We start from the raw sequence: 121,896 nt of genomic DNA, 5'->3' as shown, positions 1-121,896 counted from the left end.
AGAAATGCACACATTGATGTGATTAAAGTGATAGTTCACTCAAAAATACAAATACTGTCGTCATTTGCTCACCCTCAGATTGTTTCATACAAATTTCTTTTGTTCTGTTAAACATAAAGATATTTGTTGAACTTTAGCAATTTTCAGATCTGTGACATCATCCACTACCATAGTAGGAAAATATTGTATATTGTAAAATATATTGTATATTTTGTTGTTCTGTTGACAACAAAGTGAGATATTTTGAAGAATGCAGGATAACAAACAGTTTCGGGCACCTTTGACTACCATTTATCTTTTCCTATGGCAGTCAATGATGTCATAGAATTGAAAATGGCTAAAATTCTTCCAAATATATTTCTCTATGTTGATCAGAACAAAGTAATTAAAACAGGTTTGTAATTACTTGAGGGTGAGGACACGATGACAGAATTTTCATTTTTGGTTGATCACTTTAGAGTCATTTTCAAGCTCATTTGACATTTTGACAAAACTGTTTTTGTGGACTTTTTACAAAAATGGAGGAAAATAAGCACTAAATGTTTTAAATACAGATATAAAAACTGTATGTTGTGTGATAAACATAAAATAATTCCATCAGATGAAATGTGTGAGTTGATGAATAGATTTCATTCTGATTTAGGTTATTTACCACCTGCAGTTGTATTCAAGTGTGCATCTTCATCGATGTGTGTTGGACATTTGTTAAGAATGTGTTGCTGAATCAGAACTGTGAGATGTTTGATCTGTTGTGATGGAGCAGAAGGTTGGAGAGAATGAATCCTCCGCCCTCTATAAACGGAGTCTGCGCCTGTAGTGAAGATCACATTCACATGAGAGAAAGAGAGCTGCAGGTCATCTGAACATAAGAGACACTAGTTATTACTACTGCACAACACTTTAAGAGTTTATCTGCTGTCAAATGACTCACAATGTTTTTTCGGCTATCAGTTTTTCCAAGCGCAAAAGTGTCAATGTTTTGACAGGAAGTGAGTGGTCGAGTTTATGAAGACTTTCTCGACATCATTCAGGTATGAGATTTCTCTTATTATCAAAATTGGTTAATTTAACAAAAATATCGATATAAAACACCAGCTGACAGTGTTTAGCGAACGATAAATGCAAAACCAAACCACTGGTCATGAATAAAAAAAGAGAGCTTTAATATTTACATTTTTATTAATAAGAACTTTAAATGCACCTGCTTTAAAATATAACTGAGGCTATACAAACTATATATTGGTTAGGACAAACGATTACAGTACATACGATTTATAAACTGTATGCAAAGTACGATGTAAGTCATTATTATTAGTTTATTGCACATATGCGTTTACAGTATTATCATGCTTACTGACTTTGAATTCCCCGGTTTGGGAATCACTGGCCAATAGTTATAAAAATATTAAAACCCTCTTATACGTCTCTTCCATAGACTGTATAAAAGTCTCTTCATATAGCATAACTACGCGTATGGCCACGCCCAATTCAGTGACTTCACAAATATTTCAAAACCCGCCCCGCCCCCTTTACCTTTCAACTCACAACCGACGACGTGAAGCGTCATGTTGTTCAGCTAAATTCTCAGACGTACGCACGTTCATACCGGAGGATTAAACGGTTATATGGTTGATATCGGCAGCATTATATTTTACAACGGTGCTCTCGTTACTTTTTGAAAATTCCGCCGAAAAAGAGAAGACGGTTTAGCTCAAATGCGCGCGATTTCTCCTGTGTAAGTAGCTTTGGGTTTACAAGCTAACGCATCTGCGGTTTTATCTTCCTCACCACACATCTCTTCTGTCCACAAAGTGCTGCACATTTTCGACTTGTGATATTTCTTGGAGCGTTCGGCTGCTTCTACATTAAATTATGTTTTTGTTTCATATTAAAAAAGGCTTTTGTACAGGTTGATGCTAACTGAATGAATGACTGCTAGCAGTACATTAGCATGCCATTCAAAGCGTAGGTGCGTCTTTACACGATGTTCCGAAAAATCAAAGAAATATAGACTGATAATTTAAATGTAACTTTATTAGTACAAAATAGATTGTTCGATCATTTAAAGCTGTCAGTCAGAAATATCTCTTTTGCTCTAAAATTGGCACCTCGTTTAGTTCCTCACTGATGACGTTATTTTCATTTATCATGTTTTTCATTCATTATAACTGAAAACCAAACATCATTGAAGAGATTTATACAAGTCAATACATTGGAATCACATGTTACATGTGTTTTCTTGTTATTTATTTCATAGAATTCTGCCTCTGGGATATTTGACAGATTGTTGATATTCAGGGCATTCTGCATTGAATTGAGTTAAACATTTTTTTAAATAATAGATGTTTTTAATATATATTTTGTGGACTATTCTCTCCCAGGTTTGTTTTAATCACACAAATAACACAGTGCCCGTATAACCATCTCGTACATCATATATAATGTTAAATCTCTTTCAGGTGTACGTGAACTACGAGAATAATTTGGGGGCTTTAGATTACCGACAGCAGTTTGACTTCAACGCTAAGCCCCCTTGGGATCCTAGCTGATAGCTGGAGAGGTCAACCTTTGACCTGTCCATGTAAGTTTAGATTCACACTTTAAAGGAATAATTCACCTTCATATGTTGATTTTCTCAGTTTCTTCAGTTTTGTGTTACACACGAGCGTGAGTAAATCTTTCTCTGCTTGTGTTTCCAGTGGATATCGCTTGGACCCAAGAGCTCTGAGGCTTTTCATCATACATTGATCTGAATGAGTATGAAGGGAACTCTGGATGATGTGCATCATTCTGTGGAGCTGCTCAAGGGCAGTACAGCTCTCAGAGATGTGATCAATAAACACATCCATGATCAAACTCTTGTAAGTATGCCTGGGATGTTCTTTTTCTTTGTGACGTTTGTTCGTCATGTTTCTAAACGTTGCATTCTCTTTTTCTTTAGGCGAATAAGAGTGCGTTTTTTGTAGCTGACCTTGGCGTGATTGTGTGGCAGCAAGTTCGCTGGAGTGCTCAAATGGAGCGGGTTCGGCCATTCTACACGGTTCGGTGCAACAGCAGTCCCGTGGTGATCGAGATCCTGGCTGCTCTCGGCACTGGCTTCGTTTGCTCCAGCAAGGTGAATTTAACTGTCCCTCGAGTGTTCCGCATCCAGTCTTGTTCTATATTTGTGCTTTTTGAAATGTTTTCAACTGTTTCTTCAGATTTTGACTGTCCCAAGTGTTTGTCTTTCAGACCGAGCTGGATTTGGTGAAGGGCTTTGGCGTCTCATCTCATGACATCATGCTCGGTGGCACGTGTAAGCAGCTGTCTCACATCAAGTACGCAGCCAAACACAACATCCAACTCCTGATTTGTGACAACGAGGTCGAGCTAAGGAAAATTGCTCGCTGCCATCCCAAAGCAAAGTGAGTCACATGAGTAAATTTTTACCATAGCAATGAAACTATAATAGCGCAGTAAAGACCAATAACACAATTTCAATGGTAGTGGTTCGTTAGCAATTGGACATTTTAGGAAGAATGTAGTATCAAAATACTGAAATCTTAAATTATTTTATTTCTACAATAGGGTGCTACTGCAGTTGATGTCAGATAGCTGTTGTGAAAGAGCAAAAACAGCGCTGGTCTTCGGATCGACGCTGAAGGACTGCAGACATCTGCTAGAAAACGCCAAAGAGCTCAATCTGAACATTGCAGGAGTCAAGTGAGTTTCTCTTTTCCATTGAGAGTATGATGAATGAAACTGTGATCTCAATGTTTTTGGACACTGGCATTACATTTTTGTGAATGTCATGCAAGTGTCACATGCAAACAAACAATGCTGGAGCTTTTCTCACAAACAGACGTGTTTTTTGCACAGGTTCAACGTTACTAGCTGTGGTCAGGACACAGAAGCGTTGTGTCGTGCGGTGTCTGACGCCCGCTGTGTCTTTGATATGGGGGTAAGACATCACTCATGATGTCATTGCTGAAATTCTGCTCTGCTTGTTTTTCTTAAAGAAACTGTGATTCCTCCGTTGTAATGCATGGGTTTCATCGTAGGAGGAGCTCGGGTTTAAAATGAATATTCTTGACGTCGGGGAAGGCTTTGACGGAAGCGAGGCGCAGTTAGAAAAGGTGTCGTATGAAAGATGGGTTGCGTTTTACACTTACCTGATTTGAAGAGTTGCCTTCTGAGACTGTGGGGTTGTTTTGTGTGCAGATTAACACAACGTTGAGACCCATGCTGGACATGTACTTTCCTCCATCAAGCGGCCTGTCAGTCATTGCTGAACCCGGAGCTTTTTATGTGTCCTCTGCCTTCACACTGGCTGTGAATATAATCGCTAAGAAAACTGTGGGACGAGATTTTAGTGGTCAAACACACAGTGAGTACTAGTCAACATGACCACCTGTTTATTATCAACAACATGATGCGACAATGTTAATGATCAAAAAGTGTTTAGTTTAATATTTATTGTTCTTGCATTGCAAAAGGACATTCATTTTCTATGTATACAGACATTATGCCGATAAAACAGAGTTAATGTCATGTGTGTGTTCGGCAGATCCACTGTCAGCCAATGATGAGCCAGAGTTTCTCTACTACATGAATGATGGGGTTTATGGGTCTTTTGCCAATAAGCTGTTGTGTGACGATTCTATATCAAAGCCGCTGGTGCACAAGGTACATTTTGTCTCTACGTGTTTTAATGCCAAACTGAGTTTCAGGTGTTTCGTGTATTGTTGATCTAGTTTTCTCACACAGATGTTGTGTTTGTCAGGGAGTGGCTGCAGAAGAACCCCTGTTCTCCAGCAGTTTGTGGGGTCCATCTGAAGATGATCTGGATCAGGTGTTAGATCAATGTCTCCTCCCAGAACTCGCCGTGGGCGACTGGCTTCTTTTTCTCAGTGCGGGGGCAAACAGTCTGAGGACAGCGTTCACTAACGGAGACGAACCCAAACCACCTGTTTTCTACACCATCACTGAACGTGACTGGTACGAGTGAACGTCTGTGTCTTTTGTGTCTGTAACTGGTAGTTTAAATCTGATCTTTTTGTGATTAATTGATTTGGCCTTTTTTGTCTCTTCAGGAAAGAGATGGATAAATGTGGCATCAGTATGGACAGGAATATTAAGAACTTCTCTCTGGTACCGTGCTGCCTGCCGCCAAACATGTCAGATACACCTGTCTCTACTCCAGCCTAACACAAAGTTTTATTAGTGATTTTAGGCACTTAAGAATGTGGTGTCTTCAGTTGTTTCGAAGAGGTTTGAACGTGACCAGATTGTAGATGCTTTCAAACTCAAAAGCCGTCAGAACTGATGAATTTACTACTAATAAATGTGGTTAGCTTTAACAGAACAGGCCAGCTGGCACTTGCACATATTGCTGTGTTATATTTAAGGCCGTTTTATAAATATAAACGCAACGCATATAAAATTATCTTGAAAAGTCAGTCATGTATGGCACAGGAACATTAAAGCTAGACTATTTATCACGTCTGGTTTCATCGTCAGATGTGTCTCAAGAAATGTGCTCTGGTATTTGAATTATGGTATGGTTTTGGATTGTGAATATAAATGATCAAGAATGTTGATAAGACTGCAAAATAATGATCTTTGACATTTTAACTGCTGCATAGATAGACCAGCCGAGTAATATCGAGTAATCAATATGTTTTTTAATAGACAAACTGCAATGGAAACTTTGTATTTCAGAAAACACGTAGAAATCGTATGGCAGAAATATACTTGACCCAAGTATGCAAACAGAGATGCTTTGCTAATTAATGACGAGTAACAAGCATCAATATTCAATAGAGTCATGGTTTCTTTTAAATATCTGTGCATTTGTGGAGTGATATGCACAGAAAAGAAAAAGTTATAAAAAAAGTAAATGTCTACATTTTTATTTCCTTTGAAAAGGTTCTTATCAAACGATTCTATTCTTTTACCTAAACATTAGTTTGTATTGTATAGGGACACAAAGAATGCAACACAACATGTGTTCAAGAGAGCGTTCCGATGCACAAACTTAAAAAGATTGGAAGCGTTTGTGTTTATGTGCTGGTATAGGGTTTGCTTCAGTCCTGTTTCTCTGAACGGTAGGTGAAGCAGGACCTGAATTTAAGATGCCTACAGCGTTACATCAACATTGATGTGTTTTGTGCTGGCTGGTCTCAGAATGTGTTGATGGTGGGAGCATGTGATGCTGGGTGAGGCAGGAGAAGTGGGTTTAATATAAGGATCAAAAACATGTATATGATTGCTCTTTGGCTGGAAGGTCATTTTAAAAGATTAAAACATTGTTCCAACATAACATGTACTGTACAATCTTTGTTGGCAATTAACAATATTTGCCTTTTCATGACCAAGTTGTGCTGTCAATAAATGTTATTAAATGGCTTTGTGGGGTTATTTCTGTATTTATTTCCAAGTGATATTTTTAATGCAAAAGTGAACTTGAAGCTTAATTCAGCTGCTACAAAACAAAATCAACTGACACACCCATACAACATACACTCATCTCAGTCAGATTGAATTTTAGCCATTTTAGTTTTTACAATTTTTGAGGCACCATGAGCTTTGAATAGCATTAGATATTTATCTGGCAATGTGTTCTACAAGATTCAAAACGGTTTGGCACCGCTGCGTTTTGTTTATAATTGGTTGTAAGAATTTAAGTAAAATACACCCCAAAAATGACATCATCATTTATATAAACATTTACATTAATGTATTTGGCAGACGCTATTATCCGAAAAAGACTTTCATTACTATACAGTAGATTCTATAAGTGTGCAATTCCTGGGATCGAACCAATGTCCTTGGTTTTGCTGGCACCATGCTGTAACCACTGCGCTACATAGAGGCTATACATTATACCTCATTTGATCTTCATCCACGTGATCTTATGCATGTTTCAATAGTGTTCTTAAAGTAAACATAGGCCTACATTTGTCCTTGGGTTATGTCTTGGCTGTGTTTCACATTGATTAGAGAAGTTAAAATAAAAAAAGTTTTAAGTCACCCGTGTTCTCTTTTATTCCACTGTGATCCAACTCATGCTGTATGACTGTCCTTCTACAATGTTCTCTTCAAGATCCATCTGCGTCAGCTCTGAGTCTTGGGGGCCAAAGGTTGCAGGGTACAACAGACAGCGGCGATGTTAAGACGTCTGAACTCCTTCTGCCACACGGGTGTTCTCCTGCTCGTGAGATGGCGATTGGCGTGTTTGGCCAGGTGGTCGCTGCGCATAAAGCGAGTGTGGCAGACGGGACAGGCGAAACGCTTCTCTCCCGTGTGCGTGTGACGGTGGCGTGAAAGTTCATCAGATCTGGTGAAACATCTCGGGCAACCTTCCCAGCTGCACCGAAACGGCTTCTCACCTGAAAGAAGAAGAAACATTCAATTCAAACTGACCTCATCCAAACAATAAATAAAGCTTAGAGAACACCACTCTGCTCTGTACCTGTATGGGTTCTCAGGTGCGCTTTTAGGTGAGACCTTTTGAAATATGTTTTCCCACAGTCCGGGTGAGCACAGACGTGGTCTCGAGCCCGTGATGGAGATGCTTCGGAGATGTTTGAAGTTGAGTTGCCATCTGGAGCTGGAGCAATGGCAGTAAACCTCAAACCTGATGAAGGTGATGTGAACGTTTGTTGAGGGGCAGCCGACTGTGGCACCACGACCATCACTGAACCTTCGGGCACAAAAACCACTGACCGTTGGCAATTTGGCTGAGGAGGGACGGAAACCAAAGAGCAGAGCGTCAGTGGATTTATCTGAAACACTGAGATTGATGGCACGCTTTCAGACCCTGGCCGGGGAGCTGATGGTGCTTCAGAACTTAGACACTGTGGATTTGTACGTTTTAAGTCACGTGGGTCATCGGACTGACAGCGGGGGGTGTTTAAATGAGTGTGCTTGTTAGCAGATGAACACTTGATGTATGATGTTGCAGGAGGACTGAAGGTGTTTGTGGAGGGAAGTGCATCTGAGGTGTGGCGGATTACACTGATAGCATGACATCTGAGCTCATGGGCGGGACTGCCGGACCCCTGGAGTGGCTCACTGTGGGGACTGTAGGGTGGGGTCATACACTGGATTCGCTGCTATGACGAAAATACAACCAGTTTAGGATTCTAATGTAATGAATATTTTATTTGTATAAAATGCTTAAATATGCTTATTTTCTTTGAAAACATATTTCTTGTGTTCATATCTTCGTGTTTTTATATGTCACTCACTAATAAAGTCTGGTTGAAGCCAGCTGTGACTGAACTCTGTGAATCAGTGTCAGATGAAGGTGTCAATGGCCGAAATTCTTCCTGCTGAAAATTCACAACATTTCAGTTTTTATTCAATGAAATCACAGTTTCTGAATCTCTCACACCAGGATCTGCCAGAACAAAAGGAATCAGGATAAAGAAATAAATAAAATGTGAATCATTATTATTAGATTTATTAATAGCAATACATTAAGAATGTAAATCACATACTGATTTAGTAATTTAAAGAGCAAACAAAACTACTTCTGAATATAAATGTTTTTTTATGGTGCATTCCAATAAATATTAATCAAACTGCAGTTCGTTTGTTTTGATTTAAGCCATAATATGTAAAAGAAAAAGAATACAGAAAAATACACGATAACATAATAAAAAATAAGATTTTTGAAAAAAAAACTTCAATTAAACGCCATTCAAAACATTTTATCCTGAAAAAATAGACCATAACCTGAGCATCTTTCAAATGAAACAAGATTAATGTCTAAGCAGGCAGAATATAAAAACATTCCTAAATTCATGAATATTTTTACTTACACTTTCACAAATAGGAGACATGCTCGTGCTGTAAAGTAACTCGTGTGTTCGACTAAATCTTTTGTGATAAATACAGTAAAAGTAAATAGCAGCTGCGAATCATCAGAAACCCGAGGGGCGCTTGTGGGCGTGGCTTCACTTCGGGCCAATCATCGACAAAGGTGTGCGAACCTGCTAGCTTATGAGAAGAGAGAGTGAATGCGTGATCAGTGGATGATGCGCGCGCTGTTTGCGGCGTGGTACACAGTCAGCTCTCATTGCAGACACGAGACACTGTCGAGTGGATATTCAAGCCGAACTCAGAACCACTTCACAGCCACTGACCCCCTCCTCACATGCACATAACACTGCAGCAAAGAAATCACATTATCATTGGATATTTGACATGAACTATAATGGGCCTACACTGATACTTACACATGTAAAACACATCTTGAGAACATATATAAATATTTTTGCATTGAAATGGCTGTGGTCACTTGTCTATAATAGTTTCCCATAATAGTTTCTTGTAATAATTCCTATAATAATAGTGAAATATAACAAAACTTTAATTTGCCCACATCTTATTGAAAGATTGGTAATAAAAGCATGTTTTAATGTATTTGCTTTAAGTATAATAAATGCAATAGAAATACTTTTGAACAAACTTGATTTCAACAAGAAAATATTGTTTTCTACAGTTATGTAAGGTCTAAACATTTTGTAACAAGGGTAGTACATTTTTTATATGATTAAAAATACATAAAAAACGTTTTCCAGGAATCATGAAATATAAAAGTGGTAAAATCTGCAATGTTGCAATTACTTCAATATAGGCCAAATTACAGCTGTCAATCAAACAATGAATTTGGCTTGGTCAAATAGCTCTGCGGTTGTTTTTTTACCTCCACTCATGTTATTGGATCACTCGGAAGCCTGGATTTCAGAACTGACCTTTGCCCTACATTTGTATGACCATGTGTGTGTGTGTGTGTGTGTGTGTGTAGGTGTGTGTGTTTGCGTGTGTGTGTGCGTGTGTGTAAATCTGGATCACTCTGGCAAAGTATCCCAACTGACACATTTTTGCTCACATACTTTACATTCATTCAAATGTTGATAAAAATGTGCAAATTATTTTATATTTCATAAAGAGAAATATAAACATGCATGGTAAAATCACTGTAACCTCGAGTGGCTTAAGATCATTCACACACAAATGAGTAATGTGCAAAGTGATTTGAGAGACAGAAAACTAGCACTATCATTTGCACAACAGTCCATTATAATTCTAATATAGAAAATATTACATATCTCTCTGTAGAAACATTGGGAAATGTCTGCTATTTTTAGCTCATTGAAGGTTTTTGAGATTTTCATTAGAGCGCAAAGTGCATTAAACGCATTAAACTAATTCCCTGTAGTATCTGACATGTTTACACAGTGTTGCTCATTAACTCAATTTTTTGTCAAAAATAACTTTAAACGGAAGGTTCTTGTATACATTGGCTGTCCTCGGCAGTATTGGAGACGAAAGGAAACACATGTAATCGTATGCGATCATCTGTGACCTTAATGAGATCAATAGCATCACAGCGCCAGAAATGAACCAATCTCCAGGTTTAACACTTAAAGACTTAAAGCCGCGGAAAGATGAAGACACCATTTCAGAGGCCAGTTCAGTTTTTCAGAATGCAGGCCACCATTTCTAGGTGGCCTATGTGTTTAGGTTTAACTATCATTCTTGTTTCATTCTGTAGCTAACTAACTATATTTCTCTCAAATTTCAAATAAAAATATTGCATTTATCTGCAAAAAAATGAAAACTGGAGAAACAGGTGAAAATAACTGAAAATAAGATCTGTATTTTTCAGACCTCAAATACCGCAAAGAAAATAAGTTCAGATTCGCTTCAACACAACAGTCATATTTCTACATGTATTTAGAAAAAGTAAAAAATAAATAAATTTTTCTCTGTAAAAGAACATGAAACACCACACGCTGTAATAATGAGATTACATGACAGGCAGGACAGATTAGATAAATATATTTACCTGATGCTATTTTATGTCAACTGAAATAATAAGACTGCATAAATAAGATAAGGACATGGAAATACATTCATAGTTCATCAGGTATCAGGTCTCTGCTGCATAAAGTTTTGACAATAGACTAGAAAGCAAAATCTGCCACCTGCTGGACATTATGGGGCGGTTTCCCGAGTTGTTCCAAATGTGTATAAATGTCTTTGTTCTGATGAAAGCAGAGTAAGATATTTGGAAGCATGCTTATAACCAAACAGATTTTGCCCCCCATTGACTACCATAGTATGAAAAATAACTCTATCATTTATTTTGTTCTGTTAAACACAAAAGAAGACAGTTTGAAGTATGTGGGACAGTTCTGGGGCACATTTGACTACCACTGTTTTTTTCCTACTATGGGAGTCAATAGGGGGGCAAAATCTGTTTGGTTATAAGCATTCTTCCAAATATCTTTCTCTGTGTTCATCAGAATATAGAAATGTATACAGTTTTTTAACAACTCGAAGGTGAGTAAATGATGACATCATTTTCATTTTGGGGTGAACTATCCATACTAAACTAGTTCTGGACTAAAATAAATGTCTAAGAGTTGTCTAAATTGAAAACAGCTTGCACTGACACATATTAAAAATAAAATACATCATTGACATTGTTTACATAGGCCTACAGTGTGGCCTAGAGGTCTGAGACCTCTAAAGAAATGCAAGTTCAATGAAAAAATGGAATTGGTTACAAAAAGATTATTTACAAATTATATTAGAGGTGTAAAAATTATATTTCATTATTTATTTTCATTTGATATGTCCAGCTTTTGCTTTGACAGCAGCAATGGATCTGGTACGGCACAGCCGTGTATAACGGATTCAATAACATCTTGAGATTCTGAAAAAAGTATTCAACATAAATGCATTACTGTAACACATTTCTCAATTTTGCATACACTTAAGTAAAATGAAAAGATTTTGCTTTGCTTTTTATTTTTTATTGATTGATACTCAATAGCCTATTTCTTCTTTTACGTGTAGGGCGGTGACAGGTGTCTGTGCTTGAAAATAAGGTGGGCTTGGGAACAAACTCGAAACAAAGCACCATGCCTCGGTGGATCAATTAATCTACACACATTTGTGTTTTTGAAATATAAGATGGTCTGGTAACTCTCCGGAGAGTCCCTGGAGACACAATCTTATATATGGGGACACATATGGTCGGAAACTGAATGCAAAAAATCCCTTTCCACAGCATCACGAGCTTCACTAACAACAAAAACGCACAATGCTTTCACAATGACAACACATGGGAGAGGACTCACGGGAACGACCCTCTTCTCTGCCTTTCTCCCTCTCGACCAATCAGCTTATCTGACACATGGTCTGCTCTAACCAATCAGCGGCGTTGTAACATTGGCATCCTCTCCAGAAGACCCAAAGAAGCTTAAACCCAGTTAAGATGGCGGCATGTGGATGAGGAGGTTGTATATTTCAGCTCTTCGGTTTCTTTAGGCGAAGGGATTCATAATTGAAAACACATTCTCAAACCTATCCTATATAGAAAACAGACAAGACCCCCCAATATAGTTTTTCACCGGGACCGAACCCATGACGTCCATTCACTTCGTGGTTCACCCGTTACCCGGGACCGAAGACCAGCTTAATGACAGGTATTTATATTAAATACAAAAAACAACGGCATGAAATCACCATATAGCGCCAGAACCTTGATAAATGAGTTTATTGAAAGAATGGAGTATTTCAGGGTAGCTGCAAACGCTTAAGGTGGGACATTTGGGACTAAAAATAACGAGGCCCGGCTGACTAGAGACACAATGCGGGTTGGGGGATGGGAGGTAAAAAGAGAGGGAAGAGGTATAAATTTGTGACTTTACACTATAAACAAGGGTTTTTATATGAAAGTGCGACTTTGTTTTTGGAATTTAGGTCGTGTTTCGACCACTCGCCGAAGAACACGAGCGGAATCGCTGAAGACATATCGCCTCAGTTTAGCCGGTTAGCAGTTAGCACTGCGCGAGCTCAGCCGTTTAATTAATTTATCGTCATAATGTGGCTGGAAATTATATCTTAGATCGTGTCAATTGTGTTTTCAGTCGGTTCGTTTAGGGCGATCGTCATGTTTCAGTGTTGGATAGACAAAGTTAATTTTAATTGGTGTCTGTACAACACACGATGCAAATCTTTAGACTCAGCAAGCTTATCTGCATGAAGAATGTTTTTATGTGGTGATTTGGCTTAAGGTTTGTGTTAAATGACATGCTTTTATGGATCTTGCTTGCTTTCTCGTTGCTTTATAATGGCATGGAAAACATGTTTAGATTTAATAACCTTTTGTCTATCAGTGAATTTACATTTCCTGAAATGTCATCATCAGTCAGTCCGGTTAGCGAGAAGTTTGGCATGCTGATATGAAGGTGACTTATGACAGCAGCTTAGAAACACCACCATACGAACATCTTTCAACAAAATGGATGTGTAATAGTCCGTACCAAATGTATGTTTTGTTTAATAATATTAAATGAACAAACTATGTGTTTAGAGGTACAGAAGTGTGTAGATGTGCAGTGTTATATCAATACTCCTTTTTACCAGCGTGATGAAATATTTAATGTGTTTGTGTTATTTTATTGAGGAAAAATAGTTCTTGCAAATCACTTTTTTGTGTAATGTCCAATTTTAAATTCTTAATGTTACGTAATTTGGAATTTGAGTTACTCAGGAATGTCAAATTGTGGAAATATCATGGTTTGTGGATGTAAACGCATTATTTTTGTCCGTATAATTAGGTTTATTAGGCATGTTTATGAGCATTTTATTTGTTACATCTATACACCCTGCTTAACATTACAGCGTCCTTTCCTTTTGCACCACTATACTTTAAATTTCCCTGTATATTCCCATCTGTCATCTTTAGTCTGGGTGTGGACTCGTGTCACTCCCTTCATCTCTTCATGATCTGTGCTTTGGTTTGCAGTAATGAGCTGCTTTACTCTAATAGGAAGTCGTCTTTCAGCACACGTGTCTTGTGTCCTTGATGTTAGATTCAGCATGATCTCAGTAGATTAGACCGCTCTTGTGCTAGATTATTTTGTGTGCATTATATGTATATCAATGTTTTAGCCCAACTACACAAATATACATCTGATGTTAGACTTTCTTACTAGGCAGACGCTAACCATGCCAAAGTATTCAGAGTGTAGCCCTGTTTTCTTGTCCGTATTTCCCTGCCAGCATAATATGCTGTACTATGTAATGGGTCATTGGGGGAAACCAGATAGGCAGATTACTTGCCACATTTCCTTCTTCTAAATACTTTGAAATGTATTTTGGTGTTTTACTGTGTTGATATTTAGATTCGTTATTGAAATTAAATCAGTTGAATTTCTGTTAATCTAAAATAGACAAAAAATAGTATTCTATTCAGCACATTATAATATAAATATATGAAGTGTAGGATTTGTTTGCTCTATTTATTGTTTTGGACAATACTTGCTTGGATTTCTCTGAAACTAACTTGGCTGTTGACTTTTTATTTTTTTAGCACCTTGTTATTGGCTTACTTTTTACTTTGCTAATTTCTAAAGCGGCATTTCACCTATAATAAACCAATTTTGTGACAGACTTTTGAGCTTCTTTCACTGTGAATTTCCATGTTCATGCATTATGGGATCATTATATTGTCCATCAATGATACAATTATGCTTTGGTATTTGACCAAATTGGTGTGTTTTAGATGGAAACCCCCCTTCAAAATAATCACATATTGTTGCTTTGCAGCTTGAAATGAAGATGGACACAGTTTTTGTTTTATCCAGCTGTATTTACTCAGTGCAACTTATAACATCCTAGAGAAAGACATAACACCAACATGTCAGAAAACAAACAAAACACAATCACCGAGTTGGAAAAGGATCACCCCCTTGTGTCAGTGTTTGGTTGAACCACCTTCTGCTTTAATTACACCCTTTAGTCTGTTGAGATATGTCTCTACTAACTTTGCACTTCTAGACTAGGGCTAATTATACATGTCTAAATCGATTCTGTTTTCTGCACAGCGCTTCAATGAACTACGGCTCTTTGATCAGTAGGAAGTGTACTGCTCAATCTAAAATCACTATAAGAAATGAGATTGAGTTGTTTATAACTTGCATTTGAAAATGCAACAGTCATCAAATATCATCAGTATACATATACTTTATTGTCATAAAAATAAATAAAAAGGTTTGAAGAACAGTAATAGAATAGGACCACTGGCATTTCCTGGGAACTTATTGTTCTGTTTCCCGTATTTAGAGTGTATGCGCAAGAGCGCCCTCTGGCTTTCAGATGTGGCGGGATGTAACCGTAATTCATTGCAAAATTGAGCATATAAGAATCGCACGATAAATCGGCCAGTCTTATTCTGGACTTTGCAATATTTTCCCTGACTTCTTTGCAGAACTTCTCAAGTTCAGTTAAATTTGATGAAGACCGCAGTTCACAAAAGGTCTCCAGGTCATTCCACCCATTTTCAACGGGGTACAAGTCTGGGCTTTGACTAGGGCATTCAAGGAGATTCACCTGTTTCTCCATTAATCACTTTGTGTTCAGTTTTGCATGTGCTTTGGGTCGTGGTCATGTTGGAAGACAAATCTTATTCCCATAGACAACTTTATGGCAGAGGGCAGAAGATTTTACACAAGCATTTGACGGTATTTTGCACCATCCATTTTACCTTCTATCCTGACAAGTGCTCCAGTCCATGAAGCAGAGAAACACCCCCATAACAGGATATAACCACCTCCATGCTTAACGGAAGAGATGGTGTTTTTGGATGGTGAGCTGTATTGGATTTCCGCCAGGCATATAGTTTAGTGTCGTGGCCAAATAATTCAATTTAGTCTCATATCAACTTTTTCCATGTGGCCTCAGAATCTTCAAGGTGCGCTTTGGCAAAGCTCAGTTGTGACTAGATGTGGTCTTCTTTAGGAGTGGCTTTTTTCTTGCAACCCTCCCATACAAGCCAGATTTGTGGAGAATTTGTGATATTGCTGTCACATTCACAAAATGACTACTCTTAGTCATAAATTCCTGAAACTGCTTCGGTATAGATGTGGGCCTCTTCGTAGCCTCCTGACCAGTTCCTTCCTGGCTCTTTCGTCTAATTTTGAGTGATGTCCTGATCCAGGGATGGTTTGTGTTGTACCAAACACATTCCACTTATTGATAATAGACTTCACTGTGCTTCTAGACATTGATCAAGCCTCTGATCAATCTCCTGACTTGTATCTGTTCACAACTTTATCCCGGAGATCTTTGGACAGTGCCTTGCCAGCCATAGATGATTGTTTGCTTCAGTTGCACTACAAAGGACTGAAATGTTCTAGGAAAAGCTCTTTTCATGCTGAGCTAGTCAAAATGACCACAGTTGAAGTTCAAATTGCTTTGTGTGCCATCTAGCAAGATGATGATCTACACCTGATTGAGTTTACAAGTCATTTGTAAGAGGCGGTGATCCTTTTTCCAACTCAGTGATTCTGTTTTTTTATTATTTTTATAACATGTTGATGTTATATCTTTTGCTTGATGTCATAAGTTGCACTGAGTAAATAGAGCTGGATAAAACAAAAACTGTGTCCATCTTCATTTCAAGCTGCAAAGCAACAAATTGTGATTATTTTGAAGGGGGGTCATTCTTTTCTATATCCACTGTATGTGCTTTCTGTGTGAGGAGATTACTGAACCGTCAAATCTATAAAGTTTACAGCTGGTTTATTACATCCTTTTTTCCAAGAAAGTCTGTAAGCCGAAGGTTTTTATCTGTTGATTTAGACCCAGTTTGTGTACTGCTGTAAGAATATTCTATCTTCAAATGTCATTGTCTTCTATGGTGCTGCACAAAAGCGGCAACACACCATCCAACCATTTACTGTGCTCAATGTCCACAGTATACATATCCTTGCAGATATATATTTTTGCTTTGTTTGTGTTATGTGTGATTGTTAATAGGAGGCATAAGCATATTTTATTTCTTGTGCCAGCTTATTTTATGTATTATTGTTATAGGAGTTGTTCACCTTCAAAATGAAAATTCTAAAATCATTTACTCACCCTCTTTTCATTTTAAACCTGTATGACTTTTTTCTTCTTCTGCAGAACACCAAAGAAGATATTTTGAAGAATGTTGTTAACAGCCCCCTGATCACTTGCATTGGTTCCAAGATAAGTAAATGGGGGCTGTGCTGTTCGGTTAGCAGCCTTTTTCAAAGCATCTTCTGTGTTCTACAGGTTTGAAATGACCAGAGTGTGTAAATGATGACAGAATTTTCACAGAAACTACAGAACAGAACTACTACATTAATAGAATCAGCTGTCCACTATCTCCTTTATAGTCCACCGGTTTTTGCTATCATTTGTATTGTGAGGGTATGTTGACCCACTAGTCTACTTAGCTTCCTATGACGGTGAAGACTAAACTAAACTTCTTCCGTCTCCTATGGTTCCCGTTTTCCACCCTTATAATGGTCTTACTGTTAAGCTTTTTGGCAGTTTAACATTGGTTATGTTGGTCATTCCTATTGCCAACATAAATGCTGGTTCACTAAATTCAGCAGAGCATGTACTAGTACGCAGAGCCTTTGATAATGTGACAGAGTGTTATTAGTTTAGACATTTTATAACGGTCTCTGCTGTAAACATTGAGTTGATTTAAGATGCTCTTACCAACTGTCTTCAATTATGTGCCTTTGATGTCTCCAACAGGCTCCGTGAAGTCTCAGAAAAGCTCAACAAATTCAACTGCAACAGGTACACCTGAGCAAAGACATTTTACATTTTTAAGCCCAGAGGGTGTATAGTTCTTCCTCTAAGTATTTAGGTTTCAGGAAAAAGCTAACGTTTCTCTGTCCTTGCTGCAGTCATCCACACCTTATTCCATTGGAGCAGGCCAAACTCAAACAGTGTGTGGTCGGACCAAATCATGCTGGATTTCTCCTTGAGGTAACATCAGCGCCGTGCGATTTCATTTTTTGTGCAATTCTGTATGGTTTCAAAAACACTTGTTCAAAAATGTTAAAGGCTAGGTTTATTACATACTTTAATTTATCAATGGAACATTTGAGTATTTGTGTAACATCCATATGTTGCTCGGAGGGAAACGGACCTCAAAAATCTGACTTACAGGCTATATTAATAGGTGTAGATATGCGTGGGAAAAATCTTGAGTTTTAAGTGGTTTTATGTTTCAAGTCACAATCTCATTCTCTGCTTTGCATATTTAATTTGAGTTGTTTGATAGACATGAACATCTATGCATTTGGCAGATGCTTTTATCTAAAGAGAGTTGCGGCGCGTTTAATTTTCTAATTGTTTCATTATTTTTTCAAACTCAACCTTGGTATCACTAGCGCAATACTCCAACAGTTAAGCAGCATCAAAGCGAATTCATTTACGATACGCTGCTAAAAAAATCTACTTCGGTGTGACACTGAAAAACAATCGAAAATGACAGCTGTGATTTTTGTGTGTACTGTACCTTCTACCACATTGAGTTAAAATGTTGGATTGTTTGCTTTTGGTCTGGAAAAATATGGAATACAGCTCATAACATTATGCTTTCTTTTTCAGGATGGACGGATCTGTAGGATAAGCTTTGCCGTCCAGCCAGACCGACTGGAGCTGGGCAAGCCAGATGGCAATGACGGGTGAGATATTAATAACCCTGTTAGAGATCTGAAGAGTGCATGTTTGAGCTGGTATGCAAAATAATGTTTGATTAGATCTGTCTGTCATGGTTAAGATTGCGTAAGGATGCATCTCAACCTGCTTTTAAATTCCACTGCACGAGGGATTACAAACACCGATAGACTGAGGTTTAACAGAGGATTCAAGATAATGTGTGAATTGTTGCTTTTCGCATAATGAAGCAGTGAATGTTTAAGTTTTCTTTTAGAATAATGATTAACAGGAATATGACTGCTGTTAAGTGCAGCAATTAGCATATTGCCATAGAGAAAGTCGATTAATTCCTAGCAGAATGTATAATGATAGGATGCTAATTTTAAGGACGTGCTTAAGAAATGCAAATGAATAAAATCTGACAATTCAGGTTTTTTAAGTGGTTTTAAATACACACACGAGCATGTAACAGCCTTGTCATAAGCAGTTTATGTTCTGTGTTGATCATTCATTTAGGGGGTCATACAACGAGAAATCACTATTTTATCATCATTTTAAAACATTCCTTTTGTCCGAAATTTCGTTTAATAAAGCTAAGCTGTAAAAACACCTTGTTCACGACTTCACATCAGATGTATGTATGGTGAAACCGAGGGTGGGAAAGCAACAGTTGATATTTTTATTGCGACTCCTGATTGAGTAACCATGGACCTGAGTGAAAAAATCTAATCCAAATATGATCCTTTTAAAAAGCAGTTGTCCTATGCTCAATGCAGCTTTTCTCTGCTTTGCTTGAATTAAACAGATTTGTGGTTCCCTCTCGTTGTGGATTAAATCCATGTTACAACACTGCAAATCCCCTTTGTGAACCGCAAGCAATCTGCAGTATTTGTGTTTGATATTAAACTGGCATGATGGCACATGATTTATGGGTAATCTTCTCCCTGCCAGCCTTTCCTAAAGCTCTTGTCTGAGGAGTGTGCTGCAGTCAGTTCTGATTCCCAAGGGTGTTGCCATGTTAGTCGTGCCAATCATAAAAAAGGCTGATTGGATCAGTCTTGGGGTCTGTTAGGTCCCACATGTGGAACTATAGATGTGTAACTGATCTCCCTTCTTTTGTTTCCAGTTCAAAGTTGAGCAGTGTCTCAGGGGCAGGAAGGAGCTCCAGGCCAGGCAGGACTAGTGATCCGCCCTGGTTCCTGTCTGGTTCTGACACACTGGGCAGACTGGCAGGAAACACCCTGGGGTAAGTCAGAAACGCAGGTAAAGCTGGTGGCCACGGGCGCGACGTTGCCTTCGGTTATGAGAAAACAGTATGACAGTTCTTTAGTGTTTTGTATTTGTTTGCATGGTCGACATCATTCTTACTGCAAAGCCCCGTTATGAAAATGATTTATGTTTTGTTGGGATGTATTTTGAATGCCAATGTTAAAAGTATTCTTCTGCATTTCTTAATACTTTTTCCAATGCGAGGAACTTGTTTAATTATGTTGATCATTTTAAAAGCTTTTTAATCAAGCAAATATAAGTGTAGACTTTTAATCTGTGTTTTAATCTTAAACATCTTTTTTTTTTAATGAACTAAACCTGACTCTATCTAACCATAGAAGCTTGGTACTAAAAAAGGATTTTTTTTTAAAATCTCAATCTGTTTTTCTTAAAATGCTGCTAGATCTGAGCTATATATCTTTGAAAAAAACCCAATAATAAATAAGATTTAAATGTATTTTTTTGTTTTAAAAATAGTTTTTAATGTTAGTTTTAGGAAAAATACCAAAAACTGTTCTTTAGAAAGGACTATTTTAATGTTCTAATATAACAGTTCTTTGTGGTAAACCAAAGTATTTATTTGCATGTGCAAACATCTTATCGCTCTCATACTTTCTTGGACTTAAAACCTTGACTGAATTTCTTTTTCGAAGAAAAAAGCTCTTTAAAATAATTTTTACAATGTTTGTAAATTTAAATATCGACAAATTTATTATAAATACTTGATGTATCGCTGCATTCTCCTTATGAGCAACTCTGTTCTGAACATTTGTTTGTTTTAAAATGTTTCATTAAAGCAAAGCTGAGGCTGAATGTCTATCTGTGTGTGTGTGTGTGTGTGTGTGGCAGAAGCCGCTGGAGTTCAGGAGTTAATGGAGGAAGCAGCGGAGGGGGAGGCAGTGGAGGTGGAGGTGCGGGAGGAGGCGGGGCCAGTGGAGGGGGAGGCAGCGGAGGTGCGAGTGGAGGTGGATCTTCGGGTCGCTCCTCCACAGCAGCCCGTGATTCACGCAGACAGACACGTGTTATCCGCACAGGCAGAGATCGAGGGTCGGGCCTGCTGGGCAGCCAGCCGCAGCCGGTCATCCCAGCATCTGTCATACCGGAGGAGCTCATCTCACAGGTCTCTCACGGGACCCGTTATGTCTTATATCAAATACAAGAGTGTGTTTTGCATAAGGAATATTCTGCGTTAGCTTTTCTTTGAGAATTCTCCTTACTCTGCCAAAAACTAAGCAACTTTGTGCATTTCACTTTTTACATGTCAGCCATTTGTTCTTATTTTAAAAAAGGTGTACAATTTTACGCTTAATAGATATGTTTGAGATGCTTAATTGTTGTAAATAATGTCTCTTAACTGCATTCAAGAAGAGTTTTTATTTTATAAAATGTGATCCGGACATTGAAAACTCATTAGCTTTGCTTCGTCTCCAGGCCCAGGTGGTTCTTCAGGGGAAGTCCAGAAGCGTCATCATCCGAGAGCTCCAGCGTACAAACCTGGATGTGAACTTGGCTGTAAATAACCTGCTAAGCAGAGATGATGAGGATGGAGATGATGGCGATGACACGGCCAGCGAGTCTTACTTACCCGGAGGTTAGAGCGCAGTTGATGAATAACACGCTTGTGAAGTTCTGACCTCTGGCAGGCTGTGTTTAACAATGTCTTTCACTCTTCTACAGAAGATTTGATGTCTCTGCTGGACGCGGACATTCACTCTGCTCACCCCAGCGTGATCATTGACGCAGACGCCATGTTTTCAGAGGACATCAGCTATTTTGGCTACCCCTCCTTTCGCCGCTCGTCTTTGTCTCGCCTCAGCTCCTCTCGAGGTAAACACCAAAATACACACACACTCTTGCACACACAGTGTTGTGAAGCCGTCGGGACAGATTCTTATTAAAGCCGTATTTTTAAGCAATCTTTAAATGCACTGCTCACGTCACGTATTCATGCAGATAAAGTTCTGAACACAGCAGCGAGATTCAGATATCAAAGAACAACAGAGTCTGGTCATATTAATCACATATTTGGCCAAAATATAATCTTGGTTTTTATTTGTTTAGTAATCTGGATTCTTGAATAGTCAGCTCATGCTGTACCAAATTTCTGTAGCCTCGATTCCAAGCACCAAGTCTTTTTCCAAAGGATACGCCAATATTGAAATGATTATTTCTCTGGCCCTAGCTGTCCTTATTGTTGAGAAAAGTAGTGAACAAATCACTCTATTGTCATTATTAGATTAGATTTAAATTAGATGCATCAGGTGTGATTTAGGACAAGAGTTGTGATAAACATCCAAAAGCTGGCATCCGTGGAATCTGTGTGGTTTTATGATCCGCCTCTGGATGCAGCTCATCCAGACTCTGTTCTGCATGATTTTGTCAGAGTGTCTCTGTGCTTTTGAGAGTGTCCAGTTGTCCTGCATGGTCAGCCGTTCCCCAAGCGAGCTCTCTGTGAAGGCCCTGGAGTTTTAAAGCTTAAATCTCCGCTGATTCTGGACACCCCCGTCACAAAGACAAAATCTTTCTAATGCGACCCACCGACTGACTTAAAGCAGTCATTGTTCTGTATAGCCACCCGTATCGAGCCCCTTTGCCTTTTCTTTTGGCAAATCATGATAATCTACCAAATATGGACCATCACCTAAATGGTCATCGGTCCTTTTTACCAGCGTGTCTCTTTGGTGGTTGGTGTCACAAAAGAATGAGATGAATTGATGAAGTATTTTTGATGATCTACTCTTTTAGTCACTATGTAGTTTGAATCTCAAAATTCTAAGGGTCTTCCGCAGAGAGTGGCTTACTCTTATTCCACTGGTGTGACCCTATTGCATACCAGTTCTCCTTCTCCCCCTAGAGCGAGACTCTGAGCTACTCCGCGAGCGGGAGTCGGTCCTGAGGCTGCGTGAGAGGAGGTGGCTGGACGGTGCCTCCTTCGACACAGAGCGTGGCTCCACCAGTCGTGAGGGAGAGCCCAGTCTGGATAAGAAGAGCCTGCCGCTGCAGAGCCCCGTCACTCTGGGGGAGGAGCTTCAATGGTGGCCTGATAAGGTGGGACTTGAACCCTCAGCTTTTCTAGACCGGCACATTTTAATCTGCAGAGCTTTGGCTTTGGTGTCACTGCTGTCTTTTTCTCCTGTCTGTTTTTGTAAAAAAGTAAACATCTGGGCGGAGTTATGTCCGCTATTCTTTGTTTACATCACACCGACTTTAATGCATTTAAATAACTGATTTTGTGCTTCATGAATTTAAAGGCATTTTAAGAGTTTTTGAGAAATGACTACAACTAACATGAACACCAAAATTGCATTTTGAAGAAACAAGAGCTGGTTTTCTCTTTATTTTGGAGGTGCTCACTGGTTGTGTGATGGCATCATCCTGGCTTTGTTAGGCTTTTAGAATTGTTTTAGTCATACAATGCTTTTCCACCATCATGCCGAACCATTCTAAGCAGGGTTTGAAACGGTTAGTTATGTGTCCACGTCACCCTGGTTCGATACAGAACGATAAAAAAAACGATCTCGGCTCAGATTTTTCGGCACGTTTGTCTAATGAAACCATTTAGGCACCGGCTGGCATAGATCGGCACGGAGATGAACGATTAAGCAATGGGAACGATTCAGCGCGATAGTGGAAAATGCTCATTGTTTTTAAAATCTATTTTTAGGACTATGTAACAAAATTTGTCAGCATCGGGGCTTTGTACTCTGAGCTTGTTGCCGTCAGCACTAAAGGAGAACTGTACCAGTGGAAGTGGAGCGAGCCGGAACCTTATAGAAATGCACAAGTAAGATCTTCCTTCGCTATGAATAAAATTGACTGGTTTCATGGGAACTGCTGAATTTGACGTTCTTCAATGTTTCTTCTCTGACATAGAATCCTTCTATACATCATCCTCGTGTTCCTTTCCTGGGCCTGACCAATGAAAAGATCACTCATCTCTCTGCCAACAGTATCAGAGCCACAGTGGCCACCGAAAGCAACAAGGTGCAAATAAATCTGTGCATCCAGAAGATTTATTGTGTTCTGGGACTGTATTTCAGATGTCTATTACATGATGAAAGATTGTTTTTGAGTTTCTGAAATAAATCTCACTCTTTTGTTCAGGTGGCCACGTGGGTTGATGAGACACTGAGCACTGTAGCTGCTAAACTCGAACACGGAGCGCAGATGTTTCCAGAACTGCAGGGCGAGCGTATCGTCTCTCTGCACTGCTGCGCTCTCTACACGTGTGCACAGCTGGAGAACAGTCTTTACTGGTGGTGAGCAGCCAACCGCTTCTCTGTCTGCTGATTTGAGCCGTTCTGCGTTTGTTCAGTGTATAAACAATTGAGTTTCTTCTCTAGGGGTGTCGTGCCTTTCAGCCAGAGGAAGAAGATGCTTGAAAAAGCCAGGGCCAAGAACAAAAAGCCGAAATCCAGCGCTGGCATGTCTTCTATACCCAACATCACTGTAGGAACTCAGGTAAGATATGTTTCATTTAAACTCTTGCTGAGTAGACTCCGTAATCATCAGCAAACATTGAGCCAGTGTGATGTTCTGTGTGTTTGTAGGTGTGCCTGAGGAATAACCCTCTATATCACGCTGGGGCCGTGGCCTTCTCTGTTAACGCCGGGATCCCGAAGGTGGGTGTCCTGCTGGAGTCTGTGTGGAACATGAACGACAGCTGTCGCTTCCAGCTCCGCTCGCCAGAGAGTCTTAAGAACATGGAGAAGAACACCAAGACGCAGGAGACAAAGTAAGACCTTGGCTTTACTACAGCTGAACCAGGACATGTATGTGATTCTCTGTGCTGATGGTTGTTTCTGTTCACAGGACGGAGAGCAAACCAGAGCTGGTGAAGACAGAAATGGGTCCTCCGCCGTCACCCGCGTCCACATGCAGCGATACGTCCTCCATCGCTAGCAGCGCTTCCCTGCCCTATAGTATGTGAACCAGCACGCTTACCTCAATGCTGAAGAGTCTTTAATTTGATCAGATTTATAAAAGATATAATAAATATTATATTTCCCAAACGGTCGATCTCCTTGAGGCGTGCTGGAGCGGAACTGAAGCACGAGCACACAATACATCATCGCATTATTCCTGCATAACTCTTGATTCAATATACGTTCGTATTGTATTCGTATAAGTCAAATTCTGCTTTATTGTCAATTCTGGCGCATGTACAGCACATGCATATAGAGGATTGAAATTGCAGTACTTGCAGACCCATGGTGCATAAAAGTCACAATAAGACAGAATAAAAAAAATATATAGAAAAAATACAGATTATACACGTATGTCAAATACAACTATTATTGTATTTGTCAAATAATGCTGGTACGCACCGATTGGCAACAAAACACAGACTTGCCATGTACGATTCATTAACGGGAACTTTTAGCGCTTGGACCGCTCTATTTATAAGTTTTAAACGACCTGCAAACCCAGGGTTATATCTACTGTTTATATAACATTAATCACAGAAATGCCGTGAACAAATAGACACCCTTGTTCACATGTAGGAAGCACATTGATGGGGGTGCTTTTCCTCTCGCTTCTTTGTTTCTTGGATAATAATGAGATGTGTAACTGAGAATTTGCTGTGTTACAGAGCGAAGGCGTTCGACACCAGCTCCTAAAGAGGAAGAGAAAGTGAACGAGGAGCAGTGGCCTCTCAGAGAGGTCGTCTTTGTGGAGGACGTTAAAAACGTCCCGGTGGGAAAGGTGGGTGCAGGTCCACACGTCTGTCTGCTGGCTGGATCCAGTGGAGACCAGAACCAGGCACATATTATTTTCCCCCACTGTTTGTTTTCAGATATTTTATTAATCCGTATGAGTGTGACATGATGTTTGACTCATGTTTGTGTTAAAGGGAATTCAGTATTTATATAAAACACAGGCTTTGTTCCAGAAGCTAGTGAGCTGTCTGCTGGCACATTGAGTCTCTTATCTGAGCAATTTAAGCTGCTGTACATAAAGATGCAATATGTAATGCACATGGGAGTCTTCATTTCAATATTTTAACGTAAATGACCATTGTCTTTGTTAATCAGTATATTTTTGTATTAAATGACATCTAAACATGTTTATAATCAACTATTTTGGATTGTTTTCCATCTGGCATCCATTATGAGGCATACATGCAATGATGTGTACATGCAATGCAGGTTTAACTTTGGCCAATATGAGGTGTCTTGTGTTGGTAGGCAGCTCACAGTTTCAGATCAGAGCCAAGTAGCGTTGACCTGATTTTGGCATAATCAGATAATTATCAGTGAAGACAGATGAAGAAGGTGTTCTAGTTGTCGTCTTGTCTGTCTTTGTGTGACGCAGTGCTGTGACGCCTCATTTGCAACAGTTCTCTCTTTTAACCTCAAGGTGCTTAAAGTCGATGGTGCATATGTTGCTGTGAAATTTCCAGGGACGTCGAGCAGCGTGAGCAGCCAGAGCGCAGCTCCGACTGACTCTGACCCCTCCTCACTGCTGCAGGACTGTCGTCTGCTCCGAATCGATGAGCTGCAGGTACATACACACTTAACTTTAAAAAAAAAAAACACAGACACGATTGTTCACATTAAGTTTGCTTGTATAATTGACAGTTCTGTTGTTTTAACAGGTTGTTAAAACGGGTGGAACACCAAAAGTTCCAGACTGTTTTCAGCGCACACCTAAAAAGCTCTGTATTCCAGAAAAAGCTGAAATTTTAGCAGTGAATGTTGACTCCAAAGGTGACTTTTAAAAAAAGTGCTTTGTTTTGTTGCAAACATTTCCTGTGCTCCTTTATTACAATTGTGTTGTTGTCGTGCAGGAGTTCATGCCGTGTTGAAAACGGGCAGTTGGGTACGGTACTGTATCTTTGACTTGGCAACTGGCAAAGCTGAGCAGGAAAATCACTTTCCCACCAGTAATCTGGCCTTCCTTGGACAGAACGAGCGCAACGTGGCCATCTTTACTGCCGGCCAGGTAACACCTCATTTATGCAAAACATTTCTGACTGCACAGAAAACAAAACATAACACGTTAATGGGATTTTAAGTTATTTTCTAAAGACTTTCCTTAGACCTTTTAGTTTTTAACTATTCTGTCTTTATCATCAGGAGAGTCCCATCATTTTGAGGGATGGCAACGGCACCATCTACCCCATGGCTAAAGACTGTATGGGCGGAATACGAGACCCTGATTGGCTGGACCTGCCGCCCATTGCCAGTTTGGGCATGGGAGTTCACTCGCTCGCTAACCTGCCCAGTAACTCCACCATCAAAAAGAAAGCAGCTATCATCATCATGGCTGTAGAGGTATGAAACAAGACCCATTCCTCCGCACCCATAACTGCAGTTAGGACCTGCGATGCCTAGCAACTTTTATGAATTTTTCCTGCACTTGGTTTATTGTCTCTGATCTTTGTATTTTAGAAGCAGACGTTGATGCAGCACGTGCTGCGATGTGATTACGAAGCGTGCAGGCAGTACCTGATGAGTCTGGAGCAGGCCATGCTGTTGGACCCCAGCCCTCACGCGCTGGACGCTCTGCTGGGTCACCGCTGCGACGGCAACCGCAACGTCCTCCACGCCTGCGTGTCTGTCTGCTTCCCCGTCAGCAACAAGGAAACAAAGGAGGAGGAAGGTGATCACGCAGAGACTGTTTTTTAAAAGCCCATGGAGCTCTGTAGCGTCATCATGTTGTTTCTGCGTTCTCTGTCATACTCTCGTAACAACTGATCTGAGATAACCTGTGATGTGTTTCAGAAGCCGAGCGCTCTGAGAGGAACACGTTCGCTGAGAGGCTGTCTGCGGTGGAGGCTATTGCTAATGCAATATCGGTGGTGTCCAGCAACAGCTCCGGCAACCGCACTGGATCATCTAGCAGTCGAGGGCAAGTACACAAATACAACACGGTTAATTTAGATAGCGTGTACACAAATATGTTAAGTGTCTTGCGACTGGTTTGCTTTGTTCTGTTGTTTATCTACAACATTAAATGCTAGTTAATGTCGCCGGTGTGTGTTGTTGTTTCTCATTTGTTTTTATCTTTCATCCGTAGCTTGCGTTTGAGGGAGATGATGAGGCGTTCTTTAAGAGCTGCAGGTTTGGGTCGTCATGAATCAGGACCCTCCTCCAGCGACCACCAAGACCCGGTTTCGCCCCCCATCGCACCCCCCAGCTGGGTGCCGGATCCTCCGCCCATGGATCCCGGTGAGTTTACAGGCAGCTCGGGTTGTTGGCATGACTTGTATAGATGTACTATAGCATGTCTTACAGAACCATCTTCTTTGATAGACGGTGACATTGATTTCATCTTGGCCCCTGCAGTGGGCTCGCTTACCACTGCCTCCACAGGCACCACTCAAGGACCCAGCACTTCCACTATACCAGGTGCGTGACTCAGTGGACTCTGATGGCAGTGGTTATCAACTGGGGTTGCCTCAGGACCGTTACATTGGACAGTATCAGAATTGTGTTTGGTAGAAAAGTTGACAAAGTGAGCTTGAAATAATGAAATAAAGCAGGATGCAACGAAAAGATTGGTTTTGTGCTCTTCTCAGCCACCAAATCACCGCAAGTGTAGATTTGATCATGGTTTGTTAAGACAAAAGCATCATGTCACACAACCCGACCATTTGTAGTTTGAAAGGATTCTGCACCAGTTCAGAACCACTGTCCTACTGTGTCACTTAGATGGGTTAAGTTTCTTGTTTTCATTAACATCTGTCATGTTTTTACTTCTGAAGGGCCCTCGTCTGAACCTTCAGTGGTTGAGTCTAAAGACAGGAAGGCCAACGCTCATCTGATACTCAAGCTAATGTGTGACAGCGTCGTTCTCCGGCCTCACTTAAGAGAGCTGCTCTCTGCTAAGTACGTGGCACCTATGTTGCTCTCATTGCTATCTAATCTTGTTTTACACACACGTCTCTGTTTGCTGAATGTTTGTCTCACTGTTGTTCGACAGGGATGCTCGTGGAATGACTCCGTTCATGTTGGCAGTAAGTGGGAGGGCTTATCCGGCAGCCATTACCGTTTTAGAAGCAGCCCAGAAAATACCCAAAGGTACGTACGTGGTTGTAGTCTAAACCACTTCTCTTGAAGGACAATGTCTGTGATGACACATCTGCTCTGTTCTCAGTCATAATTTATTTGTGTTTGCGTGCAGGAGAATCGGGTCTCGTAGAGAAAGATGACACGGTGTCTGTGTTCATGGAAATGATCTGTCCTTCAGGCACCAACCCGGACGACTCTCCTCTTTATGTCCTTTGCTGTAATGACACCTGCAGTTTCACCTGGACCGGTGCTGAACACATCAACCAGGTGAATCTTCACAGCCTGGAGTGAACTCAAAGCTAAAATGGTTGTTAAAATCTCAGAGGCCATTCACACTTAAACGTGGTTAGCTGTATGTATACATAAAGATTGTATCAGCGTTTCGTCCAGATGGATCTGGCGTTTTGATAGCCTGAAACTATTTTCTGAAACCGGGTCCCAGAGTGGATAAACCTGAAAACGCCACCCTTGCGTTTTCGTGTGTACAGCCAATCTGTATATTTGCTGAAACGATGATGTCCTCACCCCAGCATGCAAAGTTAAAGTCCAAGTCGTCTTCTCCATTTTAGTGTATCTCTGTGGCAGACTTACAGTCCCACATACTGACCTGTATACTACATCATTTTGAGTCGGTTTCAGTAGTTTTGTATGTATGCTGATATTTCTTTAGACGACGCCCTGAAAAAAATAATGTATAGGAAAAGCTCTGGCTTCCAGTGAATGTGGCCTCAGTGTCATTTAAATGTTAAACTGGTCTGCTGTTTGTGTACAGGACATCTTTGAGTGCCGGACCTGTGGCCTGCTGGAGTCATTGTGCTGCTGCACTGAATGTGCTAGAGTTTGTCACAAGGGTCACGACTGCAAGTGAGTGGACGGCCCTCAACATTTAAAACCCTTAACATCAAGCAGTGTAATAATGTCTGTTCATTTTGATTGTTGTCCAGGCTGAAGAGGACGTCTCCCACGGCATACTGTGACTGCTGGGAGAAGTGTAAATGTAAGACGCTCATCGCCGGACAGAAGGCGGCTCGTCTGGATCTCCTCTATAGACTTCTGACAACCACAAATCTAGTTACCACACCTAACAGCAGGTACATCACCTAGAAACACATCCACAGGCCTTTTATGACCTTGAAATCTTTTTCTCAGTTTGTTTCATTGCTAGTAAAAATTTAATTATATTCACTGATGCATTACAATTCTTTCACCTTGGTTTTGTAAATATTGTAAATTTGCTCATCTCTGTGTTTGTCTGACAGAGGAGAGCACATCTTGCTGTTCCTGGTCCAGACTGTTGCTAGGCAGAGTGTGGAACATTGCCAGTATCGACCGCCCCGCATCCGAGAGGACAGGAACCGCAAGGCCGCCAGTGCTGAAGGTGAATGTGATGTTAGAATTTTGTCTTTAAAGTCATGATTTAATTCAGAACTATCTTGTTATTGGTGGTGTGAATGGGGCGTGAGAAAACACTGAATCACATCAGTGCATGTTCTAATATACAGGCTTTGTGTATGTGTCATGTTGTCTGTAACCTCTTGGTCTCTCTATTAGACTCTGATATGCCCGATCACGACCTGGAGCCTCCTCGGTTTGCTCAGCTTGCTCTAGAGCGAGTGTTACAGGACTGGAATGCCCTCAAGTCCATGATAATGTTCGGCTCTCAGGAAAACAAAGACCCGTAAGCGCCTTTAATAATTGTTTGGGCTTGGAGACAATGACTTAAACACTTTGGCTTTACAGATGTTTTGATGTTTGTTTCAGTCTGAGTGCCAGCAGCAGAATTGCTCACCTCTTACCTGAAGAGCAGATGTACCTGAACCAGCAGAGTGGCACCATCAGACTGGACTGTTTCACACACTGTCTCATTGTCAAGTGTGCACCTGACATCACAGTGAGCGATCATCTGCACCATATCCATTCACCACAACTATACACTTTATAATAGTGTCATATTAGACCGTTTCAAAGCAACAACATTAGACCAGTAGTTAAGTGCAGCCCAGGACCTCGCATTCGATGAATTGGTCTATAGTGATAGTAATGTTAATGACACTAAAACAAGATGTAAGATAGGTCATGCTAACGCCATTGCTGTAATAACTCCTACCTCTTGCTTTCCAGTTTATTGACACGTTATTGGGGACTCTGGTAAAGGAACTACAGAACAAATACACTCCTGGCCGTCGAGAGGAAGCAATCAACGTCACACGCAGGTTCCTTCGATCTGTGGCCAGAGTGTTTGTGATCCTCAGTGTGGAGATGGCTTCTTCCAAAAAGAAAAAGTATGACTGGTTTACTTGCCTTCCTTTTGATGTATTTCCTGAAAATCTCCCATTTCAAATGAAAAAGTGGAGTAATTCTCATGCTAATCTTTTTATTCCACAGCAACTTCATCCCTCAGCCCATAGGGAAGTGCAGGCGTGTGTTCCAGGCTCTCTTGCCGTACGCAGTGGAAGAACTCTGCAATGTAGCTGAGTCTCTGATCGTGCCGGTGCGCATGGGCATCGCCCGCCCGACAGCGCCCTTTACTCTGGCAAGCACCAGCATTGATGCAGTTCAGGGCAGCGAGGAGCTCTTCTCTGTGGAACCCCTCCCTCCACGACCCTCTCCAGATCAGAACAGGTGAGTCACAGGACATACACTGAAGAGTTCATCACTGACGGTTTATCTCACTCATGCTGTGTGTTTTTTTCCTCTCAGCTCCAGTCCGTCGGTTTCCTCATACATCATCAGGAACCCTCAGCCCAGACGCAGCAGCCAGTCACAGACGGCCCGTGGACGAGACGAGGAGCAGGATGATATTGTATCTGCTGACGTAGAAGAGGTGTGATACTGTTTTTATTCACTTCGTATCTGAACTATACATTATATTTATCTATACACATTAGTAACAGACTGATTCATTAGCCAAAATGTTGTCATCTGAGAGTTGATTGCAAAAAATCACGTCAGACTCATCACTTTGTAGGGAGGCCAGTGACGGATCCAAAAAATATAGATATCAGAAATATCACGTCGGGGTCACCACTTTGTAAGGTAGCCACAGTTAGTTTAGTCAAGTTTCTGATCATCTGTTGCCGGTTTCAGAGGTATAATTTTACAGCAGAATTTATTTTTTGTTATTTTGTATTTGCTTTCATTGTATCATTTTTTGTCTAATACCAGTATGTTGTCATTGTTCCTGCTATGTGAAATGCAATGGATTTTACAAGTAGAAAGCAATATAAAATATGTTTAATGTTAGCTCCAAGTCTAACTGTCTGTTTTCCTGTTCAGGTGGAGGTGGTGGAGGGTGTTGCAGGTGAGGAGGATCACCATGACGACCAGGAGGAGGCAGGGGAGGAGAATGCAGAGGCTGAAGGCCACCATGATGAGCATGATGAGGATGGTGAGCAGAATGCCTACAGAACACCATCAAGAACTACTTTTCTTAAAGCTCTGTTACAGATAGGAATCATATCAAACCTGTCAGAAAAAAATAACTTCAGTTTCAATCATGGATTTTTAAAAGCTGCTGTCTGTAACTTTTGCCTCTACAGCACAAACACTTTCAGAAAAACAATAGATAATCACTCATTCATCACTCATCTTTTAGGGAGCGACATGGAGTTGGATTTACTGGCTGCTGCTGAGACTGAGAGTGACAGTGAAAGTAACCATAGCAACCAGGACAACGCAAGTGGCCGTCGGAGTGTCGTGACAGCTGCAACAGCTGGATCTGAAGCAGGTGCTTAAAATCACAGCAAATACAGTGTTTCATTATAAAACATACAATACTGAGCACATCACACCTTAGTTTAAAGTGGTACATGTGACATCTGTAGAAGTGTCTGGTGAGTTTTGTATAGTGAATTTTTCTTTAGTCCTCATATACTGTCTCATTCGTTGGAGGTGGGTGTGTCTATAATGTCTTGTTTAGGGCTGTGAAGGTGGCCAAGACAACTGCACCCCTGCGCTAGTAAAGTGGTTTTATTTATAAAAAGGTTTTATTTGAAAAGATTTTATATTAACACAGAAATTATTGGCACCTTTTTTCCGAAATGAACAAAGTAAAGAAATTTTTTATGTTTGAAATATTTTAATTTTTATGGCAATCTGAATATAATTTTTTAAGGACTGTACGGATTAATTCGCGACTGACTGATGTTCTCACTGCAACAAGAGCTTTTTTTTTTTATTTAACTTTCTTATATTAATTAAGTTCACTATTCATGGATGTTTATTTAAATTTTTTATATGAAGTAGTGAACAATTTTACTGATGGATTTGTTTTATCCTCATTTATTTCAGATATTATATTTCAGAAAGTATTTAAAGCTATATCTCTTTCACTTGTCATGTGATTGCAAAAATAATAATATAAATATTCATTAGATAAATAATATGTATTTCCCAACCACCGCGGTGGTCAAAAACTGCCTCCTTCACGTCCCGTCTTGTTTTAGTTTTTAGCACATTACCACTGAAAAGAGATCTGTTGTGTGAGACATCTGTTTTGTGTCCATCTTTTCTCTGAAGGTGCCAGTAGTGTTCCTGCGTTCTTCTCAGAAGATGATTCTCAGTCGAATGAGTCAAGTGATTCAGACAGCAGTAGCAGTCAGAGTGACGATGTGGACCAGGAGACGTTCCTGCTGGACGAGCCTTTGGAAAGAACCACAGGCTCAGCTCACGCTAACAGTGCGGCACAGGCACCTCGGTCCATGCAGTGGGCTGTCCGCACCACACCCAGTCAGCGTTCTGCTGGTGGAGCCCCGTCCAGCTCTTCCACACCTGCTGGTTGGTGTCAACACATCTCCTCTTCCTCATAAATTATTTGTTGGTTTTTCAGATGATAATCCAGTCAATTTGATGTTATCTAACGTGTTCTCTTAACATCCTCCAGCGAGCTCCACAGGGCTTATCTACATTGACCCGTCCAACCTGAGACGGAGCAGCGCGATCAGCACCAGCGCTGCCGCTGCAGCCGCAGCCCTGGAGGCCAGTAACTCCAGCAGCTACCTGACATCTGCCAGCAGCCTGGCCCGAGCGTATAGCATCGTTGTCCGTCAGATCTCTGACCTCATGAGTCTCATACCCAAATACAACCATCTGGTCTACTCCCAGTACCCCGCCGCTGTCAAACTGACCTATCAGGACGCAGTCAACCTGCAGGTGAGGTGTCGCTCTTTAAACACTCTTAAAATTTGTAGAAACTGGTCACTATAAAACCTTTGTGGCTTTTCAGACCTTTGTGGAGGACAAGTTAATCCCCACCTGGAACTGGATGGTGTCTATTATGGATTCCACAGAAGCTCAGCTGCGGTACGGCTCTGCGCTGTCCTCCGCTGGGGATCCTGGTCACCCCAGTCATCCACTGCACGCTTCCCAGAACACCGGCCGCAGAGAACGCATGACTGCACGTGAAGAAGCCAGTCTCCGCACCCTTGAGGGTCGACGGTAAGGAGTAGTGTTAGCACATTAGAACTTTTACAAATTCACAAAAATAAAACAACTTCGCTAACTCTGCATCTTCATAAAGATGATGTGTAATAATCTGGCATCCTGTGTTCCAGACGTGCTGCGACTCTTTTGACTGCTCGTCAGGGTATGATGTCAGCGCGTGGAGACTTCTTGAACTACGCTCTTTCTCTCATGCGTTCGCATAATGATGAGCACTCGGATGTTCTCCCTGTGCTGGATGTGTGCTCGCTCAAACACGTAGCTTACGTCTTTCAGGCCCTCATATACTGGATCAAAGCCATGAATCTACAGACCACACTCGACACCACACAGATAGACAGGAAGAGGTAATGTGCCCGGAATGTTCACAGACGCTCGTCAGTTAATGACCCACAAAGTGTTTCAGATATTTCAGAAAGGGAATATATCCTGCCAGAAATATTGTGACTCATTACTATTGTGTCATGTTGCTGGAGGTGTGAGGATATTTTTTTTGTTGTCTGATTCTTTAGGAATCGTGAGCTGCTGGAACTCGGCTTGGATAATGAAGACTCTGAGCACGAAAACGATGAGGACACCAATCAGAGTGAGTTTCTGAAACATGTTTTCTGCTCGTGTTAGTGATGTTCAGGTTGTCAGACAGCTGCAATAGCATCTGTCTGCAGACGAGATGCACTGTCAGACACATGCACTCTCAGCCATGCAGGCGCACTCATCACATGCACTCTCAGCCGCGCACGTGTAGGTCAAAAATTCTGTGAAAACGACTTAAAAAGAACTTCCTGTGACAACCGTATCAAAATAAAAACGTATTTCACAAGGTGAACTGTAAGATTCTATTAATAAAATGTGAAGGTTACTGCTTTTTAAGAGTACCATGAAAACTGGTGTTTCGGGTCAAGGCCAGGTATTTATTATAATTTTAGCTGAAATTATTAATGAACATCTACACTGATAATGTTTGATTATTGTGGGAAAATACATTACTAAATAAAACCTTTTCTTGTACACATATTCCGGATTATTCTTGTACTATTCCGGTCCAGTCCAAAGTTCTCCATTAACATGACGCACCACCATTTCCTCAGCTCTACCATGTCCTGCTGCTCAAAACATAATAGTCAATGCCCTTTGTCCAAAAAAAGTCCCAGTTATTGAAAACTGTACTAATACTTACAATTGTGTAGTCAAATGGGGCTTCCAGCACAATGTACAATGCAGACTATAAATGAAATATATGGAAAAACAATATTATATTAACTACAAACATAATGTACATCTTATCATCAACATAAACACACCACAGTCGTTGCCATATGATTGTACTGAGGACCCTTAAATATAATGAAAGGAGGGAATAAGCAAAATTTCATAGAAAGATATATACATATTACTTAAAGAGATTGATGGATGGGATAGATAAATGGACGGTACGATACGATTTAGATAGGTAGGTAGGTAGGTAGGTAGATAGATAGATAGATAGATAGATAGATATGTAGATTTGAATAGACAGACGGAAATATGGATGGATAGATAGCCAACCTGCAAATCAAGGCCCGTTTTTTCAGTCCATTGTTATCCTACTCGGGGTGTTATCCTATGTGCAATGTCCCTGTCAAAATTGCAAAAAATAAATACGTATATAATAATTGCTGTTCAGAAATATAAGGCTGTACAAGCTTATGTACTGTATGCACAAGGTTATTGAATATACAAATAATCTGAATATTTACTCTCTCCATATCTATCTCTAAATGTATTTATCATATCATTATTTACATACAAACAAACATACATATACTCAAGTTTTGGCGTAAGAACAACCTTTCCGCATACATCAATATCTACAACATGTGTCTCAAATGGGGGTCTGTTTACAGATACTCTGGACACTTATAATCTCTGATAACAGTTTTTTTTGTTTGAAATAAAACATAATTTATCATACAAAGAAGTGTGAAACATTTAAGAAATAATACAAGGGAAGTTGTTCATTTTGTAAAAATAAACCGTGAATAAATCGCATCGTGAGCCGAGTTAATCGTTACATCCCTATATTTTATAGACTTCAACATCATATTAAATGATGTTGAGTTACACATTGTCTAAAAAAATATTGTATAGTGCAGGTCACCTACAAACTTTCCAGTAAGTTTTCAGAACAACGCTACAAAAGTAATTTAGATAACGTTAGTTCTTCACTAAATTACTGTATGAACAACAGGTATCGTTACCCAAGTATCACGCGATATGATGCGATATATCTGGTATCATTGATTATAAATTCGTTTTTGAAAACATTATCTTATATATTAAAGCAATACTTTTACATCTATCTAATACTGTATGAATGAAATCAATATACTTATAACATTCGTCTGAAAATGTTAAAGAACGTTTTCGATTACATTTGTCAAATAATTCATAATAACAGTTGTAATTCGACTTAATCTTGTTCAAATTGAATATAGTTAAAACAATACTTTTACTTCGACTTAATATTGCATTACAATTGGCCTGTAGGTGCATTTATTTCACACAAGTGTCTGACAGTGCATGTGTCGGAGTGCGCATGCGCGGCTGACAGTACATCTGGCCTGCAGACAGACCCTTCTCGACAGCTGTCTGTTGGACAGAAATGAATGAAAACAGTTGATCAAATCAAAGCTCATTGTTTAATTGTGTTCCTATGACTCTCCTCTGTGCGAACACCCCGTGTACATTTGGTGACACCCCGCCAAAATAAAAGTCTGGTTAATTTGAACCATATGAAAAAAATAATTTACTTGTGGTAAATTGATAACCTATACACACTAATCTAGTAAGATTAAAAATACATAGTACAAAGAAATTTGACAGCAGTTTAATGCAGTAAATACTAAGGTATAGTATTATATAGTATTTCTATGTTGTTATAAATATATGTCAAAAGTGAAAAATAGAACACAGACATTTCGAAAAGGAAATTGGATTTTTTTTACCCTAATCTGTATGTATCATTAATGTCCTTTGTCAGTTCCCTGTCTATTTATGTGATGACCTGCACTTCAAAGATGACTACAGATGTTTTAAACTTTTGCCACAACTGTTTGGCCTGTGCTACAAAACTTTAAACCTCTATATCACCAGTGCTATGTGCAAAAACGGCTAACGCACAGCCCTGCTCCACAGGCTCCACTCTGCAGGATAAGGATGAGGAGGTGGTTCCTGCCGAGACTGGACAGCACCATCCTTTCTTCCGTCGCTCGGACTCTATGACCTTCCTGGGATGCATCCCTCCTAACCCATTTGAAGTTCCCCTTGCCGAAGCAATTCCTCTGGCTGACCAGCCTCATCTCCTGCAGGTCAGTGACCTCCTCTGTACATGAACTCTTGTGCTTTCTTGTCCTCTGTTTGTGATGTCATTAAACCAATCCGCTTGTCTTCTCGCAGCCCAATGCTAGAAAGGAGGATCTGTTTGGACGGCCGAGTCAAGGTCTCTATTCATCCTCATACATGGCCAGTAAAGGTCTGACAGATCTGACAGTGGACATGAACTGCCTGCAGGTAAAACATGGCTTAGGCGTGTGTGTGTGTGTGTTTTGATTCTTTCTCACTATATTGTGTCCATTTTTGTCATATTTTTATAGTATCGTCTTGTTGTTATACCAATGCCTCCAGTTGAAAAGACCCAAACTGTACAATAGAGATTTTGTGTAATAGAATGATGTTCTTGAGTTAGTATTGAGACATCAAAACCAAAAGTATTATGGGTAATTCTCATCCCAGATTCTGCCCACAAAGATGTCATATTCTGCAAACATGAAGAACGTGATGAGCATGGAGTCTCGACAGAGGGTCGTGGACGAGCAGACCAGCGCAGGGCAAGACATGGATACATCTAAGCCAGGCCCCTCTCCTCATGACCTGGCTGCGCAGTTAAAGAGCAGCCTTCTGGCAGAGATTGGCCTGACAGAGAGCGACGGCCCACCCCTGCCCACCTTTATGTAAGATCGACACTTATTCATTTAATATGGGTCTTTGAGTGAATCTGTGGGTTTCGAAAGTGACGTCTGGTTTGTTTCCTGCAGTCCTCATTGCAGTTTTATGGGGATGGTGATCTCTCATGACATGCTGCTGGGCCGTTGGCGTCTGTCCCTGGAGCTGTTCGGCCGCGTCTTTATGGAGGATGTGGGAGCTGAACCAGGATCGGTAAGTACAGCCCATGTTCTTTTTTTCCACCAACAAAACGTTTGGTTTGAGTAATGTCAGTGAACTCTTTGCAGATTCTGACTGAACTGGGAGGCTTTGAGGTGAAGGAGTCCAAGTTCAGAAGAGAGATGGAGAAGCTGCGGAACCTGCAGTCACGTGATCTGGCGCTGGAGGTTGACCGGGACCGAGAGCAGCTCATCCAGCAGACCATGAGACAGCTGAACGCTCACTTTGGCCGCCGCTGCACCACCACACCCATGGCTGTACACCGCGTCAAAGTGACGTTCAAGGATGAGCCGGGAGAGGGCAGTGGTGTGGCACGCAGTTTTTACACGGCTATAGCGCAGGCCTTCCTGTCCAACGACAAGCTGCCAAACCTGGACTGTGTGCAGAGTGTCAGCAAGGGAATGCAGGCCAGCAGTACGTATCTGCTTATCCTGTTTTTACCGTTTAATGTACCATTTAACATAACACTTTGTTTATAAATAGTTTTTCGAAGATGCCCGATTCTTCTTATGTGTAAAGAGAAAAAAATGTGAATGGTGGTTTCTGTGTTTAGATCTCATGCAGCGGTTGAGGAACCGAGATCGTGAGCGTGAGAGGAGAAGTGGAGGACTCAGAGCTGCGTCCAGACGTGACCGAGACAGGTAACTTCAACTCAATATTCATCATCATTTTGAATAAGTTATGACACTGATTATACGTGACTAATGCCATTCTGAAATCGCAAAGGCTTTGATTCTGTGTTTTATGCTCATCTATTCCGTGAACTATGGCTTATTGATCAGTAGGAAGTACTGCTGTGCTCGATCTAATATCACTACTTGATTGAGTCTCTTATAACGTGCATTTGAAAAAGCAACACTCGTCAGACATCATTATATATATTCTCTACGATCATGAAAATACCTGAAACGGTCGGAGAGCAGCCATAGAATATATGATCGTTGGCATTTCCTTGAACTACATGTGTAAAGGGTTCTTCTTCTGTGGCCCATTATTGGAGTTTTTGCGTGAGAGCACCCTCTTGCTTTCGGATGTGGCAGCATCTAACCATAATTCATTGAGAAAATAAGGGCTAGGACGATATATTGTGTATATAAATTCTTATGCTAAGTTTAAGTCATCATTTCAAGTTTCCTCTTCAGACCTCTACTTGTTTTACAGCTGAATTATGTGGATTTATTCATAAATGTGCTTTTACTTACATTTTGATTATCATGATACAAACTGAATTATATAATTTAATTTTCTTTCAGCTCTATCACTCTGACTGTTCTTTTAGCTGATTTAGCTGTTTTTTTGCCTTCAGGGATTCAAGGAGGCAGCTGTCAATCGACACACGACCGTTCAGACCCGCCTCTGAAGGAAACCCCAGCGATGAGCCTGAACCCCTGCCGGCCCACAGACAAGCTCTGGGAGAGAGACTGTACCCCAGAGTGCACGCCATGCAGCCGGTACACAACACTGCACTCACATGAAATGTCACACAGGTGATTTTGTGTGTAAAGCCTCAGAGAGTCTTACTGTGTTCTACTCCACAGGCGTTTGCCAGTAAAATCACTGGAATGCTGCTGGAACTTTCTCCCGCTCAGCTGCTTCTGCTTCTGGCCAGTGAGGACTCGCTGCGGGCTCGTGTAGAAGAGGCCATGGAGCTGCTCATCACACATGGAAGGTAAAACCTGTGACACCTACTTTTTCTTTTCTTTAAATTCTTATAGTTGAAGTAGAAACAATAATTTAACTTTATCAGTCTCAACACCCTCTCGCTCACATTCTCGTTCACTATCACACACCTTTCCACTCTCTCTCACTTATACGTTCATGTCACTCCTCTCTCGTAGGGAAAATGGTGCTGACAGTATTCTGGACCTCGGCCTCCTCGACGCTCCTGAGAAAGCACAGGTATGTCCTGAACGGTGTTGGGCACGTTACTTTTAAAATGATGTAACTTTAGTTATAGTTACGTCGTTAGTAAAGCCGTTTATTTATAATGCCTTTAATCCCACCGCTGGTCCGAACAATTATAACGTCACATAATGAAACAGACACTCGTCATTTTTTTGTACAAAAATGCCCAGCTTGTATAACCGACTCTGTATTTTTAAGTAAACCTTTTCATTGCGGGTCATCGTTACCAATTCCTGTTGGATTTCCTGCGGTGGAAATCCGCCATTACATCTCCATAAGGCTTGCATGGGGGTTTTAACATGTCATTTTGATATTCCACCAGCAGGAGAACAGAAAGAGGCACGGTTCTACCCGGAGTGTGGTGGATATGGAGCTGGATGACCCTGACGATGGAGATGATAATGCTCCTCTGTTCTATCAGCCTGGCAAGAGGGGCTTCTACTCGCCTCGTCCAGGCAAGAACACAGAGGCTCGGCTCAACTGCTTCAGGAACATCGGCAGGTACGGCACACGTAAAGTTCATGTGACATTAAACCCCCAGTGTCATGTTCCGACAAAAAAACCCTGATTTTTCTCGTCTGTGTCTGCAGAATACTCGGCTTATGTCTGTTACAGAATGAACTTTGCCCCATCACTCTGAACAGACACGTCATTAAAGTGCTGCTGGGCAGAAAGGTGAATACCCGTCTCATATACTTCTGCAAATATAACATGTCTGTCCTCGGTTTACAGGAGAAGAGCCGATCTGAGGTCATGCGGATTGTTGATGAGTGTGTGTTCCGAGCATGTCTGTTCTCTCGCGCTGCAGGTGAACTGGCATGACTTTGCGTTCTTTGACCCTGTGATGTACGAGAGCTTGAGGCAGCTGATCCGTCACTCACTGACTGAAGAGGCCGAGGCCGTGTTTGCTGCCATGGATCTCGCGTTCGCTATCGATCTCTGCAAAGAAGAAGGATCCGGACAGGTGACGCCTGCTTTTGTTACAGCAAGATGAGCTCGAGCGAGCGGATGTGTTTGTGTTGCTAAATGTTTTGTTGTGTATCTACAGGTGGAGCTGCTGGCCGGCGGGGTCAACATGCCCGTGACCCCTCTGAATGTGTACGAGTATGTGAGGAGATACGCTGAGCACCGGATGCTGGTGGTGGCTGAACAGCCTCTGCATGTAAGTGTTCGGAGTGTGATGTCCGCGTGTTTGCGAGAGATCATTCATATGTGGAGGTGTTAAGGAAAGTGTTATTTTGCAGGCCATGAGGAAAGGTCTTCTGGATGTGCTTCCGAAGAATGCTCTAGAAGACCTGACGGCAGAGGACTTCAGACTGCTGGTCAACGGCTGTGGAGAAGTCAATGTGCAGATGCTCATCAGCTTCACCTCCTTCAATGACGAGTCCGGTACACGCTTCACTTTACACTAGGGCTGGGTTTTGTGACTATATTTTTGATTCGATACTTATTTATGTGGTTTTGATTCGATTCAGCATCGATTAGTTATCAGTTTTTCATTAAAATATAAATAAGATTTTTATAGATTTTTTTGTCTTTAAATAATTAGTATGGTTTCTATGTTGTTTAGCCATGCAGAAGATCCTCTATTAAATTAAGAGTAAAATGTTCATCAGTCCTTTAATGTTTATAATATGACCCTAACATATGATCTGAAGTTATTTTAGTTTGTTACCAAATATGTATTAAGTATTTGTGATTCATCACAAGTAATGTAGTTCATTTAAAGGTATTTGCAGCTGGACTGTTGCATCAAAGTGATTTTGGTTTTAATTTGGCACCTGCAGGGGAGAATGCTGAGAAGCTGCTGCAGTTCAAACGCTGGTTTTGGTCCATCGTTGAGAAGATGAACATGACCGAGAGGCAGGACCTGGTAGGCGCTTTATCTTCTTCATCGCTCAGAATGATTTCATGTAAGGAGCTGAAGGGCAGATTTTTAACTTGTGTTTGTGCACGTGCAGGTGTACTTCTGGACCTCCAGCCCGTCTCTTCCTGCCAGTGAAGAGGGATTCCAGCCCATGCCCTCCATCACCATCCGCCCGCCGGACGACCAGCACCTGCCCACCGCCAACACCTGCATCTCCCGCCTTTACGTGCCACTCTACTCTTCCAAACAGATTCTCAAACAGAAACTTTTACTCGCCATCAAGACCAAGAACTTCGGTTTTGTGTAGTTGAACGAAACATGTTTCATCGTTGTGTAATATTACTAGTTCCATTTTGTAGATTTATTTTTTGTCTATACAGTTTTATCAAATTAAAAAGCGCTGTCTCGTCCCCGGCAGTCATTTGTTTGATCTGCGTTGCAAACGTAGACGCCTTGTTCTTATTCTTTCTTTTTTATTTCTGTTATCGGAACATAACAACATTCCTGCATTGCTTTTGTTAAGTTGAAGCCCTGCAGCTTCATTGGTTTGAACTGTAACTTCCCATGAATTTGGCTCGACGGTAAACGGTCCGCCAAACCCCAGCCAAAGACGACAGCGAGGAGTATTTAAAGAAAAAGAAAAGGTTACACTGTGATTATTTTATTTTTCCTGCCCTAAACATAAACTTACTATCATTGAGAGTTCACTGCTGCCTTTGTGGAAAGTCATTTTTTCTTGTATAGAGGGAGTGGGGAATTTCAAAATAAACTTGGATGCAAACTAGTGTCACGCTGCTTCTCTCTTTTACACCTAGTTTACAAGTAAAGTGAATGTGTGTATAAGCACTATTTTATAAGCAAAGATTTAAATGATATATACAGCAGTAAAATCTCATTACATTCACTAAGAGTAAACAAAATAGTTTTACAGCCTTTATCTTTATAATGCACAGGCAATCAGTGCATGTTAAAGGGGATTTCTTGGCTCTTAATTTAAGATATTTTCCCAACTGGTTTCTTCAGACTCTGCTTATTTTGCAAGGACACAGAAACAGGAGAATGGAGGCTGCATTTAGGTGCCGATCAGACAAAACGATCGAATGTTGCTAGGTAACCACCGAAACTTCTGTCCTGGCTGTCAGTCAAGGATTATAGTTGCTGTAGTTGCTGCCAAGTTGTATTATCATATTATCAGAAACTTTAAAAAGGAATTTTCTCTGTTAACCCGCGTCAGGCAACACGTTTCTCCTTCATTGCTGTCTCCGGACGTGTCAAGCAACTTTAAAGTTTGAGATACCTCTTGCTGCAGCCTGTAGCGCGTTGACGTCATGCATGCTTTTGCGCGCATGCGCCTTAACGTGATGTGGTCAAGCATTCGTTACTGCGCATGTGTGTCCTGTTTACCTTACAATGTGACGTTTTCACAGATTTTTATGTCATGAATGTGTAAACTCAGACCCCGGATATTATGTCGGAGATCAATGCATTCCTGTCAATCACGCGGCGTCGGGGCATATTAAAGATAGCCAAAACGATTTGATTTTAATGTGTTAAAAAAAGTTTACAAGAAGACTTTATTCATGTCATTTCGTGCTGTAAAACGTTTACTTCTGGGTTTGAGGTCGGGAATTCCCGAAATCCGAGTTGTCTTGAACAATTCGTTAATAGAGTAAGTGCTCCTTTTAATGCAAAGCAAGTTTATTTATAAAGCACATTTAATACACAAGGGCAATTCAAAGCGATTTACATAAAATGATTGAGAAATAGAGAAATAAGACGTATCTTTAAAATGAAAAATATTTAAGATCACAAATTAGATTTAAAGAAAGAATAAAACAGCAATAACATTGATTAAAAATGTGAGAAAAAGAGAAGAACAATGGAAAAATAAATTAGAAATAAAAGTGCAGTTGATGTAAAGCAGCAGTACTCAGGTTGTAAATGCACAGCTAAACTAATACTAATAATAAAAACGTTTTAAAAATGTAAAAGATCTGATATTTTTTTGTTTAAGAGCTCTTTTCTTCTTCACGTTGCGCACTTATAAATGCGTGACGTCGAGTCTGTATGGAACGCCAGGAGGGTCAAAAACGTGCGTATTTTAACGCCTTAACAACGCGTAGAGTACGCGTTGTTTGCGCGTAAAGTACGCGTTGTTTACGCGTAGAGTACGCGTAGTCTACGCGTGAAAAATCGACGCGTACTCTACGCGCAAACAACGCGTACTCTACGCGCAAACAACGCGTTCTCTACGCGCAAAGAACGCGTACTCTACGCGTTGTTAAGGCGTTAAAATACGCACGTTTTTGACCCTCCTGGCGTTCCATAAGTCTGCAGCGGGGACTACTTGTAAAGTTCCGTTATCACATCGTAAGTCCCGCCTCTACTTTCATTCGATTGGACAATAGGAAAAAAAGCGCATGACGTCGAGATTATTCAATTTCAGGCGCTCGTAGCGAAGCGGAGACAAGCAGGTGTATAAACGAGGAGCGTTTATCATCATTGTGCTGTTGAACACTAAGATAAAGACAATGTTTATGTTCATATGAAGTTATATGTCTGTTATCAGATTAAAACAATGTTATTAGTTCATGTGATTGGACCAGCTGTTATATGTACAGACCGTGTTGACCCAGAAAGAGAAAAGAGTTCTCACAGAGTTCTCCCGCCATCATCATGACTGTAGAGCTGTGAAACGGAGAAGATACTTTGAAGTTGTTGTGAGATAAGTTACAAACTACTCATTTATAAAAGTAGTTAAATTATAGTTTAGCTACCCATCTGAAAAAGTAGTAAAGTACACTACAAGTTACAATTTCTTTTAAACTACTTTACTTCACTCTACACATTAAAAAATATCACACTCCAGTATTTTATTATAACAAACTGTTGTAAATTTCCTAGTTACGGTACCGTTTTTTACTTCATAAATTATGAAGTATACTTTAATATTTAACACTTTAAAAGTGTATGAATTTAATATAGCTAGATACTAAAGAATATTGTAGTATATGTTATTCGACAGCTGTAATATACTACAATTTAAAATAGTAAATACTAAAGTATACTATATTTTTATGTGATGTGATACACGTGTTATTGACTAATGTTTTAAATAAATAGAAAAGTTTAAAAAAGTGAAATAAAACACCATTATCATTGTATTGTTTATTATTTTCATTACATAATATTATTATTTAATACTTGACAGGATTGGTGTTTTGAACTTTAAAGTCACCATAAAGCGGAAGTTGTGATTGACTTCTTTCCTGTATCGTGACGTGTATCCCAGTGAAACAGCCTTTAATCTGAAACAGATTGTTTTTCTCCATTAATCAATCATTGGAGTTTGGGTTCCTCGCCACAGCAGGGCAGTGTTGGCATACTCACCGCGAGACTGCATTTATTTATTTATTAAATAGATATTATTTATTAGAAGGATCTTGCTTGTTCTATAAACACAATGCACTGTGCTGTGTTTTACCTTTCTGTGTTTTTCTGTTTTTCCTGTTTGCTCCTATAAAGCTGCTTTGGAACAATGCACATTGTGAACAGCGCTATATAAATAAACTTGAATTAAATTGAACAGCCTCTGAAATAAGAAAGAATGTAGGGCGGGGCCTTGTTTTGCCGTGACCTTTTTGATTGGTTTATTGTAAGTTTTGCTTGGAGGGGAGGGTTTAAAATGCCTGGCCATCGGACAGTCCAGAGATGGGCAGTATTTTAATTACATGTATTTGAAATACGTATTTAATTACATTTGAGTACTTTGGAATTTATATAAAATCCACGTTTTCCTTAACAAAATAGCCAAATGTAATTTGAAATTAAATACTTTGAGAGACTGTATTTTGCATTTGGAAAAACTTGACCCCCAAATATGTCATTTTATACTTGCCTACAATACCTTCACCAGGTGGTAGGCTTCTTATGTGTAAAGAGAAAAAAATGTGAATGGTGGTTTCTGTGTTTAGATCTCATGCAGCGGTTGAGGAACCGAGATCGTGAGCGTGAGAGGAGAAGTGGAGGACCCAGAGCTGCGTCCAGACGTGACCGAGACAGGTAACTTCAACTCAATATTCATCATCATTTTGAATAAGTTATGACACTGATTATACGTGACTAATGCCATTCTGAAATCGCAAAGGCTTTGATTCTGTGTTTTATGCTCATCTATTCCGTGAACTATGGCTTATTGATCAGTAGGAAGTACTGCTGTGCTCGATCTAATATCACTACTTGATTGAGTCTCTTATAACGTGCATTTGAAAAAGCAACACTCGTCAGACATCATTATATATATTCTCTACGATCATGAAAATACCTGAAACGGTCGGAGAGCAGCCATAGAATATATGATCGTTGGCATTTCCTTGAACTACATGTGTAAAGGGTTCTTCTTCTGTGGCCCATTATTGGAGTTTTTGCGTGAGAGCACCCTCTTGCTTTCGGATGTGGCAGCATCTAACCATAATTCATTGAGAAAATAAGGGCTAGGACGATATATTGTGTATATAAATTCTTATGCTAAGTTTAAGTCATCATTTCAAGTTTCCTCTTCAGACCTCTACTTGTTTTACAGCTGAATTATGTGGATTTATTCATAAATGTGCTTTTACTTACATTTTGATTATCATGATACAAACTGAATTATATAATTTAATTTTCTTTCAGCTCTATCACTCTGACTGTTCTTTTAGCTGATTTAGCTGGTTTTTTGCCTTCAGGGAGTCAAGGAGGCAGCTGTCAATCGACACACGACCGTTCAGACCCGCCTCTGAAGGAAACCCCAGCGATGAGCCTGAACCCCTGCCGGCCCACAGACAAGCTCTGGGAGAGAGACTGTACCCCAGATTGCACGTCATGCAGCCGGTACACAACACTGCACTCACATGAAATGTCACACAGGTGATTTTGTGTGTAAAGCCTCAGAGAGTCTTACTGTGTTCTACTCCACAGGCGTTTGCCAGTAAAATCACTGGAATGCTGCTGGAACTTTCTCCCGCTCAGCTGCTTCTGCTTCTGGCCAGTGAGGACTCGCTGCGGGCTCGTGTAGAAGAGGCCATGGAGCTGCTCATCACACATGGAAGGTAAAACCTGTGACACCTACTTTTTCTTTTCTTTAAATTCTTATAGTTGAAGTAGAAACAATAATTTAACTTTATCAGTCTCAACACCCTCTCGCTCACATTCTCGTTCACTATCACACACCTTTCCACTCTCTCTCACTTATACGTTCATGTCACTCCTCTCTCGTAGGGAAAATGGTGCTGACAGTATTCTGGACCTCGGCCTCCTCGACGCTCCTGAGAAAGCACAGGTATGTCCTGAACGGTGTTGGGCACGTTACTTTTAAAATGATGTAACTTTAGTTATAGTTACGTCGTTAGTAAAGCCGTTTATTTATAATGCCTTTAATCCCACCGCTGGTCCGAACAATTATAACGTCACATAATGAAACAGACACTCGTCATTTTTTTGTACAAAAATGCCCAGCTTGTATAACCGACTCTGTATTTTTAAGTAAACCTTTTCATTGCGGGTCATCGTTACCAATTCCTGTTGGATTTCCTGCGGTGGAAATCCGCCATTACATCTCCATAGGGCTTGCATGGGGGTTTTAACATGTCATTTTGATATTCCACCAGCAGGAGAACAGAAAGAGGCACGGTTCTACCCGGAGTGTGGTGGATATGGAGCTGGATGACCCTGACGATGGAGATGATAATGCTCCTCTGTTCTATCAGCCTGGCAAGAGGGGCTTCTACTCGCCTCGTCCAGGCAAGAACACAGAGGCTCGGCTCAACTGCTTCAGGAACATCGGCAGGTACGGCACACGTAAAGTTCATGTGACATTAAACCCCCAGTGTCATGTTCCGACAAAAAAACCCTGATTTTTCTCGTCTGTGTCTGCAGAATACTCGGCTTATGTCTGTTACAGAATGAACTTTGCCCCATCACTCTGAACAGACACGTCATTAAAGTGCTGCTGGGCAGAAAGGTGAATACCCGTCTCATATACTTCTGCAAATATAACATGTCTGTCCTCGGTTTACAGGAGAAGAGCCGATCTGAGGTCATGCGGATTGTTGATGAGTGTGTGTTCCGAGCATGTCTGTTCTCTCGCGCTGCAGGTGAACTGGCATGACTTTGCGTTCTTTGACCCTGTGATGTACGAGAGCTTGAGGCAGCTGATCCGTCACTCACTGACTGAAGAGGCCGAGGCCGTGTTTGCTGCCATGGATCTCGCGTTCGCTATCGATCTCTGCAAAGAAGAAGGATCCGGACAGGTGACGCCTGCTTTTGTTACAGCAAGATGAGCTCGAGCGAGCGGATGTGTTTGTGTTGCTAAATGTTTTGTTGTGTATCTACAGGTGGAGCTGCTGGCCGGCGGGGTCAACATGCCCGTGACCCCTCTGAATGTGTACGAGTATGTGAGGAGATACGCTGAGCACCGGATGCTGGTGGTGGCTGAACAGCCTCTGCATGTAAGTGTTCGGAGTGTGATGTCCGCGTGTTTGCGAGAGATCATTCATATGTGGAGGTGTTAAGGAAAGTGTTATTTTGCAGGCCATGAGGAAAGGTCTTCTGGATGTGCTTCCGAAGAATGCTCTAGAAGACCTGACGGCAGAGGACTTCAGACTGCTGGTCAACGGCTGTGGAGAAGTCAATGTGCAGATGCTCATCAGCTTCACCTCCTTCAATGACGAGTCTGGTACACGCTTCACTTTACACTAGGGCTGGGTTTTGTGACTATATTTTCGATTCGATACTTATTTATGTGGTTTTGATTCGATTCAGCATCGATTAGTTATCAGTTTTTCATTAAAATATAAATTAGATTTTTATAGATTTTTTTGTCTTTAAATAATTAGTATGGTTTCTATGTTGTTTAGCCATGCAGAAGATCCTCTATTAAATTAAGAGTAAAATGTTCATCAGTCCTTTAATGTTTATAATATGACCCTAACATATGATCTGAAGTTATTTTAGTTTGTTACCAAATATGTATTAAGTATTTGTGATTCATCACAAGTAATGTAGTTCATTTAAAGGTATTTGCAGCTGGACTGTTGCATCAAAGTGATTTTGGTTTTAATTTGGCACCTGCAGGGGAGAATGCTGAGAAGCTGCTGCAGTTCAAACGCTGGTTTTGGTCCATCGTTGAGAAGATGAACATGACCGAGAGGCAGGACCTGGTAGGCGCTTTATCTTCTTCATCGCTCAGAATGATTTCATGTAAGGAGCTGAAGGGCAGATTTTTAACTTGTGTTTGTGCACGTGCAGGTGTACTTCTGGACCTCCAGCCCGTCTCTTCCTGCCAGTGAAGAGGGATTCCAGCCCATGCCCTCCATCACCATCCGCCCGCCGGACGACCAGCACCTGCCCACCGCCAACACCTGCATCTCCCGCCTTTACGTGCCACTCTACTCTTCCAAACAGATTCTCAAACAGAAACTTTTACTCGCCATCAAGACCAAGAACTTCGGTTTTGTGTAGTTGAACGAAACATGTTTCATCGTTGTGTAATATTACTAGTTCCATTTTGTAGATTTATTTTTTGTCTATACAGTTTTATCAAATTAAAAAGCGCTGTCTCGTCCCCGGCAGTCATTTGTTTGATCTGCGTTGCAAACGTAGACGCCTTGTTCTTATTCTTTCTTTTTTATTTCTGTTATCGGAACATAACAACATTCCTGCATTGCTTTTGTTAAGTTGAAGCCCTGCAGCTTCATTGGTTTGAACTGTAACTTCCCATGAATTTGGCTCGACGGTAAACGGTCCGCCAAACCCCAGCCAAAGACGACAGCGAGGAGTATTTAAAGAAAAAGAAAAGGTTACACTGTGATTATTTTATTTTTCCTGCCCTAAACATAAACTTACTATCATTGAGAGTTCACTGCTGCCTTTGTGGAAAGTCATTTTTTCTTGTATAGAGGGAGTGGGGAATTTCAAAATAAACTTGGATGCAAACTAGTGTCACGCTGCTTCTCTCTTTTACACCTAGTTTACAAGTAAAGTGAATGTGTGTATAAGCACTATTTTATAAGCAAAGATTTAAATGATATATACAGCAGTAAAATCTCATTACATTCACTAAGAGTAAACAAAATAGTTTTACAGCCTTTATCTTTATAATGCACAGGCAATCAGTGCATGTTAAAGGGGATTTCTTGGCTCTTAATTTAAGATATTTTCCCAACTGGTTTCTTCAGACTCTGCTTATTTTGCAAGGACACAGAAACAGGAGAATGGAGGCTGCATTTAGGTGCCGATCAGACAAAACGATCGAATGTTGCTAGGTAACCACCGAAACTTCTGTCCTGGCTGTCAGTCAAGGATTATAGTTGCTGTAGTTGCTGCCAAGTTGTATTATCATATTATCAGAAACTTTAAAAAGGAATTTTCTCTGTTAACCCGCGTCAGGCAACACGTTTCTCCTTCATTGCTGTCTCCGGACGTGTCAAGCAACTTTAAAGTTTGAGATACCTCTCGCTGCAGCCTGTAGCGCGTTGACGTCATGCATGCTTTTGCGCGCATGCGCCTTAACGTGATGTGGTCAAGCATTCGTTACTGCGCATGTGTGTCCTGTTTACCTTACAATGTGACGTTTTCACAGATTTTTATGTCATGAATGTGTAAACTCAGACCCCGGATATTATGTCGGAGATCAATGCATTCCTGTCAATCACGCGGCGTCGGGGCATATTAAAGATAGCCAAAACGATTTGATTTTAATGTGTTAAAAAAAGTTTACAAGAAGACTTTATTCATGTCATTTCGTGCTGTAAAACGTTTACTTCTGGGTATGAGGTCGGGAATTCCCGAAATCCGAGTTGTCTTGAACAATTCGTTAATAGAGTAAGTGCTCCTTTTAATGCAAAGCAAGTTTATTTATAAAGCACATTTAATACACAAGGGCAATTCAAAGCGATTTACATAAAATGATTGAGAAATAGAGAAATAAGACGTATCTTTAAAATGAAAAATATTTAAGATCACAAATTAGATTTAAAGAAAGAATAAAACAGCAATAACATTGATTAAAAATGTGAGAAAAAGAGAAGAACAATGGAAAAATAAATTAGAAATAAAAGTGCAGTTGATGTAAAGCAGCAGTACTCAGGTTGTAAATGCACAGCTAAACTAATACTAATAATAAAAACGTTTTAAAAATGTAAAAGATCTGATATTTTTTTGTTTAAGAGCTCTTTTCTTCTTCACGTTGCGCACTTATAAATGCGTGACGTCGAGTCTGTATGGAACGCCAGGAGGGTCAAAAACGTGCGTATTTTAACGCCTTAACAACGCGTAGAGTACGCGTTGTTTGCGCGTAAAGTACGCGTTGTTTACGCGTAGAGTACGCGTAGTCTACGCGTGAAAAATCGACGCGTACTCTACGCGCAAACAACGCGTACTCTACGCGCAAACAACGCGTTCTCTACGCGCAAAGAACGCGTACTCTACGCGTTGTTAAGGGGTTAAAATACGCACGTTTTTGACCCTCCTGGCGTTCCATAAGTCTGCAGCGGGGACTACTTGTAAAGTTCCGTTATCACATCGTAAGTCCCGCCTCTACTTTCATTCGATTGGACAATAGGAAAAAAAGCGCATGACGTCGAGATTATTCAATTTCAGGCGCTCGTAGCGAAGCGGAGACAAGCAGGTGTATAAACGAGGAGCGTTTATCATCATTGTGCTGTTGAACACTAAGATAAAGACAATGTTTATGATCATATGAAGTTATATGTCTGTTATCAGATTAAAACAATGTTATTAGTTCATGTGATTGGACCAGCTGTTATATGTACAGACCGTGTTGACCCAGAAAGAGAAAAGAGTTCTCACAGAGTTCTCCCGCCATCATCATGACTGTAGAGCTGTGAAACGGAGAAGATACTTTGAAGTTGTTGTGAGATAAGTTACAAACTACTCATTTATAAAAGTAGTTAAATTATAGTTTAGCTACCCATCTGAAAAAGTAGTAAAGTACACTACAAGTTACAATTTCTTTTAAACTACTTTACTTCACTCTACACATTAAAAAATATCACACTCCAGTATTTTATTATAACAAACTGTTGTAAATTTCCTAGTTACGGTACCGTTTTTTACTTCATAAATTATGAAGTATACTTTAATATTTAACACTTTAAAAGTGTATGAATTTAATATAGCTAGATACTAAAGAATATTGTAGTATATGTTATTCGACAGCTGTAATATACTACAATTTAAAATAGTAAATACTAAAGTATACTATATTTTTATGTGATGTGATACACGTGTTATTGACTAATGTTTTAAATAAATAGAAAAGTTTAAAAAAGTGAAATAAAACACCATTATCATTGTATTGTTTATTATTTTCATTACATAATATTATTATTTAATACTTGACAGGATTGGTGTTTTGAACTTTAAAGTCACCATAAAGCGGAAGTTGTGATTGACTTCTTTCCTGTATCGTGACGTGTATCCCAGTGAAACAGCCTTTAATCTGAAACAGATTGTTTTTCTCCATTAATCAATCATTGGAGTTTGGGTTCCTCGCCACAGCAGGGCAGTGTTGGCATACTCACCGCGAGACTGCATTTATTTATTTATTAAATAGATATTATTTATTAGAAGGATCTTACTTGTTCTATAAACACAATGCACTGTGCTGTGTTTTACCTTTCTGTGTTTTTCTGTTTTTCCTGTTTGCTCCTATAAAGCTGCTTTGGAACAATGCACATTGTGAACAGCGCTAAATAAATAAACTTGAATTAAATTGAACAGCCTCTGAAATAAGAAAGAATGTAGGGCGGGGCCTTGTTTTGCCGTGACCTTTTTGATTGGTTTATTGTAAGTTTTGCTTGGAGGGGAGGGTTTAAAATGCCTGGCCATCGGACAGTCCAGAGATGGGCAGTATTTTAATTACATGTATTTGAAATACGTATTTAATTACATTTGAGTACTTTGGAATTTATATAAAATGCACGTTTTCCTTAACAAAATAGCCAAATGTAATTTGAAATTAAATACTTTGAGAGACTGTATTTTGCATTTGGAAAAACTTGACCCCCAAATATGTCATTTTATACTTGCCTACAATACCTTCACCAGGTGGTCCTTTGTAGGTTTTATTACAGGTGTAGGGACTAATATGGCACTGAACAAGATCAATGGTTTAACATGACAAGTGTTGTCTCTTGAGAACGACACCGCAGACGCATGAACATTTCTTTCTGATGAGCTAAAGAAATGAGGAAAGCAATTATTCAGAATAGGCTGGTATGTAAAATGTTAGGAGTGTCCTGATGTTGTTTTTCTATTCCAGATCATTCAGATGACGTTACAGATGTCCGAACCCATATGAGGGAATCCGTCCCGGTGCCGGAGAAAGCTGATGACACGTGCTTTAGGTGGATGGATGGTCTCTTGGGTGGATGTGGGACTTAATATTTTATCCCAATCGTGGTTCTGGTATTGACTCTAATACTGACAGCACATTGTCCATTGCAAAGTTTTAGTGGTTTTGTTATGCGCACCATTGCAGCTTTGACGAAACAAGGAACTTATGGATCAAGATGCTGTTCCAGTGTGGGAATCTGAATTTGACACATATGAGGATAATCATACATGTCAGTTAGAACCAGGAGTTGTTGAACAGGGAAGTTACAGCATCAATGGTAGAGCTCGGCTCGGAGGAGGAAGTTTAATTTGAATGTTCTTTTTATTCTTTGAATTTTGTTACTATATCTATTGTTTCTAAAAAAATAGGACTTGTCCCAAATAAAAAGATTTGTATCAGAATATTTGAGATTCATCATGTAGTGCTCTATTTTGCATAATGTGAATGTGTTTATAAGCAAAGATTTAAATGATATATACTGCAATAAAGTCTCATTAACAAGATTTAAGGGTTTGATTTGGAATTGATTGAAACTTCTCGACAGAGAATAAAAACATAAGCATTTCACCGCATGCAGATGCATCATGATATTTCAAACAGTTAAATTGAAGCTTGCAACAGAGACGTCACATTTACAGACCACAAAGATTAACGAATTCAGAAATCAGACATAAGAACACGTGATCACTCAGACTCATGTTTCATGTTTAATTTGCAATGACAAAAATAGTACAATAATCAGATGCTAATGGCAACAGTTTGAAAAAGTATCCAATACATCTTAACCTTTCAGGAGACAGAGTAACACTGATCTTTCAGAACAAACGCCAAATAAATCTTAAAAACCCAAATAAAAAGACAAACAGAGAAAAAAATCGTTTCTGTTGCATCTGTCATCTCGACCTACAAAAATAAAAAAACATCTTTATATTGGATCAAAGTGAGAAGGGAACAAGTTTTTACCTAAAACTGTCTTTGAAAATATAAACCTTTCATGTTCTTGCAAGTTGCATCAATCGTTTTAAATGCGAGACTAAAGAACTCAGCTGGAAGAACAACTTGTGAAAATCTAAATCCAAAAACAAACAGATGAGCTGCATGACGGGTTCAGCAAACACACACACACACACACTGAGACGAGCTGCACGTGATTACAGTATATAAAAGCAGAAGGGGATATTCAGATGCATTAACGGCCTCCAGACTTTCGTCCGGCCCACGATCTAGAGCGTGAACGTGAGGCGGAGCGAGAGACAGAACGCCCACGGTTCTCCTCCTCGTGTTGGGCGGCGGACGAGTGCACCTCTTCTGTGGGGGGGCTGGGGCTTTTGGAATGGGATCGTGGTCTCCGGCTCTTGGGCTTGGCATCCTGGGGAGGAGAGTGTGATGGGGAGCGATGGTGCCGACGGCTGTGATCACGTGACCTGTGCCTGATTGAGGGCAAGAAAAATGACTCAATCACTGTGCGTTTTCATGTCTCCTTCATACAAGTTCAGATGCAAAAACATTTTTATTTTTATATTTAAGAAACAATTGCACCATTTCACATGTCAAAATTATAACTCCTCGGTTTTGCATGGCATGTATTTTTTCAGTTACACACTACATCTGTAATGCTCTTGTCGAGCTCGTGCTTTCAAATATTTTTTTTTTTTAAAGAATGCCGATTAAACAATACGTGATGTAATATTTCTAAATCAAGCAGGATTGAAAAAACCTTATTCAGAGTTTCGTCAAAGATTGGACGTGCTAAGCTTACCTGTTATTATCTCGACTTCTGCTCCTGCGATGTCTGCCAGACCGAGAGCTGTTAAAAAACACGCAAACATTCAATACATCAAAAACAGGTCTAATGTTTTCAGAGATGGTCTCAGTTTCCTTGTTGTTTAATCTGTCTTTATTACAAATAACTAACATTATTTGGTGAATCTCTGAAGAACAGCACAAAACATCTTGTAATTCAAGACAAACATTGAAAGAACCATTCAAATCACAAACTTCTTTGTGATGGAAAATTCTTTACCACTTACACCCCAATAAAAGCAAATATAGAAAGTCAAAAATTATGCAAAAGTCAAAAAGAATATCTAAAGATTTAAGATTAAGAAAATGAAGATTCAAGACTAAAAAAAAAGCAAGGTCAGTACTCACTCTCTGGGGCTTCCTGATCTGCGTCCACGTCGATCACAAGACGGACTGCGAGATCTTCTCCTGCCATAACTGCGGCTGCGGGATCGTCTGCGACGGCTGTCTCTGTCGTCGTCATCGTATCGCGAGCCACGAGGAGAGTGATCCTCTTTAGTTTTCATCTGACCGGGAGCTGCAGGGATTACAACAGACTGGATTCATATAATAGATTCAAACACACACAAGAACATTTATGGTGGGGAAATCATGTCATACTCTTTCGGTCTCCTTGAGCAAACTGAATCTCGATCTGCCGTCCGCAGACCCACTTTCTATCCAGGTTATGCTGGGCGTCTTCTGCGTCTCGCACATCCTCGAACCTGCTCGGCTGTTAAGGCTTTGCTTTTAAAAGAGACACTTGACTTCTCGAAAAAATATGAAACAAAATAAAACACCAAACAGAACACAAACCTTTATCAATGACTTGAAAAGGGGCTATCGTGATGAACGGCAAGAGAACAATTACATATGAAATGATGAGGTAGCTTGAAAAAGAAAAACTAGAACAAAAGTCCAAAAGTAAGACATCTATAGGGTTAAGTTGGACAGGGGCGTACAGAAGTCATGGGTTGAAAAACTGCCTTTGATTACGTCAAGAAATCATGTGCTCTTGTAATGGTAGGATACAACGTTAAAACTTGTTACCTTTAACCTGCTTGACCTTTGACCTTGAGCTTGACCTTTATTCTCTTTAACCGCCTCCGAGAAGGACTTGGGGATGTTGTGTGCCCAATAACCTTTAGTTTTTTCCTCTCTTTGGTCAGACCGAGGCCTTGACTCCAATTTTGGTCCCCTTTGAATCTTCAAGCTTTAACTTTCTCTTTATTCTTTTTTTCTCCTGTTCCCTTTGTCTTGAATCTACTCTACATCGGCCCTTTCAAATATTCTCTGTAGGGAGGGTCTCCAGAACTGTATGTCTTTACATTTTCTGAGACAACAACAGAGGAAATATCGGTTAGGAGACAACGGCCACAATGATCACCAAACATCTGACATTCACGGCCGCGTCCTGCACCATCATTTACTCACCGTCACCATCACCGTCGTTTCAAACCTGAGTGACCTTCTTTTACCAATACAATGAAATCAAAGAATTTTGGGACCACATGAGGGCCAGTAAACTCTTCCTGTATAGGTTTACAATGTTTCTTTTCTTTACACAAAGGATATTGTACGTATGCAAATCCTCTTGGTCGTCGTGAATAGAAGTCAACAGGAACGTAGACATCTACTATAGGTCCGTAACGACCAAACTCACGACGCAAATCCTCTGGCCTAAAGCACCATGAAATGACAGTACATTGATTTGAGATCTCCTCTCCCAGAATGTTTTGAGATCTTTAGAACTTATTAAGCAACGGTTCTTCAACCATTATGGTTTTAAATACTGTGGGCTGGTTAGAACAGTTCCAGGCTAACATGTGAATCACTTTAAAGGCATATGGAGAAAATCAAAGAAAAAAAGCTGTTTATCAATGAGAAAATGTGTCAAATACTATCACTAACTAATATTGTGTTCAAGAAAGAGAGGACAGGACATTACACGATATAGAATCTGTTTAGTACATTAAGTTTAGACATTGAAATGATTGATATTGTAATAAAAATCCACCATAGCTTAAATCGGCATGAAACGGAAGAAGCGATTGTCTTTATTTACATATACCCAAGTAAAACTACTTCTGAAATGAGGAAAAAACACTTGGGGCGGGACTTGATTTCATCCAAGGACAACTTTGCAGCCCCGCCCTGGCAGCATTCCTCGTGACCAGAGACATTGATAGAGAGAGTTCTGCCAACAGAAGTCCAAAATGCTGGAGCGTCACATGATTAATGGAGCCTTCAGATAGTTCCAGGAAGTTATGTTTTCTCTTTTAATGATTTTATTTTGTATTCATTAAATGGCCTTCGTCTTTAATTGGGTCAGTTGGTCTGTTTAGTAGCAGCTCCACGCGTTACTAGTAACTTTCGGGAACCATTGAAACCGTGAAAAAACTGTTCCATAGGAGTCAACGGAGAAGACGCGACTCTCTCTCTCAATGGCTCAGCGCGTGAACGGAAGTGAAGAGAGGTCGTTTCCAGAGGGGGAGGAGCTTAACGTGTTTGAGCAAAGATTACAAGTGCAAATTAATTAAAAATAATTATGATGTGCGTGTGCACATGTAAATAAGTATAATGTATACTTAATGTAGACAATAGAAATAAATATATTTCTATAAATATGTAAAAATAGATTTTTAATTGTTTGCCGATTTTTTATCTGACCTGTAGTCAAATTCCTACAGACTATGATGTTTTTAACCTTATGGCATTAAATAAACAAGTATACTATTAACTTCTAATATAATTAGTAAATACTACAGTGCACTACCGTATTTTTACATGTGGAGAAAAATGTGTGACTTTGAAAACACACGTGTTGTGTACGATACACGCTATTAAGTGATTTAAACAGAAAAACATATTTGTGAATACTAACGTTACACTAACACTTGTATTTATATTATAATTTCCATGTAACGTTAACTGGTATCCAAAAGAATATTTAAATATAACGTTAATCATTTCCGCTCCCTCATTTCGAAGTCATGAATGTAAAAAACGTTCACAATTTAAACTCTAATAATACAAAACTCTCAAACTGGAACACATTTATTCCTGCAAACAAAATCAGTTTATATAAAATAAAATGAACACTGTAACGTTAAACAACACGCGTATAAGGGCTTTAACCTCTCCTCATATGTTAGCTTTAGCGATTAGCATAAACCGAGCTGTTGTGAGAAACGTCACGAGATTTGCAATTCATCGATTCAACACACGTATTGAAATTCAGATTAAATACTACAGTTAACACAACATGTGCATTTTTACAGATAGTTTATCGCTGCACACGCGATCGCGCGCGAGCTGTATTTTACGAGGCTCGAGCGCGCGCGCAGTGTATGATATGCCCTCATACAGTAGTAAACACTGACCTGCTCTCGTCAGAGATGTTTCTGATGAACAGTGAGGTGTTTGGAGGTCTCATGTATCTCGCCATGTTGAAACTGTGCGTCTCCACGCGTTCTGTTTTCGAACGAACACTCACTTAGCGCGCGCAGGCCGCAGTTCACCTCAGTTCAGTCCGCCCACGTCACGAACACGAGAGATAAGCGCGAACTGACAAGCGCATGCGCACACATGAAGGGCCGGGGTGACGTCACCGGACGTGCGTGAAACACAATAAAGCGCTTTAATTATTATTTCCGATAATAGTTTGGTTTCTCAATAACTTTTAAGGATATTATTTTGGAATATTATGACTCTTGTACAATGTTTGTTTTATTGTGAAAAAAAAAATCGTTGTAAATTTTACATACAGAAATGTAAATTCGCCAATAATAAGCCATTATTTCTGGTCTTCCGAAAAGATCTTAAGTTATATCTGGATTCTATTTCACCATCTCTAAATAAGACGATTTAAGTTTGTAAACACTTTAATATATATACTGTAACTGATGTATAGGTTAGTTTCTTACCCTCAGTTTTGTTTTAATTTAATTTAATTTTAATTGATTAATTTATTTTTTTTACTTTTACTTTTGTACATTTCAATCTTTCTCTATGTTCTATGTTGATGATAGGAACATTCTTTTTATATCCTGTATTCATTGTATACTTTGCATATGAAAAGGTTTACTTAAGTTTTACCTGTATGTGAACATGTATTTTTTTGAAGTTCAATAAAAAAAGCGATTTAATAATATTTTTTTATAAAATAATTTTTGATTTCATTGTTGTCTTGATTTTTTTATGATAATTATAATATAACGGGCAATAATATTAACGTTTCTCTATATCTATTGTTTCATCATTTTATAAGTCTATAACAATTCTTTGTTATGCATGTTATGTGTTAAGTATGTTAATCGTTTTTAATGATGATGATGAATGAGGTAACCATTTTTATGCAATTTTTTTCAGTTCATAAGCAGCATATTACAATTCTTAGGACTTTATAATAATAGGTTTGCTTGTTATGAAGCAGTGTTGTTATTAAAAGCACCTGTAATTTTCTGCTTTATTTCACACCGTGAATGACACCATTTACAAAAGCATACAGGACGTTGATAAATCAGAGCTTTATTTTAAATAGCCAGTAAATTCATAATGAAACATTTGTCTTCTGACACCTTGACGCCTTAAATCTTTTTACTCTTTCTGATCATGGTGGTTCCACTTACTGTCAGCGTCTGAAAACACAAAGACAAAACAAATCTGTCATTCAGATAAAACTTTGTGAGTCAAGATTGTGGGTTTACAGAAACCAGAATAGGTCTGGTTGTCACACACGTTTTCCTCCGGTGAACATTTTAACAAGTTGGTTTAAACTTTAACATACTGAACTAAACCTCTGCTGCCGAAAACACATATTTGTAAATTAGACTATTGCCCCCAAACTGTATATTCACAAACAGCTCTTGTGAGAACTTCTCAGTGTGACAACTAGCCCCCGTCTCTCTATGAGAATGTGCGTTAGTTGGTATGCTGTGACTCTGAGATTGTGGTTGTCACGTGAACTGAAGTGTTGAGCACAAACCTCAATCATCTCTCCTCCCTTGATCTCCTGGATGTGAGAGAATCGATCTGTGTCACACACCAGCTTTCCACCATCCAATTTGACAATGCACTGAACCAGAAAGAGAGAAACATGAGTCTGAAGCCACAGACAGACCTCTCCTTGAAAGCAAACACTGAACCATTTATGTATAAAAAGTACATAGAACCTATTAAAAATGTTGTATTAAATCACTTTCTTCAGATAACGATAGAATGCTTTTGGTCAGAAACTTTCCCTTTTTTTGCAAGAATGAATGAACATGATTCAATTCACACTGAAATCCACTTCATTAACTGTAAAAATGAGAGTCACTTTACAGGATGAGGTTTATGTCATTACAGGCAGAAAAATATGTATTTACTAGATATTATGGGGAAAGTTTTTCAATCAATCAAGTCATACTTAAATATAATATTTAAACCCCTGTTCAACTGGAACATCTCTTGTCCTGTCTGATTATTTCACCTTCAGCTTCTTGCCGTCCATGGTGTTAATTTCAGCTTCTTTGCCGATGGTGAAGGAGTTAGTGACGGATTTTCCAGGTGTCTTGGATGTGATTTTAAAGTCGTTGCCGTTTTGTTGGATTTCTGTCACAGGTTTGACATCTTTGGCCAGTTTAATGACGTCTTCTGGCAGTGCTGTGAGATGAGAAACACACACATATTGAGCGACCTTCATTCATGGCTTATACAAAGTTAAAAAGGATTTAAAATGAAAAGATATTTCATGTTTAAAGAGTATAGGGTGTAAATGTAAGAACTCACAGATGGCTCTGAGGAATTCTTCATAATTCTCCTGAACGTACACCTGCCATGTTCCGCTGAAGGCCATGTCTGCTGTGATCAAACCTCTCGGCCAAAAGCTTCACACAGCTTCGAGAAACTAAAGGCAAAGTGAAGATGATGCTGATCCACCCCACTACTTATACATGTAAGAGAGATGGCGTTCGCTCATTTGTCAGATTAATGATTGACACTTTCCCAATGTTTGAACAACCCAGAGTTCACTTACATCACGGTCTGACATCGTCCATCCTCAGAAGATCATTTATTTAAAGACGTATCGCCAGCAAACTCATCTCAAAATAGATATTATGTATTTGTAAATCTGCATTTGACTCTGTCTTAAGTGAAATGCAAAAGGAAGATATTTTGAGAAATGTGGTTTTGAGGTTCTGTGTTGTGTTGTTGTCAAGATTCTTTAAAATACCTTTGTGATCTGCAGAAGAAAGAAACAAGTAATCTTACAAAAGATAACATGCTTATTATTTGGGATAATGTTATTTAAATGCATAGAAGTGTTTTTGCAGGTCCACCCTAAATCTGTGAGACATTTAACAGATTTTACAGTTTGAATATTACAATTTATCATTAGAATAAATAATCACAGAACATTTTTCATCTGGAGCCTGCATATCATTATAATGTCATGTATGCAGAACATACAACATGGATTCTAATCATATCATTTCATTTCATCTTTTACATTTTGAATCTTTGAAAAGAACCTGATGAAACGAAGCTAGACTGTTTAAACATATAACAGGTGAACGACACTGTGGACTGTTTGCTTTCTCTCTGGTCTGGTTGCACAATAAACATGAAACAGACCTCAGTGTGATTATTATGAAATCTCAGGGGCAAACACTTAAAAATCCCTGTGCTATCAATATACACTAATGTTGTTAAAGATTTATTCTGTACTCAACTACAGTTTTATATTAATGACACTGTACTGCATTTATACATCATACAGTAGTTATACTGTATATTCCATACTGGATTGTAAAACATGCAGTAGTTGTAAATACTATGCTTCACTTTAATATACTATACTATAATATACTAATATAATCGAGACTATACTGCAGTTCTATATAGCACACAGTAGTTATATACTACGGAGCACTTCAGTTATATATTCTACACAATACTGCACTTATATATTCCATACTGTACTGTATAGCACACAGTGGTTGTACATATTATGCTGCACGTCAGTTACATCTTCTACACTAAATTGTTCTTATATATGGTACTGTAGTTAAATACACTATACTGCACTTATAGATTTTATATTGTACTGTAATTATATACACAGTAGTGCACTTATGTATTCTATAGTAACTGGAAGCATGCAGATGAATATGATCTTCACACTTAGAGTTTGGTGAATCATTTTATTTGTTTAAGTTTTTTTAAGTAAAACACAAATGAAAATAAAGAAACTTGTCACTTGAATGTGTAAAATGACAACAATCCACACATCAAATAAACAAACCAAACACACCATAAATAAACTCTCCAATGTCTTCTGTCAGTTAGGGATAAAGATGCCTATGACATTGTGTTTCAAATCAATACTGTTTATATAGACTCTTAAAGCAACACGATAACTGTCATAGAGATTTAGAATTTAGTTTCATGGCCTGTAGGCAGTGCTGGAAATGACTCTAGTTTGGGGCCAATTGTTACATATTTAGACCATAGATGCAAAAAATCTAATGAATAAAATTTGCATTCAGTTAAAAAGGCAAATCCTCTCATGTTTTAAAGTGGCACTGGTCATTTTCTTGATTTTCTTAATTCAATTTTTTTGCTGTGACTCCCAATGAAATTGTGTTTCTGTTTACATCTCCACTGCATCTGCTCGAGGCTTTTCGCCGTGTTTATACACACTGACTGTCACAAGAACCGCCTGCGATCCAAACTTATTTCGCACGAAGATGCTGTAGTTGCCTGAGTCGTCCATGGTGACGTGGTTTATGGTAAGTGTGGAGGACTTGTTGTCATACGTGATGGTGTATTGACCGCTTGAGGTGAGCTCTCGATCATTCTTCAGCCAGAACATCTCTGGTGCTGGATCTCCATCAGCAAAACACGTCAAACACAGAGACTACATAGAGAAACACAAGCTGCATCAGACTGACCCAGACCAATTCCACAGGTCTTATAACAATAAGATTACATTTACCTTATCTTCCATTATAGCCACGACATCAGGAAGACCCTTCGTGACTCTGGCTCGATCTGTCAGAAGAAACATTGCCATGAAGTCTGAAGTTTGCCTTTTAGAACACCAACCTGAAACCTTTTCTGAGATAAATACTCACTTTTTTCAGCAAACTCCACCTGCCTGTGAGAAAAGAAATAAACAAATACAATATTATCAGATGAACCTCAATGATCAAACGCATTTAAAGATTAAACATTCCAATATTTTAAGTATTTTCATTTCAGTAAATATGAATATTTATAAAATTAATAAAATATACAATGTGCATAAAATCACTTTGAATGTTTATCTGCATGAGCGAATTATAGTTTATAAATACTTCTATTTTATACTTTTAAACAAAACTTGTGTCAAATGAAAGTTGAGGTGTTAAAAAAGGTTCTCCTTGTTTTTGGGGTGTACTAAAAACACATCATTTTTCACATATTTCACATTTTTGCAGCATCTCTTCGTTAAACTAAACCTAAAACTATCAAAACATTTCTGATAATCTAAAATTATCTGAAAAAGAAATTACATCTATATTCTTCTAGCTATGCTTTTATCTAAAGGGACAAACATTTTTTTTAGACATTAAATGTATTAATTTGAAATAAATAAAACCTAAGCAAACTGAAATAAATGTTACTTAATTAGTATATGTTAAATTATTAATTAAATTAAAGGCATAAATTAAAACATTGAACTGTGTAACATTTTGCAGATTTTTTTATACTCGAATTATGATTAAACAGCAAAAAATGGACTGAATAAGGCTGTAAATGTGAAGAAGAATACAGGACCCTTTTCAAATCAGCAGCAAAATTAGAAATGGAAGGTCAAGTCAAGAGCACTGCTTTCTGGGATACAGCAGATATAATATGGAGCACAATATGGAATTTTAAAGAAACACTTGAAACTTCATGTATGGATGAAACACATTTTATAAACCGACGGCGGCTGAAGGATTCTACTTACTTTAGTCTATGATGTTCCAACAAAGCATCTGCAAAAGCTACAGGAGAAGAGAGATGTCAAAATCACATGTGACGCTGGATTTCCGGCAAATTCTTTTTCTGTTGCTCACCTTGTCCTGAAAGATCCAAAGATCGACAGTGTGTCTCCTGACCATCAAACATCTCCAGCGTGTACTTGCCTTTATCATTTTCAGTGGGGCTAAAAATCTCAATCCAAACCTTCTGCATACTGCTGCCGGTACTCGTCCGTTCCTGCTGGTCAATTCTCTTCTCTCTGTCGCAGACAAACAGATCAAAAGTGTGCAAAAGATAAATGAAAAGAACAAAAGTCTTTATTAAAACTGCACAACTGAACTAACTGGCAGTTACACAGAAAGAAATCATAACCACACAATAGTGTTAATAGATCTCAAGTTAGCTTTTAAAATGTTTCTTGCAGATTTTTCTTTTTAGGAATAAAATAAACAGATAAATAAATACAAAAAAAAACAGCTGATGACATACATTAGAGGGCAAACGTGATGTCCAGAGAACATATCTGAACAAAATTTGCTTTTGATGCTTCCTCAGGCTTGAGGGGTATACTGGATATATTACAAAATGGAGGAAACACTAAACTCATTTTGGTATTTTTTGGACAAAATCATGAGGCAAAAACAAGAAACTCATAGGAAATGAGGAAACAAAGAGTAGAGTTTTATCCGTTAATAACATTTTGCTTTTGACTACAGAAGTCATTTTGACTCAATAAGCTTTGCTCAAGTGTTGTATGTTAATTTTTTGCCAAACTGGCAGCAGATTGACAGGTGAAGGGGAGGGGTTAACAGAGGCCCCGCCCAAGCCGTCTAACATACATCATCAAAGATGGATAGTCATTACAGGACGGAAGAGCATTTTCAGATTTTAACTGAAGATTATGAGGGCACACAAATTTTTAAAAGAGAATGACCCACATTGATAAACTATTAACAATAAAAGCTGCAATGTTTCATGAAAATTGTCATTTTTTATTTCACTGGGACTTTAAACTTCACACCAATGCAACCCACATACAAAATATCCAAAAGATGAGTAATTACATATTTGAATAATGAGTGAAGATGTTAATTTATCACTTTAGATCATGACTCTACATAAAAACTATCAAATGAATGAGGATCATTTATTTGCTGTGGGTCAGGATTAGCACACGACTCACTTGAAGTGCCAGCTGGTTTTCATGTAGCTCAGATAATATTTGAGAGAGCAGTAGAGCTTGAAACCCCCAGCAGTGCACTGAATTCTCACCGGTCCAGCAGAGAGCGCTGTGAGTGTGAGAGAACGAGAGAGAGAGAGAGAGAGGGAGAGAGAGAGAGAGAGAAAGAGAGGGGGAGAGAGAGAGAGAGAGAGAGAGAGAGAGGGGGAGAGAGAGAGAGGGAGAGAGAGAGAGAGAGAGGTTTACAAGAGCTGACATAATTTATAAAGACGATATCAAGTGAACATGATGCTTTATGAAGATATTAACATGGACCTACCGCATTGTTTACTCAGCTTCTGCATGAGACTTTCAAATTCTGGGAGAAATACAAACAAAACATCATATTAGTATAACTTTTTATATTTAATTCACCTCTTGATGTCAACCGCAGGGTGTGAATTATGGGGTCTAACCAGTGTTTCAAACAACATATCAATATCCACAATAATGAGATGTTTTTCTGCTTGCTATTAAACCAACACTTGAATAAGTCTGAAGAGGTAACCATAGCAACAAGCAGATGCTGAGCTCCTCCGGTTCCACCGAACATGACAAGTACAGTTGTGTGCACGTGTGGTCCTTTGAACCATCACATATTACATTGAACTGGTTGCCGAGCAACACAGATGCAGCAGCATCTTTGAATGCAGCTCAACCAATCAGAATCAAGAAACGGAACTTTTAATAATGCACAATACACAGTGTTTGTGTGTGTTGGTAAAATCATCATTCTCACCATCATCCAGCAGCTCCATCACACTCTCATCTTCTCCTCTGCCGTCTGACACAACCACTCTGTACACACCTGCTTCTTTCCTCGTCACCTGAACAATTCACAACACAAACACAATCGAGACGGATCCATGATTTATGATGTCCCTCCCGACTAACGGACTTAACTTGGAGGCCTTGAGGATGTTTATTGTATATATGTTTTTAAATTGAATCTCCAGCAGGGAATCAGAAGTCACTATTGGTGTGACAAAGGAATATTTTGGGTAAAGTTATGAAATTATCAGAGTCTAACTTTAACAATCACACTTTCTGTAACACACAAAATCAAATAAAACACTGCCTCTGGATGTTTCAAATGTGAAGTGTGAAGGTTTACATGAATTATTCAGTAAAACAAATTGATTTGTTTAAATCAAATAGGCTTCTTTACTCAGCAAATATCTAGTCGTGTGACAGTGTTAGATTGATGGTGTTGAATAAAGTTATTTTGTGTCATGTCTGATGTGGTATACCTGTGGCACGATTAACGTACTGACACCCGTCGGCTCCAGCACCGCCTGTGTGAGCTCAACTCCATCCTTAAACCATTTCATCTGTGTGTCTTTGTTTATGTTAGTGACCTGCAGCAGTGAACACACTCGTTGTTATTGTAAAAAAGATCACCAATTTCAGCTGCCCTAAAAGTTAAAGGTGCAGTTTGAAACTTTTTTACAGTGAAACATCCAAAAACCACTGGACCAGTGTCATATGTTTAGTTCAGTTGAGTGCTTACAATATCTCAAATGTTTCCAACTGTTTGTAAATCATGAGAGAATCGCATATCAATGTTGTCATATCCGCATAAGATCACCTGACTTAATAGTAATTCAATTAATTTGATGAATAACGTGTTATTTATTTTAATGAAATAAAATCACGTCATCAAAGGTAACATTTATAAAACTTTATTACTTTACATCATCCATGAAGGTGATTTCTCATTCACGTCTGATTGATTATTAGTGGTCGAGTTGAAGACGACAGTTCCCATTATTCCACACTTCTTCACAGCGTCATCAAGCTACGTCAATGTTGTTGTTTTGAACATTTTTACAAATTGAGCTTTTAAATCAAATTAGCTTTATGAGTCATTTGAACTTAAATTATATTGAAGTGACAAGTTAATACAACTAGATTTTTTAAGTCGTTTCGATATTGACTAAAAAAACTATAGAAAGTATGGCAGCTTTTTACGTTTATTTTATTACAGTGTATGTTTAAAGGCATACTGCAGTTAGATAATAACTGTTTGAAACAAATAAAGGGACCAATACTTGTTAACGTCACTACAGATCAGTGATGTCGTTACCTTGCATTTCATGATCATTTCACAGTCTGAGGTCATCGTCCATGACAAATATTCCTCGAAATGGGGACCTTGTGCAGCAGAAAGCAGAGAAATATATGCATTCGGCTTTATAGGATCTGAACTCACACTCAACATTTATATTCACCATTTCAAATATTTCATGATTAATGTGTATACATGCAGATTTTATAAACACTAAATATGAATGGGAGACATATCTGAAATATTGAAAGATTTTGAATCTATAAGCATGTTTTGGTATTAACAGCCATGGAAAAAATTAAGAGACCTATTCAGAATTCAGATTTTTCTGATTTTAAAATGAACTATTTCTAGGTGTGTGTTAAGGTAAAATTGTTATTTTTGTTTCGTTCTGTGAACTACTTAATTTCAAATTAAATTCTTGTTTCTATTTCCATTTATTCACAGAAAATAAAAATTGAAGAAACAGTTGAAAATAACAGAAAAGATGCTCTGTATTTTTTCAGACCCTCAGATTCACTTTTTAGGCATTTATAAAAAAGGTTTTTCTTTGAATTTTATGTGATAACCTGGATTTTTCTCACAGTATTCATATGTCTTGTCTTTGCTGTTGGATGATTTTATGTCGCTCCTAAGGTTTTATTTTTTATTGAAATACAAGAAAACTGGACTGGACTGACCACGATACATCTAGAAAGGATGATTTGAAATGAACATTTGGAATGCTCTCTTATTTTTTCCGCGACTGTGTCTGTTAAATGTTGTATGAGATGTGTTGATTCACCTGATTTTCTCTTCCAGTTCCATCTGTTGGCTTCAGATTTGGCCAGAGCGTCCTGAAACGCTGACAAACACAATGAAACAGAGAATCAACACAGAATCTTTTCAAGTGTTTATAAACACAAAACCGATTCATTTGACTCATATTGGATTTATTTTATAGTGTTTTGTATGTTTTTTTAAAAGAAGAACTATACTGTTCTGTGACATACTCTTTTCCACAAAGACAAGTGTGAACTGGTTCTTGGCGCGTCCGTCTTTGAACTGGGCGGTGTAGGAGCCCTCGTCCTCTTTAGACAGTTGATCAAACATGATCTCCACGAGACCCTTCGCCTTGTCAAAGTTAACCTTACGAGCCTGAAGGACAAACAGAGCTTATAAATATCAACATTAATCAGACTGTGATATCAGACTGTAGAAAAACATAAAACCAGACGTCACATTGAGTGCTTTGACACATTGAAGGGACGTGTCAACAGTGCCGCCATATTGGGAAGGGCAAGATCACCCTATAAACACATACAAGTGAACGAGGAGATGATGTTTTTATGTACAAAAAGCACACTAATGTTTACATTGTTCACAATGTTTCAATGAGTAGTTCACTTTAAAATGTGCCCCATTCACTTTCCATAGTCATTCTTATTCATACTATGTCATACTATGACTAAGTCATTGAAGGCACATTTTGAAACGAAGTATTCCTTTAACAAGAGTAAGCTTTTAAAATCAACTTTCAAATAAAAAGTGATAATGCATTTAATTCAGATCAAGTAAAGCACGCTGTTTATACAGCAGTCTTTTCCTGGCCAAAAGGGCGGCGCTATTGATCCTTGATTCAGTGGCCAATGCTGCGTCTGTGTGTGTCTACCAAGGTTATTTTAGTTTACAAAAATTAAAACTTTGAAAACGCTCCTGTTCATTGAAATCAAAAAAACATTGACCTACATGTTTTTGGAAAAGCATAACTCAAGGAAAAATGTAAATGTTGGCTCAAAAATTAACTGAAGTAGGCTAAGTTTAAAGCAGTAAAATTATAATAATAATCTAAAACTTAAATAAAACTAAAATAAAAATTAATACATTTTATAAAGCAGCATTAAAAATAAACCAATAAATTATAAAATGACAAAGCATATAACAAATTTGCTAAAACTAAAATTAACACAGAAACAAAAAAATAAAATAAAGGTCATTTAAAATATTAATAAAACAAAAATGACAACTCTGTCGTCAACGCATCTGGACCAATCAGAGTTATTATAGTTTCAATTTTAGTTTTAATTTTAGGTTTATTATTATTTTCAATTAGCTTTTATTTTACGGTCATAGTTTTAATGTGAATTTTAGTTTAAGTTTTAGCAATTATGGTATATACCTTTGTCATTTGATGTTTTTTTTTTTTTAGCAGAAGAACGTCATCGTCCCGTGTGTATATACCCCATTGGTCATTTAGTCAAACCATAGACATTACCTGATAAGTTTAAGCAAACCCTCGTTCATTCAAGACTGCATTGATGGAGAAATAATGTAAGCATCTAAAATGTATGTGTCATAAAATCATAAGAAAACCTCCGCAAGTATCGTTCTCTCCACCAGAGGACCGCCCACATCAAGTTCGCTTCGCAGCTCCCTTGCGACGACCCCGTTTACCAAATACTTAATGCCATCTTTTAAGACACCTCAAGTTTTTTATTTCTAGTCATAAATCAACACTAAGAATAAAATCTTGATGCCTCAAACATCGGGTCATCTCACTAGATGTTTGAGGAGAGAGTTTGTTACCGGCGTGCTGGAGATCTCTCTGTCATTCAGGATGAGACGGAGAGATGTGGCGTCGCTCAGAGACTCAGTCTGAAGCCACAGACGGACGTGACCCTGTTCAGACACATCCACCTTCCAGCCGGACTTCAGCGCTATCACTGGCAGACACACCGAAATGAGCAGAGAAACATGAGGGACAGAAATAAATCCACATACAGAATGAGACTGGTGTTCTGACGCTCTCACTTACGCGGGTTCCTGATGTGCCAGCTGAGCTCTGTCAGTCTGTCCAAGTCTGAAACGCAAGAATATACAACCCTCTCAAACGTCTGTAAGATGTCAAGTTATTTTGGTTGTGTTTGAATGTTTAAGAGAGATTTTTTAAGATATGAGACAGAACGGTGTGTTGTACTGAGAGAAACAGCCCAGTTTGTGTAAAACACGGTGCAGGACTAAAGGACTTGTGTGCAGATGAATCAATGACTCATGATGATAAAGTACCAGGGTCACGCTCTGAACACGCGTGTTCTATATCAGGTATGTTGCTGAGCAGATGCCCGGGGGTGTGAATGTGACCGTGTTCAGGTGATGATGCGTTTACCCTCCGCAGTGAAGGTGAAACTAGACGAGACGTCCGGGTGTCCGCTCAACTCCACTGTGTACATCCCCAAATCCTGCTGCGTGGGGTCAGTGAAGGTCAAAACAGACCTGTGAGACACAACAGACTTATAGATTTGTTCAAATGAATGTAGTTTGTAGAGGTAAAATCATCTGGATGTGATGAGAAATTAGTAATATTAAGACTCTTATAATATTGACTTTTGATTGCTGGCTTGACAAATCTGAGCTTAGTTTGCAGAGTTGGTAAGTTACTCTGATAATGTAATGAATTACTAGTTACTAATGACATATAGTGTAATTAGATTACTGTACAAATGACTCTCTCCAAGTATTAAATTACTTATTACTAATTACATTCCATATCTTATATCAACATTGATTAGAATTGATTTAATGATAGACATGAAACGGCTCTTTTAATTCATTCAAATATATTATAAATAACTACATAAATTATAAAGACTTGTCTCTGGTCTCATGAGCCCTTATCCAGTCACCTGTCGTTTTTGTTCTCCAGTCGAGCTCGTCCGGCATCGATAGCTTCTCTGTAGTTCTTATTCCACTTAAAGAAATCTCTTTCATCGGCGTCAGGAGCTTGAAAGCTCAGGAAGATGAAGCCGTCATTATCAACCCCGATCTGGATCTCTTTGGTCCCTGTTGGCAGGACAGAGTTTAAAAGCAGCTCGCTGTGAGATGGAGAGCCGAATTCATTATGCAGATGATCAGGGATCTGACCTGCTTCAGTCTGAGCTTTCACCGCCTCTGAGGGAACTGAAGACATCCCCACGCCAGCGCTGTTCACCGCAGACACACGCAGACGGAACGTCTGACCTGACTGAAGACCTGACACCTGATCCACAATCATGAAGAACAAATTCACGCACAATTCAACATCGTGTTTTGTGACTCTTTCACATGCAAGTAGGGATCACTGCAGGCCTAAGAACTGCAGGTGGGAGGAGTTAATGCCACAAACAGCAAGTGGGAGGAGCTTACGCCGCCAGTAGGCTGGATTTGCACGCGGTGGTTGAGGATGGCAGGAGGTATGGCAGAAGGAAAACACTATAAAAATGATATTTTCATCGTTATTTTAAGTTTAGTTTTAAAACAGTTTGTCAAAATGCATCAAATGCATTTACAATAAAACGAAAACGAAACGTTTTTTATTAGCAAAGCACGTTTTAGTCCACCGGAAGTTCAATGCAATGTGAAGTTATACAGCCAGCATGGCATGATAAAAGTTTTGACAATTAAACGATCTGCAACGCAAATGTCTTAACATTGATGTAAAAATATTGAACATTTCTATTCTTGTATTTTCATTTCAGAAACCAGATTTCTCTAAACCATTGCAGTTTCTCTAAACACCACAGTTTCTATTTATGTATATATAGAATATATAGAATTCTAGGATATAAAGGTATGTATTAAATAGTTTTCCCCATTTTTCTTGTAAATTTGTTTACTTTTTCTGTAATTTAATAGTTTTTACTGTATTTTTCTTTTTAAGTAAACTGAATTTTTCTGGCAGCTGGGGAACCAGCAATAAACTGTAAAATAACTTTTTCCCTCTAAAATTGAATTTTCTTACTTGTACTTTTTTGGTATTTTTCTGTAATTTTACAGTTTTATAATATATAAAAATCTCAAAAAATTTGTTATTTATTTTACGTGGAAAATTTATAAAAAATAACAGAAACAGAGTCTTGTATTTTTTATACAAAATATTCCGTCACCAACAGTTGTATTTGGATATTGAGATTTGTTCAGCAGAGGGCAGTAACACATTGTGTATGGGGCATGTAAAAGGCAGTGAAGAAGTGAAGTGTGTTGTGCGCGAGTATATGCTTTTGTGTGAACGTGTCAAGCTGTGATGGGTCCTCAATAAAGTGACCATCGAGAATTAAGGGCCTTCTCTGAGTCTTCTTTTTATTCGTATTCCAAGATACTACACCAACTGTGGATCAGGAACCAATACTACAACACACAACATTAAATAAACCAATCAAAATCCTCTAGAGGTTTGTACAGCCCACTTGCGGTTTAAGTCCCACCCACTTGCGACTGACCCGCCCATCGAATGGGAATCGAATCAATGGGATGAATATTTCACAACTCATCAAATCCAGAGAGACTCAAAACGGACCTTTAAATGAGTTTCCGTCACCGGCTCTTTTGTTACGGGGGTCCAATCCTCAGATTCCGCCCCTTCACTGATCTCCACTATATATCCGCTGATCTCTGATTGGCCCTTGTACAGAGGCTCCGCCCACAACATCACGACTGAATTGCATCTTACTTCCCTAAACTCCAGGTCATACGGACATCCTGCAAAACATCACATCAGTATCTGTACAACATCACAATGTCATGTTAATAGTCAAAGACCTTAGTTTTATTCTAAACGCCCCAAGATGCCACATGCTGCAAACCTGATTTATTTTTAAAAAAATTATTTCAGATTTTTTTTTGACAGCAGAGCTCAGCAGTCAGAAACCAACAATCTGACAAAAATGTAAACTGATGGTTTTATTACCCGGCTCAGCCATCGTCCACGGCTCACACAGAAACATCGCGCTCTCTTCTGAAGGTTTTCCAAGTCCAATGATGTTCGCTGCGAAGACCCGGAACTGATAAAAACTTCCTTCCTGAAGACCTGTGACCTAAAGAAAAAACGCACAAAATCGTTTACATTTTTGTGAATGAGAAATGCACCTTCAACGATTAGGCTAGTAGAGATTGTACCTCTTGAAAGAAGACAAAGAAGGTTTACTTTTATTTTTTCAGATTCCACGTGACCTTGGAAACAAGACACGTGTAACTAAGAGAGGTGTTATTCATCCGTGTGGCCGTGTGATGCATCGTTCTGCTGCTTGATGTTCTAGATTGAGAGGCATTTAGTGTGATCTGATAACCACTCTGTTTGTGTGATGGACAGGAGCGGTCAGCCGGTCACATGTAATTGACATTAGATTTAGGAACACGCTCATCCTGAAGCTTTCGCCGATTTACTTTAGGCCCTGAATCCTCTTATCAAATCACAGGATTATCCGGAGACTCTGAAGCTGAATGCTGGAACAGAGAAAGTCCACCAGATGGCACACATCCGTCTCTGAATTGCTCTCAAGTCCTTTTTATAGGTAATGAGGGTGGGCAGGTGACACGCCTCTCTGACCGCTCAATGAGACGCATTGAAATCATTAACATTACATTCACATGCAATGAACACGGAGCGCTTCACAAAGATCATGGCAATCTCTCAATGATATAATGCACATGGACTCATCACATAAATGAATTGGACAAAGCAAAATACAAAAAAGCTCTTTTTAAGAGGATGTGTTAATAGAAAGAGACACAATGATGATGATGATGATGATGATGTCACAGCGGACATTTCTGTCCAATAGAGGGCACTCGCGCATAAACAGAGAACTGGACAAAACTAGAGTCCGAAATTCAAAACATGACATTATTCTGTTGGTCTTCTGCAAGAAAGGGTCAATGACAGCAGATGATTTTTCTATCCACCACAGGAGGTCAAACTTCATCTAACATTTGTATTATTATTAATTCATTTTATTAAGTAAATTAGATAAAACAAACAAACATATAAATAATACTTAATATATAAAATAAATAAATAATAAAATAAACATATAAACAAATTGAATTATTGATGTGTTTGTTTATTATTTGGATATTTAATGAATATTTAAACCTCAGCATCAAGTGGCACGAACCAAAATAAAATGTTTAATATAAACATGTCTCTGAATAAAAAAATGTATAACTGTTAAGCCCAAGAAAATATGATTCACATTAATCCAATGAATGAATTTTATTTTATTAATTTGTTTGTGTTCTGCAGCACTCATCTAAACATTTTCAAGTGACTCTTTACCATGGCATTGTTTTATTAAGTTTTAGTAATAATTTAAATTAGCTTTAATTTTTTATGTTAATTTTAGTTGCATTTTTAGCTATTTTGTTTTGTTACTTTTGACATTTTATTATTTAGAGTATTTGCTTTGTTTGTTGCTATTTAAGATAAATTGAATTTATTTGTATTTATATTTTTATAATTATAATTTCAGAGCCTTAAATGCATTTCAGTTTATTTCTGATTTAACATTTACATTTTTCGTTTAGTTTACGTTTTATAATAATTATTAGGCCAATATTCGACTAGATTTTCATAAACAGTAAAGTTTTCAATGTTTTGATTTAGTAAAGTAAAATATAACAGTTTTTTTTTAATTTACAAAACTTTATCTCAGCCAATTGAAACATGCAGATGCAACAATAGAACATGTTTTGCTGGAGAGGACTGAAAATGTTGTGTATAAATTGAATTGAATTGACACATGACATCATACAATCTTCTATAAGTAGTAAGTATAGCCTATAATGTGGGAAATACCCTAAAACAGGAAGTGTGTTTTGATTGGCTGTTACAGTGCCGTGTCATACATGTGAACACACCTTGTACGTTCTGTCTGTGATGGGCTTGATGTTGACCTCTCTCCAGGTTTCCTGAGACTTCTGCCTCTGGTCCAGATAGTATCCACACACAGGGTCTCCTCCGTGATTGGCTGGGGCTCTCCAACCAATCAGCATCTCGTCTCCTGTACAGTTCAGTACAGTGATGGCTGACGGACAGGAAGGAACGTCTGCAGAGGCAGAAGATCAAAGGTCACGTTAGATCATTTGAACAGATCTGAATGAGTGGCACGTTTGTTAAGGTGTCAAAGAGCGGTTCCAATGTTTGTTTGAGTTCTCGACTGTGATTTTATCTGATCAATGTGATGCGCCGCTGTGTTTGTACATGCAGGGAAAGAGAGATCAGATGAGAAGATGCTGAAGGTCGACAGACTCTTACATTTAGCCGATTTAACTCGTACAGCAGGAGACTCGTCTGAGTACACGCTGTTTCCGGCTAATCCCACAGACTTCACCCGGAATACAAACTGTTTATTAGTCGACAGTCCGTGAACTGTGAATCTGACAGAGAGAGATGGAGACACACGATACTGAGAAGTGATGCTGATTTAAGTAAGATGTTTCTTTATTATAAATCTGAAGAGACCTGGTTTTGGTGATGGGTTTATTATTGACCGTCTTCCACTGTCCACTTCCGACCTCACTGCAGTACAGGTAATATCCCAGAATTCCCTTTGTTATTTTGGGCTCTTTCCACTGGATTAGAACGGAGGTGTCGCTGTCTCGGATGGGAAGGACGTCGTGCGGTGAGGCTGGAACTCCTAAAATCATGTAGAAAGTGGTAGACCGTGGCATCTATGAGTACATACTGTATCTATGGGTATGATGCTATGACATCACCGGAGACAAACACTATTGGCTAATCGTGTCACATGACCAGTTGCATTTAGAAGGGTAAATGAAATTTGAGGTAAATAGATCATCCACGTTTATTTCATGGAAAATAAAGCACAGCACAATTTTCTAGCAAATATGACAGAATGCGTCACACTCTCGCTCTCTCTCACCCAGCGGTTGTCCCAGACAGACAGGTGCACTGGGCAGTGACGGCTCACTGATGCCGAACTTGTTGACAGATCGAATACGATAACTGTACCACTTTCCCTTCTGCTGGTCAAACGCTGCAAACCTCGTAGAGAGAACCGTCAGATCCATACTGGCCAGATGCCAACTCTCCTTACCTGCGATGGACTGAAACACAACAACACACGTCGTGTCAAAATCACATTTATTTTTAAAGATAATATCATGTTGTTCATGTTTCTTAATCTACTGTGGTTCATTTGTATAAAAAAGTAATATTTCATTGTAGGGCTGTCAAACGATTAATCGCATCCAGAATAAAAGTTTGTGTTTACATAATACTTTATATGTTTGTGTGCTGTGCACTTTAATTTTGTATTTATTAAAACACATACGCGTACACATTCATGTATGTATTTAAGAAAAAAGTCAACATTAATAAATATATATATATGATTCAATTATAAATAAATATATTCCCTGAATATGTATACATGTATGTGTGTGTTTTGTGTTTATAAATACAAAATTAATATGCACAGAAGATAGACATCTATTATGCGAACGCAACTTTTATTCTGGATGTTATTAATCACAATTAATCTTTTGACAGCCCTATTTTAAAATATGGTCGCACTCAAACATTTCAGAAAATTTGATAAGCCTTCATTATTGCTTTTAAGTGGCTTTTACATTTCTAAAATGTTTAATGCGTATATCAGACTTTCAATCCATCATAAAAGTTTAAATACCGACAGTCAAATAAAAATGAATAATTGCATGATTTATATTGATTTTTAGACTAATTATGATTTTTATTTTCTCAACTCAGACAAGTTGTGTTCAGGACAGAATTTTTGTGATGCATCTCTACAGCTGATATTACATGAACGTTTATTTTCTAAACGACTTAAGGGCCCAAAGAGCCTTTTGTTCAAGAGACATTCACCTATAAATGACATCTGAATAAAACAAGAACGGTCTATAAACATAATACAATACAATAATACTTGCCAGGCAGCAAACTGAAATCTGAATCTTCATATATATATTTCTGACTCAGAACTTCAGATTGACCAGACTGTTTTATTAGGCTGTTTTTTATAAAAACGCTCAATAAAAGTTCATGTCCGGTGGCAGTTTGTGGGTCTCTGGCTCATTACGGAGTCTGAAAGCGGCTGGAGTTTCTCCTGTGACTGAAATTGGAAAATTCTGCCTCCTCGGCTTTGTGAAATGATCACAGGCAGCACTTTCAAAACTGAAGGACCTTTACTTTCCGAATCTGCTGCTGGATATAATAAAGAAAAAGTGCATTTTCACTCTAATGCCGGGTGAAGACTGATGGCTTGTTTGGATATTTCCCAGTGACTGTGTTAAAATACACATTATACTTTTATGTCCCAGAGGATGTTGCTCTTTCATAGCTCAGTTGTGTTTCATTTAAATATCAACTTAGTCTCAGATGTTTCTCCTAACATTGAGAAATCAAAAACAAATGAGAAACACATGAAGAGTCTGGAGGTGTAAATGAATGTTTATTGTGGGGGTCTCATCATCTGGATTTGAATATATTTGAAGAGAAATGTGTGAGTTGATATTGAGATCTTCACTCATATTGACTTTTGATTGCAGACGAGACAAATCTGAGCTCAGTTTGACACATTCTTGACATCTCTTCTCAAACTCTCATGACAGACACATTTCTCAGATTTCAGACTCTTTTTCTCAGGAGGAATATCTGAGACACACATGAGAATAAAGCAAACGTTTCTATTTGTTCATATTTAATCCCATTGATATGTAGAAGAAATAATTGAGATATTTAAGAGATCGCAGCTGTGATATTTCTCTGACACCTTAATGTTGATGACAGATTGTATATTATGCCAGTCTAATGACGTGCATTTTGTGAGTCATTGCGTTGGTGTAATGTTGTCAAGGTAAACATAAACAGGATAGGATTTGCCCTATTTAAAGCCACCAGTCAGCAGGACCTTTGAAGTTGAAAGGGAAACGCAGTTTTAATGAACCGTTCACGTCACCTCAGCCTGCGCTCACCGCCTCGAATTATCTGCACAGTCAAAGTGCACCTTTAATTTGGCTCGGCATCAACCCAACGGGTCTTTGAGGTCTGCGGCCGGGAGTAAAGAGCACAGACTCAGTAATGCTGGGCCCCCACAGGGCCGCTTTTAATGAGCTGAACGTCAAGCCATGCGTGAGACGAGGGTCAACTCCTACCCGCTCCACAAAGTAGGTGAGAGGTTCTCTGCCCCTCGGCTCCGGTTCGGTCCAGCTCAGCACAGCGTAGGTGTCGCTTAGCTCGCAAACTCGCACCTCAGTGGGGGGGAACGGCACGCGGACCTGACCTGAAGAGAAAGGAGAGGTTAAGAGAGAGCGACTGGAGGAACATCAGCTTCATAACCTGCAGCGTTTCAGAGATGCAGAGGAATATTAATGAATGCAGAAAGGAGCAGGAGAACGTGGGACTGATGGAGAACGGGTACAGGGCGGCTTTCGCTGGAGCACGACTGATAATTTAAGCAATTAAAAAATACATTTACATACAACAGCAGATCAAACTTTATAGTGTGTCATAACAAATTTGCCAGGAACTGTTTTTGGGGGGATTTTTCTAGCATGTACACGACCATAGAAATATTGGTAATCTCATTTAGCAGTTTTATAGATACTTAGATTACGTTTTACACAAATATTTTTTTAGCATGTGGATTTGCTTATAAATACAGAAATTGCAAAATAAAAAATACATGTAGAAATTTGACTTAAAAGTGAGTGTGAACTTGTTTTCTTTGCAGTTTTTCTAAATTATCTAAATTTGCAGAAATGCCACCGCCATCTTTTGCAATCAACAGTTTTTCATGCGTAACTTCCTCTGCAGATGGGACAGCGCCTCAGATGGAATCTGCCGATGGCAGAATGGTTTAGGAAGCGAGCCAATGTGGAGTGTGACCACCTCTCCAAATGAGAACGTACACAGCTGACTGGAGCGAAGAGTAGTTAAACTACTTTATAGATTTTCTTGGTTTCCACAGGGAAATCTAGCTGTTCTGCAAAAACATTTTGTGCATCCATGCTTGCAAAACACACGCACACACACAGATAAAGGAAAGCGGTGTTGTGTAAAAGCACAGAAAAGTTTTATATGAGCTCTTTACAGCTCTTCATAATGGCCCATCAGTCCCTGGTGTTGCAATGGCAGTTATCAGCGGCGGCTCCATCATTTCAATCTTAAAGCTTCAGAGACATATCATCATGTTTTTAATGCTGAGTGCTAATAAAACTGCCTCAGTCTTTATGGGTTTTGCCATACGGGCGAGCACGGACCACCTGCACAGGCACACGGCCGATCGTTGATATCAGATCTGCTCTCTGAAACACAGCGCGTTGATCACAATGAGAGTCACAGGGCGGTTAATTCATGAAAACCAGCTCAAGGACACAGCGGGTGAATGAATCACATCTAACCTGTCAAGAACAACTCACCCAAAATCAAAGACAGATTTTTGGGTGTGGACGTGTTTTTGTCAGATACTCCTTACCGCCGTGTCCTGACCAGACACAATGAGATAAATCTTTCGTGTTATCTGTTTGATGGCCTGAAGTCGCCAGTGTTGAGTTCTCACCCTCCAGCTGGTCTCTAGTGATCACAATCTCTCGGCCTCGCTCCACCTTCACCACTGAGAGAGAGAGAGAGAGTCAGGGATAAAGATGGATGCCAGCAATATCATACCGTGAGCTTCAGGAGAGAATGGACTTTTAATAAAAGAGCGCAGGGGAATGATGGTGTTGGGATAAGAGAGCAATTTACCATCTTTATTTCACCTTATGTGCTAATAAGATATAAATCTCCCTCACATAAACAGCATTGATTCAAAGGGAATCAGTTCCTTTTGCATTTCAGACATATTTGTCACAGCTAATAGTATTAAAATGTATAGTGCTCTTCAAATTGCACATTATTTCAAAGCAACTTTAGAGAAAACATTGCTGCATCAACATCACTAACAGTGCTTTTGTATTGTAAATAAAGTACAAGAGTCTAGTATTGATTTTAAAGGACCTTCTGAGACACAGATTTAATTTTCATTCATTTTCGAGATATTAAAAAGTTGCCGGTTGAATTAAATATGTTCACATTTTAAATGCGTTTAATTTCACATCATCAGTTTTATTCAGTTGTGTGACAGCTGTTCAATACACAAAATAACACAGCATCACATTTCTCTGTAAACAATCGAGAATGACATTGTAAACACATTTCATAAACAAATCAAAGGCATGTGAGATGTGTTCATTGTTTATGCTTACAAGACTGTGTGGATAAAGAATGTGTGTTTGTCATTTTATAACTGCGTTTATGCTAACAGTAGTTTGTGACTTTTATATTTGATATGATGATAGAAAAAGTCTCGGTGTGAAAGAGACAAAAGTGCCAGCGAGTTATGTCTGATGTATTTACAGTCTGTTTGTTAGATTGTTTAAATCAAGACTGACATTCTTACCCATGGTCCTGCTGGGCTCCAGGGGGTCAGAGGTCAGGACGGGTTCTGTGGGTTTGGACGGACGGCCCACTCCTGCCTGGTTAACTCCACACACTCTGAACTGATACGTCGTGTTTTCCTTCAGACCCGTGACAGGATACAGACACGGCTTCTGAATGACATCATTACAGCGCTCCCACTTCCCAACACCTATATCACACCTGCCCGAGACAGAAGAGAGACACACGTGACACTGTTACAAAACACCATGGGGTCACTCTGGACTCCCTGGCAACCACCTCCAACATTCGAAAAACACCATAGCAACGAGTTAAAACCAGTCAGAACATCCTAGAAACCATCCTGCACTGATTCTAACCCAGCAAACATGTCCCAAGAACGTTTTGCTGACATTCTCATTTAGTTATGAAAAAGTAATTTCTAAACGTTCCACTAATGATGTAAGAATAACGTTTTTTACACCAACACATTTAGCAATGAGAAATAAATGTTGTTAGAATGCACTTTTAACTTTTAACTAAATGTACTGCAAGAACATTTTTATAACTTTGAGAGAACCTTTGGCTAGAAAAAGTTTGGCTCGTGTTGTACAAATTCGACGAGTAAACATTCTTAGATTTTTTCTTTTTCTTTTTTTATTAATTGTTAAATAATTGTATTAAAGGGGTGGTACGACGGTGTTTCATGCATTCAGACTTCTTTACAATGTTAAACGGGCTGTCTTCTCATGCTTAACATGGTCAACTTGGGCGTATTACGTAGTATTTCTGTGCTCGATATACTCCCCCAGCGATCGTACAGGTTTCGGTAAGTTTTTTCAGAACATATAAAACTGTTTTGTAACAACTTTTCTTCCCTTATTGGACAATTCTCAAGGAATAGTACGTGTCACGGCCACATGAGAGCAGGAGAAGGATCATGAGCAGACGTCACTTTCACTTGTGTGCAGGAGAGACAGAGAGCATATGTTCGCGAAGTTCATGTGTTTGTTTGTTCACTGCATTTGGGTGATGAATGTTATATAAACGGTGGATATAATGCTGGATTTGGAGATTGTTTGAAACTGATATATGGAGCCGTCCCAGCGCTTAAGGATGCCGGAAATGCAGTGAGTGAAACTGATGTCTGTGTCTTGTTGGCAATGGGTGCACACGTGCTTTAGTTCAGTCTACCCCTCCCTCCAGGATGCGCGTGTATGACTTCGGAAATAATCTTAGTGCTGTAGCTATCTTTTATAAATGTGATCAAACTATTTACCCAAGATTAATATGAGATTGGCAGAAACTGCGTGTGTTAGGTCCCCTTTAATAATTTAATAATTTCCGTGTTAGTTAACATTGTTTTATTCTATCATTTTAACATAAAATGAAACCCGTCTCAGACTCATCTCTCTGCAGTAATCACGATCAGGCATTACCTGACAAACTGAACACGTACAGACGAGACAGAAAAGGGAGGATGGAAGATTTTTGAGTAAACTAGCATGTTGCTAGGTGACAGGAAGGTTAGACAGACTGTCTCTCACCATTGCAATACCTTTCATTTCAAGTTTCAACAGAGCTAAAAGCTCCTCTAATCTCTCTCAGTCTCAAGAAGAATGCGTATGTCACAGGTTCAAGCATCAGAGGGACAGTGTTTCTGGAATCACCTCTCTATAAAATAACCCTGAACGTGTGCGGCTCCATCGGCACTGGGGGGCGTCCACGAGAGGAACACATAATCTCTGTTGACATCAGAACACTTCACCTGCAGAGGAGACGCCGGAGCACCAACCACTGCCGCTGATGCATCTAAACAGAAATGGAGAAAAGAAAACTTTATATACCATCTAAAAATGCTGTTCCTATTAAGTTGAATGGGGATGTTTGTGCAAATATCCAGCTGGTTTTGGGTACACAATGATGTCCAAATCATGCACAAGAACATTGGGCTAGTTGCACAAGATGGCACCAGTGAGATTTGAGAAGCCAGGGTCCGCCGACTCATTTCCAGTCATTTCAAGTTGTTTTGGCTAAACAAAGAGCTCAGCAAAGTTAAGACGATCTGTCTTATTCTGTTATATTACTTTCATCTTTTTATCTCAACAAACCCCCATATTTGCCGGCCAAAAATCCTCCTTTTCCTATTCAGTGTTATACGACCCACCGGAAATTACTCTGCCGTCTCTGACGTCCCAAAACCTCACCGATGCCATCTAGCGAATTTCTCATTAAATTCATTCACGAGGAAATAAACTAAATCAATGTTACATTAATAATTATATTTTTGGTGCTTTCCTTTATTGCCTTTTTTTCTGAAAATCCCTGTTACTGAAGAAGTTTAGGTTACAAACCTGAGATGCTAAAATGATAAATCTTAAAATCTCTGAGATCTATTCAAGAGCAATCTAACACTCCTCTGTATTACAAATGCAGCAAACTCGCCAGGTTTCTCAAGACCGCAGGCGTTCCTCCCATTGTTTTCCATTTAATTGTCTCGAACAAGTATGAAACAGACCCATGAGATAAAACTCAGCATTTTAAAACTTAGACATCTTTCTGGTGCCTGGAAGATTTGTAATGCAGATTAAGAGAGAAAATCACATGTGGTAGATTGAGGCGTACAGAGTCGAGCTCTTCCTGAAAATTTAATTCCCTGTTTCATGCTGACGGGGAACTTTGCTCAGAAAAGAACAATTTCCTCTCTAATGAATTATAGCTTGTATGGTGCACTGCTTGAAATCAGAGGAGACGTGAAAATAATAACTCTGTAAATGTATTCAATCACAAACCGGCGAGAGCGCTGACGGTAGTTTAACAGAATCTCAGCAGAGCCAAGAACTCAAGTGTTTTCTAAAACATCTGATATGTGAGATATCAACCAAGTATCACACCGAAGCATCTAACAGACACGTCGGTCCATCAAAACTGCCTAAAAGTTTGTATATTACATAATATAAAACACAACACATAACAGGCAGATACGGATACAGATGCTATTTATTCAAAAATTGCATTAGGCCCTTTTCACAATGACGTCACTTAACTTCCGCCTTCTCACAAAGCAGTGTATCATGACATCCGTCTTGCAACAAGCAAGGATTAGAAGAACTTCCGTCTTGCCGTCATGCTGGAATTTAACAACAGTGACAGAAAAACTGACAGAACACTTATTCAAGCACTTATCCTAGCACCTTCGCTAACATAAAAAGAAAACAAAACACTTACTTTCATTATCAAACATTTACTGTTTCATGAAGAATTTGTTATCTTGTCGTAACTGAAAATTTGTCACCAAGATGTTGTACATCATCTAGCCATATTTGTGAAAGCTGTGCAAGGGACTTGGTAAAGTCCATTCTGAGGTGCTAGCGGAAGTAACAATACACTGCATCACGCTAGAACGGAAGATGCGTGACGTCATGTGAAACGGGCCTATTGCTGTTTTTTAACACAGCAAGACCGACCTACCATAGTTATATTTCCAAATCGAACAAGAAAAACAAAACACTGCATTGACCACACTAGCAGCCATCCTCTCAAGATGGCGCCACATTCAACGTGGTGTGACGTTGATTAACAAGCTCTATTTATAAACCGTTTCAGTTTTACAAGTAAAGAACTGAGCGTTTCATGCTTTGGCGTGACAGCAATATATAGTAAGTAACAATCAATCAAATTTAACATCAGTTTCTGTTTAAAAGTTTGGAATTACTGTAAATCCCAAAGAAATCCAATCTCACAACAGGGAAAATGTTTTATTTAGTTAGTCTAAGGTGGATTACATGAATGAAGAATATAATGCTTTCCTGTAGCTCAGTGGTTAACGCATTGGGTTCGAACCCAGGGGATTGCAAATACCTATGTAAAATGTATAGGATAAAGCAATGTAAGTCACTTTGGATAAAAGCGTCTGCCAAATGCCTAAATGTTAATGTTAATATAAAAGTTCCTAATCGTAAGAATGTAACAGCATTTATTGAACCAAAACAAACCCGTTCCAAAAAACACAAGTTAACTGTATCGTACTTTACATAAAAGCTCTAATAATGTCATAAAAAGGCAGATGTTGTGCAGAATCTTACCTTTGACATAGACGAAAGCGCTGTGCTCAACAGTTCCATCCCACGTGTGAAGACGGACGGTATAAAGCCCCTCGTGTTCTTTCTGAACGCTCTTCAGTGTGAGACTGGCGGATCTCTGGCCCGTCTGGAAGTCAAGACGACTGGAACACTGCAGTGCCAAACCTGATCAAACAGAACTGTGTGTTACATCTCATTCACTCCTCACAGGTCGGCATGATGGGTAATGAATTACTCATGAACTATATTTATAAGGCGTGATTTGGAATGATTTAGGAAACAATACTTTCAATAATGAAATAATGCCAACCACCTCCACACACATTGGTTTGTGGCGACCTTATAAATACAACAGAATCCCCAAACCCACACCCTGAAAAATGGATTTGGATTCACTGTAAACTCGATTTGCAAATAAAAAAACAAATATTTCTTCACGCTCACCATCTCTGAACCACATCACGTCCTGCTGAAAGGAGAGCAGCGCGGAGGTAAAACTGCACTGCAGAAATAAATCTAAACCTTCTTTCACGAATGTTGGAGGAAAGACGGAGCCAAACTGAGCTTCTGGTTCTGGAGCTACAACTTACAGAAGAGCAGAAGTTACAGTATATCCAAACAAATCCACAATAGATAAGGAATCCATCTACACCTCTGTTTAAATGATTAAAGGGACTGATATGTTTCTCCTGATTGAAAAAATATTTGAATGAGTTTTTTAAATATTTGTTTTGAAGACAAAAAAATATGTATTTATATAAAAATCAATTCTAATTTTTTCCATTACAAAACTAAATTGTTTAAAAAAATTATAATTATTATTTTTTTTTAATTACTTTGACTAAATAAGGAAGAAAAATGAGTCAACAAGAGGTCAGAAAACTTTTAAAAGCATCTCAGGGTGAAATCTGAAGAAGGTCAATTAAAACAAAATTCGGGTTATTTTGGGATTTTATTTAGACACAATATGATTCCCAAAGTGGTATTTATGTTATTTCATAGTTTGATGGGTTGATGGAAAAGTAAAAAAGATAAAAATTAGGAATAAGTAAGTGATCAGGGTATGTTGGTTTCTTGTGAGATGTGAATGGCTAAATTGTGAACAATAAAGCATGACTGTGTGATGTACGACATCAGAAATTCGTGTCACAACTGAGTCACTTTAAATGACATTAACGGAGTGACAGAGAGGAAGAGTTTTAGTTCTCCATCATGTTCCTCTCATTGAGAAACTCAATTAAGGATTCAGTTGTACAGGCGGTTAAAATCACTGAAGCGTAATGAAAAAATTTTTTTCATTCGGCATCGTGTTTTTATTACCCGGCAAAAGCACCAGAAACAATCTCAAGGCCGAGGACAAATATAAGCATAATGAGACAAATGCTGCAGCCCCTCGCTAGGGCGTAACGGAGGGAAGACGCGGACCATCTTTGAGAAAACATGATTCCTGACAAGCTATTTGTTTAGCTATCTTATTTGCAGATGGAGGTGGGACAATTCCAACGGCTGGTTAATAATTTTGATGTTCTCTCACATCACCACACAGCCTGTAATGGGAACTGAGATTTGTTTGTAAAAAGAAAACAATGAATGGAGCGTGATGGAGTCATTTTTCCTCTCAATGTGTCTCTATGATATTGATAACACAAAGAAAACATGAAGAGTATTTAAAAAAGGTTTCTTTAAACAAACATGTCACAATTATGCCTACATTTTGTTGATGAAAAAATAATTCTGACACATATTATTTGCTTTGATTACAAACTAACATTTTATTTAATAAAAGTTTTTCAAACTTATAAATACAAAATTAATATGCACTGCACACAGACACATATTATGAAAAAGATGATTTTTTTATCTGGATGCGATTAATCCTTTGACATCCCCAATTAATAGTTTATTTTTTTTGTGTGTTTTCTTTAATATAAAGTTATTTTAGTCGATTTCTTGAGCCGTTTTTTGGAGTGCCTGAGATGCTTTAAAACACTACTGAATGAGGTCACATCTATTGTGTCCTTGACTGATGTTTCTTCATTATTCATTTGAAAAAAGTATATAAAAAATATACATCTATTAAACAAAAATGTTGGTTTGTTATCAAGGAAAATAAAATGTTTTCACAATTATGTTTTTATCAACAAAATGTAGGCATAATTGTGACATGTTTGTTTAAAGAAACCCGTTTTCAATTATTCATCATATTTTCTTTGTGTTATCAATATCATAGAGACACATTAAGAGCAAAAATGACTCCATCACGCTCCATTCATTGTTTTCTTTTTACAAACAAATCTCAGTTCCCATTACAGGCTGTGTGGTGATACGAGAGAACATCAAAATGATTTACCAGCCATTGGAATTGCTCTCCTCCATCTGCAAATAAGATTAATTAATCGCGATGAATCGTTTGACAATCCTACTAAAAGTCATTTAAGTCACAAAATAATTGTGTTCTTCCATAGTTTTGATTACTTTATTATTATTTTACAAAGTGGAAAAAAACATAAATAGTGAACAAGCGCTCTTAAACTTATATAAAGGCTATATTGAATAGAAGCTATTTATTATACAGGTTTACAGATCATAAGATCGACTTTTAGGGGGTTTGAAACTATGTCTGTCTTTTTAAGCATAAAATTTGTGGTTGCTATTCAGGAAAATGTTGTTTGTGAAAGACCCGCATGAGAATTGAGGGAAATACGTAAATAATAAAAAGAGCGCAACCTGGTTCAAAGAGCGCAACCTGACAGCATTACTAGACTAGAAGAACACTTCAAAGACGACTGGTTTTACATTGAGACACTTACTGGGAGTCCATGAGCGTTGGAGTTTAGCCTCGGCTCCTTTATGTGCTGCCACAGAAATAAAGGAAAATGTTAAATGTTGATGCAGAAGATGGTGTTGAAACACAACCGCTTTACATGCCAATGAGATCCCAGCAGACCTCAAGCAAAAGCGTCAGCTGAATGCCTAAATGTAAATGACATTCACTACTAATAAAGACATCTCTCATGTGATTAGAATAAAACAGAATCAAATGAAATTGTAGCTCCAGGCCCTTTCACATGATGTGTGTCGATGATTCACAATAAACACAATTTGAAGGATTAAATTGAACTGAACCCTGGAGAATTAAGGAACAACTGCTGTGATTCCCCACTAAAGGTTTTAGCAGACGTTTTGTAATAAGAAATGTTCAAAACAAACTACGAAACAAAGCATTTTAAAGTTTCTTATGATTTCTCATTTATTTTATAATATTTTTAATACTCTCTCATCGTCTGTTTGTTGGTATTGGTTTTCTGTATACCACATCATTTTCAAAAAAGGTTCTTCTTTCCCAAAGATGAAAGTAGAAACTGTTGCGTTCCAGTAACTCATTTCATTACTTAATCTCAACTAGCATCCTAAGACTGTAAAGATTTGTTACGATCTTAATCAAACACTGAAGATTGTAAAGACGTCGTGAACTCCGCCCTCTTTTTTGAGCAATGCATTCTATAACTACACTCATGATGAACGATTCTTTACAGGAATTATGTGAAAAACAACAATAACTTGAACAGATGATGTACTCACAGTTGACTGTCAGTGTGGCACATGACTTGGCCTCTCCCAGAGAACTTACTGCTATCACTTTATATTCACCAGCATCTTCAAGAGAACATCTGCAACAAAAAGAGAATCTTAGTCTTTTCTAGATTCTAGAAAATGATCTTAAGAAAACCTGTACAATTGATTTAAAGGGGTCATATGACATGGCTAAAACGAATACTATAGTTTGTTTTAGATGTAATGTAATGTGTATACACAATGTAAGGTTTTAAAAACGCTGTATTTTCCACATACCGTGCATGTTTTATCTCATCTGAAACATGCAGATTATTAACAAAGCTCATGGCTCTGAAAAGCGAGGTGTGCTCTGATTGGCCAGTTAACCAGTGCGTAGTGATTGGTGGAATACTGCAAGCATGTGATGGCAATGTAACGCCTCTTACCATATTTGGAATATCAGGTTCCTCTTCAATTGTACTGACAGGTACACCACCTTACTTGCGTATACATTTGGGCGGTTTTAGTCAAATCATACCAGCAACTGCATTCTACAAGATGCATGCCAAGATGCATACCAGCATCTTTTCTTCCGACACTTTAATTTCTGCAATTTATGGGTCCAATACATGCATGGGCAACTTATAACACATCAAAGACATGTGTTAGCGCTATATGACCCCTTTAGGTATACTTCAGAAGCATTTTATTAAGTGTACTTAAGCGAAGTTCCAGAATATTTTAAAGTGAACAGAAGCTACGTAAATTAATCAATGTAATACTAGAATGCTTTCAAGTTTACTATTTCAATAGCACAGTAGTAAAGCTTAAAAACAAACCTACATTTTCATTTGTAGCGCTTTCAATTACACGACAATGCAGGTATACTGATAGTTTATTAGTTCAATACTTGTAGCACATTTTTAGTTCATGATTTTTTATTTTTTCAGTACTCCTTTAAGTGTACTCTCATTAAACTAGTGCTTTTTTGTGCTGCAAGCAAACTTGTTTTCTTCCTTTAAGTGAACTTCATGATTTACTCTATTGTATTGTTGCTATTAAAACTCAAACATGTGAGTTAAGACAGTAGGTCAAAATACATTTTTAATAGACCACTCAATTAAAAGAGTAAACACAAACTATAATCCAAGTACATTTAGAATACTTTATTATACTTTTATGGAGAATATCTCCATCAAAAGACTGAGTACAGGTAGAGTATACGCCAAATACTATACTTCAATTGAAAGGATATACTGATATACCAATAGCACCCTTGAATAAACTCCTGTTTTGTAGGGATTGAATGATTTTTTAATAATGATTTAAATGACGTCGTGTTGAGGGTGTAAAATACGTAAAATGTGGATCAGATGAATTGTAAAAACTTGTCTATTAAAATGGAGTATTATTATATTAAGTATTTGTGTTAAGTACAGGACGTTTACCTCCTGATCTCCAAAATATTGAGGCCAAACTTCTGAAGGATCTTGTAGTTCCACGGCAGGGCTCCTTTCAGAGGTACACCGTCTTTATACCTGTCAAAGAGTCACACCGCAGTATGATGGATGGGGTCTATCTGGAGATGAGCACTTTTGTGCCTCGTGAAGAATCTCACCACGTGACGCTGGGAGTCGGGCAGCCCTGTACGCTGCAGGAGAGTTTCACCTCCATGCCCGTCCACACGGTGTGCGGTCGCAGCGGGACTGAGAAATCAGGCGACTTCAGGCTCAGATCCTCGATAAACTTCATGTGCACTGAAGCTTTCTTCTGCGCCTGTGAATGAACGCACAGATCGAGTACAGAATGTAAACAGCTGAAATCTAAAGCGAACAGACACAGTTTGTTTGGTCTCACCTCCGTGCGCAGACTCAAGCGATCCACCCGCTCACGTATCACACGCTGGTTCTTGATCATCCCGATCTCCAGTTTCTCCGCTTCGTTACCAAACAGAGTCCACTGGTCTCTCTCTCTCAGTTCATCGCTGCTCATAGTCTCCCTCAGAGCCTCCCTGGGGTCAAAGGTCAGATTCGGGCTTCTTAACAGCGGCAGGAGGGTAAGTAAATAATGACAGAGATCCTCCAGCTCAATGTCAGCCGTCATGTGACATCAAGAGTCTGATTTTCATCACTCTGGTGATCGAGGTTTCAGTTTGACTAGATTCAGGGGCTGGATTGCCAAAACATTCTTAAGGAGAAATTCTTCGTAACTACCACACTTAAGAAACTTCTTAAGACAGTTCTTAAAATATTTCTGAAGATTGATTAAAAAGAATCCATATTCCTGAAACAAAAGCTGTCGTTGATAGCATCATGGTTGTCTTATTTCTCAAAAGGTAAGATGTTTAATGCATATAATACATGTGATGTGTGTTGTATCGAGCAAGAATCATAATTTGACGTCTACTTGCAATTAAAGAATATTTATATTGATATAATAATGCAACACAGTCTCAAGGGAATTCATGACATTGTCACCATCTGTAATCAATTAATTTGTGTTGACTGACACAAATTTCCCCCTTTTTTCATGTCAACTAGCACGACTTTCAATATAATGTATTTTAATCTGCGATATTTTTCACATGAATAAATAAATATTGATGCAATCTGTTGGGAATTCATACCTTTCATTCGTGTGAATTCCTATTTCCTCAGATCTCATTCGTATGATTTGCCTTTTTTCCCCCTGAGACGTTAGGTTTAGGGGCGGGGTTAGGGGATCCATTTATCGTTGTTTTGCCACCTCCTGAAACTTGCATTTTTAGCAAAATTTTCCTTGCGGCTGTGATTTTTGGGTTTGAGGTGAAGTAAGGTTTTGGTTAGCCACATCCAAAATTATCGACGACTTCTTTTGAAATCAGGTTATAAATGTACATACACACGCAGGCTGCGTATTGAAAGTCGTGCTCACTGAGATGAAAAAATTGAAATATATGAATAGATTCCAAATTTCGTGTCTAAGCCACAAACTGCCTTAAGACTGGGTTGAATAATGATATGGTCTAGCCTTTTACATTAATCTGTGACTTGAAATGGAGAGGGTCAAGTAACACACAAAAAATAATAAGTATCATTTCTTAACGCTTGCTAACATGTTAGCTAACATGCGATCGTAAATACCGTTTACCACATCACATGCTAACATATTTAGGCCATATACGAATGTGAGGTGCTTGATACACACATACAGTTTATTGTATAGATAAACATATACAGTTACCACACGAGCAAGAGAGCGTAATCATTGACAAAGCATGTCATTTTATTTTTAAGAGAAAAATGAAGATGTTCATTAAGAAAATATTTAAGAATGTTTAACAATCGCTCTTACGAAGATTCTTAAAAACTTTCTATAATTTACCTTAAGAACAGTCTTATATTTTGTCATAAGAACAGTTTCGTGAATCCGGCCCCTTGCCTTCCTTCTTCTCCCTCTGAGATCCATATCTACTTCAAAGCCCTGAACTGACTTTTAAAGTCCCCATGAAATGGAAGTTGTGATTGAAATGTAGGGCGGGGCTTTATTTTGCCTTTCCCTTCTTGATTGGTTTGTTGTAAATTGGGCCTGGAGGGGAGGGCCCTAAAATGCCTGGACATTAACAGTCGGTATAGTCATACCTCTTTTTTGTTGCTCACATCATGTGTTGAAGAGTTGTTGTTGAAAGGGGGAGAGGAGCTTAAAGATTACAAGCGCAAATTAATAAAAAAAAGACGTATATATGCACGGATATATCATTTATAATTACCGCTGCAAATCTGTGTAAAACACACAAGAATTTTCCTGTTTGATTTCATGGTCACTTTAATCCAGAAAACTCTTTTGATCAATACAACACAACCCCATACAGATGTTCATAAATCATGGTGTATTAATTTACTTTCAATTCCAAAACTTTGTCGTGTTTACCGAACAACCCCAAGCAGAAGATGAATAACAAGGGCTTTTAGCTGCAGTGCGTATGTGACCGGTGTACACGGATGTTATAATAAGAGATACAGCAGAGAGAAAGTCAGACGCTTCGTGACATTACTGCATATGAGAGGAGAGAGATTACAGAGGGAACACACAGTGTGTCTCTCGCTCACCTTGACACAAACACAAAAACTACAGCGAGACCTTCACTCGAACCCTTGTGCCTGAATTTAACACGCATCCTCAAATCATCCGGCCAGCATCTGAAGTCTGACTTAATGAGATCTTTTATCCCAGAACTCAGAAACCTCTTTCTGTGACTCTCTCTCTCTCTCTCTCTCTCTCTCTCAAACACACACACGAGCGGCGTCTACTGTAGGCAGCGTGATGGTGTTAATGTCCGTCTCTAAGGAGGATTACAGGTCTGAAAACTAAAGCGTCTCTCAGACGTCTTTGAATTGTAAGTAAGGGTGTGTTCATTTATGTCATGTTTGGTTCGATTAAAACGAACTCTGGTGCGATTGCTCTGTTAGCTGTTGTGTTATGGCTGAAAACAGAAGAAGAGATGACAAAGGTTCGTGATTTGATTTTTTTCTACATGGATAAATATTGTGAAAATGTGCAGGAACTTTCCACATCCGTCCACGATTTTATACAAAACAGAGCAATGTGTTCGTTTCAATTCCGAGCTGAATAAAGACTGTACATGATATAGTGGATGAAGAATATAGGAAGACGGATGAATGTCAGGATAAACATGTCAAAGCATCTTATATCTAGAGTTTACTAAGATGAGTTTTATCTGGGCTATTAAAATAAGTTTTTTTATTTGAGTAGACCAACATTGAAAACTAGATTTTTGAATGGCTTTTGAAAATGAATTAATGTTTTGGTTCCCTATAAAATTTGCAAACCAAAAACTTACTATTTAAAATGCTAAAAACAATTAAGATTTTATGGGACTTTAAATGGCTCGATAAACATAATGCAATAATATTTTATGAAAACTGGAAAACAAACTCAATGTTCAAAGAGGTTAGTGTGAGGGTTTAGATTTACATTTGTCTGACCCTTTTATCCAAAGTTATATGTTTTTTGTGCGTTACCATGTCCTGTGGCGCGGGAACTTCGGCTCGGTCAGGATCTCCTTCACAGACATGACGTCACCGGAAATGATGGGATAGAATTCACTGAGCGAAGCCGTTTCATCGCTGTTCATGACACAGAGATAAAAAAACACACGTTAAAGTTGCTCTGACAGACACACACAGTACTGTTATGTGTGTGAGGTTGGGCTGGACGATATATCTACGAACATCCGCGATGGTTTGGTGATGAAATAAATTGTCATTATGATTGTATCGACGATTTAAACTCGTTTCATTTGCTCATTACGAGTCCTGAAGTGTTTTGTTAGTCCAGCATTCATTCATTCGCACATTCGGTCACATGATCGCGAGCTGACTGGTGCGGCTCAGGAGCAGTTGCGTGACTTACGTCACTTCCTGGACCGCGCTGGTAGGGGAATCCGCGGCAAAAAACAACATTTCTAGCTCAAAACACTTCACTATTTCGCATTACAGGTTTATAGAAAATTGACATAGACGTAAGTACAGACAGAGGAAAAATACGAATAGAAATAATAAGATCAGATTTAATATATTTTCATTATCAAACTTTACAGACTCGAAGTCCACTTAAAAACAAACAGAGAAAAAGTGATGAGTGTATTTCGACCATTACTACTATAAATAACATTATTATTTTTGCTTGTCTCCATTAAGTAAAAAACAAGGTATTTATTATTTTGAACATTGTTAAACTGTATCTCTATTTAATTCTTTTGTTTGTCGTTTGGTATGATGTAAAATCCATCTGCAATAACGTCAGTTTAGCAATACGCTCTTTGGACAGCAGGGGGCGATGCTTGGACAAATCGAAAACCAGACACTTAACAAACTCTGAACTCCACCTCTTTTATACATGCACAAGAGTTTTAGATTTCTGTTTTGTTCTGTTCTATTCTATTCACTCTGTTCTGTTCTATTATATTCTATTCATTCTGTTCTATTCTATTCTATTCATTCTGTTCTATTCTATTCTGTTTATTCTGTTCTATTCTATTCTGTTTATTCTGTTCTATTCTATTCTGTTTATTCTGTTCTATCCTATTCGTTCTATTCTATTCACTCTGTTCTGTTCTGTTCTGTTCTGTTCTGTTCTGTTCTATTCTATTCTATTCACTCTGTTCTATTCTATTCACTCTGTTCTGTTCTATTCTATTCATTCGTTCTGTTCTGTTCTATTCTATTCATTCGTTCTGTTCTGTTCTATTCTATTCTATTCTATTCTATTCTATTCTATTCTATTCTATTCTATTCTATTCTATTCTGTTCTATTAATTCTGTTCTATTCTATTCTGTTCTATTTTATTCGTTCTGTTCTATTTTATTTTATTCTTTTCTATTCTTTTCTATTCTATTCTATTCACTCTGTTCTGTTCTATTCTATTCATTCGTTCTGTTCTGTTCTATTCTATTCTATTCTATTCTATTCTATTCTATTCTATTCTATTCTATTCTGTTCTATTAATTCTGTTCTATTCTATTCTGTTCTATTTTATTCGTTCTGTTCTATTTTATTTTATTCTTTTCTATTCTTTTCTATTCTATTCTATTCTATTAATTCTGTTCTATTCTATTCTGTTCTATTTTATTCGTTCTGTTCTATTTTATTCTATTCTATTCATTCTGTTCTGTTCTGTTCTGTTCTATTCATTCTGTTCTATTTTATTTTATTCTTTTTCTATTCTATTTATTCTGTTCTATTCTATTCTATTCTATTCTGTTCTATTTTATTCATTCTGTTCTATTTTATTTTATTCTATTAATTCTGTTCTATTCTATTCTATTCTATTCTATTCTATTCATTCTGTTCTATTTTATTCTATTCTATTCTGTTCTATTTTATTCATTCTGTTCTATTTTATTTTATTCTATTTATTCTGTTCTATTCTATTCTATTCTGTTCTGTTCTATTTTATTCATTCTGTTCTATTTTATTCTATTCTATTCTATTCTATTCTGTTCTATTTTATTCGTTCTGTTCTATTTTATTCTATTCTATTCATTCTGTTCTGTTCTGTTCTGTTCTGTTCTGTTCTATTCATTCTGTTCTATTCTATTCTGTTCTATTTTATTCATTCTGTTCTATTTTATTTTATTCTATTCTTTTCTATTCTATTCTATTAATTCTGTTCTATTCTATTCTATTCTGTTCTATTTTATTTGTTCTGTTCTATTTTATTCTATTCTTTTCTATTCTATTCATTCTGTTCTGTTCTGCTCTGTTCTATTCTATTCTATTCTATTCCATTCTATTCTATTCTATTCTATTCATTCTGTTCTATTCTATTCTATTCTATCCTGTTTTTTCTGTTCTATTCATTCTGATCTATTCTGTTCTGTTCTATTCTATTCTATTCTATTCTATTCTATTCTATTCTATTCTATTCATTCTATTCATTCTATTGTATTCATTGTATTGTATTGTATTGTATTGTATTGTATTGTATTGTATTGTATTGTATTGTATTGTATTGTATTGTATTGTATTCTAGAAATCTTGAAATGTCATGAAATGTCTAGATTCACACATGAAGGCATAACAGTGTGCATGTCAGCGGTTCTAGGTTTCTGTACATGTAGGTCAGAGCGCTCACAGTGGCTTGAGCGTGATCTCTCACAGGCCTGTAATGCTCTTCAGCTGCGCGTGAGGGTTTAACAGGGATCAACACTCGCAGGAGAGCGTGTATCACATCAAATCAGCTCTTAACAGTCTGGATTCACTCATTTCACACGAAACATATAAATGCTTTTAAGAGCATGTGAGAACTTCACTTAATTTAAGCTTGAGGAACCTGTGGATTCAGACTGCTGCGTTAGACCCTTATCAAGGTTATTATTTCACAGCAGCTTTGAGTTTATAACAATGTCTGAAGCGGAGGATTTCTTCTTGGGAAATGGATTTAGAAAAATGCTGCTTTTCTTAAATGATTCAAGATATGCTGTTTAAATATGAACTGAAAACATGTTTAAAGGTCAATTCTGTTCTTTTTTGTGCAGCGCACGTCACCACACAGAGCTGCAAACAGAACAAATGTGGAGCCGCAGTGAAGTGTGGGAAATTGTCACGCACGCCTGCCACCTCATAAACCATCATATTGAGCAGCAGATTTCAAGCTTTATCATCAAAATTCACATTCAAAAATTTACAATTACTCACAAGTGTGACTGATACTGATTTATTTCAACAATACTTCTTTAATGAATGTGCACAGATCTGAGATTTGTCAGTTCTCATGACACACACACACACACACAGGTCGAGGCCAGCGATGCATGCATTAACCAGCAGATAACGCGCTCCAACACAATGACAAAAAGCAGAAGTTCATCTGTACGTTTGAAGAACTCTGACAGTGCAACAAAAGAAAAGAAGGAAGTTCTTTTCATTCAACGTGAGCTTCAGCTTTCAGAGCACGAACACGGCTCATGTCGACTTTGACTTACAAATAAGTCAGAGGAGAAGTTGCACTAACGGACATTCAGCAGCTTTTGGCATCATTATTGTTGTTTGAAGTGTAAACAAACTTTCTGTCAGTTAACAGACAGTTCATGCGTCCAAACATCCAACCCTTCCACATCCAAAGCATTAAGGTTTCATGATTCCAATGATAAATCAGTCAAAATCTGAGAAAGCTTTTGGATCTTAGATGACTTGTTCAGTGCGTTTGGTATTGGTGTGCTGCTAAGGCAGTTTGAGTGTTTTCTAAGAAAAGAACCACATCTTCAACCCTTTTCTTTATACAACACAAAATCAACACAAATAACCCATGATGGTTAAAAGTTATTAGTACACTGCACTCTGGAATACTCGAATCTGATTGGCCAGTTGCGACATTGCAAGGTGTGATATTCCCAGATAACATATTATTTATATATAAAATATTTTATTATTACTTTAAATAGTTGAATACCCCACACAAATGAATTATAAATCTGTCTTTTCATAAAATATTTATGTAAATGATTAAACGTTTTTACTTTTTTAATAGAACACTAGTTTGAAAAACTCATTCATGTGCGTGTGTATGTGTGTCTGTGTGTGTATGGTTGAAAGTGTGTCCTACTGTTGAGTGTGTGCGTGTATTGTTGTTTATTTGTCCTTCTGTTGAGTGTATGTGTGTGGCCTCCAGTTGTGTGTGTGTGTTGAGTGTATTGTTGTGAATGCGGCCTTCAGTTGTGCATGTTGAGTGTGAGTCAGAGCTCTCAGAATAACTGCAGCACATGTGCGCTGGTTTCAGGGCGTCACACAGTTGTCCTTCTTCTGACTGATGGTCCTGTCATCTCCAGAATCACACTCATTAAACTCACACACACACACGCACAACACACTCCCGCAGTCCCCCCCCCCCACCCAAAGACACACACACACTCATCATACACTCACAACACACTAGACACACCACACACACAATCCCTCTAATTTAACAATTGTTATTGCTTACAAATGATTGCTTACACCCAAACATTACATATTTGTCATCATTTACTCACACGCATTCTAAACTCATGATCATTGAAAAATGACTTCAGGTCACACATGTACAGTGAGTAAATAAGAACAAAATGTTCATGTTTGTTGAATAAAGACACAGGTATGATCGCACATCTGTTCTCTGCAGGGTGAACGTGACTTTCAGCGGAGTGTTGGTTTGTGTGTGTGTGTGGCGGGGACTTTTCCCAGCACGCTTCGAGGGTCACAGTGTCTCTACCTGGATTTGAACTTTTTCTTCTTGATCTGGGAGGACATCTCCATGCCGTGCGACATCTGGTCCATCTGTTCCTCCTGGCAGCGGAATGTTACTATTTTGGTTGCCATGGCAAAGCTCTCAGCAGCACCTGTATGAGGACAGAAGAGCACAGCTGTCAGAGGAACAGAATCAAAGCAGCCGCCCCACACCGCAAGATACCGATCTGTCATTTTCAACAAACGTCTGAATCATGAACACCACGCCACAAAAACAAACTCAAAAATCATTTAACACCGCAGATGTGACAAATCTGAGCTCAGCTTGACACATTGTGGACATCTCTTCTGAAACTCTAATGACAGACGCTTGGGAGAAATATCAGACACAGATTATCTGAATAATCGACACGTCTTCAATGTCACAATACAAAACATGTTTATGTTGCTTCATCTGGAAAACAATTATTTTCTTTTTTTGGTGTAAAGTGTGGCTCAGATGTGTTTTCTTCAGTCTGTAAGCTTGACGGTTGAGACAAACACTGGGTCACAATCCTGTTTAAAGTCCCTTTGTGAGCTATTGTGAGAATAATAATTCATTAGCTCAGAGCCCGCACGACTCCCGCAGTCATAAATCACAGCGGTGCCGCTCTCGCCCCTCGTGAATCCTAACAGAATCAGGTCGCTGGTGAAGGATGGTTTCATTTACCCGGAAGTCGCTGCAAGCACCTGCGTTACCATCATCAAGTGAGATGTGCTGTTCCCCCCAGATTCAGTCGGATTCAATGAATGACAGCAGTTTCCTGATCCAGACCTTTCATCACAAACACTGTGTCCAAAAGGTCAGTTTGCTTCATATCGACACTGATCTGTCATTAGAAGCGCGAGTTTGTCTGTCCTCCAGAGAATGGACAACAGCATCTGCATCTCCAAGCGCATGATGAAACTGAAGAAAAAACGAGTTGGAAGATGAATGTGAAACAACTCCGGACGCCACTGGCTTTCTCTTTTAGTTACTTATGGTTCTCAGTGTTGAAAACAGCTGGTCTGAGGTCCAAGAAACAAAGAAGCCAAATCTGAATGTTGGGATTCAAATATTTTTATCATTTCAGAAGAGTGAAAAAGTGCCTCTGTAATGCCCGCTGATGCCAATGTGAGTGTTCGTGGGGAACTGTTACAATGTTTCTATGCATTTCCTACTGTAGGATGTTGTGGGGGGGTTGTCATGGCGACGTGGTGCGTTTGTTGAGGCTTTCCGGTTCACTAGGGGGTGTCTAAGGTGTACACACCAAAATACATCCCAAAATCACATAATTTACAATGCACTAAGGTACATACTGTTTTTTGTATGGAGTATATACTGAAGTGTATACTTTTTGGTGTGGAGCAAAACAGTATGCACACACTTGGACACACTAATGCATCACTAAACTCCGCCCTCTTGCTGTGGATTGTAATATTTGAGTGTCCATGGATCCACATTTAGAATTCGAGTACTTTTAGAAGTCTCAATTCAACTATTGGTGTGTCGGAAAAATGCCTACTTCCATACTACATAGCAGGCGAAAATAAGGAAAGTAAACAGGTAGAAGACTGTACTATTGGGTGAGATGATGACGAAAGAGATGCAGAATAGCAGAAATGTTCATAAAATCAGACCCAGTGCTGTACCACAAAACAACTGACAGTATAAAGCATGACCTCGGTTTGAGAACACACACATTTATTTCAAGGATACTAAAGCATAAAGCAGAGATTTGAGAATGTACTCACGCTCCTCAGGCCTTCAGGATAATCAGCTTCAGTCTCCGCTCGACCTTCAGCCGTCTCGCTCTCTTTCTTAAGCCTTCTGTTCAATTCTTCTTATTGCTCACCTTCTTCTCTGTTGGTCTCGGTGGGAGAATGAGGATGACCTCCAACAGTCCAGCGTGACCCAACAATGCTCCCTCCTCTTCTCTTCAAGGTGATAAATATAGAGCGAGAGACACGCTCAATTCAAAGCATCCAGATAGACTTACAGTGAGCTCAACAGACAGACACACAATGACCCAGAGATCTGTGGAAACAATGCGTCTCAGTAATATTAAACACACGGATCAACAGAACAGCTTTTGAAGAACAATGACACAGGAGATTCTGAGATGGTCAAGCTACTGTACAAACTTCTCATCATGGCAACAACATCTCAGTCGTTTCTCCAAAAATTGAGAAAGAAAAAGAGAAAGAAATGAGAGTGTCATTGTTAAAAAACACATGAGGAGTTTGTGGAGGTGTAAAATTAAAGTGTTTGAGTTGATGTTGAGATCTTCAATCATATTGACTTTTGATCGCAGACTTGACAAATCTGAGATCAGTTTGACACACGGTTGACATTTCTTCTCAAACTCTCATCACAGACACATTTGTCAGAATTCTGAGACGCACATGAGACTTGAATAAACGTACATTCAACTACAAGCTACTGAGAAAAACTTAATCAGATAAATGAACACTCAAAACAAAAACAAAAACTGAAAAGAACCAAATTTATACGACTAAATGTCAAAAGAACATCTAGCATTGACCAAACATCACAATGGAACTGAAATGAAGTGATACACTGAAATAAATCAAATCTGACGAAACAATACATGAAACAGAAGAGTTCATGAGAGAGAATGTGATTTGCTGTACGTTCAAAATAATGTGACATAAAAAGTGTTTTTGCATGTTTACTTATTGTCATGTTACATCATCACTTGTTGGAAAAAGTACCTTGTTAGTGGAAACTGCCACACCACGATAAAATCATACAAAAGATCTCATATAAATTAAAGTTATAAAGCTTATCTCTCAGCATCATTAACCCAGCGGCTAGACAACTGAACTGTTATACATTAAACACACCTCGTCCAATCAGAACTCAGAATCACATCAATATGTTTTATGACAGTCATTTAACAGGTGTCACTTACATAAAGATACAGTAAGTAGGGCATCGACACTCGTACAGTGTTTACCATGTAACATTCACACCTGCTGTCCTGGAGCATGTTTCAGGGAAAATTCGGGTTAGGATTCCTCACATTTACTGTGATATTATTATCCTCAAAGTTTAGTAACCATGCTTTTTTGGCAAATTGATTGCTATTTGTAACACGATTGAACGGCAAATATCATTTGTAAATTTGTAATCATGTGATTTTACTGCAAATGTCAAGGTTTTACTATATGGTTACTGTGGTAAAAGCAGGGTACATTTTCAGAAGGAGTTATTTATAAGCGTTTATTGTCTCCACCTGCCGCAGAAATACCACAGTAAACAATGTGGTGAGGAGCTGCCAGCACACTTCTCCAGTATCATCTGTGACATTGAGACTAAGAATAACCAAACTACACAAACACAACAACAACAGGGAGTGCAACTGTTTTCCCATTGTGACGGGTGCAACAATACTCTTCCCACAAGACTATACAGGGCAAAAACATGCGCCCGGATTCAGCCCGAGAGAGAGAGAGAGAGAGAGAGAGAGACATCATTTACTCACCCTGTTATTTAATATCTGTTTCAATTTCTTGTTCCTATGAAAGATATTTGGAAGAATGTTTGTAATTTTTAGTTCTGGGACATCATTGACTATATAGTAGGAAGATGGAAGTCAAATGTGCCGGAGAACTCTTTGTTTTCCTAAATTCTTCAAAATATCTCATTATGTGTTCTTTTTTCTTAAAACGGTAGAGGATGATGTCCCAGAACTTAAAATTGCTAAAATTCTTCCAAATATCTTTCTCTGTGTTCACCTGAACAAATACATTTATAGAGGCTTGAAGGGTGAGGAAATGATGATAGACTTTTCATTTTTGGATGAACTGTCCCTTTAAAGGGGGTTACCCACCAAAGTAGTTTTCCCAAATACACAAACAAACAAACAGGGATTCTAATGTTCCTCACACAAAGCCTTCGCATGATTCTTAATAAAGCTTTGTGAATTATTTTTGCAGTTTGATTCTTCTGGTGGAGTTGTGAATGCGTAAACATCCCTAATGAAGATAATGATCCATTATAGTAATGTTTTATTACAGTAAACGTGTGGTAACTATGGTTTTACTACAAATACCATTCCTAAGATTACTGTAGTAAAATCATGGTTAATGTGTTTTGTGTTGATCGTGTCCATCGGTACTGTATATTGTACGGCTTCAGTCTGTTCTGATTCACAAACTATTTTTGTATTCATGAAGCTGCGTTCTATTCCCATACAGATTGATTCTATCATCAGTTAAAAAAAAACAGCACCCGTCAGCACTGTATATGGTGATACTGTACAAGCACCCCACAGACTGAATAAACACACTTCATAAAGTATACTTCATTAATCAATATGCACACATAAACATTTTAATATGGATTGTTAAAATGAACAGAGTTGCATTCGGAAATAAAATCCATATAGAGATTTCACTTCTGAGACACATTCACACCAATGAGGAGTCAATAAGATTTAACAGCCCAACCGCTATTTAATACCCATAATGCATTGCTTTTCCAACAGAGTGAGTCTTAAGGACACCATATGAGATCTCTGACGTTTCTGTGCACTCACGGGATTTAAAACAGTCATATCTGAGCAGTTTAGATCAAATCAGCGTACAAAAGTGAAATGGATGAATGTCATGAAATCTCACTATCCAGCAGCTTACACCCGCCTCCCATTAAAAAAATGCATTTATTTTACAGTCATTATGTAATAAATGCACAATTAAATGTAATAATAGTAATGAAAATTATTATGCATATCTAAAATAATTTGTTATGAAGGACCCAAGTCTTATCTGGAAACTTGAATATCTTAGAGACTTTGGCTGGGGTGTGTTGATTTGGACAAGTTAACCAATTTAACAATTATATATAACACCTTGGCAATTGCTTAGCAACAGACAAACAATGTCTCAGTACACACGAGAAACACCCACAAGAAACATTCCTGCCCGGCATTACAATGCAGAGTTTGGCACCATCAAGCATGGCTCCTTTTCTCTTCGAAAGAAAAGTGAAGTTTTTTGGTATAACATATTAGAAACATGCCCGTCCTAAAAAAAAAACAATCAACATTTGAGCTATTTGTGTGGGTAAATTGAATACAAAGTCAACGCGGAGATGCATTGACACAAACTAGCAGCACACGAAAATAACGAACTTAATAAACAATGTGGAATGCGATTGATGGCGTTTGGTGTGAACCCAGCATTAGTATAACATATAACCAATCGAAACTCTACATACACGTACCGTATAAACGTCCTCCTGACTTTATATTTCTATAGAAACACTACAACGACTTCAGTCAACAACAGTACAAGAACACAGTAAAATCATGTATCAAAAGTAAACTGAAATTATTGATACTATTTTTTATTCTACATGTCTCACTGCACTTTGAAAAGGAACTAATTTTGTTTAAAGTACATGACACATATTTTGTGTTTATTTAATAAGAAACATTTAAATGCAACAAGCAATGAATGTTGCCATTCCACCCCTGATAAATAACAAACGATTATGAAATTATGAGCACGAGATGATTTACCTCGTCTCCCTTTTAAAGGATCAGTCGTTAAACACACATTAGATGAATCAGCTGAGAGTCAAACATTTCACACTATTACACTGTCAGAGGAGCTTTAGAAGCACAAATTATGTGTCAGTGTAATGAACTGTGAAAATCATTATTACATATGATGAAAAAACAAACAAACAAACAAACAAAACAATATATTCCATAATAATTTCACTTATTTCTCTCTCTAGATGTCATTACTGCCATGCAAACAAAGTCATTATCAATAATGTAATGAATAAAAAAATTGACAAAAATGTAAAACAAAGTTTTATAAAAATACATTTATTGTGCAACTATAAAACAAACATAATATTCCAGTTGAACTCATGTCCCCGAACATCTGTCATATATTTCTGGAGCTATCAGATATTTACAATACTGTGACCTTTGTCTTGTTTGCACTCTGTACAGTGTTTAAACATGACCCCGAGGTATACAGTACACTGCCAAACATGTGACGTGTGAATAATGCACTACAACACCAACTTACTATTCATCAAGGTTCAACTGAAAATTCTTCCTCATCCCCATGTCATGTCAAACCTGTTTGACTTTCTTCCTTCTGCAGAACATAAAGAAGACATTTCGAAGAATGTTGAAGACCAAACGAAATGAAACCCTCACTGACGTCAAGTTTCAAATTCTTGAAATATCTTCTTTTGTGAATGATTGAACAAAGAGTCACATAAAAGTTTACAACCACATGAGGGGGAAATATAAATGTTGACTGGATTTTGATTTTAGGGTGAACTATCCCTTAATAAAAAAGGATATAAGGAAAACATACCTACAATTGAACACGCAGCTACAACACCAGTGGTGTTACTTAAATAAAACGGGCGTCTCAAAGGTGACTCAAATTTTGGGGAATTATTACATTATACACAAAAAAAACACACAGTTTCAAAAAGTCTCAAAAGACGTCATTTCTTATAACGTTTCTTTCAGCACAGATTTTTCTTTTGTTTATCTTCCCAAAACACATTGAACACATTGAACAATATGAGCGAATGACACAAACCGACTGGAGTGAATGTCGGCATGACCTCTGAAGTGAGTCGTGTAAAATATTCATTTCTCTTGAAACAAAGAGCTTTTATTTTCTTTTGGACTTCCTCATAGTCAGATGACGTAAAAAACCCTATGAAGTTTATCACACAAACTCAAGGAACAAGTCTTTTGTCGGATATGCAAATTCACTGGAATGATGTGTTTATCAGGAGCTCCGAGACGTCTCGAAAGTCCTGCGTGTGATTATTTTCAGTCATAAATTAACATGTGAATGTAAAACTGACAAATCCCTTTTGGTTAAACATTTTCAAGTCGAATGAATCCTATTTACAGTTCTGTTCCTGGTCTTTTGGCTCATGATTGTTTCTACCACCTGCCTTCATCTTGCTTTTTAATGCCCACCTTTAAAAAAAATTAATAATTCCAGATTAAACCAGATTCCAGTGTTAAAAACGGATTTAACAAATATTATTTAAGCCTAAAGCTGAAATCTGATACTCGTCTCTCTGTCATCATCTATCAAACATGTTTTTTTTAACTTATAAATGTCACAGACTGCAGCTTCAAAGACACAATGAAACCAACATTCAATGTAATTATTCAAATGATTGTATGATTGTGATTCATTCGTTGAACGTGTGACACATGAAATGACTGGACCGGACAACACTTGAACAAACGTCGATGCTACAGATAAATATGTTTTCAGTCTAAGTGCACAGGAGAACAAATCAAAAAATGTACACACATTCGGGAAATGTAAAAACAGCATCCTAATGTCGTCGTCATTTTCTCTCCTCGGTTGCTCCAAACCTTCGTGACTTGGATTCAACACAAGGGATGTTAATGACGACAGACGTTTTGTGTTTTTGTTATGCATAGTTCCTGTTAAACTCTTCCTTCAATTCCAGCTTAACATACAGACGAAAAACTAAACATGGATCATTCAGACATGAGGTTTAAACTCTTTGTGCTGCTATTAAAACACAATAGCATGTGTTGAGGCCGAGATCTGTTTGCTTAACCAACAGCAAACAAAGAAAAGTGTTCGGGATAAAATTGTCCAGCTGGTGATGCAAAAACCACAAATATGTCAATCAAGTTTGTGAGATTCTGATAAAACCCTTAGACTGGCGAAAGCAAACCATCTGCATGACCAGGTTTCCGTTTCGCCACTCCAGAGTGATTGGTCACACGACATTTACGACTCTTGTGATTTGCTCAGCTTATCTCCTGAACTTCATGCCCATGAGCAAAGATGGCAGACCAGCACCACCCGAGCAACATCCAGACATCAACTTTCCATTTTTAACCTCCATCTGTCCAGAAAATGTTGACCGCCGTTGAATCCTTCTTCGTCTTCCTTCGTCTCCTCCTGAACTTCATTTGAGCCCTGAATGTGAGCCGTTCTCAGAATATAAGTCTTCCGGTCCTCATGTCCCTCTAGAAGTGCCGCGGGCAACCCGTTCTGCCTATAGTTGGACACCACCGGCGTGAGATCAGGATAAAGACATTTGGAGATCTCAGAAACATCTACAGACAGGCACTTTGAATTACATCCCGAGTCTTCAACCAAGAGATCCGTCAGCAATGGCGTCCACTCGCTGAATGAAGTTAATCCTTCTCCGGGAGATCCAGTCTCCGAATCCGGTTGAAAGAAAAATCCTTTTAACTGCATCATACCATTGGCAGCGGGAATAACAGGTATCACCAGAGGCTCGCTGTGAGTATCCGAGTTTAAGCCGTTATAATATTCTTTTGGCCAGACAAACTCCGGACCGGAAAGTTCTGAGCTCCCGACATCAGCAGAGGGTTCCACCGGCATCTGGACGCCCACAATCATGCTGTAGTTGACAGATTGCTCACCGCTCGAGCAGCGGGTCGACGCTTCCTGATCATGAGAGTCCTGAGACAAATAACCGCTCCGATTATATGTGACCTTTGACCCTTCCGGAACACCAGGGAGCTGGAGATCAAGCTTTGGGAGGCTTCCAATGAATCCAGAACACAATTGCACTTTGGATATGTCGTCCCGGGCATCCGAACAAAATGGAAGAGTGTTGTTCTTTGACAGGATCTGTTTGACAGAGAAAGAAAAGAACAGATAATGACTCGACCTGTCTGATCCATCACGGAGACATGTTTGTTGTTTTGATATAAACACATGCTCAAATGTTTGTATATAAAAATATACAATATTGTGCATTCAATTGCTTATAAAACTTTTTTTTAAATGGGTGCAAGCGCGTTCTGAAAAACAAGAAAAAAACAACTACAAAAGAAATCCTGTGGATAATGTCTTTTGCATATCATAAATCAATCAATTCTAGGCATTTTATTGAGTTCAAGCAGATAATGATGTAATGGTGTAAAAGCAAGCATCCGATACTATAAACTGTTTTAAACTTATCCCATGATGCACCTGAGTGTGCTGAGATTCATTTGATACGTTCACTTCATCATTCTTTTCTATCCTTGTGTTATTTTAAAGTTATATATCAACCTCACTATCGTTCCTGAATCAAGTAAATCTGCTGTGTGTCTGAACTTGACCATCAGTTAAATCACGTCAGCCGTACCCAGTCATGACACATTCCTTCAGAAGGATTAAAGGAAACTCAAGCTTGTTGTAAAACAGGATCTTACTGCCGGTAAAACAGGGCGGAGACAATTCAAAGTAATGTACTACTGGAATTTCCCTGAGTAAATGTGATGACTTACGAGAGCATTGGGCAAAAGATCCTTTCCCTTCACGGACTGTTGACAGAGAATCATGGGTAAGATTATGAGCAGGACCACGGCCAGAAGAGCAGGCAACAGAACGATATGAAACCAGGAATTAGAGGCTGGAAAAAAATAAAATCACAGATTATTGAAAATATATATTTTAAATCTGTACGTAAATATGTCTGAAGCAGGTTCATGTTAAATTGATTGTATACGCATAAACGAGGACAATAAATAGCCTGAAGAAAGTTTAGGAAAGACACATTCTCCTGAAACAAATCCTAATATTTTAAATGAACAAATATTAAAATATTATTTTTTGATTACTGTACATAAATAATGCATAGTTTATATTCTTTGCACTGTATGCCCAATATATACAATATTTTATCCATGACATGATGTGTCTGTGCCCCTATTTTAACAATCTAAGCATATGGTCGCGGCACAGGACGGGAAAATTAGAACTGCGTTGGGCGGAAGCTAGCAAAAACATTGCGCCGAGTGTACAATAGGGCCCTGTATGTCTTTGTGTAATTTGGACTCTTATTTTGAAATTTGGATCCTTGATTATCGATGACATTTAATGGTAAAAACATATTGTTTTGTTGAATAACAGCTGTATTGGCTGTAAGACAGTATTTGTGTCAGATTCATCATCACCTGTGACGGTGACACAGAATGAGGCTTTATCACTCTGTCGAGGTGAACTGGGATGTGTGAAGGAATAAACTGCATCTCCACAATATTCTGTCTGTGTTTCCACGGGCCACACCAGAACTGAACCTGTCGTGCTCTCGTACACCTTCAGAGACACACAACACAAACAGTTCATCTCAAGATCCATCCATCCACAAATTACATCTGAAATGCTGGAAGAGCGCATTTACTGTTAATGTGAATACTGACCCTTCCGGCATGAAACTTGGGTTGCGTCAGGTTTACAATGAACTTCATGGGATGCTGAAAGACTCCCCAGCAGTGGATGTTCTGAATGGAGCCATTCTCTGGACACATCGGAGGCGAAACCGTCACGTTCAGAGAAGTTTCATTCCATGATACAGATAACTTTGGAGCTTCCAGAATGGCTACAGAGTGAGAGAGAGAGAGAAGGAAAATTGAATAATTTAAGAAAAATGATGAATGAAATCTTGTCATCATCTCAGTTAATTTTCCTAGACATCTATGAGATTAAATGAAGAGCAAACAGAAACATTTGCTTAAAGAGAAAGTTCACCCAAAAATGATTAACAGAATGTTCCAAACCTGTATAAATGTGTTTGTTTTGCCAAACACAAAGGAAGATATTTGAAAGAATGTCAGCAACTAAAAGGATCTCATCCCTCATTGACTCCCATAGTATTTATTTTTCTACTATTGCAGTAAATGGGGGATGAGATCTGTTTGGTTAAAAGAGCAACATCTGAGCAATGACATGTTCTTCTGATCTGAGTTCAGACAGAATATCTTACTGTGTTCGTAAGGATAGAACAGGAGTTCTCCCACACATCGTCCAGCAGCAGTGATCTTGACGTGATATCTCGCAGTCACATCAGTCACGATCATCACAGACGTGAGGTCGCATTCAAGAACCGAGATGTTCTGGCACCACGTTGCTGGTTTGTACGGCACCCCATACCTACAAAAAACAAAAACAGACACTTGAAAAGACTGATTTAAACCACGATGGAGAAGTTTTATTTTTTCGTTTCGTTTTAAACTACCAACATTCACTCTTCAGCACTTAATTCAATAGTTCATATGTGTCGAGTGTGTAAATAATATAGAGAAGAGGCGAGAAAAACTTACGTGAGATATTGAACACTGTAGAGCGTGACTTCACCCGGAACATCAACTTCATTCCAGTGAAGAACATGGTGAAAATTCCTGGACTCAAAATACGGCTTCGTCAGATTACATTCATGACACCAAACTCCTACAAACACAAAAAATCACAACAATAAGAGTGATCCGATACAACAGGTCTGTGAACATTTGTCATCGTGAAGTGTTGATCTCTGATCCATTGTTCCAAACAAACATAAATAAACACTTTAGTTCCTCTTTAAGAGGTTTTTACATTTATTCAACCACCGTGAAAACACACACCAGCACTTCTGCAAACATACTGTTGTGTAGTTTGTCCAGGAGATGAACACATATGTCTCACAATCCGCTTCATAACACAACATACAGACACAATCAAATAAACAAACACATCCCTCTTATACATCCTTCCATCCAGCTACTGTACAGATCTGTCAATCCATCCTTTTCTCTCTTTCTCTCACGCTCTCCATCCATAGTTTTAGAGACTCATGTCTTGGTATAAATAAACTAACATGAAGTAACAATATCATTTATTAATGTTTGTAAACGTCAATAAATTATTCACGATTGTTCATTGTGAATTAAATGATGTTAACAAATACAACCTTAAACATTTTCTTGGCTCCTAATCATAGAGGAACCACTTTACGTTCTATATAGAACTATATCTTCGTGCTTCAGTGGTTCTCCAGGATGACTGGGGTCTTATATAGAACCGCTGAAGAACCATAGGGTTTAAACAGGTTATTAACATGGATACAGTGCTATATTACACCTCGGTCATCCCAAAGAACCGCTGAAGCCAATATATGGTTCTATATAGCACTTAAAAGTGGTTCCTCTATGATTACGAACAAAGAAGCAATTCCAGTGCTACAGTATATAGAACCTTTTTTTGATTAGAACCCCCCGGTCGATAATATTGGAGGGCCGCTGTGGGCCTAAAAATGGCAGGGCCAATTTCCGTTCCCAGTATTTTCATTTCATACATTTGTTTCTCATTATGTGAAACCCCTGGGATTTATCGGTGCAGTTTAATATTTCATGTAAATTAAAATAATATGGTTAATCAAAAATAAACTGTATGAGATAATATTTACAAATGAAGAGATTATTTGCAAAAACATTGAGAAATGTTCAAAAATCAGGTTTTATTGTGTAAGATAGATATTTATTTTTGAGTTATTATAAATTAATCAAAACAACCCTGGTACACTTTGACTGATGTAAGCTGGGATGCAAAAAAACTAATGATTTGGAATATTTAAAAAAGATTGCTAGTAAACGTGCAAAAATGTTATCAAATAATTAACACCAAATGACAAATAATAAATACAAATTAAACCAAATTTCAGGTTTTCCTTATTAGACCAAATGCAGCATTTTAGTATAACTTTTTGTGTAGTAACTTAACATCAGACATTTATTTAAGATGCAGAGAGTTTGTTATCCAAACCCTAATGTGCAGAAACATGTAAAATATTCATGAAACTTTTCATTTCACAGAGTAACAGAGAGTTTAATAATGTTTTGCTTTAAATAAGATGTTGTGACTTTTACTCACATTTATTATACAAAACATTTTTATTTAAAAACAACAAATACCGATGTGCAATAAATCCTCTAAATTCACAGGTCAGTGACAGATGTTGATGTCAAAGCCTAAAAAATGTATTTTTCTCACCAGTAACGCAGAGAAACAGCACCACAGCACTCAGGGAATGCATATCCAGAGCTGGTGTGAAACCTCATTAAACCGTCCGTCTACAGATCTTACATCCTTCTCAACATTCCAACAATCTCATGTCCACCGAAAGGAACATTCCTGAAGTAACATGAACAGAGTCAACGTAACAGAAGGACAGGGTCCAGCCGGTTTCACATCTTCAGTGTGTGTTCTCATCCTCAGGTGTGCCTGCTGTGGACTTTGGAGCGTCTTATCGCTAAGTTCCTGTTTTCAGTTGTTGGTCTCCGCCTCTTCAGGGCTGCCCGTCCTCAGTAACAGCAACATCTGGTATTTCAGGTTTTATCTGATGAAAAAGTGAAACTGAGAAGCTTTTCATAAGGTAGAGTAAAAGCCTTTAGGCCGAGATGTGGGGCGGTGCCACGTATAATGTGTTGTATTCTCTATAATGACACACAACAGGATCACATCACATGCAGGTGCACAACAATTTGTGACAAACAAAGCACGTCCATCCCTCGGCTCAAGTTCACACAGTGATATTTCTCAGAAAGAAAAAACAAACCAAGATGTTGCTCTTTCGCAGCTCAAAAGACTGAACGAAGTGCACTTTATCTGACAGGTTATTCCCCAAAGAGAAATAAAGACACAGGTGAGACTAAAGTAAGACTCATGCACATCTATTGAGAGCACACAGCTCAGATCCACAACTCTTTAGTGAATTTGAAACAGTGCGAGATTATTTTTACATTTGTTTTTCTCGCTTTCATTCATTTTACCATTTATTCAATCTCATGTTCTTTCTCTCTCTAGTCCTTTCTTTCTGGAAACTTCATCCCGTTGGTGTTTTGGAGAACCAATGGAGACATTAAAGAGATCTCCTTTTTCTTTCCGGGTTGCTTCATGCCTCTAGGCTGCTACAACAGCACACGTGACGAAGAGAAACTGTCTGTAAGAAAGTCTGAGACATTCCTGAAATAGTTTGCTTTCCTAAACACCACTAGTATGATTGTTCAAGATCGTGAGGACTTTGTGAGGATTAGTAAACACGACAAAAGAGTGTGTGAGTGTGTGAAGACACAGGTATATATACCCAAAGGTATAGGTCACCCAAAAATAAAATCTTCCATCATTTATTCATCCTCATGTCATTTTAAAAATATTCTTCTGCAGAACCCAAAAGAAGATGTTTTGAAAAATGTTGATAATCAAACAACGCTTAACTCCATTGACTTCCATCGTGTGAACACAAAACCACAGAGACATTTCTCAAAATATCTTCCATTGTGTTCCACCGATGAAAGACTCACACACAGATTTACAAACACATGAGGGTGAGTTTGATTTTGGGTTGAACTCTCTCTGTAATCCTAAACTTTCTCACATGGTTTATTCTGAAGCAGCACGGGTCAAACTTCAGTACAGGTGTAACCTTTGACAGACTGTATTAGACACGCCCCCTCCTCTCGCATGCTCCAATAACATGCCAACTAAAAAATGCTTGACGGTCACAAAAAGAGTATTTTGATTGGCTAAACACCAGCACCCCATTAAAGGCTCTTACAGAAACACATCACATATATTTTAATCATATCTTTCAGCAGGGTTTTAAAACTCTGGTTTTGCCACACCTGACTATTAAAAAGATCTACAGGCTTTAAAGGATTTTGACCGGCAATTATATACTATATTTTGCATCATTATTGTTCAAACTTTGGCCATGAAAACAGGATTTTATAGATTATATCGCTGCCATCCTTCTGAAACCTCGTATATCTCCATATTTTCGTAATTTTTACTTTCACCAACAAATCATTATTATTACTTTGCCTTTGTGTTTGTCACTAGGCTTTTCGAATGTCTAACCAATATAAAGTATTAAAGTGCTTGTCAACTTTGACAACAAAGAATTTCAACATTTTAAAAGGAGAGTGTTTTTTCCATTTCCTGAAAAACAGCAGATTTTCACATGCGAGGATATTCATAAGGAACAGCATCATACAGTATACGTCAGATTATTTATGCACATCTCTCAGTGAAGTATTTAAAAACAACCACAGTTGACCAAAGTGCTGTGAAATAAAATATATACAAAAAGCAGAGAAAAGATACAACAAGATTTCAATGAATATAAAAGCCAAAGAGTTTGAATTTGTTTTTTAATTATTAAATATGTCTGCATGATTTAGCTTCTCATATTCCTGATTTTTGTGGTATAATGTGATGTTAAATATATTCCTGATATGTGCAGTCACATGCAATTCTGGAAAATAAACTTCAAGATATAAATGTCTGATTATGTCTGGTTAAATTGTTTATAATGTTGTAGTTCCTCAAAAAAACACTGGCTTACTAACTGCCATCTCTTCACATTTGTGGAGTTTAAGAACCCGTCTGTCCTGTTTTTCATTACTTTTTCTGCATTAAAAAAACAACCGATAATTTCAAACAGATAATGGCTGAAGTCCAAACAGTGAGAAGAAAATTATCTCACAAATTCTGTTCTAATTCAAGTTCTAAACAATAGATGACATTAAACAAACATCCGTCATAACAAATCCAAAGTCCAGATTCAATCTGAATGAAAGCTGTTTTATACGCAACTCTATCGTGAGTTTAGTTTCTAATACTTAAATCCATATGACTATCAATGACATGATCACAAGCTTCTCATTGACTAACTGTGACAAGCACGTATAAATGAAAAAATATACACCATATTATTATTATTTTTATTAAAAACATAAAGACTGAACTAATGATCCATTTGTGTTTGATATGAAACATTTGGCTGCAACGGCTCATTAACATCAGACTTTAAAGACGGTTGAGAATATTTAACTCTGAGGAATACAGTTCATGTTTATATTTATTTGTCAGGGTTACAGGTTCCACAAAGGGACAGTTCACCACAAAATGAAAACTCCGTCATCATTTACTCACCCTCAAGTTGTTCCAAAACGGAATACATTTCCTTGTTCTGTTCAACAAAAAGAAAGATATTTGGAAGAATGTCAGTAATTTCAGTTCTGGGGAACCATTTACTACCATAGTAGAAAAAAATATTGTGTACATTATTCTGTTGAACACTAAAGAAGATATTTTGAAGAAGGTAGGAGAGCAAACAGTTCTGGGGCATCATTGACTACTATAGTAGATAAAAATGTTTTTTTTGCTCTGTTGAACACAAAACAATATATTTTGTTGGAAAGCAAAAAGTTCGGTGCTTTTTCCTTCTACGGTAGTCAATGATGTCCCGGAACCAAAAACTGCCATCATTCTTCCCATTATCTTCCTTTTGTGTTGTGCAGAACAACGTTTGTCAGACAGGTTTGGATCAATTTGATGACAGAATTTTCATTTTTGGGTGAACTGTCCCTTCAAAGGTTCATTGTTGTGCTTCGTGCTTCAATAAAAAACTTTCAACTTTCACAGAACATTTCTGTTACACAAGCAGAAAAAGTTTTTTCAGGCTATAAAAATGTTTCTTCTATGACTCATCTGGAAAGATTATATAAAGAATGGAATGCAATTTGAACTATATGATACTTCTGGTGAGAAGAAAACCCAAAGCCAAGCCTTCACCGAGGGTTTTCAATCCTCTGCTGCTGTCACGAGACTACTGGAAGCGTGTGCGACCCGAGTGAGAGCGGATCTTTGAAGTCAAACTGATCCAAGCCCTTCAGCTTCAGGAAAGCCATCAATAATTCTCCTCCAACGCACCGTCACAGCAAACCCACACACATTTCACACCTCAGCCCTGTGCTTGTGATGAACAACCGCTTTCATCTTCACAGAGAGACACGCACGTCAAAAATAAATATGACAAATCATCATCAAGGTTATTTCTTATTATCAGAGATGCCAAATTTATTGCACCCAAAAGAAGTCATAGCATCAAAGAAAAAGCATTTATAACATCAGCTGCATATTTAAATGTGAAGGAATCATTTAAGTGTTTGGATAAGACAGGTTTCTAACACACCTGCCCTGTCCTGTCAGCCATAGTTTGGACAAACATGCTCAATATTTCTGCAATTCTAGCTGACGCTGTATATTTTTTTTGAGGCTATAAATGTATCTTTTTAATCTGTGAAAAAATGACGACACTAATGAAGATTTGACTCGTTTATACATCCGCATTAAGAAAACACAAATGATAAGGAACCTAAAACACTATCAAGCTCAGCCGTATTAAAGTCTGGGCCTATTATAAAAGCAATTCATCGCTCATTTATACATGGAACATTCCTAATAAAGCTTCCCTTACCCACAATGCCTTTCAAGCACAGAATAGCATCATTTGAAATGTGCTCGCTCTATCGCTGAGTGAATGGCGGAGGATGTGAGTTGACTTTGAAAGGAAATGTGTAAATGAGCAAGAGATGCAACATAATCTCACTGCTATAAAGCATGAGGTGTTCTTTGTCTCTGTGGAAGAAAAGAAAGTAATTAAAAGCCAATGACAGTTCAGTCGTATCCATTGGAAACAGAACTCATCTTCAGTACCTTCATCCTGCTCAACATCGCAGACAGGGTCAGAATCATTCTTCCTTCTCAGTGTTACAGAAACAACAGCTCAAATGCAAAAGAGTCAATTATCCAGGAGCAAAAAGACTTTGATATTGAAATACCGCCGCTATACCGACACGAGGCAAGATGCTGTGAATTTCAGCAAGACTGTGAAATCTTCACCCTTCAGGGCATGAGGAATGATCAAAACGTCGCATGTCTCAGACACCGTACGTACCTCAGCGATCCGCTCAGAGAGAGAGAATGACTCGGGAGGATTACGCAAACTTCTGAACACACACAGAAAACACGGTAAAACATCTTTAACTTTCAAGTGAGCTAGGATTCGCTGCGGGAAAGCTTTTAAACAATGTCAAAATCTGACTCAGCATCGAAGTCAAAGCCACAGATCACACACACCTTCCCTCTGGAACTTTTTCTTATTTTCCATTTAAAACCATTCGATCCACACCGTAAAAGCACAAAAAAAGATCTTTATTTAACTTTTAAAATGCACCTTTCTTTTATTTTTTATTTACAACACAATGTATCTCATATCTCTTTTATTGTGATTTTAAGTCATTACTTATATATACTTATATCTCTGAATGTTTGCCTATTTGTATTCAACATGCATCTCTTTGCTGTTTTTCCGTATATAATTTCTCTGTAAAGGACTTTGCGTGAAAATAAACCTGCCTCGCTTTACTGTGAATTATTTATCTGCTTACTGTATATGATGGAAAGTATGGATTTGAAGATATTAAATCATTAATATTAAGATTTAAAAGCTCATGGTCAGGTCAACACAGAATTATTTTTTCTCGTTTTGTTTTTCAATAGCCTGCAAAAAATTTTGATTTTGAAATCAAGTAGAATTTACATATTAGAAGCAAACTGACCAAATATCAAAGTTTTCAAGATAAAATTTATTGCTATGAAAATCTACTTCTTCAAAATTCTGTGTATATGTTGGATTATCAGGTGGTCCGTAGCCACTATGAATCATGGGTAACCGCTACACTTCCTCTAGCAGTGTCACTATAGAGCTGTGATACCATGACAACACGAACGGCTTCAAGATTTTATTTATCACCGAACATCAATGAAGCGAAGTGGACTGAGATCAACTCAATAGAAGAGATAAAAACCAACTCAATGTCATGTTGTCCTGAAGCGCTTATGGCATGTTTTCCATCAAGGGACCTGAGATATCAATACATGGATCATAGCTGTTTAATTCAATAAGCAGAAATAGCTCTTAAACATCCCAGAGGAGCTCGCTGGCAAGCTGTCGACTAAAATTTTTGCAAAGGTACACACTTTGCCCTAAATCCATGTAAACTACACCGTCCTGTCAGGCGATTTTTACTGAAGAGGACACTTCCTGCAGCGATAAAATAGATCTTCATCATCATATCTGCGTATCAACTTAGTCTCAGATGTTTCTACAAAAATTGCTTGGAGATACAAATAATTACATGTACAAGTAGATTTTATTTTGATACGGGATGCTATGGTTGTATCACCATCACAGTCTTCACATCATATTAAAGGAAGGTTTGTTGGCATGTTTACTTCTCTAATAACACAAAGGAAAAGAGTTGATTTCCCTAAACTGAGCACAATGAGAGCTGTCAAACACAATCACACAGTTTAAACCTCAGAGATGATTTTACACCCGAGCTGTTCATCAACGCATGAAGACATTGATTTTTACTGCTCTGCACTTCAATAAGCAAACAATGTGTGTTTGGTATTTTGCCTGAAGCCAACACTTAAAACAAGAGCAATGCGATCATCATTAAACAAAACAACATCTGATGCTTCACCTGTCAATCAATGAAACACCAGAGATGGATCAATACATAAAACTGGAGAGCAGTGACGTGAAGTGGATGTCCAGATATCTTAATGTGCTCCAACACAATTTCTATCTATTTAAAAAAATACTTTATGATTATTATAATATCTGCTACAATATTAAATCATTAATATACACAGATACTTTTAAAAGGAAAATGCTGCAGTTACAGTCAACCTGGTCTCATAGGAAATGAGTACCTGTGTACACTTTCTGCAGCGTCACATAATACATCATGTAAATATCGCTACAGTTTTGAGACACAAAAGTCCACTGGGGGCGCTAAAGAGAAGAACTGCATGTGACATCCATACGTCAACAGTATACACCACATTATATTATATTGTGTGTTGGTACTATTATACTTGAATTTTATTAGACGTGTATGTTTATTATTCTGTACGCACAATTTAGACGTATTTGAGCAAGTAACCAGACCTCGCCCCTAAACCTAAGAGTTTGTGTATTACACAATATAAAACACAACATGTAACAGGCAGATACGGCAAAATACACTGTTTATTCAAAAAGATAAATCTTCTGAGTGTTCCCAGGCTAAAAAACAGACTTGAAACTGATCCCCTTCTCCATCCGCCATAAAATCCGGACCGGCTGCGTGCGGTTAAATACAAATATGGAGTGAAATGGAATTATAAGTACTTACTGTATTATAATGAATAGTATATATATTAGTATTTATAAAACCGTTATATAAACGTTTTAGTTCTCTATAGCGGACCAAAACTGTTTTTCTCTTTAGCGCCCCCAGTTGACTTTCGTGTCTTAAAACTCCAGCAATATGTACCTGATGGTACGAATTTGTGGATCTGCAAAAAGTGTTCAGAAGTACGTATTTCCTATCAATCAGGCTTTGACCAACAACCATGACCACCATTACTTATTATTATTATTGAGTGATCTTCAAATCAAATCAAATCAGCCATTGAACGGTGTTTAATCACAAGTTACAAGACCTTGAGCTGTGTGGCAAACCCCTCAAATCATTCACAACACATCAATGTCTGGTTAAATGTCAGAAGCAGTTTGTTTTCGAATCCTTCTCACCATTAAATATTGACACGCTCATGGTTCTCTTCAGGACGGATTCTGTGAGCGCTCCGGGTTTCTGTGGAGTCGTGTGGAGTTGATAATGAAGAGTGACGTCCTGCCGTGACCTCCATTCTGTTCAACTCATATGACTGACCTCTGACCTGTTGAAGGACACAAACAAACTCAAGTTCTGCTCCGTTAGGTCTTGTTCTGCATGAAGAAAGGTGTAGTATATTCAATATCATATTGAAATCTTTGAAGACAAACTTAACATCAGATGATAGAGCTCAGAGATCGGCAAGCAATGCTACGAACCTCCGTAGAAATGTTCAAAAACAATCAGATTTAACTTCTCTACATTCTCAATCAAATCTTAGATTTTGACATATCTGAATATTTAGCAATACATTTTAGTCATATGGTGTTTTATACATCTAATCACAATTCAGTCATTCATAAATATTTGCATAGATTTTTTTGTCTTTATAGACATATTTGAACTATTGAATAAATAAATAAATATACAATTTGTGTCTGCTTGCAAAATTGTTTGATCTGATTATAAGAACATCGAAGTTGTACATTCATTTTTCTTATAACACGGTCAGTTCTGGTCCTTGATTCTGATTGGTTGAGTGGAGATCTAAGCCGTTATAAAATACCCCGATATATAACGGCTGACCGCAATATCTAGAATCACTGCGCCACTCTTGCTGCGTACAGCAAAATAATTGGCAAAATGTCAGATTTTGTTGTGAATGTTGATTTATTTGGTGGGCTAAGCATGGATGAGTGGTGGGAAGAGATTGACATGACAGACAAATTAGACCGACAACAAAGACGACACGGAGAAATTAATGAATAGAAATGAGATGAATACTCATAAACAGATTATGTGGTCTGTTCGTTGTGTTCGGTCCTGGTGTGCCGAAAAAGGTATGTTTATTGATTTTAAAACAATAAACAAAACTGACCTAAACCAAGCTCTCCGTCAGTTTTAATGCCGCTGTGAAAAACGGAAAGGGCGAACCTTACAGCTTTAGCAGCTATGTTGGCCTACATGCAGGGATTAACCGGCACATCAATGATCCACCGTTCAGCCGGTCCTGGTGTCTGATAAAAGATCCTGAGTTTATCACAAGCAACAACCTTTTCGTTGGGGTAGTGAAAAAAACTTCGCCGAGAAGGACTTGACAAATCATCCCACCATCCCGCGTTAACGGTGGCAGACTTTGAGAAAATCACCCACTCTCCGTTACTAAATCCAAATACACCAGAGGGTCTCGTCAATAAAGTCTGGTTTGACGTGCGGCTGCAATAGGACGCAGAGCTAAAGAAGGTAATCGTCAACTGAAGCCCGAATCATTTATTATTTGCAATGACGAAAACGGGCAGAAGTATGCAACACCGTCTTTCAACGAATGCACAATTAATGGCGATATCCAGATTAATTTTAATAAACACATTTAAGCATGCTTCCAAACATATTTGATCCAAACTTAAACACAAATGTTCATGTATAAAAATAGATACATGTTAATGTTAATAGATAAACACCACAGTCTTTAATCATACTTTGCATTGTGTTCTTTGCTGCGTCTGTGTTGCTTGGCAACCTCACTGTTGTAGCCACACCTGTTTCTGAGGAACTACTTTGTTTGGTGGAAGAATATATTTCTATTAAAATAATTACATAATATTTGCTTTGTTTTACTTCATGAAACCTTACTAAGCATATGGATTAACCGGTTTATAAAAGCAATAAGCCCCACGAAGCCGCTGGTTACAGTGCATTTTATAACAGCTAAGGGGCGTTGTTAGGCACGACACAAAGCGGAGTGCCTAAACCCCCTTAGCTTAACTTCTTGGGGCTTATTGCTTTGAAACATGTAGAATAAACTTGACTGCAAAATATTTTGAATGCCATGTTTTCTGCTATATAATGACATGAACTGCTATAGAGAAAGCATATATATGCAGATTTCACAAATAAATACAGTATATGTGCGTAAATAATAAATGCCCGATCATGATAAAAACTTCTTGAAATATAACACATTGCTTTTGCCTTCACTGGATTTTTCCTTTGTCTTCGACAAAACAGCTTTCAAACAAAAACAACAAATTCATGAATGAATGAATAACAAGCAACTTCAAAATAGTCTGTTGGACAAAAAAATAAGTGTTTGTAGTAAACAAATGAAAAGGGAAACGAGCGAGTGTGACCCAGACATTGTGTTTTGTGTATTAGTATGTGAACGGTGTTTCCTCTCTGAAGGCAATATCTATAAGAGTAATGATGCGACAAAGGGCAGAGGATTGTACAAACACAAATAACCTCATGTGCACTCCATCATTCCAAAACAAACACCAGCTATTATGGGATATTCTGAAGCTTTTAACCAGCTCAACAGATTGAACACATTACAACAATACTGTGAAAAAATGATTAGTGAAAGTGGTCAGACAGACCCGTGTCAACATTATAGAGCCAATGTAAACCGTGACTCATGGTGGCTCATACCGTCCATATTCCAGCCACTTGTGTCTAGTGGACACGTCGGTTCTGTGTGTGTCGGGTGTGATGACCTGTGAGACTTCTCCTGTTTAAAATGTCTCACTTCTGCGAGGTCCAAGAACACCTCCTGCTTAAATAGAGACATAATTATTCAGCATTAATGGATTTACATTAATAAAGCAATAAAGCCACTCAAGGTTGTTCACTATAGCAACCGGCTTCACATTGTGCCCTGAACACCATTACATTTTGGTAAAATCTGTGTAACATACAGCTTTTAATTGCTCTTATATGATAATAAATAATATCTACTATCAGCAGTCTCAAGGTGAGCAAGCCAACACGGCCCTGAGGCGAGGAACTCAAACTCCAATGATAAATAAATAGAGAATACTTCAGGAGAAACAGACTCAGCCGGGAGAACCAGATCTCCTCTGACACGTCACAGCTGCTCTCACTGAGTTTGATTAAACTTACTGAGTAAATGTTTATGAATACTAGGGAGAGCATTTTAGTTGTGATTTAGGAAATTTCATTTGTTGAATCTGTTTACATCTAATATTGTGATCGATATCAGACAACAGAGGAATGTTATAAGCAGGTAAAATAGAATTGTTATAATCTAACTGTGTGCAGTTAGAACTTCAAACTGCTGTCATGTGATGTAAGTTTAGCATTAATGTGATAAGTAGTCTGTCTTTTTTTCATTGTGTTAGTAAATATTTTGAATGTATACTACAGTGTCTGTAGTATTACTACTAACCCCAGTAAATTGATAAACCTAAAAAAATACTGAAATACTGTATTGAACTTTAATATTATTTACTATAGTAAAGTGCTGTATACTGTGGTAAATCATAATAAAATACTTGATGTACTGTATACTAAAGTA

General features: G+C 38.4%; 8 protein-coding genes across 18 annotated transcripts; 3 read left to right on the top strand and 5 right to left on the bottom strand.

Moving 5' to 3' along the window:
- The first annotated feature begins 824 nt into the window (after nucleotides 1-824).
- On the top strand, nucleotides 825-6,387 carry azin1a (antizyme inhibitor 1a). Of its 3 annotated transcripts, none has more exons than XM_056763044.1 (12): nucleotides 825-1,031; nucleotides 2,460-2,581; nucleotides 2,700-2,861; nucleotides 2,942-3,115; nucleotides 3,232-3,404; nucleotides 3,568-3,702; nucleotides 3,859-3,940; nucleotides 4,041-4,115; nucleotides 4,201-4,366; nucleotides 4,547-4,665; nucleotides 4,763-4,977; nucleotides 5,073-6,387. In XM_056763044.1, exons 3-12 carry the CDS (start codon nucleotides 2,754-2,756, stop codon nucleotides 5,185-5,187), a joined length of 1,362 nt encoding a protein of 453 aa, XP_056619022.1. In that variant the 5' UTR covers nucleotides 825-1,031; nucleotides 2,460-2,581; nucleotides 2,700-2,753; the 3' UTR covers nucleotides 5,188-6,387. The 3 variants fall into 3 exon arrangements, with proteins under 3 accessions (XP_056619022.1, XP_056619023.1, XP_056619021.1); XM_056763043.1 differs by lacking the exon at nucleotides 825-1,031 and adding an exon at nucleotides 1,532-1,735; XM_056763045.1 differs by lacking the exons at nucleotides 825-1,031; nucleotides 5,073-6,387 and adding an exon at nucleotides 1,531-1,735 and having other exon boundaries at nucleotides 4,747-4,964.
- klf10 (Kruppel like factor 10) lies at nucleotides 5,644-8,927 on the bottom strand. 4 transcript variants are annotated; one of them, XM_056763049.1, is made up of 5 exons: nucleotides 8,808-8,927; nucleotides 8,232-8,315; nucleotides 7,998-8,096; nucleotides 7,454-7,721; nucleotides 5,644-7,370 (listed from the first exon to the last, which is right to left on the bottom strand). In XM_056763049.1, the coding sequence occupies exons 1-5, from the start codon at nucleotides 8,826-8,828 to the stop codon at nucleotides 7,096-7,098; spliced, it is 747 nt and encodes a 248-aa protein (XP_056619027.1). In that variant the 5' UTR covers nucleotides 8,829-8,927; the 3' UTR covers nucleotides 5,644-7,095. The 4 variants fall into 4 exon arrangements, with proteins under 4 accessions (XP_056619027.1, XP_056619024.1, XP_056619025.1 ...); XM_056763046.1 differs by having other exon boundaries at nucleotides 7,454-8,096; XM_056763047.1 differs by having other exon boundaries at nucleotides 7,454-8,093.
- Nucleotides 8,928-12,267: 3,340 nt separating this feature from the next.
- On the top strand, nucleotides 12,268-42,977 carry ubr5 (ubiquitin protein ligase E3 component n-recognin 5). Of its 5 annotated transcripts, none has more exons than XM_056761861.1 (58): nucleotides 12,268-12,488; nucleotides 17,581-17,625; nucleotides 17,736-17,817; nucleotides 18,445-18,521; nucleotides 19,622-19,741; nucleotides 20,614-20,884; nucleotides 21,196-21,355; nucleotides 21,442-21,591; nucleotides 22,619-22,812; nucleotides 23,429-23,548; nucleotides 23,638-23,748; nucleotides 23,869-24,023; nucleotides 24,108-24,225; nucleotides 24,315-24,499; nucleotides 24,577-24,686; nucleotides 25,358-25,470; nucleotides 26,125-26,268; nucleotides 26,363-26,474; nucleotides 26,555-26,709; nucleotides 26,844-27,041; nucleotides 27,159-27,369; nucleotides 27,492-27,618; nucleotides 27,787-27,938; nucleotides 28,023-28,118; nucleotides 28,475-28,598; nucleotides 28,693-28,790; nucleotides 28,894-29,048; nucleotides 29,554-29,645; nucleotides 29,726-29,872; nucleotides 30,041-30,159; nucleotides 30,333-30,459; nucleotides 30,543-30,672; nucleotides 30,903-31,063; nucleotides 31,167-31,403; nucleotides 31,482-31,605; nucleotides 32,058-32,169; nucleotides 32,377-32,508; nucleotides 33,300-33,557; nucleotides 33,664-33,932; nucleotides 34,006-34,217; nucleotides 34,334-34,567; nucleotides 34,733-34,806; nucleotides 37,395-37,567; nucleotides 37,656-37,769; nucleotides 37,992-38,209; nucleotides 38,294-38,414; nucleotides 38,489-38,834; nucleotides 38,974-39,061; nucleotides 39,727-39,871; nucleotides 39,959-40,089; nucleotides 40,259-40,319; nucleotides 40,648-40,826; nucleotides 40,916-41,000; nucleotides 41,134-41,289; nucleotides 41,374-41,487; nucleotides 41,570-41,714; nucleotides 42,113-42,198; nucleotides 42,287-42,977. In XM_056761861.1, exons 1-58 carry the CDS (start codon nucleotides 12,427-12,429, stop codon nucleotides 42,497-42,499), a joined length of 8,448 nt encoding a protein of 2,815 aa, XP_056617839.1. In that variant the 5' UTR covers nucleotides 12,268-12,426; the 3' UTR covers nucleotides 42,500-42,977. The 5 variants fall into 5 exon arrangements, with proteins under 5 accessions (XP_056617839.1, XP_056617836.1, XP_056617837.1 ...); XM_056761858.1 differs by having other exon boundaries at nucleotides 37,353-37,567; XM_056761859.1 differs by having other exon boundaries at nucleotides 22,601-22,812.
- A 6,163-nt stretch (nucleotides 42,978-49,140) lies between these two features.
- Nucleotides 49,141-50,170, top strand: LOC130432488 (E3 ubiquitin-protein ligase UBR5-like). Its single transcript, XM_056761862.1, has 2 exons — nucleotides 49,141-49,391; nucleotides 49,480-50,170. Exons 1-2 carry the CDS (start codon nucleotides 49,365-49,367, stop codon nucleotides 49,690-49,692), a joined length of 240 nt encoding a protein of 79 aa, XP_056617840.1. The 5' UTR covers nucleotides 49,141-49,364; the 3' UTR covers nucleotides 49,693-50,170.
- Nucleotides 50,171-54,274: 4,104 nt separating this feature from the next.
- On the bottom strand, nucleotides 54,275-58,943 carry srsf10a (serine and arginine rich splicing factor 10a). The gene is made up of 6 exons (XM_056763106.1): nucleotides 58,756-58,943; nucleotides 56,948-57,052; nucleotides 55,994-56,097; nucleotides 55,742-55,910; nucleotides 55,350-55,397; nucleotides 54,275-55,020 (listed from the first exon to the last, which is right to left on the bottom strand). Exons 1-6 carry the CDS (start codon nucleotides 58,818-58,820, stop codon nucleotides 54,780-54,782), a joined length of 732 nt encoding a protein of 243 aa, XP_056619084.1. The 5' UTR covers nucleotides 58,821-58,943; the 3' UTR covers nucleotides 54,275-54,779.
- Nucleotides 58,944-59,886: 943 nt separating this feature from the next.
- fabp10a (fatty acid binding protein 10a, liver basic) lies at nucleotides 59,887-61,304 on the bottom strand. Its single transcript, XM_056762737.1, has 4 exons — nucleotides 61,145-61,304; nucleotides 60,846-61,018; nucleotides 60,360-60,449; nucleotides 59,887-60,012 (listed from the first exon to the last, which is right to left on the bottom strand). The coding sequence occupies exons 1-4, from the start codon at nucleotides 61,209-61,211 to the stop codon at nucleotides 59,962-59,964; spliced, it is 381 nt and encodes a 126-aa protein (XP_056618715.1). The 5' UTR covers nucleotides 61,212-61,304; the 3' UTR covers nucleotides 59,887-59,961.
- Nucleotides 61,305-62,684: 1,380 nt separating this feature from the next.
- Nucleotides 62,685-100,080, bottom strand: myom3 (myomesin 3). Of its 2 annotated transcripts, XM_056762534.1 has the most exons (37): nucleotides 99,982-100,080; nucleotides 98,234-98,360; nucleotides 93,504-93,608; nucleotides 90,340-90,493; nucleotides 90,101-90,258; nucleotides 89,931-90,020; nucleotides 88,510-88,598; nucleotides 87,738-87,782; nucleotides 85,372-85,512; nucleotides 84,931-85,092; nucleotides 82,516-82,657; nucleotides 80,868-81,067; nucleotides 79,989-80,042; nucleotides 78,583-78,710; nucleotides 76,329-76,512; nucleotides 75,908-76,082; nucleotides 75,701-75,822; nucleotides 75,304-75,491; nucleotides 73,355-73,481; nucleotides 72,965-73,146; nucleotides 71,554-71,668; nucleotides 71,316-71,472; nucleotides 70,799-70,905; nucleotides 70,448-70,492; nucleotides 70,219-70,355; nucleotides 68,646-68,790; nucleotides 68,438-68,497; nucleotides 67,672-67,739; nucleotides 66,836-66,943; nucleotides 66,325-66,412; nucleotides 65,866-65,904; nucleotides 65,550-65,655; nucleotides 64,462-64,625; nucleotides 64,353-64,389; nucleotides 63,493-63,515; nucleotides 63,354-63,409; nucleotides 62,685-63,275 (listed from the first exon to the last, which is right to left on the bottom strand). In XM_056762534.1, exons 2-37 carry the CDS (start codon nucleotides 98,338-98,340, stop codon nucleotides 63,009-63,011), a joined length of 4,275 nt encoding a protein of 1,424 aa, XP_056618512.1. In that variant the 5' UTR covers nucleotides 98,341-98,360; nucleotides 99,982-100,080; the 3' UTR covers nucleotides 62,685-63,008. The 2 variants fall into 2 exon arrangements, with proteins under 2 accessions (XP_056618512.1, XP_056618513.1); XM_056762535.1 differs by lacking the exons at nucleotides 98,234-98,360; nucleotides 99,982-100,080 and having other exon boundaries at nucleotides 93,457-93,519.
- A 4,033-nt stretch (nucleotides 100,081-104,113) lies between these two features.
- Nucleotides 104,114-111,286, bottom strand: ifnlr1 (interferon lambda receptor 1). The gene is made up of 7 exons (XM_056762803.1): nucleotides 111,061-111,286; nucleotides 109,356-109,482; nucleotides 109,019-109,185; nucleotides 108,456-108,634; nucleotides 108,210-108,351; nucleotides 107,541-107,665; nucleotides 104,114-106,896 (listed from the first exon to the last, which is right to left on the bottom strand). Exons 1-7 carry the CDS (start codon nucleotides 111,101-111,103, stop codon nucleotides 106,114-106,116), a joined length of 1,566 nt encoding a protein of 521 aa, XP_056618781.1. The 5' UTR covers nucleotides 111,104-111,286; the 3' UTR covers nucleotides 104,114-106,113.
- Between the last annotated feature and the right edge of the window lie 10,610 nt (nucleotides 111,287-121,896).

This window comes from Triplophysa dalaica, chromosome 12, assembly GCF_015846415.1.
Source record: "Triplophysa dalaica isolate WHDGS20190420 chromosome 12, ASM1584641v1, whole genome shotgun sequence".
Taxonomy (NCBI): domain Eukaryota; kingdom Metazoa; phylum Chordata; class Actinopteri; order Cypriniformes; family Nemacheilidae; genus Triplophysa; species Triplophysa dalaica.
Note: the sequence above shows the minus strand (reverse complement) of the source record. Positions and strands in the feature narration are given on the sequence as shown.

Excerpts from the sequence above, each read along its gene's own strand:
- klf10 (XM_056763046.1), bottom strand. The coding sequence starts at position 8,828 with ATGTCTCCTATTTGTGAAAGT. Across the intron at positions 8,316-8,807 it reads TGTCTCCTATTTGTGAAAGT|CAGGAAGAATTTCGGCCATT; the intron begins GTAAGTAAAAAT and ends GTGAATTTTCAG. Across the intron at positions 7,371-7,453 it reads GCACCTGAGAACCCATACAG|GTGAGAAGCCGTTTCGGTGC; the intron begins GTACAGAGCAGA and ends TTCTTCTTTCAG.
- myom3 (XM_056762534.1), bottom strand. The coding sequence starts at position 98,340 with ATGGCAACCAAAATAGTAACATTCCGCTGCCAGGAGGAACAGATGGAC. Across the intron at positions 85,513-87,737 it reads CCAACGCTCATGGACTCCCA|TTGTAGCTCCAGAACCAGAA; the intron begins GTAAGTGTCTCA and ends CTCTTCTGTAAG. Across the intron at positions 75,823-75,907 it reads AAACCCATCACCAAAACCAG|ATTCACAGTTCACGGACTGT; the intron begins GTCTCTTCAGAT and ends TCTCTCTGTCAG.
- azin1a (XM_056763044.1), top strand. The coding sequence starts at position 2,754 with ATGAGTATGAAGGGAACTCTGGATGATGTGCATCATTCTGTGGAGCTG. Across the intron at positions 3,405-3,567 it reads CGCTGCCATCCCAAAGCAAA|GGTGCTACTGCAGTTGATGT; the intron begins GTGAGTCACATG and ends TTTCTACAATAG. Across the intron at positions 4,978-5,072 it reads ACCATCACTGAACGTGACTG|GAAAGAGATGGATAAATGTG; the intron begins GTACGAGTGAAC and ends TTGTCTCTTCAG.
- fabp10a (XM_056762737.1), bottom strand. The coding sequence starts at position 61,211 with ATGGCCTTCAGCGGAACATGGCAGGTGTACGTTCAGGAGAATTATGAA. Across the intron at positions 61,019-61,144 it reads AGAATTCCTCAGAGCCATCT|CACTGCCAGAAGACGTCATT; the intron begins GTGAGTTCTTAC and ends CTCATCTCACAG. Across the intron at positions 60,013-60,359 it reads AGGGAGGAGAGATGATTGAG|ACGCTGACAGTAAGTGGAAC; the intron begins GTTTGTGCTCAA and ends TTGTGTTTTCAG.
- ubr5 (XM_056761856.1), top strand. The coding sequence starts at position 12,427 with ATGACGTCCATTCACTTCGTGGTTCACCCGTTACCCGGGACCGAAGAC. Across the intron at positions 24,500-24,576 it reads ACCAAGACGCAGGAGACAAA|GACGGAGAGCAAACCAGAGC; the intron begins GTAAGACCTTGG and ends TTCTGTTCACAG. Across the intron at positions 40,827-40,915 it reads TGCTTCAGGAACATCGGCAG|AATACTCGGCTTATGTCTGT; the intron begins GTACGGCACACG and ends CTGTGTCTGCAG.
- srsf10a (XM_056763106.1), bottom strand. The coding sequence starts at position 58,820 with ATGGCGAGATACATGAGACCTCCAAACACCTCACTGTTCATCAGAAAC. Across the intron at positions 55,398-55,741 it reads AGATCAGGAAGCCCCAGAGA|CTCTCGGTCTGGCAGACATC; the intron begins GTGAGTACTGAC and ends GTTTTTTAACAG. Across the intron at positions 55,021-55,349 it reads AGAAGTCGAGATAATAACAG|GCACAGGTCACGTGATCACA; the intron begins GTAAGCTTAGCA and ends GCCCTCAATCAG.
- LOC130432488 (XM_056761862.1), top strand. The coding sequence starts at position 49,365 with ATGAACATGACCGAGAGGCAGGACCTG. Across the intron at positions 49,392-49,479 it reads TGACCGAGAGGCAGGACCTG|GTGTACTTCTGGACCTCCAG; the intron begins GTAGGCGCTTTA and ends GTGCACGTGCAG.
- ifnlr1 (XM_056762803.1), bottom strand. The coding sequence starts at position 111,103 with ATGCATTCCCTGAGTGCTGTGGTGCTGTTTCTCTGCGTTACTG. Across the intron at positions 109,186-109,355 it reads TACAGTGTTCAATATCTCAC|GTATGGGGTGCCGTACAAAC; the intron begins GTAAGTTTTTCT and ends TGTTTTTTGTAG. Across the intron at positions 106,897-107,540 it reads ATCTTTTGCCCAATGCTCTC|ATCCTGTCAAAGAACAACAC; the intron begins GTAAGTCATCAC and ends TCTGTCAAACAG.